Source organism: Oncorhynchus nerka, linkage group LG10 (assembly GCF_034236695.1).
Source record: "Oncorhynchus nerka isolate Pitt River linkage group LG10, Oner_Uvic_2.0, whole genome shotgun sequence".
Lineage (NCBI taxonomy): Eukaryota > Metazoa > Chordata > Actinopteri > Salmoniformes > Salmonidae > Oncorhynchus > Oncorhynchus nerka.
In genome coordinates, this window is record NC_088405.1 from 99,945,060 (window position 1) to 100,088,709 (window position 143,650).

The 143,650-nt window shown below is 46.0% G+C and overlaps 1 protein-coding gene and 1 pseudogene across 1 annotated transcript; both read right to left on the minus strand.

Annotated features, from left to right (window-relative positions):
- Window positions 1-17,934: 17,934 nt before the first annotated feature.
- On the minus strand, window positions 17,935-77,548 carry LOC135573741 (transcription factor SPT20 homolog; annotated as a pseudogene).
- Window positions 77,549-123,698: 46,150 nt separating this feature from the next.
- On the minus strand, window positions 123,699-129,475 carry LOC115118706 (UDP-glucuronosyltransferase 2C1-like). The gene is made up of 5 exons (XM_065024007.1): window positions 129,364-129,475; window positions 128,958-129,100; window positions 125,852-126,016; window positions 124,817-125,530; window positions 123,699-124,700 (listed from the first exon to the last, which is right to left on the minus strand). The coding sequence occupies exons 1-5, from the start codon at window positions 129,458-129,460 to the stop codon at window positions 124,113-124,115; spliced, it is 1,707 nt and encodes a 568-aa protein (XP_064880079.1). The 5' UTR covers window positions 129,461-129,475; the 3' UTR covers window positions 123,699-124,112.
- Between the last annotated feature and the right edge of the window lie 14,175 nt (window positions 129,476-143,650).

The following is a 143,650-nucleotide window of genomic DNA, read 5'->3' on the forward strand; positions in this document are numbered from 1 at the left end:
CTGACCTGATTTGCCTAGTTAAATAAAAGGTTAAATAAAGATGGTCTGTTTTGGTTCCATTGATTCTATCTTTTTGTAAACAGAGACATTTAGACATATTACATGGGAACAGAGACATTTAGACATATTACATGGGAAAGTATTCAACGCTATGATTGATGAATTGATCGGGAGGCAGAAGGGCTTTTCTTTCCTGTTATAAGGAATGACAAGGCAGGCTACTACAGACGGACATGAACAACCCACCATACCGCTGCAGCATGTGTAACACACAGTGCGATCTGACAGTGATCTACTGTGTTCCATTCCTCCAGACCAACACAGCAGCACGGCGTTGTTCGGTAAAAGACAACACTGTTTGGAGGACGAGGCAAAGACTGTATTTTATATTTCCACTGAGGTTTATAATACGGTTTGAAGTTTACTTCCAGTCGCAGAGAAACACCGAAGCGGAAATAAATCCGTGCAGAAAACTACATTAAACAGGTACAAGACGGACCAAAGCGGTTCCGTTTTCTTACATCTAATAAAACGACGACCCCTTGCTGACTTGGAGGGTGAAATGTGTGCGAAAACTTATTCTTTACGGTTTACTTACATCTTCTTTAAAACAAACGATTTCAAGGTGTAAAAATGTGAATTGATTTGGTATCACGGGAACTTTAACAAGTATTTTTTTTTGCATTCATAAAACTAATCTAGAGTAATGAAACAGCAGTGAGCAGGTCTCGAACCCTCGACCTTCGAGCCCCTGGTCCGGCGCGCTATCGACTGCAGGGTCGATTTCCGCGCTTATAAACCCAGGGTCGTTACAGTATTAACAATGTAACAATGTAACAATGTACATGAACTGTCAAAAGTTGTCCGATTTTTCCGATATGATAAACTACTCTGACCACTATCCCAGTGAAGAGTGGTTTGTTTGACACGCAGGTTAATAAAGTTTACCCTTTCTACTCTGACCACTATCCCAGTGAAGAGTGGTTTGTTTGACACGCAGGTTAATAATGTTTACGCTTTCTACTTTCCACCTGCCAGTGTGATGTTGACACAAGTTACATTGACTGCTAGAATAGGATGCCCTGAACGTGATGGTACTATGAGAGTAATTTGAGGGGGTTATTGTTATCTGCAGAAAGAGAACTGCAGGCCTGATGAAACTGGGTGAATTCAGAACCACTACATTGAATATAGGTGAGTAGAAGATCTAGGATCAACACTCAAGTAGACATGATCCACAGTGATGAATGTAGGTTCTTTACTACCCTTACAAACAAAGGGGTCCTTCTCATTCAATCTCCTCCTCCACCTCCTCTCTCTCTCCTCCTCCACCTCCTCTCTCTCTACCCCTCCACCTCCTCTCTCTCTACCCCTCCACCTCCTCTCTCTCTCCTCCTCCGCCTCCTCTCTCTCTACCCCTCCGCCTCCTCTCTCTCTACCCCTCCGCCTCCTCTCTCTCTACCCCTCCGCCTCCTCTCTCTCTCTCCTCCTCCGCCTCCTCTCTCTCTACCCCTCCACCTCTTCTCTCTCTACCCCTCCACCTCCTCTCTCTACCCCTCCACCTCCTCTCTCTCTACCCCTCCACCTCCTCTCTCTCTACCCCTCCGCCTCCTCTCTCTCTACCCCTCCGCCTCCTCTCTCTCTCCTCCGCCTCCTCTCTCTCTCCTCCACAGATGTGTTGTGCTCTCCCATCTATACATTAGCTTTTTTGTGCTCTCCCATCTATACATTAGATGTGTTGTGCTCTCCCATCTATACATTAGCTGTGTTGTGCTCTCCCATCTATACATTAGCTGTGTTGTGCTCTCCCATCTATACATTAGATGTGTTGTGCTCTCCCATCTATACATTAGCTGTGTTGTGCTCTCCCATCTATACATTAGCTGTGATGTGCTCTCCCATCTATACATTAGCTGTGATGTGCTCTCCCATCTATACATTAGCTGTGATGTGCTCTCCCATCTATACATTAGTTGTGTTGTGCTCTCCCATCTATACATTAGCTGTGTTGTGCTCTCCCATCTATACATTAGCTGTGTTGTGCTCTCCCATCTATACATTAGCTGTGTTCTGCTCTCCCATCTATACATTAGCTGTGATGTGTTGTGCTCTCCCATCTATACATTAGATGTGTTGTGCTCTCCCATCTATACATTAGCTGTGTTGTGCTCTCCCATCTATACATTAGCTGTGTTGTGCTCTCCCATCTATACATTAGATGTGTTGTGCTCTCCCATCTATACATTAGCTGTGTTGTGCTCTCCCATCTATACATTAGCTGTGATGTGCTCTCCCATCTATACATTAGCTGTGATGTGCTCTCCCATCTATACATTAGCTGTGATGTGCTCTCCCATCTATACATTAGTTGTGTTGTGCTCTCCCATCTATACATTAGCTGTGTTGTGCTCTCCCATCTATACATTAGCTGTGTTGTGCTCTCCCATCTATACATTAGCTGTGTTCTGCTCTCCCATCTATACATTAGCTGTGATGTGTTGTGCTCTCCCATCTATACATTAGATGTGTTGTGCTCTCCCATCTATACATTAGCTGTGTTGTGCTCTCCCATCTATACATTAGCTGTGTTGTACTCTCCCATCTATACATTTGCTGTGTTGTGCTCTCCCATCTATACATTAGCTGTGTTGTGCTCTCCCATCTATACATTAGCTGTGTTGTGCTCTCCCATCTATACATTAGCTGTGTTCTGCTCTCCCATCTATACATTAGCTGTGATGTGTTGTGCTCTCCCATCTATACATTAGATGTGTTGTGCTCTCCCATCTATACATTAGCTGTGTTGTGCTCTCCCATCTATACATTAGCTGTGTTGTACTCTCCCATCTATACATTTGCTGTGTTGTGCTCTCCCATCTATACATTAGCTGTGCTGTGCTCTCCCATCTATACATTAGCTGTGCTGTGTTCTCCCATCTATACATTAGATGTGTTGTGCTCTCCCATCTATACATTAACTGTGTTGTGCTCTCCCATCTATACATTAGCTGTGTTGTGCTCTCCCATCTATACATTAGATGTGTTGTGCTGTGTTCTCCCATCTATACATTAGCTGTGTTGTGCTCTCCCATCTATACATTAGCTGTGTTGTGCTCTCCCATCTATACATTAGCTGTGTTGTGCTCTCCCATCTATACATTAGCTGTGCTGTGCTCTCCCATCTATACATTAGCTGTGTTGTGCTCTCCCATCTATACATTAGCTGTGCTGTGTTCTCCCATCTATACATTAGCTGTGTTGTGCTCTCCCATCTATACATTAGCTGTGATGTGCTCTCCCATCTATACATTAGCTGTGTTGTGCTCTCCCATCTATACATTAGCTGTGTTCTGCTCTCCCATCTATACATTAGATGTGTTGTGCTGTGTTCTCCCATCTATACATTAGCTGTGTTGTGCTCTCCCATCTATACATTAGATGTGTTGTGCTGTATTCTCCCATCTATACATTAGCTGTGTTGTGCTCTCCCATCTATACATTAGCTGTGTTGTGTTCTCCCATCTATACATTAGATGTGTTGTGTTCTCCCATCTATACCTTAGCTGTGTTGTGCTCTCCCATCTATACATTAGCTGTGATGTGCTCTCCCATCTATACATTAGCTGTGTTGTGTTCTCCCATCTATACATTAGCTGTGTTGTGCTCTCCCATCTATACATTAGCTGTGTTGTGCTCTCCCATCTATACATTAGCTGTGTTGTGTTGTGCTCTCCCATCTATACATTAGCTGTGTTGTGCTCTCCCATCTATACATTAGCTGTGTTGTGCTCTCCCATCTATACATTAGCTGTGATGTGCTCTCCCATCTATACATTAGCTGTGTTGTGCTCTCCCATCTATACATTAGCTGTGATGTGCTCTCCCATCTATACATTAGCTGTGTTGTGCTCTCCCATCTATACATTAGCTGTGTTCTGCTCTCCCATCTATACATTAGATGTGTTGTGCTGTGTTCTCCCATCTATACATTAGCTGTGTTGTGCTCTCCCATCTATACATTAGATGTGTTGTGCTGTATTCTCCCATCTATACATTAGCTGTGTTGTGCTCTCCCATCTATACATTAGCTGTGTTGTGTTCTCCCATCTATACATTAGATGTGTTGTGTTCTCCCATCTATACCTTAGCTGTGTTGTGCTCTCCCATCTATACATTAGCTGTGATGTGCTCTCCCATCTATACATTAGCTGTTCTCCCATCTGTTGTGCTCTCCCATCTATACATTAGCTGTGTTGTGCTCTCCCATCTATACATTAGCTGTGTTGTGTTGTGCTCTCCCATCTATACATTAGCTGTGTTGTGCTCTCCCATCTATACATTAGCTGTGTTGTGCTCTCCCATCTATACATTAGCTGTGATGTGCTCTCCCATCTATACATTAGCTGTGTTGTGCTCTCCCATCTATACATTAGCTGTGTTCTGCTCTCCCATCTATACATTAGATGTGTTGTGCTGTGTTCTCCCATCTATACATTAGCTGTGTTGTGCTCTCCCATCTATACATTAGCTGTGTTGTGCTCTCCCATCTATACATTAGCTGTGTTGTGCTCTCCCATCTATACATTAGCTGTGTTGTGCTCTCCCATCTATACATTAGCTGTGATGTGCTCTCCCATCTATACATTAGCTGTGTTGTGCTCTCCCATCTATACATTAGCTGTGTTGTGTTGTGCTCTCCCATCTATACATTAGCTGTGTTGTGCTGTTCTCCCTCCCATCTATACATTAGCTGTGTTGTGTTCTCCCATCTATACATTAGCTGTGTTGTGCTCTCCCATCTATACATTAGCTGTGTTGTGCTCTCCCATCTATACATTAGCTGTGTTGTGCTCTCCCATCTATACATTAGCTGTGTTGTGCTCTCCCATCTATACATTAGCTGTGTTGTGCTCTCCCATCTATACATTAGCTGTGTTCTGCTCTCCCATCTATACATTAGATGTGTTGTGCTGTGTTCTCCCATCTATACATTAGCTGTGTTGTGCTCTCCCATCTATACATTAGCTGTGTTGTGCTCTCCCATCTATACATTAGATGTGTTGTGCTGTGTTGTTCTCCCATCTATACATTAGCTGTGTTGTGCTCTCCCATCTATACATTAGCTGTGTTGTGCTCTCCCATCTATACATTAGCTGTGTTGTGTTCTCCCATCTATACATTAGATTTGTTGTGTTCTCCCATCTATACATTAGCTGGGTTGTGCTCTCCCATCTATACATTAGCTGTGTTGTGCTCTCCCATCTATACATTAGCTGTGATGTGCTCTCCCATCTATACATTAGCTGTGCTGTGTTCTCCCATCTATACATTAGCTGTGTTGTGCTCTCCCATCTATACATTAGCTGTGTTGTGTTCTCCCATCTATACATTAGATGTGTTGTGTTCTCCCATCTATACATTAGCTGTGTTGTGCTCTCCCATCTATACATTAGCTGTGTTGTGCTCTCCCATCTATACATTAGCTGTGTTGTGCTCTCCCATCTATACATTAGCTGTGATGTGCTCTCCCATCTATACATTAGTTGTGTTGTGCTCTCCCATCTATACATTAGCTGTGTTGTGCTCTCCCATCTATACATTAGATGTGTTGTGTTGTGCTCTCCCATCTATACATTAGCTGTGTTGTGCTGTGTTCTCCCATCTATACATTAGCTGTGTTGTGCTCTCCCATCTATACATTAGCTGTGTTGTGCTCTCCCATCTATACATTAGCTGTGTTGTGCTGTGTTCTCCCATCTATACATTAGCTGTGTTGTGCTCTCCCATCTATACATTAGCTGTGTTGTGCTCTCCCATCTATACATTAGCTGTGTTGTGCTCTCCCATCTATACATTAGATGTGTTGTGCTGTGTTCTCCCATCTATGCATTAGCTGTGTTGTGCTCTCCCATCTATACATTAGCTGTGTTGTGCTCTCCCATCTATACATTAGTTGTGTTGTGCTCTCCCATCTATACATTAGCTGTGTTGTGCTCTCCCATCTATACATTAACTGTGTTGTGCTCTCCCATCTATACATTAGCTGTGTTGTGCTCTCCCATCTATACATTAGATGTGTTGTGCTGTGTTCTCCCATCTATACATTAGCTGTGTTGTGCTCTCCCATCTATACATTAGCTGTGTTGTGCTCTCCCATCTATACATTAGCTGTGTTGTGCTCTCCCATCTATACATTAGCTGTGTTGTGCTCTCCCATCTATACATTAGCTGTGCTGTGCTCTCCCATCTATACATTAGCTGTGTTGTGCTCTCCCATCTATACATTAGCTGTGCTGTGTTCTCCCATCTATACATTAGCTGTGTTGTGCTCTCCCATCTATACATTAGCTGTGATGTGCTCTCCCATCTATACATTAGCTGTGTTGTGCTCTCCCATCTATACATTAGCTGTGTTCTGCTCTCCCATCTATACATTAGATGTGTTGTGCTGTGTTCTCCCATCTATACATTAGCTGTGTTGTGCTCTCCCATCTATACATTAGCTGTGTTGTGTTCTCCCATCTATACATTAGATGTGTTGTGTTCTCCCATCTATACCTTAGCTGTGTTGTGCTCTCCCATCTATACATTAGATGTGTTGTGTTGTGCTCTCCCATCTATACATTAGCTGTGTTGTGCTCTCCCATCTATACATTCGATGTGTTGTGCTGTGTTCTCCCATCTATACATTAGCTGTGCTGTGCTCTCCCATCTATACATTAGCTGTGTTGTGCTCTCCCATCTATACATTAGCTGTGCTGTGTTCTCCCATCTATACATTAGCTGTGTTGTGCTCTCCCATCTATACATTAGCTGTGATGTGCTCTCCCATCTATACATTAGCTGTGTTGTGCTCTCCCATCTATACATTAGCTGTGTTCTGCTCTCCCATCTATACATTAGATGTGTTGTGCTGTGTTCTCCCATCTATACATTAGCTGTGTTGTGCTCTCCCATCTATACATTAGCTGTGTTGTGTTCTCCCATCTATACATTAGATGTGTTGTGTTCTCCCATCTATACCTTAGCTGTGTTGTGCTCTCCCATCTATACATTAGCTGTGATGTGCTCTCCCATCTATACATTAGCTGTGTTGTGTTCTCCCATCTATACATTAGCTGTGTTGTGCTCTCCCATCTATACATTAGCTGTGTTGTGTTCTCCCATCTATACATTAGATGTGTTGTGTTCTCTCATCTATACATTAGCTGTGTTGTGCTCTCCCATCTATACATTAGCTGTGTTGTGCTCTCCCATCTATACATTAGCTGTGTTGTGCTCTCCCATCTATACATTAGCTGTGATGTGCTCTCCCATCTATACATTAGCTGTGTTGTGCTCTCCCATCTATACATTAGCTGTGTTCTGCTCTCCCATCTATACATTACATGTGTTGTGCTGTGTTCTCCCATCTATACATTAGCTGTGTTGTGCTCTCCCATCTATACATTAGCTGTGTTGTGCTCTCCCATCTATACATTAGCTGTGTTGTGTTCTCCCATCTATACATTAGATTTGTTGTGTTCTCCCATCTATACATTAGCTGTGTTGTGCTCTCCCATCTATACATTAGCTGTGTTGTGCTCTCCCATCTATACATTAGCTGTGATGTGCTCTCCCATCTATACATTAGCTGTGCTGTGTTCTCCCATCTATACATTAGCTGTGTTGTGCTCTCCCATCTATACATTAGCTGTGTTGTGTTCTCCCATCTATACATTAGATGTGTTGTGTTCTCCCATCTATACATTAGCTGTGTTGTGCTCTCCCATCTATACATTAGCTGTGTTGTGCTCTCCCATCTATACATTAGCTGTGTTGTGCTCTGCCATCTATACATTAGCTGTGATGTGCTCTCCCATCTATACATTAGTTGTGTTGTGCTCTCCCATCTATACATTAGCTGTGTTGTGCTCTCCCATCTATACATTAGATGTGTTGTGTTGTGCTCTCCCATCTATACATTAGCTGTGTTGTGCTGTGTTCTCCCATCTATACATTAGCTGTGTTGTGCTCTCCCATCTATACATTAGCTGTGTTGTGCTCTCCCATCTATACATTAGCTGTGTTGTGCTGTGTTCTCCCATCTATACATTAGCTGTGTTGTGCTCTCCCATCTATACATTAGCTGTGTTGTGCTCTCCCATCTATACATTAGCTGTGTTGTGCTCTCCCATCTATACATTAGATGTGTTGTGCTGTGTTCTCCCATCTATGCATTAGCTGTGTTGTGCTCTCCCATCTATACATTAGCTGTGTTGTGCTCTCCCATCTATACATTAGTTGTGTTGTGCTCTCCCATCTATACATTAGCTGTGTTGTGCTCTCCCATCTATACATTAGATGTGTTGTGTTGTGCTCTCCCATCTATACATTAGCTGTGTTGTGCTGTGTTCTCCCATCTATACATTAGCTGTGTTGTGCTCTCCCATCTATACATTAGCTGTGTTCTGCTCTCCCATCTATACATTAGATGTGTTGTGCTGTGTTCTCCCATCTATACATTAGCTGTGTTGTGTTCTCCCATCTATACATTAGCTGTGTTGTGCTCTCCCATCTATACATTAGCTGTGTTGTGCTCTCCCATCTATACATTAGCTGTGTTGTGCTCTCCCATCTATACATTAGCTGTGTTTTGTTCTCCCATCTATACATTAGATGTGTTGTGCTCTCCCATCTATACATTAGCTGTGTTGTGCTCTCCCATCTATACATTAGATGTGTTGTGTTGTGTTCTCCCATCTATACATTAGCTGTGTTGTGCTCTCCCATCTATACATTAGCTGTGTTGTGCTCTCCCATCTATACATTAGCTGTGTTGTACTCTCCCATCTATACATTAGCTGTGTTGTGCTCTCCCATCTATACATTAGCTGTGATGTGCTCTCCCATCTATACATTAGCTGTGATGTGCTCTCCCATCTATACATTAGCTGTGTTGTGCTCTCCCATCTATACATTAGCTGTGTTCTGCTCTCCCATCTATACATTAGATGTGTTGTGCTGTGTTCTCCCATCTATACATTAGCTGTGTTGTGCTCTCCCATCTATACATTAGCTGTGTTGTGCTCTCCCATCTATACATTAGCTGTGTTGTGCTCTCCCATCTATACATTAGCTGTGTTGTGCTCTCCCATCTATACATTAGCTGTGTTGTGCTCTCCCATCTATACATTAGCTGTGTTGTGCTCTCCCATCTATACATTAGCTGTGATGTGTTGTGCTCTCCCATCTATACATTAGCTGTGTTGTGTTGTGCTCTCCCATCTATACATTAGCTGTGTTGTGCTCTCCCATCTCAGACTCAGAGAAGAATGCCTGGAATAAAGTAGTGTGGTTCATTTGAATGAAATAGAACTGACCTCGTGATTATAACCTCGCTCAGAAAACCAGACAGTCGTGGGGCCTGATTAAATCAGGGTAAAAATGACTTTAACTTGAGTACGTTGTCCCATGTTGTTTTCTCCTCTGCCTCACAGCTCGTCTCCCCTGAGGTGACGGTCAACACAGCTCGTCTCCCCTGAGGTGACGGTCAACACAGCTCGTCTCCCCTGAGGTGACGGTCAACACAGCTCGTCTCCCCTGAGGTGACGGTCAACACAGCTCGTCTCCCCTGAGGTGACGGTCAACACAGCTCGTCTCCCCCGAGGTGACGGTCAACACAGCTCGTCTCCCCCGAGGTCACGGTCAACACAGCTCGTCTCCCCCGAGGTGACGGTCAACACAGCTCGTCTCCCCCGAGGTGACGGTCAACAAGGAGAACAGCAGAGGTCTGAACACCTCCTTCGCTGTGTGTTGATGAGTAAGTATCTTCCTTCCATTCACCCCGTCACTCAGGACTGACCCATTTTCATCCATAGAAGAGGAAGCCCATTTGAAACTGAATTTGAACTCCTTTACCATGGACATATGATGATGTGAGTTTTAACCATAGATATGTATACTGTGGTTGTGGTTGTAACAGTGTTGTATCTGCCCTGTGTAGCTGTATAGCGGTGGTATCTGCCCTGTGTAGCTCTATAGCGGTGGTATCTGTCCTGTGTAGCTCTATAGCGGTGGTATCTGTCCTGTGTAGGTCTATAGCGGTGGTATCTGCCCTGTGTAGCTCTATAGCGGTGGTATCTGTCCTGTGTAGCTCTATAGCGGTGGTATCTGTCCTGTGTAGCTCTATAGCGGTGGTATCTGTCCTGTGTAGCTCTATAGCGGTGGTATCTGTCCTGTGTAGCTCTATAGCGGTGGTATCTGTCCTGTGTAGCTCTATAGCGGTGGTATCTGTCCTGTGTAGCTCTATAGCGGTGGTATCTGCCCTGTGTAGCTCTATAGCGGTGGTATCTGTCCTGTGTAGCTCTATAGCGGTGGTATATGTCCTGTGTAGCTCTATAGCGGTGGTATCTGTCCTGTGTAGCTCTATAGCGGTGGTATCTGCCCTGTGTAGCTCTATAGCGGTGGTATCTGTCCTGTGTAGCTCTATAGCGGTGGTATCTGTCCTGTGTAGCTCTATAGCGGTGGTATCTGCCCTGTGTAGCTCTATAGCGGTGGTATCTGTCCTGTGTAGCTCTATAGCGGTGGTATCTGTCCTGTGTAGCTCTATAGCGGTGGTATCTGTCCTGTGTAGCTCTATAGCGGTGGTATCTGTCCTGTGTAGCTCTATAGCGGTGGTATATGTCCTGTGTAGCTCTATAGCGGTGGTATCTGTCCTGTGTAGCTCTATAGCGGTGGTATCTGCCCTGTGTAGCTCTATAGCGGTGGTATCTGCCCTGTGTAGCTCTATAGCGGTGGTATCTGCCCTGTGTAGCTCTATAGCGGTGGTATCTGCCCTGTGTAGCTCTATAGCGGTGGTATCTGCCCTGTGTAGGTCTATAGCGGTGGTATCTGCCCTGTGTAGCTCTATAGCGGTGGTATCTGTCCTGTGTAGCTCTATAGCGGTGGTATCTGCCCTGTGTAGCTCTATAGCGGTGGTATCTGCCCTGTGTAGCTCTATAGCGGTGGTATCTGTCCTGTGTAGCTCTATAGCGGTGGTATCTGCCCTGTGTAGCTCTATAGCGGTGGTATCTGTCCTGTGTAGCTCTATAGCGGTGGTATCTGTCCTGTGTAGCTCTATAGCGGTGGTATCTGTCCTGTGTAGCTCTATAGCGGTGGTATCTGTCCTGTGTAGCTCTATAGCGGTGGTATCTGTCCTGTGTAGGTCTATACTGGTTGTTGACCCCACAGCTGAAGAGGAGAGTCTGTGCACAGCCACAATCACCGTGGTAACAGACGAGGAAGAGGGACTCTGTGCCCTCCACAAACCAGGTCAGAAACATACAGTTCCCTGAAAGTAGCTAACCACCACCTCTTCCCATAGACACTGCCCAAACTACCCCCCCTCTACCCCCTCTTCCCATAGACACTGCCCAAACTACCCCCCACCCCCTCTACCACCTCTTCCCATAGACACTGCCCAAACTACCCCCCCCACACCCCCTCTACCACCTCTTCCCATAGACACTGCCCAAACTACCCCTCTTCCTATAGACACTGCCCAAACTACCCCCCCTCTACCACCTCTTCCCATAGACACTGCCCAAACTACCCCCTCTTCCCATAGACACTGCCCAAACTACCCCCTCTACCACCTCTTCCCATAGACACTGCCCAAACTATCCCCCTCTACCACCTCTTCCCACAGACACTGCCCAAACTACCCCCTCTTCCCATAGACACTGCCCAAACTACCCCCCCTCTACCACCTCTTCCCATAGACACTGCCCAAACTACCCCCTCTACCACCTTTTCCCATAGACACTGCCCAAACTACCCCCCCACCTCTACCACCTCTTCCCATAGACACTGCCCAAACTACCCCCCCCTACCACCTCTTCCCATAGACACTGCCCAAACTACCCCCTCTACCACCTCTTCCCATAGACACTGCCCAAACTACCCCCCTCTACCACCTCTTCCCATAGACACTGCCCAAACTACCCCCCCTCTACCACCTCTTCCCATAGACACTGCCCAAACTACCCCCCCCCACCACCCTTCTACCTTTCTGGGCAAAACAACTTTAAACACCGGAACCTGTGTCCTGGATAAACACCAGAACCTGTGTCCTGGTTAAACACCGGAACCTAGCAGAACCTGTGTCCTGGATAAACACCAGAACCTAGCAGAACCTGTGTCCTGGATAAACACCAGAACCTAGCAGAACCTGTGTCCTGGATAAACACCAGAACCTGTGTCCTGGATAAACACCGGAACCTAGCAGAACCTGTGTCCTGGATAAACACCGGAACCTAGCAGAACCTGTGTCCTGGATAAACACCGGAACCTGTGTCCTGGATAAACACCAGAACCTGTGTCCTGGATAAACACCGGAACCTGTGTCCTGGATAAACACCAGAACCTGGGTCCTGGATAAACACCAGAACCTGTGTCCTGGATAAACACCAGAACCTGTGTCCTGGATAAACACCAGAACCTGTGTCCTGGTTAAACACCAGAACCTGTGTCCTGGATAAACACCGGAACCTAGCAGAACCTGTGTCCTGGTTAAACACCGGAACCTGTGTCCTGGATAAACACCGGAACCTAGCAGAACCTGTGTCCTGGTTAAACACCAGAACCTAGCAGAACCTGTGTCCTGGTTAAACACCAGAACCTGTGTCCTGGATAAACACCAGAACCTGTGTCCTGGATAAACACCAGAACCTGTGTCCTGGATAAACACCAGAACCTGTGTCCTGGATAAACACCAGAACCTGTGTCCTGGATAAACACCGGAACCTAGCAGAACCTGTGTCCTGGATAAACACCGGAACCTGTGTCCTGGATAAACACCGGAACCTGTGTCCTGGATAAACACCAGAACCTGTGTCCTGGATAAACACCAGAAACTGTGTCCTGGATAAACACCAGAACCTGTGTCCTGGATAAACACCAGAACCTGTGTCCTGGTTAAACACCAGAACCTGTGTCCTGGTTAAACACCAGAACCTGTGTCCTGGATAAACACCGGAACCTAGCAGAACCTGTGTCCTGGATAAACACCAGAACCTGTGTCCTGGATAAACACCAGAACCTGTGTCCTGGATAAACACCGGAACCTAGCAGAACCTGTGTCCTGGATAAACACCAGAACCTGTGTCCTGGATAAACACCGGAACCTAGTAGAACCTGTGTCCTGGTTAAACACCAGCAAATCAGCTCCGAGTCATTTTAATTATGGAAATCAGCTCCAAAGTATAATAAAGAAATTGAGTGTACAAAACATTAGGAACACCTGTTCTTTCCATGACAGACTGACCAGGTGAAACCTGTGATTATTAAGGTATGAGTTGTGTGTGTGTGTGCCATGAGAGGGTGAATGGGCAAGATAAAGTGCCTTTGAACGGGTATGGTAGGTGCCGTGTGTGTCAAGAACTGCAACGCTGCTGGGTTTTTCCACACTCACAGTTTCCTGTGTGTATCAAGAATGGTCCGCCACCCAAAGGACATCCAGTCAACTTGACACAACTGTAGGAAGTGTTAGGAAAGTCAACATGGGCCAGTATCCCTGTGGAACACTTCCCACACCTTGTCAACATGCCCCGCCCCAGAGACCATGCCCCGACAAACTGATGTTGTTCTGAGGGAAAAAGGGGGTGCGACTCAATATTAGGAAGGTGTTCCTAATGTTTTGTAAAAAACATGGTATATGTGAAAAGGTATTTTATCAAATTATTTGTAATTATGTTCCGGCCAATGGCCATCCGCTCAATAAAATAAATTATCCCCAATCAACCCTTAAACCAGTCTGAAACCAACCCCTTCCCTAGGCCCCAATCAACCCTTAAACCAGTCTGAAACCAACCCCTTCCCTAGGCCCCAATCAACCCTTAAACCAGTCTGAAACCAACCCTTCCCTAGGCCCCAACCAACCCTTAAACCAGTCTGAAACCAACCCCTTCCCTAGGCCCCAATCAACCCTTAAACCAGTCTGAAACCAACCCCTTCCCTAGGCCCCAATCAACCCTTAAACCAGTCTGAAACCAACCCCTTCACTAGGCCCCAATCAACCCTTAAACCAGTCTGAAACCAACCCCTTCCCTAGGCCCCAACCAACCCTTAAACCAGTCTGAAACCAACCCCTTCCCTAGGCCCCAATCAACCCTTAAACCAGTCTGAAACCAACCCCTTCCCTAGGCCCCAACCAACCCTTAAACCAGTCTGAAACCAACCCCTTCCCTAGGCCCCAATCAACCCTTAAACCAGTCTGAAACCAACCCCTTCCCTAGGCCCCAACCAACCCTTAAACCAGTCTGAAACCAACCCCTTCCCTAGGCCCAATCAACCCTTAAACCAGTCTGAACCCAACCCCTTCCCTAGGCCCCAATCAACCCTTAAACCAGTCTGAAACCAACCCCTTCCCTAGGCCCCAACCAACCCTTAAACCAGTCTGAAACCAACCCCTTCCCTAGGCCCCAATCAACCCTTAAACCAGTCTGAAACCAACCCCTTCCCTAGGCCCCAATCAACCCTTAAACCAGTCTGAAACCAACCCCTTCCCTAGGCCCCAACCAACCCTTAAACCAGTCTGAAACCAACCCCTTCCCTAGGCCCCAATCAACCCTTAAACCAGTCTGAAACCAACCCCTTCCCTAGGCCCCAACCAACCCTTAAACCAGTCTGAAACCAACCCCTTCCCTAGGCCCCAATCAACCCTTAAACCAGTCTGAAACCAACCCCTTCCCTAGGCCCCAACCAACCCTTAAACCAGACTGAAACCAACCACTTCCCTAGGCCCCAATCAACCCTTAAACCAGTCTGAAACCAACCCCTTCCCTAGGCCCCAACCAACCCTTAACCTCTTCAGTCGACCCTCTACTTTTTTGAACATTCTGTTAAAAATCGCGCAACATTTCAGCGCCCTGCTACTCATGCCAGGAATATAGTATATGCATTTGCTTAGTCTGTGTGGATAGAAAACACTCAGACGTTTAAAAAACTGGTTAAATCACTGCTGTGGCTTTACCAGAATGGCATTTACATGGAAAAGCACAGGAAAAACTGATCACTGAAAATGGGGAAAATATATCCATGCGCTACTTGAACCCATTGTTAAACGTGAACCACAATTAATTGACTGAGGTTGCAGTACCTACAGCTTCCACAGGGTGTCTAGAGTCTTGTCATTTCCCTTCGAGTTTTTTCTTGGTCAAACACATACAGGACACCGTATCTAATCCGGTCTAGGACCGGATATTTTCGTTGAGTTTCTAGCCAGACATTTTTCCAGACGGACAGCTAATAATCTTTACATCGCCTCCTGATGAATTTTATCGCTTATTAACGTTTACTAATACCTAAAGTTGCATTACAAATGTATTTCGAAGTGTTTTGTGAAAGTTTATCGTCGACTTTTTGAATTTTAAAAAATGACGTTACGTTTTGAAACGATGTTTTTTTCGTTTATCACACAGTCTACATATAACGATATCTAGGCTTTATATGGACCGATTTAATCGAAATAAAGATCCAAATAGTGTTTATGGGACATCTAGGAGTGCCAACAAAGAAGATGGTGAAAGGTAATGAATGTTTTCTATTTTATTGTGCGGTTTGTGTAACGCCGAAATGCTAATTATTTTGTTTACGTCCCCTGTGGGTCTTTTGGGGTGTTGCATGCTATCAGATAATAGCTTCTCATGCTTTCGCCGAAAAGCATTTTAAAAATCTGACTTGTTGCCTGGATTCACAACGAGTGTAGCTTTAATTCGATACCCTGCATGTGTATTTTAATGAACTTTTGAGTTTTAACTAATACTATTAGCATTTAGTGTAGCGCATTTGCATTTCCAGAGCTCTAGTTGGGACGCAAGCGTCCCGGGTAGAAGCAACAGGTTTTAAACCAGTCTGAAACCAACCCCTTCCCTAAGGCCCCAATCAACCCTCTTCTGGTTAACCCCTTCCTTACCAAATCGATATTTTTTTCCAACTCAGTCCCTAAGAATCCACTAGCTAGCCTCTTCCCCAGTCCCAAAACAACCCTTAAACCCTACCCTCAAATATACTTCTTTATGGCCCCTCTTAAAATAACTCAAGTTTATAGGTCAACTGTTGTGTCTATGCTAAACTCTCGTCTTCTCCAGGCGGTACATCATTATCGGGTGAGAAGCTTCAGGACTGTATCAGCCGGGCCACGACGAGACATCGAGAGATCTGCAAACTCATCGACAAATTCCTACAGAGCGTCAAGACACCGGAATAAACACACTTTTTTTTTTCTTTAAAATTGGTATTTTCCTGTCAATATATACATAGTTTTTTCTTTATTTCACAATAAAACTGCTGACAAAGACCATTTAATTTCTGTCCCAAAAATGTCACATGATTTCTAATATGAATATACTCTTCTTAATCCCGCCCCCTTCCACCCCCACAAGGAAATGACTTATTATTAAAAAAAATTCACTCCGCATTGCATGCTGGGAAAATGAGTCCTCTTGTGATAGCATCATCTTATTAGATTAGAAAATTAGAAAATACCACCGTAATTCCCTACATAGTGCCCTTGTCAAAAGTAAGGGGATAGGATGGCATTTCAGATACACACAGAACCAGGAGCAGACCCTGTGCCCATCCAGTCCCTGTGCCCATCCAGTCCCTGTGCCCATCCAGTCCCTGTGCCCATCCAGTCCCTGTGCCCATCCAGTCCCTGTGCCCATCCAGTCCCTGTGCCCATCCAGTCCCTGTGCCCATCCAGTCCCTGTGTCCATCCAGTCCATGTGCCCATCCAGTCCCTGTGTCCATCCAGTCCCTGTGCCCATCCAGTCCCTGTGCCCATCCAGTCCCTGTGCCCATCCAGTCCCTGTGTCCATCCAGTCCCTGTGCCCATCCAGTCCCTGTGCCCATCCAGTCCCTGTGCCCATCCAGTCCCTGTGTCCATCCAGGAGCAGTCCCTGTGCCCATCCAGTCCCTGTGCCCATCCAGTCCCTGTGTCCATCCAGGAGCAGTCCCTGTGCCCATCCAGTCCCTGTGCCCATCCAGTCCCTGTGTCCATCCAGGAGCAGTCCCTGTGCCCATCCAGTCCCTGTGCCCATCCAGTCCCTGTGCCCATCCAGTCCCTGTGCCCATCCAGTCCCTGTGTCCATCCAGTCCCTGTGCCCATCCAGTCCCTGTGCCCATCCAGGAGCAGTCCCTGTGCCCATCCAGTCCCTGTGCCCATCCAGTCCCTGTGTCCATCCAGTCCCTGTGCCCATCCAGTCCCTGTGCCCATCCAGTCCCTGTGTCCATCCAGGAGCAGTCCCTGTACCCATCCAGTCCCTGTGCCCATCCAGGAGCAGTCCCTGTACCCATCCAGTCCCTGTGCCCATCCAGTCCCTGTGTCCATCCAGGAGCAGTCCCTGTGCCCATCCAGTCCCTGTGCCCATCCAGTCCCTGTGTCCATCCAGGAGCCGTCCCTGTACCCATCCAGTCCCTGTGTCCATCCAGTCCCTGTGTCCATCCAGTCCCTGTGTCCATCCAGTCCCTGTGCCCATCGAGTCCCTGTGTCCATCCAGTCCCTGTGCCCATCCAGTCCCTGTGCCCATCCAGTCCCTGTGCCCATCGAGTCCCTGTGTCCATCCAGGAGCTCTGTTTGAATCCACGGCCCCGTAGACGACACCCCGATGTCATATGAGGAAGTAACAGGACAGCAGGCTGGTAGGAAGAACCATCTTCTAAATCATTTAAATAATAGGTTGTCAGGACGTGGTTGGCACGCCAACCAAACAGTTATTATTACATCATCTCCCAGCTACAAAATGGACAAAAGGAAAATTATTTTTTGCCTATAGTCTCCTAAATGAGACTGGGGTAGGAGTACACTATAGAGACGTATAGGGGTTGGGTGAAGTTTTCTCAATCATGATTTGGGGAGGGGCTGTGGTGTGCTCCTCTTGGCTGGGGAGTGGCTGCAGTGTGCTCCTCTTGGTCTTACTTCTTGGATTGGCTGGCGGTATGTAGCCGTGGCGACGCCCCCTGAGGGCCCATCCCCCATAGCCATTTGCTGCTGCTGCACTTGGTGGTGCAAGAATTGCAACTGAGGGAGGGAAAGGAAAGGGAGGGGGAAATAAGTTAATGTCATTTAACATGCCAAAGCAGCAACCAGCTGGCCAAAGGAGGTTACTGTCATTTAACATGCCAAGGCAGCAACCAGCTGGCCAAAAGAGGTTACTGTCATTGTAACAGAGCAGGGCAGCAACCAGCTGGCCAAAGCAGGTTACTGTCATTTAACATGCCAAGGCAGCAACCAGCTGGCCAAAGCAGGTTACTGTCATTTAACATGCCAAGGCAGCAACCAGCTGGCCAAAGCAGGTTACTGTCATTTAACATGCCAAGGCAACAACCAGCTGGCTAAGGCAGGTTACTGTCATTTAACATGCCAAGGCAGCAACCAGCTGGCCAAAGCAGGTTACTGTCATTTAACATGCCAAGGCAGCAACCAGCTGGCCAAAGCAGGTTACTGTCATTGAAAAAGGCCAAGGCAACAACCAGCTGGCCAAAGCAGGTTACTGTCATTTAACATGCCAAGGCAACAACCAGCTGGCCAAGGCAGGTTACAGTCATTTAACATGCCAAGGCAGCAACCAGCTGGCCAAAGCAGGTTACAGTCATTTAACATGCCATCCTGTAATTTAAAGATTTGAAAGAAATAACCCACAACGAACATATCTACTGCTTCTTAGACCTGCGTTCAATGAGAAGGACAGATCTATAACTCATATTTCTATGTGAATTAGATCAGGTCGCTCCAAAAAAGTGACGTATTGCAGCTTTAACATTTCAAGGCAACGGAACATGACTTTATGACGGGTTGGTTGTCTAGCAATGAAACTGCCGGGTTGGTTGTCTAGCAACGAAACTGCCGGGTTGGTTGTCTAGCAACAAAACTGCTGGGTTGGTTGTCTAGCAACGAAACTGCCGGGTTGGTTGTCTAGCAACAAGATACGTGCACAACTATGGGGCAAAACAGACGGGGTTACCTGACTGTGTGGTAGGCTGTCTGTGTTACCTGACTGTGTGGTAGGCTGTCTGTGTTACCTGACTGTGTGGTAGGCAGTCTGTGTTACCTGACTGTGTGGTAGGCAGTCTGTGTTACCTGACTGTGTGGTAGGCTGTCTGTGTGGTAGGCTGTGTTACCTGACTGTGTGGTAGGCAGTCTGTGTTACCTGACTGTGTGGTAGGCAGTCTGTGTTACCTGACTGTGTGGTAGGCTGTCTGTGTTACCTGACTGTGTGGTAGGCAGTCTGTGTTACCTGACTGTGTGGTAGGCAGTCTGTGTTACCTGACTGTGTGGTAGGCAGTCTGTGTTACCTGACTGTGTGGTAGGCAGTCTGTGTTACCTGACTGTGTGGTAGGCTGTCTGTGTTACCTGACTGTGTGGTAGGCTGTCTGTGTTACATGACTGTGTGGTAGGCGGTCTGTGTTACCTGACTGTGTGGTAGGCAGTCTGTGTGGTAGGCGGTCTGTGTTACCTGACTGTGTGGTAGGCTGTCTGTGTGGTAGGCTGTGTTACCTGACTGTGTGGTAGGCAGTCTGTGTTACCTGACTGTGTGGTAGGCAGTCTGTGTTACCTGACTGTGTGGTAGGCAGTCTGTGTGGTAGGCGGTCTGTGTTACCTGACTGTGTGGTAGGCTGTCTGTGTGGTAGGCTGTCTGTGTTACCTGACTGTGTGGTAGGCTGTCTGTGTTATCTGATTGTGTGGTAGGCTGTCTGTGTGGTAGGCTGTCTGTGTTACCTGACTGTGTGGTAGGCTGTCTGTGTGGTAGGCTGTCTGTGTTACCTGACTGTGTGGTAGGCAGTCTGTGTTACCTGACTGTGTGGTAGGCAGTCTGTGTGGTAGGCGGTCTGTGTTACCTGACTGTGTGGTAGGCTGTCTGTGTGGTAGGCTGTCTGTGTTACCTGACTGTGTGGTAGGCTGTCTGTGTTATCTGATTGTGTGGTAGGCTGTCTGTGTGGTAGGCTGTCTGTGTTACCTGACTGTGTGGTAGGCTGTCTGTGTGGTAGGCTGTCTGTGTTACCTGACTGTGTGGTAGGCAGTCTGTGTTACCTGACTGTGTGGTAGGCAGTCTGTGTGGTAGGCTGTCTGTGTTACCTGGTGTGGTAGGCTGTCTGTGTTACCTGACTGTGTGTTAGGCTGTCTGTGTTACCTGACTGTGTGGTAGGCTGTCTGTGTTACCTGACTGTGTGGTAGGCTGTCTGTGTTACCTGACTGTGTGGTAGACTGTCTGTGTTACCTGACTGTGTGGTAGGCTGTCTGTGTTACCTGACTGTGTGGTAGGCAGTCTGTGTTACCTGACTGTGTGGTAGGTAATCTGTGTTACCTGACTGTGTGGTAGGCAGTCTGTGTTACCTGACTGTGTGGTAGGCTGTCTGTGTTACCTGACTGTGTGGTAGGCTGTCTGTGTTACCTGACTGTGTGGTAGGCGGCCTGTGTTACCTGACTGTGTGGTAGGCAGTCTGTGTGGTAGGCGGTCTGTGTTACCTGACTGTGTGGTAGGCTGTCTGTGTGGTAGGCTGTGTTACCTGACTGTGTGGTAGGCAGTCTGTGTTACCTGACTGTGTGGTAGGCGGTCTGTGTTACCTGACTGTGTGGTAGGCAGTCTGTGTGGTAGGCGGTCTGTGTTACCTGACTGTGTGGTAGGCTGTCTGTGTGGTAGGCTGTCTGTGTTACCTGACTGTGTGGTAGGCTGTCTGTGTGGTAGGCTGTCTGTGTTATCTGATTGTGTGGTAGGCTGTCTGTGTGGTAGGCTGTTTGTGTTACCTGACTGTGTGGTAGGCTGTCTGTGTTACCTGATTGTGTGGTAGGCTGTCTGTGTTATCTGATTGTGTGGTAGGCTGTCTGTGTTACCTGACTGTGTGGTAGGCTGTCTGTGTTACCTGACTGTGTGGTAGGCTGTCTGTGTTACCTGACTGTGTGGTAGGCAGTCTGTGTTACCTGACTGTGTGGTAGGCAGTCTGTGTTACCTGACTGTGTGGTAGGCAGTCTGTGTGGTAGGCTGTCTGTGTTACCTGACTGTGTGGTAGGCTGTCTGTGTTACCTGATTGTGTGGTAGGCTGTCTGTGTTACCTGACTGTGTGGTAGGCAGTCTGTGTTACCTGACTGTGTGGTAGGTAATCTGTGTTACCTGACTGTGTGGTAGGCAGTCTGTGTTACCTGACTGTGTGGTAGGCTGTCTGTGTTACCTGACTGTGTGGTAGGCTGTCTGTGTGGTAGGCTGTGTTACCTGACTGTGTGGTAGGCAGTCTGTGTTACCTGACTGTGTGGTAGGCGGTCTGTGTTACCTGACTGTGTGGTAGGCAGTCTGTGTGGTAGGCGGTCTGTGTTACCTGACTGTGTGGTAGGCTGTCTGTGTGGTAGGCTGTCTGTGTTACCTGACTGTGTGGTAGGCTGTCTGTGTGGTAGGCTGTCTGTGTTATCTGATTGTGTGGTAGGCTGTCTGTGTGGTAGGCTGTTTGTGTTACCTGACTGTGTGGTAGGCTGTCTGTGTTACCTGATTGTGTGGTAGGCTGTCTGTGTTATCTGATTGTGTGGTAGGCTGTCTGTGTTACCTGACTGTGTGGTAGGCTGTCTGTGTTACCTGACTGTGTGGTAGGCTGTCTGTGTTACCTGACTGTGTGGTAGGCAGTCTGTGTTACCTGACTGTGTGGTAGGCAGTCTGTGTTACCTGACTGTGTGGTAGGCAGTCTGTGTGGTAGGCTGTCTGTGTTACCTGACTGTGTGGTAGGCTGTCTGTGTTACCTGATTGTGTGGTAGGCTGTCTGTGTTACCTGACTGTGTGGTAGGTAGTCTGTGTTACCTGACTGTGTGGTAGGCAGTCTGTGTGGTAGGCTGTCTGTGTTACCTGACTGTGTGGTAGGCTGTCTGTGTTACCTGACTGTGTGGTAGGTAGTCTGTGTTACCTGACTGTGTGGTAGGCAGTCTGTGTGGTAGGCAGTCTATGTGGTAGGCTGTCTGTGTTACCTGACTGTGTGGTAGGTAGTCTGTGTGGTAGGCAGTCTGTGTGGTAGGCCGTCTGTGTGGTAGGCAGTCTGTGTTACCTGACTGTGTGGTAGGCAGTCTGTGTGGTAGGCTGTCTGTGTTACCTGACTGTGTGGTAGGCAGTCTGTGTTACCTGACTGTGTGGTAGGCAGTCTGTGTTACCTGACTGTGTGGTAGGCAGTCTGTGTTACCTGACTGTGTGGTAGGCAGTCTGTGTTACCTGACTGTGTGGTAGGCTGTCTGTGTTACCTGACTGTGTGGTAGGCAGTCTGTTTTACCTCACTGTGTGGTAGGCTGTCTGTGTTACCTGACTGTGTGGTAGGCATCAGTCCTCCCAGACCACTCAGGTTGAGACCAGGACCCAACATCTGACTGGAAGTCATCAGAGTCTGGGGACTGCTGCACAGACACAGAGAGAGAGATAGAGAAAGAGAGACTCAGTGAGCATAGCCTTGCTATTGAGAAAGGCCGCCGTAGGCCTGGCTCTCAAGAGAAGACAGGCTATGTGCTCACTGCCCACAAAATGAGGTGGAAACTGAGCTGCACTTCCTAACTTCCTGCCCAATTGTTTTATTGTATCACCCTGCAGACCTAACAGGAAGAGAGCGAGAGGGGGGAGACATGGAGTTGACTGAGCTATAATGACAGACAAGGCTTAGAGACAAGACAGAGAGACAGACTGAGGTATAACCCAGACATAGACAGACTGAGGTATAACCCAGACAGAGACAGACTGAGGTATAACTCAGACAAGACAGAGAGACAGACTGAGGTATAACCCAGACAAGACAGACTGAGGTATAACTCAGACAAGACAGACTGAGGTATAACCCAGACAAGACAGACTGAGGTATAACCCAGACAAGACAGACTGAGGTATAACCCAGACAAGACAGACTGAGGTATAACTCAGACAAGACAGACTGAGGTATAACCCAGACAAGACAGACTGAGGTATAACTCAGACAAGACTGAAAGACAGACTGAGGTATAACCCAGACAAGACAGAAAGACAGACTGAGGTATAACCCAGACAAGACAGACTGAGGTATAACTCAGACAAGACAGAGAGACAGACTGAGGTATAACTCAGACAAGACAGACTGAGGTATAACCCAGACAAGACAGACTGAGGTATAACCCAGACAAGACAGACTGAGGTATAACCCAGACAAGACAGACTGAGGTATAACTCAGACAAGACAGACTGAGGTATAACCCAGACAAGACAGACTGAGGTATAACTCAGACAAGACTGAAAGACAGACTGAGGTATAACCCAGACAAGACAGAAAGACAGACTGAGGTATAACCCAGACAAGACAGACTGAGGTATAACCCAGACAAGACAGACTGAGGTATAACCCAGACAAGACAGACTGAGGTATAACCCAGACAAGACAGACTGAGATATAACCCAGACAAGACAAGACTGAGGTATAACCCAGACAAGACAGACTGAGGTATGACCCAGACAGAGACAGACTGAGGTATAACCCAGACAAGACAGACTGAGGTATAACCCAGACAAGACAGACTGAGGTATGACCAAGACAGACTGAGGTATAACCCAGACAAGACAGAGACAGACTGAGGTATAACCCAGACAAGACAGACTGAGGTATAACCCAGACAAGACAGACTGAGGTATAACCCAGACAAGACAGACTGAGGTATAAACCAGACAAGACAGACTGAGGTATAACCCAGACAAGACAGACTGAGGTATAACCCAGACAAGACAGACTGAGATATAACCCAGACAAGACAGATTGAGGTATAACCCAGACAAGACAGACTGAGGTATAACCCAGACAATACAGACTGAGGTATAACCCAGACAATACAGACTGAGGTATAACCCAGACAAGACAGACTGAGGTATAACCCAGACAAGACAGACTGAGGTATAACTCAGACAAGACAGACTGAGGTATAACCCAGACAAGACAGAGACAGACTGAGGTATAACCCAGACAAGACAGACTGAGGTATAACCCAGACAAGACAGACTGAGGTATAACCCAGACAAGACAGACTGAGGTATAACCCAGACAAGACAGACTGAGGTATAACCCAGACAAGACAGACTGAGATATAACCCAGACAAGACAGACTGAGGTATAACCCAGACAAGACAGACTGAGGTATAACCCAGACAAGACAGACTGAGGTATAACCCAGACAATACAGACTGAGGTATAACCCAGACAAGACAGACTGAGGTATAACCCAGACAAGACAGACTGAGGTATATCTCAGACAAGACAGACTGAGGTATAACCCAGACAAGACAGACTGAGGTATAACTCAGACAAGACTGAAAGACAGACTGAGGTATAACCCAGACAAGACAGAAAGACAGACTGAGGTATAACCCAGACAAGACAGACTGAGGTATAACTCAGACAAGACAGAGAGACAGACTGAGGTATAACTCAGACAAGACAGACTGAGGTATAACCCAGACAAGACAGACTGAGGTATAACCCAGACAATACAGACTGAGGTATGACCCAGACAAGACAGACTGAGGTATAACTCAGACAAGACAGACTGAGGTATAACCCAGACAAGACAGACTGAGGTATAACTCAGACAAGACTGAAAGACAGACTGAGGTATAACCCAGACAAGACAGAAAGACAGACTGAGGTATAACCCAGACAAGACAGACTGAGGTATAACCCAGACAAGACAGACTGAGGTATAACCCAGACAAGACAGACTGAGGTATAACCCAGACAAGACAGACTGAGATATAACCCAGACAAGACAAGACTGAGGTATAACCCAGACAAGACAGACTGAGGTATGACCCAGACAGAGACAGACTGAGGTATAACCCAGACAAGACAGACTGAGGTATAACCCAGACAAGACAGACTGAGGTATGACCAAGACAGACTGAGGTATAACCCAGACAAGACAGAGACAGACTGAGGTATAACCCAGACAAGACAGACTGAGGTATAACCCAGACAAGACAGACTGAGGTATAACCCAGACAAGACAGACTGAGGTATAACCCAGACAAGACAGACTGAGGTATAACCCAGACAAGACAGACTGAGATATAACCCAGACAAGACAGACTGAGGTATAACCCAGACAAGACAGACTGAGGTATAACCCAGACAATACAGACTGAGGTATAACCCAGACAATACAGACTGAGGTATAACCCAGACAAGACAGACTGAGGTATAACCCAGACAAGACAAGACTGAGGTATAACCCAGACAAGACAGAGACAGACTGAGGTATAACCCAGACAAGACAGACTGAGGTATAACCCAGACAAGACAGACTGAGGTATAACCCAGACAAGACAGACTGAGGTATAACCCAGACAGAGACAGACTGAGGTATAACCCAGACAGAGACAGACTGAAGTATAACCCAGACAGAGACAGACTGAGGTATAACCCAGACAAAGACAGACTGAGGTATAACCCAGACAAGACAGACTGAGGTATAACCCAGACAAGACAGACTGAGGTATAACCCAGACAAGACAGACTGAGGTATAACCCAGACAAGACAGAGACAGACTGAGGTATAACCCAGACAAGACAGACTGAGGTATAACCCAGACAAGAGAGACTGAGGTATAACCCAGACAAGACAGACTGAGGTATAACCCAGACAAGACAGAGACAGACTGAGGTATAACCCAGACAAGACAGACTGAGGTATAACCCAGACAAGACAGACTGAGGTATAACCCAGACAAGACAGACTGAGGTATAACCCAGACAAGACAGAGAGACAGACTGAGGTATAACCCAGACAGAGACAGACTGCGGTATAACCCAGACAGAGACAGACTGAGGTATAACCCAGACTGAGGTATAACCCAGACTGAGGTATAACCCAGACAGAGACAGACTGAGGTATAACCCAGACTGAGGTATAACCCAGACAAGACAGAGACAGACTGAGGTATAACCCAGACAAGACAGAGACAGACTGAGGTATAACTCAGACAAGACAGAGACAGACTGAGTTATAACCCAGACAGAGACAGACTGAGGTATAACCCAGACAGAGACAGACTGAGGTTTAACCCAGACAGAGACAGACTGAGGTATAACCCAGACTGAGGTAAAGCCCAGACTGAGGTATAGCCCAGACAGAGACAGACTGAGGTATAACCCAGACTGAGTTATAACCCAGACAAGACAGAGACAGACTGAGGTATAACCCAGACAAGACAGACTGAGGTATAACCCAGACAAGACAGACTGAGGTATAACCCAGACAGAGACAGACTGAGGTATAACCCAGACAATACAGACTGAGGTATAACCCAGACAGAGACAGACTGAGGTATAACCCAGACAAGACAGACTGAGGTATAACCCAGACAAGACAGAGACAGACTGAGGTATAACCCAGACAAGACAGACTGAGGTATAACCCAGACAAGACAGACTGAGGTATAACCCAGACAGAGACAGACTGAGGTATAACCCAGACAAGACAGACTGAGGTATAACCCAGACAGAGACAGACTGAGGTATAACCCAGACAGAGACAGACTTAGGTATAACCCAGACAAGACTGAGGTATAACCCAGACAAGACTGAGGTATAACCCAGACAGAGACAGACTGAGGTATAACTCAGACAAGACAGAGACAGACTGAGGTATAACTCAGACAAGACAGAGACAGACTGAGGTATAACCCAGACAAGACAGACTGAGGTATAACCCAGACAAGACAGACTGAGGTATGACCAAGACAGACTGAGGTATAACCCAGACAAGACAGAGACAGACTGAGGTATAACCCAGACAAGACAGACTGAGGTATAACCCAGACAAGACAGACTGAGGTATAACCCAGACAAGACAGACTGAGGTATAACCCAGACAAGACAGACTGAGGTATAACCCAGACAAGACAGACTGAGGTATAACCCAGACAAGACAGACTGAGGTATAACCCAGACAATACAGACTGAGGTATAACCCAGACAATACAGACTGAGGTATAACCCAGACAAGACAGACTGAGGTATAACCCAGACAAGACAAGACTGAGGTATAACCCAGACAAGACAGAGACAGACTGAGGTATAACCCAGACAAGACAGACTGAGGTATAACCCAGACAAGACAGACTGAGGTATAACCCAGACAAGACAGACTGAGGTATAACCCAGACAGAGACAGACTGAGGTATAACCCAGACAGAGACAGACTGAGGTATAACCCAGACAGAGACAGACTGAGGTATAACCCAGACAGAGACAGACTGAGGTATAACCCAGACAGAGACAAAGACAGACTGAGACTGAGTGTATAACCCAGACAAGACAGACTGAGGTATAACCCAGACAAGACAGACTGAGGTATAACCCAGACAAGACAGACTGAGGTATAACCCAGACAAGACAGAGACAGACTGAGGTATAACCCAGACAAGACAGACTGAGGTATAACCCAGACAAGACAGACTGAGGTATAACCCAGACAAGACAGACTGAGGTATAACCCAGACAAGACAGAGAGACAGACTGAGGTATAACCCAGACAGAGACAGACTGCGGTATAACCCAGACAGAGACAGACTGAGGTATAACCCAGACTGAGGTATAACCCAGACTGAGGTATAACCCAGACAAGACAGAGACAGACTGAGGTATAACCCAGACAAGACAGAGACAGACTGAGTTATAACCCAGACAGAGACAGACTGAGGTATAACCCAGACAGAGACAAACTGAGGTTTAACCCAGACAGAGACAGACTGAGGTATAACCCAGACAGAGACAGACTGAGGTATAACCCAGACTGAGGTATAACCCAGACTGAGGTATAGCCCAGACAGAGACAGACTGAGGTATAACCCAGACTGAGGTATAACCCAGACAAGACAGAGACAGACTGAGGTATAACCCAGACAAGACAGAGACAGACTGAGGTATAACTCAGACAAGACAGAGACAGACTGAGTTATAACCCAGACAGAGACAGACTGAGGTATAACCCAGACAGAGACAGACTGAGGTTTAACCCAGACAGAGACAGACTGAGGTATAACCCAGACAGAGACAGACTGAGGTATAACCCAGACAATACAGACTGAGGTATAACCCAGACAGAGACAGACTGAGGTATAACCCAGACAAGACAGACTGAGGTATAACCCAGACAAGACAGAGACAGACTGAGGTATAACCCAGACAAGACAGACTGAGGTATAACCCAGACAAGACAGACTGAGGTATAACCCAGACAGAGACAGACTGAGGTATAACCCAGACAAGACAGACTGAGGTATAACCCAGACAGAGACAGACTGAGGTATAACCCAGACAGAGACAGACTTAGGTATAACCCAGACAAGACTGAGGTATAACCCAGACAAGACTGAGGTATAACCCAGACAGAGACAGACTGAGGTATAACTCAGACAAGACAGAGACAGACTGAGGTATAACTCAGACAAGACAGAGACAGACTGAGGTATAACTCAGACAAGACAGAGACAGACTGAGGTATAACTCAGACAAGACAGAGACAGACTGAGGTATAACCCAGACAAGACAGAGACAGACTGAGGTATAACCCAGACAAGACAGACTGAGGTATAACCCAGACAAGACAGACTGAGGTATAACCCAGGCAAGACAGACTGAGGTATAACCCAGACAAGACAGAGAGACAGACTGAGGTATAACCCAGACAGAGACAGACTGCGGTATAACCCAGACAGAGACAGACTGAGGTATAACCCAGACTGAGGTATAACCCAGACTGAGGTATAACCCAGACAGAGACAGACTGAGGTATAACCCAGACTGAGGTATAACCCAGACAAGACAGAGACAGACTGAGGTATAACCCAGACAAGACAGAGACAGACTGAGTTATAACCCAGACAGAGACAGACTGAGGTATAACCCAGACAGAGACAAACTGAGGTTTAACCCAGACAGAGACAGACTGAGGTATAACCCAGACAGAGACAGACTGAGGTATAACCCAGACTGAGGTATAACCCAGACTGAGGTATAGCCCAGACAGAGACAGACTGAGGTATAACCCAGACTGAGGTATAACCCAGACAAGACAGAGACAGACTGAGGTATAACCCAGACAAGACAGAGACAGACTGAGGTATAACTCAGACAAGACAGAGACAGACTGAGTTATAACCCAGACAGAGACAGACTGAGGTATAACCCAGACAGAGACAGACTGAGGTTTAACCCAGACAGAGACAGACTGAGGTATAACCCAGACAGAGACAGACTGAGGTATAACCCAGACAATACAGACTGAGGTATAACCCAGACAGAGACAGACTGAGGTATAACCCAGACAAGACAGACTGAGGTATAACCCAGACAAGACAGAGACAGACTGAGGTATAACCCAGACAAGACAGACTGAGGTATAACCCAGACAAGACAGACTGAGGTATAACCCAGACAGAGACAGACTGAGGTATAACCCAGACAAGACAGACTGAGGTATAACCCAGACAGAGACAGACTGAGGTATAACCCAGACAGAGACAGACTTAGGTATAACCCAGACAAGACTGAGGTATAACCCAGACAAGACTGAGGTATAACCCAGACAGAGACAGACTGAGGTATAACTCAGACAAGACAGAGACAGACTGAGGTATAACTCAGACAAGACAGAGACAGACTGAGGTATAACTCAGACAAGACAGAGACAGACTGAGGTATAACTCAGACAAGACAGAGACAGACTGAGGTATAACCCAGACAAGACAGAGACAGACTGAGGTATAACCCAGACAGAGACAGACTGAGGTATAACCCAGACAAGACAGACTGAGGTATAACCCAGACAGAGACAGACTGAGGTATAACCCAGACAGAGACCGACTGAGGTATAACCCAGACAGAGACAGACTGAGGTATAACCCAGACAAGACAGACTGAGGTATAACCCAGACAAGACAGACTGAGGTATAACCCAGACAAGACTTATTTAGTCTAGTGTCTCCAGTCAGAAGCTGTACTAGACAGATCCTAGCGCCTACAGAACCCTACAGAACCCTACAGAACCCTACAGAACCCTTACCACCAGAGGTTAATGGGTATCTGTAGGAGAAAGGTGTAAGGTGGAAGAATGTATTGAACGAAGGAAAGACGATCACACGTTGGCACTGACGGAGAGATGTGGATTAGTGAGGAATGGATGTGGATTAGTGAGGAATGGATGTGGATGTGGATTAGTGAGGAATGGATGTGGATTAGTGAGGAATGGATGTGGATTAGTGAGGAATGGATGTGGATTAGTGAGGAATGGATGTGGATGTGGATTAGTGAGGAATGGATGTGGATTAGTGAGGAATGGATGTGGATTAGTGAGGAATAGATTAGTGAGGAATGGGTGTGGATTAGTGAGGAATGGATGTGGATTAGTGAGAATGGATGTGGGATTAGTGAGGAATGGGTGTGGATTAGTGAGGAATGGATGTGGATGAGTGAGGAAATGGATTGAGGAATGGGATTAGTGAGGAATGGATGTGGATTAGTGAATGGATTTGGATTAGTGAGGAATGGATGTGGATTAGTGAGGAATGGATGTGGATTAGTGAGGAATGGATGTGGATTGGTGAGGAATGGATGTGGATTAGTGAGGAATGGATGTGGATGTGGATTAGTGAGGAATGGATGTGGATTAGTGAGGAATGGATGTGGATTAGTGAGGAATGGATGTGGATTAGTGAGGAATGGATGTGGATTAGTGAGGAATGGATGTGGATGTGGATTAGTGAGGAATGGATGTCGATTAGTGAGGAATGGATGTGGATTAGTGAGGAATGGATGTGGATTAGTGAGGAATGGGGGAGGTCGAGGTCAAGGTCACGTTAAAAGGAGAAGGAACAGTTTATTGCCCGTGCCACTTAACTTCCTGTCTAGTAATAGAGATGTAATGTTTAGAGAGAAGGAGGATACTCCATCCAAACTGGAGTATATATATATATATATATATATATTACCACTGGTGGAAATAGATGTATTTGTCTTAATCAACTGTATCGGCCCAATGGGTGAATAAACTTGGTTTAACTTTTACCAATTGTCCGTAAGTTTTACGAGGTTCCTGTAGAACCAGACAAATAGAGTAGGTAGAATCAAATAACATGTATTTATAAAGCCCTTCTTACATCAGCTGATGTCTCAAAGTGTCTGTACAGAAACTCAGCCTAAAACCCCAAACAGGAAGCAATGCAGGTGTAGAAGCACGGAGCAGAGTGGTTTTCAAAACCCTATCCTCAGGGATCCCCAGACATTACACCATTTTATTGCATCCTGAACTAGCCGGATTGACCTTAATCAAGGGTTTCATGACAATTAGCATCAGGTTTCGGTTCTGGCTTTGTAATAGAATCAAACTAAAAGGTCCTTGGAGGAGAGGTTTTAAAACAACTAGGTTTTGATTTTAATATATTTTAGTCCCCATTTGAACTAATCTTCCAAGAGTCCTTAAACATTAAAATACAATTTATAATACGAACATATTTTACACACACACACACATATATATATATATATATATATAACACACTGTTACAAACAAACATAACACACTAACATATTGACTCGATAAATACTTTGTCTAAAAATAGATATTGATTCTTCATCTACCATAGTCCAGCACAACTTTCCTATGTGTTATATTTAAAATGGTAATTTATTGAAAGGTTTCTGGTTTGCTCAGTTAAATTATTCAATTTCTTTATTGCTCTAAATCAAAATAAAAATGTATGCCTATTTCTCTTTTCTGTCTGGATAACACTCTATTCATATCTATTATTATTATTATTATTATCTATTAAGAGTATGTAGATCCTTACCAGACAGATCCCACCACGTTGATGAAGTTGAGTCCAGCAGCCATGACCTGAGAGGAGCTGGTTCTTGTTGTGATGGAGGTTCTCATGGTGGGTAGAGGGATGGTCATTACGGGTAGGGCCTGGGACAGCTGCTGCTGGGGAGTCAGGAGGGCCTGGGGGTCCGGAGGGGCGGGGGTGACGGAGGGAAAGGAGGGAGTCGGGGGGGTGAGGGGTGGAACAAGGGGTGTTGGTGGGGGTGGACGGCTTCGGGGTCCCCGATCCTGAGAGAGGAGAGAGAGAGAGAGGTGGTCAGGGAGAGAAAAGTGGGGTAGAGAGGAGGGGGTCATGGAGAAGAAGGGGGAGAGAAGAGGTGGTCAGGGGGAAGAAGGGGGAGAGAAGAGGGGGTCATGGAGAAGAAGGGGAGAGAAGAGGTGGTCAGGGGAGAGAAGAGGGGTCATGGAGAAGAAGGGGAGAGAAGAGGTGGTCATGGGGAAGAAGGGGGAGAGAAGAGGTGGTCAGGGGGAAGAGAAGAGGGGAGGGGGAGAGAAGAGGGGGTCATGGAGAAGAAGGGGGAGAGAAGAGGGGTCATGGAGAAGAAGGGGGAGAGAAGAGGGGGTCAGGGGGAAGAAGGGGGAGAGAAGAGGGGGTTATGGAGAAGAAGGGGAGAGAAGAGGGGGTCATGGAGAAGAAGGGGAGAGAAGAGGGGGTCAGGGAGAAGAAGGGGGAGAGAAGAGGTGGTCAGGGGGAAGAAGGGGGAGAGAAGAGGGGGTCATGGAGAAGAAGGGGGAGAGAAGGGGGGTAGAGAAGAGGGGGTCAGGGGGAAGAGAAGAGGGGAGGGGAGAGAAGAGGGGGTCATGGAGAAGAAGGGGGAGAGAAGAGGGGGTCATGGAGAAGAAGGGGGAGAGAAGAGGGGGTCATGGAGAAGAAGGGGGAGAGAAGAGGGGGTCATGGAGAAGAAGGGGGAGAGAAGAGGGGGTCATGGAGAAGAAGGGGGAGAGAAGAGGGGGTCATGGAGAAGAAGGGGGAGAGAAGAGGGAGTCATGGAGAAGAAGGGGGAGAGAAGAGGGGGTCATGGGGAAGAAGGGGGAGAGAAGAGGGGGTCATGGAGAAGAAGGGGAGAGAAGAGGGGGTCATGGAGAAGAAGGGGGAGAGAAGAGGTGGTCAGGGGGAAGAAGGGGGAGAGAAGAGGGAGTCATGGAGAAGAAGGGGAGAGAAGAGGGGGTCAGGGGGAAGAAGGAGGAGAGAAGAGGGGGTCATGGAGAAGAAGGGGAGAGAAGAGGGAGTCATGGAGAAGAAGGGGGAGAGAAGAGGAGGTCAGGGGGAAGAAGGGGGAGAGAAGAGGGGGTCATGGAGAAGAAGGGGGAGAGAAGAGGGGGTCATGGAGAAGAAGGGGGAGAGAAGAGGGGGTCATGGAGAAGAAGGGGGAGAGAAGAGGGGGTCATGGAGAAGAAGGGGGAGAGAAGAGGGGGTCATGGAGAAGAAGGAGGAGAGAAGAGGGGGTAGAGAAGAGGTGGTCAGGGGGAAGAAGGGGAGAGAAGAGGTGATCAGGGGGAAGAAGGGGGAGAGAAGAGGTGGTCAGGGGGAAGAAGGGGGAGAGAAGAGGGGGTAGAGAAGAGGGGAGGGGGAGAGAAGAGGGGGTCATGGGGAAGAAGGGGGAGAGAAGAGGGGGTCATGGAGAAGAGAAGAGGGGGTCAGGGTGAAGAGGGGGAGAGAAGAGGGGGAGAGTGGAGGGGGTCAGGGAGAAGAGGGGGAAGGGGGAAGAGAAGAAGGGGTCCGGGCCAAGAGGGGGTTCATGGTACACAAACAGGTATATACTGTTACAACTTGGTTACATAGTAAGCATTTGTAACATGTTACCAAAACCATGTATTACATCAAGTTATTAGATATCCTCCTACACATTTACTGGACTGGTTGAACAGTACAAAAGAGAACCTCTTCTGGGGGATCTAGTTTCAGACCAGTATGTAGTAGGGGGATCTAGTTTCACACCAATATGTAGTAGGGAGATCTAGTTTCAGACCAATATGTAGTAGGGGGATCTAGTTTCAGACCAATATGTAGTAGGGGGATCTAGTTTCAGACCAATATGTAGTAGGGAGATCTAGTTTCAGACCAATATGTAGTAGGGGGATCTAGTCTCAGACCAATATGTAGTAGGGAGATCTAGTTTCAGACCAATATGTAGTAGGGGGATCTAGTTTCAGACCAATATGTAGTAGGGGGATCTAGTCTCAGACCAATATGTAGTAGGGGGATCTAGTTTCAGACCAATATGTAGTAGGGGGATCTAGTTTCAGACCAGTATGTTGTAGGGAGATCTAGTTTCAGACCAATATGTAGTAGGGGGATCTAGTTTCAGACCAATATGTAGTAGGGGGATCTAGTTTCAGACCAGTATGTAGTAGGGGGATCTAGTTTCAGACCAGTATGTAGTAGGGGGATCTAGTTTCAGACCAATATGTAGTAGGGGGATCTAGTCTCAGACCAGTATGTTGTAGGGGGATCTAGTTTCAGACCAGTATGTTGTAGGGGGATCTAGTTTCAGACCAGTATGTAGTAGGGGGATCTAGTTTCAGACCAGTATGTTGTAGGGAGATCTAGTTTCAGACCAATATGTAGTAGGGGGATCTAGTCTCAGACCAATATGTAGTAGGGGGATCTAGTTTCAGACCAGTATGTAGTAGGGGGATCTAGTTTCAGACCAGTATGTAGTAGGGGGATCTAGTTTCAGACCAATATGTAGTAGGGGGATCTAGTCTCAGACCAATATGTAGTAGGGGGATCTAGTTTCAGACCAGTATGTTGTAGGGGGATCTAGTTTCATACCAGTATGTTGTATGGGGATCTAGTTTCAGACCAGTATGTTGTAGGGGGATCTAGTCTCAGACCAGTATGTTGTAGGGGGATCTAGTTTCAGACCAGTATGTTGTAGGGGGATCTAGTTTCAGACCAATATGTAGTAGGGGGATCTAGTCTCAGTCCCATATGTAGGGGATCTAGTTTCAGTCCCATATGTAGGGGATCTAGTTTCAGTCCCATATGTAGGGAATCTAGTTTCAGTCCCATATGTAGGGGATCTAGTTTCAGTCCCATATGTAGGGAATATAGTTTCAGTCCCATATGTAGGGGATCTAGTTTCAGTCCCATATGTAGGGGATCTAGTTTCAGTCCCATATGTAGGGGGATCTAGTTTCAGTCCCATATGTAGGGGATCTAGTTTCAGTCCCATATGTAGGGGATCTAGTTTCAGTCCCATATGTAGGGGATCTAGTTTCAGTCCCATATGTAGGGGATCTAGTTTCAGTCCCATATGTAGGGGATCTAGTTTCAGTCCCATATGTAGGGGATCTAGTTTCAGTCCCATATGTAGGGGATCTAGTTTCAGTCCCATATGTAGAGGATCTAGTTTCAGTCCCATATGTAGGGGATCTAGTTTCAGTCCCATATGTAGGGGATCTAGTTTCAGTCCCATATGTAGGGGATCTAGTTTCAGTCCCATATGTAGGGGATCTAGTTTCAGTCCGATATGTAGGGGAGCGAGTTTCAGTCCCAAATGTAGGGGATCGAGTTTCAGTCCCATATGTAGGGAATCGAGTTTCAGTCCCATATGTAGGGGAGCTAGTTTCAGTCCCATATGTAGGGGATCTAGTTTCAGTCCCATATGTAGGGGATCTAGTTTCAGTCAATTATGTAGGGGATCTAGTTTCAGTCAATTATGTAGGGGATCTAGTTTCAGTCCCATATGTAGGGGATAGAGTTTCAGTCCCATATGTAGGGGATCTAGTTTTAGTCCCATATGTAGGGGATCTAGTTTCAGTCCCATATGTAGGGGATCTAGTTTCAGTCCCATATGTAGGGGATCTAGTTTCAGTCCCATATGTAGGGGATCTAGTTTTAGTCCCATATGTAGGGGATCTAGTTTCAGTCCCATATGTAGGGGATCTAGTTTCAGTCCCATATGTAGGGGATCTAGTTTCAGTCCCATATGTAGGGGATCTAGTTTCAGTCCCATATGTAGGGGATCTAGTTTCAGTCCCATATGTAGGTGATCTAGTTTCAGTCCCATATGTAGGTGATCTAGTTTCAGTCCCATATGTAGGGGATCTAGTTTCAGTCCCATATGTAGGTGATCTAGTTTCAGTCCCATATGTAGGGGATCTAGTTTCATTTTCTATGAACTGCCTTCTCATAGTTATTTCCCCTCTTGTCCAGGTGGGAGAGGGCACTGTGATGTGCAAATGAGATTGGATCTGTTGGGGATCTGTTGGGGCGGTATGCGAATTGGAGTGGGTCTACGGTGTCTCTATTGATGCTGTTGATGTGAATGTCACGACCAGCCTTTCAAAGCACTTCATAATTACATCTGTGAGTGCATTTAGTTACCTAAGGAGCTCTTGGGAACAGGGACGATGGTGATCAGTTTGAAACATGTTGTGGATTACAGACCGACACCCTCCAGCAGGTCTGCGCACGATTTGAGAACGAGCCCCGGTGTTCCGTTTGGATACACTCTTGGGAGTCACTGTGGGGACGACATCGTCGATGCACTTATTGGTGAAGCCCGTGACTGATGTGGTGTACTCCCTTCAATGCTATCGGATTGAATCGCGGAACATAGCCTCTTGTAGCCTCGCGACTGCTTCGTCTGACCACTTCGATATTGAACACATCACTGGTACTTCCTGTTTGAGCTTTTGTTTCGGAAGCAGGACAATGGGAGTCATGGTCAGAATTGCCAGAAGAAGGACGAAGGAGGGGCCTTGTGTGCGTTTCTGTGGGTGGAATAGAAGTGGTCTAGCGCCCCTAGTGGTGCAGGAGACGTATTGGTAGAAGTGAGGTAGGACGGTTTTAAGCCTACCCACATTAAAGTCCCCGCCCACCAGAAACGCTGCCTCTGGGTAAACGGTTTCTTGTTTGTTTTATGGCCCCATACAGTTGATTGAGTTGCCAGAGTGGTGTTGGCTTGTGGAGGAATGTAGACAAGCCGTGATAATTACTGATGAGAACTCTCTTGGTAGATTAAAGGGTCTGCAGTTTACCGTGAGGTATTCTATATATCATGTGAGCAAAAGCTCAAGATTTCCTTCACACTAGAAGCAGCTGTTATTTATGATAAAACACCTCCCTTTGTGTTCCTTCGAAGTCGGCCGTCCTGCTGCCACTGCATGGAGAATCTACAGAGTACTACGTGCACAGTGTCATCATCCAGACACATAATATTGAAGCTGTTCAAGCCTCTCTGATAAGAGTCCCTCCCGGGTGGTGCAGTGCTAGCTAGATGTGCCTCCAGAGATTATGGGTTCGAGCCCAGGCTCTGTCGCGACCGGGAGGTCCATGGGGTGAAGCACAATTGGCCCAGCGTCATCCGGGTTAGGGGAGGGTTTGGCCGTCAAGGATATTCTTGTCTCATTGCGCACTAGCGACTCCTGTGGCAGGCCGGGCACAGTGCACGCTGACCAGGTCGCCAGGTGTTATGGTGTTTCCTCCGACACATTGGTGCTTCCGGGTTGGATGGGCGTTGTGTCAAGAAGCAGTTGTGTTTCGGAGGACGCATGGCTCTCGACCTTCGCCTCTCCCGAGTCCGTGCGGGAGTTGCAGCGATGAGACAAGACTGTAACTACCAACTGGGTACCACGAAATTGGGGAGAAAAAAATTGGTAAATTTATTTTTAAAAATAAAACTTTTTTTTTAACGTCTGGTAGGAGACTCTCGAATGAAGCTCATCCATCTTATTCTCCAGTGACTGGACATTTGAAAATGGAGGGGAGCATCATTCGGGTGTCTTTCTTCGCCTCAATTTCACCAGGACTTCACCTCCTCTCCCGCGTTTATGTCTGCAGCATTTTGACAGCACATGGAACAAAAGGAATGGGGTCGGGTATGAACAGCTGAGCTGGAGATTAAATCATATTTGAAGTCTAAATGGAGGTTAGTAACTGTCGATCCCATGTCCAGAAGTGCTTGGTGGTCATATGTGATACTAGTATAAACTTTATGTACAAAGTTAAGATAAACACTAAAGTCACTTAATAGAAAAGTTGGGTTGGAACTCGTAAGCCGTCTCTGATTGGGTTGGAACTCGTAAGCCTTCTCTGATTGGAACTCGTAAGCCTTCTCTGATTGGAACTCGTAAGCCTTCTCTGATTGGAACTCGTAAGCCTTCTCTGATTGGGTTGGAACTCGTAAGCCGTCTCTGATTGGGTTGGAACTCGTAAGCCTTCTCTGATTGGGTTGGAACTCGTAAGCCTTCTCTGATTGGGTTGGAACTCGTAAGCCGTCTCTGATTGGGTTGGAATTCGTAAGCCTTCTCTGATTGGGTTGGAACTCGTAAGCCGTCTCTGATTGGGTTGGAACTCGTAGCCTTCTCTGATTGGAACCGTCTCTGATTGGGTTGGAACTCGTAAGCCTTCTCTGATTGGGTTGGAACTCGTAAGCCTTCTCTGATTGGGTTGGAACTCGTAAGCCTTCTCTGATTGGGTTGGAACTCGTAAGCCTTCTCTGATTGGGTTGGAACTCGTAAGCCTTCTCTGATTGTGTTGGAACTCGTAAGCCTTCTCTGATTGGGTTGGAACTCGTAAGCCGTCTCTGATTGGGTTGGAACTCGTAAGCCGTCTCTGATTGGGTTGGAACTCGTAAGCCGTCTCTGATTGGTTTGGAACTCGTAAGCCTTCTCTGATTGGAACTCGTAAGCCTTCTCTGATTGGGTTGGAACTCGTAAGCCTTCTCTGATTGGGTTGGAACTCGTAAGCCTTCTCTGATTGTGTTGGAACTCGTAAGCCTCTGACTGGGTTGGAACTCGTAAGCCGTCTCTGATTGGGTTGGAACTCGTAAGCCGTCTCTGATTGGGTTGGAACTCGTAAGCCGTCTCTGATTGGGTTGGAACTCGTAAGCCTTCTCTGATTGGTTTGGAACTCGTAAGCCTTCTCTGATTGGTTTGGAACTCGTAAGCCTTCTCTGATTGGAACTCGTAAGCCTTCTCTGATTGGGTTGGAACTCGTAAGCCTTCTCTGATTGGGTTGGAACTCGTAAGCCTTCTCTGATTGGGTTGGAACTCGTAAGCCTTCTCTGATTGGGTTGGAACTCGTAAGCCTTCTCTGATTGGGTTGGAACTCGCCTTCTACTCTATTGGGCCTTCTCTGGAACCTTCTCTGATTGGGCCTTCTCTGTTGGAACTCGTAAGCCTTCTCTGATTGGGTTGGAAGCCTTCTCTGATTGGTAAGCCTTCTCTGATTGGGTTGGAACTCGTAAGCCTTCTCTGATTGGGTTGGAACTCGTAAGCCTTCTCTGATTGGGTTGGAACTCGTAAGCCTTCTCTGATTGGGTTGGAACTCGTAAGCCTTCTCTGATTGGGTTGGAACTCGTAAGCCTTCTCTGATTGGAACTCGTAAGCCTTCTCTGATTGGAACTCGTAAGCCTTCTCTGATTGGAACTCGTAAGCCTTCTCTGATTGGAACTCGTAAGCCTTCTCTGATTGGCCTCTCTGATTTGGAATTTGTAAGCCTTCTCTGATTGGGTTGGAACTCGTAAGCCTTCTCTGATTGGGTTGGAACTCGTAAGCCTTCTCTGATTGGAACTCGTAAGCCTTCTCTGATTGGGTTGGAACTCGTAAGCCTTCTCTGATTGGAACTCGTAAGCCTTCTCTGATTGGAACTCGTAAGCCTTCTCTGATTGGAACTCGTAAGCCTTCTCTGATTGGGTTGGAACTCGTAAGCCGTCTCTGATTGGGTTGGAACTCGTAAGCCTTCTCTGATTGGGTTGGAACTCGTAAACCTTCTCTGATTGGGTTGGAACTCGTAAGCCGTCTCTGATTGGGTTGGAATTTGTAAGCCTTCTCTGATTGGGTTGGAACTCGTAAGCCTTCTCTGATTGGAACTCGTAAGCCTTCTCTGATTGGGTTGGAACTCGTAAGCCTTCTCTGATTGGAACTCGTAAGCCTTCTCTGATTGGAACTCGTAAGCCTTCTCTGATTGGAACTCGTAAGCCTTCTCTGATTGGGTTGGAACTCGTAAGCCTTCTCTGATTGGGTTGGAACTCGTAAGCCTTCTCTGATTGGGTTGGAACTCGTAAGCCTTCTCTGATTGGGTTGGAACTCGTAAGCCTTCTCTGATTGGGTTGGAACTCTGATTGGGTTGGAACTCGTGGAAGCCTTCTCTGATTGGGTTGGAACTCGTAAGCCTTCTCTGATTGGGTTGGAACTGATTGGGTGGAAGCCTTCTCTGATTGGGTTGGAACTCGTAAGCCTTCTCTGATTGGGTTGGAACTCGTAAGCCTTCTCTGATTGGGTTGGAACTCGTAAGCCTTCTCTGATTGGGTTGGAACTCGTAAGCCTTCTCTGATTGGGTTGGAACTCGTAAGCCTTCTCTGATTGGGTTGGAACTCGTAAGCCTTCTCTGATTGGGTTGGAACTCGTAAGCCTTCTCTGATTGGGTTGGAACTCGTAAGCCTTCTCTGATTGGAACTCGTAAGCCTTCTCTGGGTTGGAACTCGTAAGCCTTCTCTGATTGGGTTGGAACTTGTAAGCCTTCTCTGATTGGGTTGGAACTCGTAAGCCTTCTCTGATTGGAACTCGTAAGCCTTCTCTGATTGGGTTGGAACTCGTAAGCCTTCTCTGATTGGGTTGGAAGCCTTCTCTGATTGGGTTGGAACCGTAAGCCTTCTCTGGAATTGGCCTTCTCTGTTGGAACTCGTAAGCCTTCTCTGATTGGATTGGAACTCGTAAGCCTTCTCTGATTGGGTTGGAACTCGTAAGCCTTCTCTGATTGGGTTGGAACTCGTAAGCCTTCTCTGATTGGGTTGGAACTCGTAAGCCTTCTCTGATTGGGTTGGAACTCGTAAGCCTTCTCTGATTGGGTTGGAACTCGTAAGCCTTCTCTGATTGGGTTGGAACTCTGATTGGAACTCGTAAGCCTTCTCTGATTGGTAAGCCTTCTCTGATTGGGTTGGAACTCGTAAGCCTTCTCTGATTGGGTTGGAACTCGTAAGCCTTCTCTGGATTGGAATCGTAAGCCTTCTCTGATTGGAACTCGTAAGCCTTCTCTGATTGGAACTCGTAAGCCTTCTCTGATTGGAACTCGTAAGCCTTCTCTGATTGGAACTCGTAAGCCTTCTCTGATTGGGTTGGAACTCGTAAGCCTTCTCTGATTGGGTTGGAACTCGTAAGCCTTCTCTGATTGGGTTGGAACTCGTAAGCCTTCTCTGATTGGGTTGGAACTCGTAAGCCTTCTCTGATTGGGTTGGAACTCGTAAGCCTTCTCTGATTGGGTTGGAACTCGTAAGCCTTCTCTGATTGGGTTGGAACTCGTAAGCCTTCTCTGATTGGAACTCGTAAGCCTTCTCTGATTGGGTTGGAACTCGTAAGCCTTCTCTGATTGGGTTGGAAGCCTTCTCTGATTGGGTTGGAAAGCCTTCTCTGATTGGCCTTCTCTGATTTGGAACTCGTAAGCCTTCTCTGATTGGGTTGGAACTCGTAAGCCTTCTCTGATTGGGTTGGAACTCGTAAGCCTTCTCTGATTGGGTTGGAACTCGTAAGCCTTCTCTGATTGGGTTGGAACTCGTAAGCCTTCTCTGATTGGAACTCGTAAGCCTTCTCTGATTGGAACTCGTAAGCCTTCTCTGATTGGAACTCGTAAGCCTCTCTGATTGGGTTGGAACTGTAAGCCTTCTCTGATTGGGTTGGAACTCGTAAGCCTTCTCTGATTGGGTTGGAACTCGTAAGCCTTCTCTGATTGGGTTGGAACTCGTAAGCCTTCTCTGATTGGGTTGGAACTCGTAAGCCTTCTCTGATTGGGTTGGAACTCGTAAGCCTTCTCTGATTGGGTTGGAACTCGTAAGCCTTCTCTGATTGGAACTCGTAAGCCTTCTCTGATTGGAACTCGTAAGCCTTCTCTGATTGGGTTGGAAGCCTTCTCTGATTGGGTTGGAACTCGTAAGCCTTCTCTGATTGTTGGAACTCGTAAGCCTTCTCTGATTGGGTTGGAACTCGTAAGCCTTCTCTGATTGGGTTGGAACTCGTAAGCCTTCTCTGATTGGGTTGGAACTCGTAAGCCTTCTCTGATTGGGTTGGAACTCGTAAGCCTTCTCTGATTGGGTTGGAACTCGTAAGCCTTCTCTGATTGGGTTGGAACTCGTAAGCTCTTCTCTGATTGGAACTCGGAACTTCTGATTGGATTGGAACTCGTAAGCCTTCTCTGATTTGGAACTCGTAGCCTTCTCTGATTGGAACCTTCTCTGATTGGGTTGGAACTCGTAAGCCTTCTCTGATTGGGTTGGAACTCGTAAGCCTTCTCTGATTGGGTTGGAACTCGTAAGCCTTCTCTGATTGGGTTGGAACTCTCTGATTGGCCTTCTCTGTTGGAACTCGTAAGCCTTCTCTGATTGGGTTGGAACTCGTAAGCCTTCTCTGATTGGGTTGGAACTCGTAAGCCTTCTCTGATTGGGTTGGAACTCGTAAGCCTTCTCTGATTGGGTTGGAACTCGTAAGCCTTCTCTGATTGGGTTGGAACTCGTAAGCCTTCTCTGATTGGGTTGGAACTCGTAAGCCTTCTCTGATTGGAACTCGTAAGCCTTCTCTGATTGGAACTCGTAAGCCTTCTCTGATTGGAACTCGTAAGCCTTCTCTGATTGGGTTGGGAATTGGGTTGGAACGTAAGCCTTCTCTGATTGGGTTGGAACTCGTAAGCCTTCTCTGATTGGGTTGGAACTCGTAAGCCTTCTCTGATTGGGTTGGAACTCGTAAGCCTTCTCTGATTGGGTTGGAACTCGTAAGCCTTCTCTGATTGGGTTGGAACTCGTAAGCCTTCTCTGATTGGGTTGGAACTCGTAAGCCTTCTCTGATTGGGTTGGAACTCGTAAGCCTTCTCTGATTGGGTTGGAACTCGTAAGCCTTCTCTGATTGGGTTGGAACTCGTAAGCCTTCTCTGATTGGGTTGGAACTCGTAAGCCTTCTCTGATTGGGTTGGAACTCGTAAGCCTTCTCTGATTGGGTTGGAACTCGTAAGCCTTCTCTGATTGGGTTGGAACTCGTAAGCCTTCTCTGATTGGGTTGGAACTCGTAAGCCTTCTCTGATTGGGTTGGAACTCGTAGCCTTCTCTGATTGGGTTGGCCTTCTCTGATTGGAACTCGTAAGCCTTCTCTGATTGGGTTGGAACTCGTAAGCCTTCTCTTCTCTGATTGGAACTCGTAAGCCTTCTCTGATTGGAACTAAGTTGGAACCTTCTCTGATTGGAACTCGTAAGCCTTCTCTGATTGGGTTGGAACTCGTAAGCCTTCTCTGATTGGGTTGGAACTCGTAAGCCTTCTCTCTGATTGGGTTGGAACTCGTAAGCCTTCTCTGATTGGGTTGGAACTCGTAAGCCTTCTCTGATTGGAACTCGTAAGCCTTCTCTGATTGGAACTCGTAAGCCTTCTCTGATTGGAACTCGTAAGCCTTCTCTGATTGGGTTGGAACTTGTAAGCCTTCTCTGATTGGGTTGGAACTGTAAGCCTTCTCTGATTGGGTTGGAAGCCTTCTGATTGGGTTGGAACGTAAGCCTTCTCTGATTGGGTTGGAACTCGTAAGCCTTCTCTGATTGGGTTGGAACTCGTAAGCCTTCTCTGATTGGGTTGGAACTCGTAAGCCTTCTCTGATTGGGTTGGAACTCGTAAGCCTTCTCTGATTGGGTTGGAACTCGTAAGCCTTCTCTGATTGGAACTCGTAAGCCTTCTCTGATTGGAACTCGTAAGCCTTCTCTGATTGGGTTGGAACTCGTAAGCCTTCTCTGATTGGGTTGGAACTCGTAAGCCTTCTCTGATTGGGTTGGAACTCGTAAGCCTTCTCTGATTGGGTTGGAACTCGTAAGCCTTCTCTGATTGGGTTGGAACTCGTAAGCCTTCTCTGATTGGGTTGGAACTCGTAAGCCTTCTCTGATTGGGTTGGAACTCGTAAGCCTTCTCTGATTGGGTTGGAACTCGTAAGCCTTCTCTGATTGGGTTGGAACTCGTAAGCCTTCTGATTGATTGGAACTCGTAAGCCTTCTCTGATTGGAACTCGTAAGCCTTCTCTGATTGGGTTGGAACTCGTAAGCCTTCTCTGATTGGGTTGGAACTCGTAAGCCTTCTCTGATTGGGTTGGAACTCGTAAGCCTTCTCTGATTGGGTTGGAACTCGTAAGCCTTCTCTGATTGGGTTGGAACTCGTAAGCCTTCTCTGATTGGGTTGGAACTCGTAAGCCTTCTCTGATTGGGTTGGAACTCGTAAGCCTTCTCTGATTGGAACTCGTAAGCCTTCTCTGATTCTCTGATTGGAACTCGTAAGCCTTCTCTGATTGGGTTGGAACTCGTAAGCCTTCTCTGATTGGGTTGGAACTCGTAAGCCTTCTCTGATTGGGTTGGAACTCGTAAGCCTTCTCTGATTGGGTTGGAACTCGTAAGCCTTCTCTGATTGGGTTGGAACTCGTAAGCCTTCTCTGATTGGGTTGGAACTCGTAAGCCTTCTCTGATTGGGTTGGAACTCGTAAGCCTTCTCTGATTGGAACTCGTAAGCCTTCTCTGATTGGAACTCGTAAGCCTTCTCTGATTGGAACTCGTAAGCCTTCTCTGATTGGAACTCGTAAGCCTTCTCTGATTGGAACTCGTAAGCCTTCTCTGATTTGTAAGCCTTCTCTGATTGGAACTCGTAAGCCTTCTCTGATTGGGTTGGAACTCGTAAGCCTTCTCTGATTGGGTTGGAATTTGTAAGCCTTCTCTGATTGGGTTGGAACTCGTAAGCCTTCTCTGATTGGGTTGGAACTCGTAAGCCTTCTCTGATTGGGTTGGAACTCGTAAGCCTTCTCTGATTGGGTTGGAACTCGTAAGCCTTCTCTGATTGGGTTGGAACTCGTAAGCCTTCTCTGATTGGGTTGGAACTCGTAAGCCTTCTCTGATTGGGTTGGAACTCGTAAGCCTTCTCTGATTGGGTTGGAACTCGTAAGCCTTCTCTGATTGGGTTGGAACTCGTAAGCCTTCTCTGATTGGAACTCGTAAGCCTTCTCTGATTGATTGGAACTCGTAAGCCTTCTCTGATTGGGTTGGAACTCGTAAGCCTTCTCTGATTGGGCCTTCTCTGATTGGGTTGGAACTCGTAAGCCTTCTCTGATTGGGTTGGAACTCGTAAGCCTTCTCTGATTGGGTTGGAACTCGTAAGCCTTCTCTGATTGGGTTGGAACTCGTAAGCCTTCTCTGATTGGGTTGGAACTCGTAAGCCTTCTCTGATTGGGTTGGAACTCGTAAGCCTTCTCTGATTGGGTTGGAACTCGTAAGCCTTCTCTGATTGGGTTGGAACTCGTAAGCCTTCTCTGATTGGGTTGGAACTCGTAAGCCTTCTCTGATTGGGTTGGAACTCGTAAGCCTTCTCTGATTGGGTTGGAACTCGTAAGCCTTCTCTGATTGGGTTGGAACTCGTAAGCCTTCTCTGTTGGAACTCGTAAGCCTTCTCTGATTGGGTTGGAACTCGTAAGCCTTCTCTGATTGGGTTGGAACTCGTAAGCCTTCTCTGATTGGGTTGGAACTCGTAAGCCTTCTCTGATTGGGTTGGAACTCGTAAGCCTTCTCTGATTGGAACTCGTAAGCCTTCTCTGATTGGAACTCGTAAGCCTTCTCTGATTGGGTTGGAACTCGTAAGCCTTCTCTGATTGGGTTGGAACTCGTAAGCCTTCTCTGATTGGAACTCGTAAGCCTTCTCTGATTGGGTTGGAACTCGTAAGCCTTCTCTGATTGGGTTGGAACTCGTAAGCCTTCTCTGATTGGGTTGGAACTCGTAAGCCGTCTCCGATTGGGTTGGAACTCGTAAGCCTTCTCTGATTGGGTTGGAACTCGTAAGCCTTCTCTGATTGGAACTCGTAAGCCTTCTCTGATTGGAACTCGTAAGCCTTCTCTGATTGGGTTGGAACTTGTAAGCCTTCTCTGATTGGGTTGGAACTTGTAAGCCTTCTCTGATTGGGTTGGAACACGTAAGCCTTCTCTGATTGGGTTGGAACTCGTAAGCCTTCTCTGATTGGAACTCGTAAGCCTTCTCTGATTGGAACTCGTAAGCCTTCTCTGATTGGAACTCGTAAGCCTTCTCTGATTGGAACTCGTAAGCCTTCTCTGATTGGAACTCGTAAGCCTTCTCTGATTGGGTTGGAACTCGTAAGCCTTCTCTGATTGGGTTGGAACTCGTAAGCCTTCTCTGATTGGGTTGGAACTCGTAAGCCTTCTCTGATTGGGTTGGAACTCGTAAGCCTTCTCTGATTGGGTTGGAACTCGTAAGCCTTCTCTGATTGGAACTCGTAAGCCTTCTCTGATTGGAACTCGTAAGCCTTCTCTGATTTGGAACTCGTAAGCCTTCTCTGATTGGGTTGGAACTCGTAAGCCGTCTCTGATTGGGTTGGAACTCGTAAGCCTTCTCTGATTGGGTTGGAACTCGTAAGCCTTCTCTGATTGGGTTGGAACTCGTAAGCCTTCTCTGATTGGGTTGGAAACTGATTGGGTTGGAACTCGTAAGCCTTCTCTGATTGATTGGAACTCGTAAGCCTTCTCTGATTTGTAAGCCTTCTCTGATTGGGTTGGAACTCGTAAGCCTTCTCTGATTGGGTTGGAACTCGTAAGCCTTCTCTGATTGGGTTGGAACTCGTAAGCCTTCTCTGATTGGGTTGGAACTCGTAAGCCTTCTCTGATTGGGTTGGAACTCGTAAGCCTTCTCTGATTGGGTTGGAACTCGTAAGCCTTCTCTGATTGGAACTCGTAAGCCTTCTCTGATTGGAACTCGTAAGCCTTCTCTGATTGGGTTGGAACTCTGTAAGCCTTCTCTGATTGGAACTCGTAAGCCTTCTCTGATTGGAACTCGTAAGCCTTCTCTGATTGGGAACTCGTAAGCCTTCTCTGATTGGGTTGGAACTCGTAAGCCTTCTCTGATTGGGTTGGAACTCGTAAGCCTTCTCTGATTGGGTTGGAACTCGTAAGCCTTCTCTGATTGGGTTGGAACTCGTAAGCCTTCTCTGATTGGGTTGGAACTCGTAAGCCTTCTCTGATTGGGTTGGAACTCGTTGGAAGCCTTCTCTGATTGGGTTGGAACTCGTAAGCCTTCTCTGATTGGGTTGGAACTCGTAAGCCTTCTCTGATTGGGTTGGAACTCGTAAGCCTTCTCTGATTGGGTTGGAACTCGTAAGCCTTCTCTGATTGGGTTGGAACTCGTAAGCCTGATTTCTCTGATTGGGTTGGAACTCGTAAGCCTTCTCTGATTGGGTTGGAACTCGTAAGCCTTCTCTGATTGGGTTGGAACTCGTGATTGGAAGCCTTCTCTGATTGGGTTGGAACTCGTAAGCTCTTCTCTGATTGGGTTGGAACTCGTAAGCCTTCTCTGATTGGAACTCGTAAGCCTTCTCTGATTGGAACTCGTAAGCCTTCTCTGATTGGGTTGGAACTCGTAAGCCTTCTCTGATTGGGTTGGAACTCGTAAGCCTTCTCTGATTTGGGTTGGAACTCGTAAGCCTTCTCTGATTGGGTTGGAACTCGTAAGCCTTCTCTGATTGGGTTGGAACTCGTAAGCCTTCTCTGATTGGGTTGGAACTCGTAAGCCTTCTCTAAGCCTTCTCTGATTGGAACTCGTAAGCCTTCTCTGATTGGAACTCGTAAGCCTTCTCTGATTGGGTTGGAACTCGTAAGCCTTCTCTGATTGGGTTGGAACTCGTAAGCCTTCTCTGATTGGGTTGGAACTCGTAAGCCTTCTCTGATTGGGTTGGAACTCGTAAGCCTTCTCTGATTGGGTTGGAACTCGTAAGCCTTCTCTGATTGGGTTGGAACTCGTAAGCCTTCTCTGATTGGGTTGGAACTCGTAAGCCTTCTCTGCCTTCTCTGATTGGAACTAAGCCTTCTCGTAAGCCTTCTCTGATTGGGTTGGAACTCGTAAGCCTTCTCTGATTGGGTTGGAACTCGTAAGCCTTCTCTGATTGGGTTGGAACTCGTAAGCCTTCTCTGATTGGGTTGGAAACTCTGATTGGGTTGGAACTCGTAAGCCTTCTCTGATTGGGTTGGAACTCGTAAGCCTTCTCTGATTGGGTTGGAACTCGTAAGCCTTCTCTGAATTGGGTTGGAACTCGTAAGCCTTCTCTGATTGATTGGAACTCGTAAGCCTTCTCTGATTGGAACTCGTAAGCCTTCTCTGATTGGAACTCGTAAGCCTTCTCTGATTGGGTTGGAACTCGTAAGCCTTCTCTGATTGGGTTGGAACTCGTAAGCCTTCTCTGATTGGGTTGGAACTCGTAAGCCTTCTCTGATTGGAACTCGTAAGCCTTCTCTGATTTGGAACTCGTAAGCCTTCTCTGATTGTTGGAACTCGTAAGCCTTCTCTGATTGGGTTGGAACTCGTAAGCCTTCTCTGATTGGGTCTGATTGGGTTGGAACTCGTAAGCCTTCTCTGATTGGGTTGGAACTCGTAAGCCTTCTCTGATTGGGTTGGAACTCGTAAGCCTTCTCTGATTGGAACTCGTAAGCCTTCTCTGATTGGAACTCGTAAGCCTTCTCTGATTGGGTTGGAACTCGTAAGCCTTCTCTGATTGGGTTGGAACTCGTAAGCCTTCTCTGATTGGGTTGGAACACGTAAGCCTTCTCTGATTGGGTTGGAACTCGTAAGCCTTCTCTGATTGGGTTGGAACTCGTAAGCCTTCTCTGATTGGAACTCGTAAGCCTTCTCTGATTGGGTTGGAACTCGTAAGCCTTCTCTGATTGGGTTGGAACTCGTAAGCCTTCTCCTTCTCTGATTGGGTTGGAACTCGTAAGCCTTCTCTGATTGGGTTGGAACTCGTAAGCCTTCTCTGATTGGGTTGGAACTCGTAAGCCTTCTCTGATTGGGTTGGAAGCCTTCTCTGATTGGGTGGAAGCCTTCTCTGATTGGGTTGGAACTCGTAAGCCTTCTCTGATTGAACTCGTAAGCCTTCTCTGATTGTTGGAACTCGTAAGCCTTCTCTGATTGGGTTGGAACTCGTAAGCCTTCTCTGATTGGGTTGGAACTCGTAAGCCTTCTCTGATTGGGTTGGAACTCGTAAGCCTTCTCTGATTGGGTTGGAAGCCTTCTCTGATTGGAACTAAGCCTTCTCTGATTGGGTTGGAACTCGTAAGCCTTCTCTGATTGGGTTGGAACTCGTAAGCCTTCTCTGATTGGGTTGGAACTCGTAAGCCTTCTCTGATTGGGTTGGAACTCGTAAGCCTTCTCTGATTGTTGGAACTCGTAAGCCTTCTCTGATTGGGTTGGAACTCGTAAGCCTTCTCTGATTGGGTTGGAACTCGTAAGCCTTCTCTGATTGGGTTGGAACTCGTAAGCCTTCTCTGATTGGGTTGGAACTCGTAAGCCTTCTCTGATTGGGTTGGAACTCGTAAGCCTTCCTTGGAACTCTTCTCTGATTGGGTTGGAACTCGTAAGCCTTCTCTGATTGGGTTGGAACTCGTAAGCCTTCTCTGATTGGGTTGGAACTCGTAAGCCTTCTCTGATTCTGAGCCTTCTTGATTGGAACTCGTAAGCCTTCTCTGATTGGGTTAAGCCTTCTCTGATTGGGTTGGAACTCGTAAGCCTTCTCTGATTGGTTGGAAGCCTTCTCTGATTGGGTTGGAACTCTGATTGGGTTGGAACTCGTAAGCCTTCTCTGATTGGGTTGGAACTCGTAAGCCTTCTCTGATTGGAACTCGTAAGCCTTCTCTGATTTGGGTTGGAACTCGTAAGCCTTCTCTGATTGGGTTGGAACTCGTAAGCCTTCTCTGATTGGGTTGGAACTCGTAAGCCTTCTCTGATTGGGTTGGAACTCGTAAGCCTTCTCTGATTGGGTTGGAACTCGTAAGCCTTCTCTGATTTGTAAGCCTTCTCTGATTGGAACTCGTAAGCCTTCTCTGATTGGGTTGGAACTCGTAAGCCTTCTCTGATTGGGTTGGAACTCGTAAGCCTTCTCTGATTGGGTTGGAACTCGTAAGCCTTCTCTGATTGTTGGAACTCGTAAGCCTTTCTGATTGGTTGGAACTCGTAAGCCTTCTCTGATTGGGTTGGAACTCGTAAGCCTTCTCTGATTGGGTTGGAACTCGTAAGCCTTCTCTGATTTGGGAATTCGTAAGCCTTCTCTGATTGGGTTGGAACTCGTAAGCCTTCTCTGATTGGGTTGGAACTCGTAAGCCTTCTCTGATTGGAACTCGTAAGCCTTCTCTGATTGGAACTCGTAAGCCTTCTCTGATTGGAACTCGTAAGCCTTCTCTGATTGGGTTGGAACTCGTAAGCCTTCTCTGATTGGGTTGGAACTCGTAAGCCTTCTCTGATTGGGTTGGAACTCGTAAGCCTTCTCTGATTGGGTTGGAACTCGTAAGCCTTCTCTGATTGGGTTGGAACTCGTAAGCCTTCTCTGATTGGGTTGGAACTCGTAAGCCTTCTCTGATTGGGTTGGAACTCGTAAGCCTTCTCTGATTGGGTTGGAACTCGTAAGCCTTCTCTGATTGGGTTGGAACTCGTAAGCCTTCTCTGATTGGAACTCTGATTAAGCCTTCTCTGATTGGAACTCGTAAGCCTTCTCTGATTGGAACTCGTAAGCCTTCTCTGATTGGGTTGGAACTCGTAAGCCTTCTCTGATTGGGTTGGAACTCGTAAGCCTTCTCTGATTGGGTTGGAACTCGTAAGCCTTCTCTGATTGGGTTGGAACTCTGATTGGAACGTAAGCCTTCTCTGATTGGGTTGGAACTCGTAAGCCTTCTCTGATTGGGTTGGAAAGCCTTCTCTGATTCGGTTGGAACTTGTAAGCCTTCTGATTGGATTGGAACTCGTAAGCCTTCTCTGATTGGAACTCGTAAGCCTTCTCTGATTGGAAGCCTTCTCTGATTGGGTTGGAACTCGATTGGAACTCGTAAGCCTTCTCTGATTGGGTTGGAACTCGTAAGCCTTCTCTGATTGGGTTGGAACTCGTAAGCCTTCTCTGATTGGGTTGGAACTCGTAAGCCTTCTCTGATTTGGCCTTCTCTGTTGGAACTCGTAAGCCTTCTCTGATTGGAACTCGTAAGCCTTCTCTGATTGGGTTGGAACTCGTAAGCCTTCTCTGATTGGGTTGGAACTCGTAAGCCTTCTCTGATTGGGTTGGAACTCGTAAGCCTTCTCTGATTGGGTTGGAACTCTGATTGGGTAAGCCTTCTCTGATTGGGTTGGAACTAAGCCTTCTCTGATTGGGTTGGTAAGCCTTCTCTGATTGGGTTGGAACTCGTAAGCCTTCTCTGATTGGGTTGGAACTCGTAAGCCTTCTCTGATTGGGTTGGAACTCGTAAGCCTGATTTCTCTGATTGGGTTTGGCCTTCTCTGATTGGGTTGGAACTCGTAAGCCTTCTCTGATTGGGTTGGAACTCGTAAGCCTTCTCTGATTGGGTTGGAACTCGTAAGCCTTCTCTGATTGGGTTTGTAAGCCTTCTCTGTTGGAACTCGTAAGCCTTCTCTGATTGGGTTGGAACTCGTAAGCCTTCTCTGATTGGGTTGGAACTCGTAAGCCTTCTCTGATTGGTTGGAACTCGTGGAAGCCTTCTCTGATTGGGTTGGAACTCGTAAGCCTTCTCTGATTGGGTTGGAACTCGTAAGCCTTCTCTGATTGGCCTTCTCTGATTGGGTTGGAACTCGTAAGCCTTCTCTGATTGGGTTGGAACTCGTAAGCCTTCTCTGATTGGAACTCGTAAGCCTTCTCTGATTGGAACTCGTAAGCCTTCTCTGATTGGGTTGGAACTCGTAAGCCTTCTCTGATTGGGTTGGAACTCGTAAGCCTTCTCTGATTGGGTTGGAACTCGTAAGCCTTCTCTGATTGGGTTGGAACTCGTAAGCCTTCTCTGATTGGGTTGGAACTCGTAAGCCTTCTCTGATTGGGTTGGAACTCTGATTGGGTTGGAACCGTAAGCCTTCTCTGATTGGGTTGGAACTCGTAAGCCTTCTCTGATTGGGTTGGAACTCGTAAGCCTTCTCTGATTGGGTTGGAACTCGTAAGCCTTCTCTGATTGGGTTGGAACTCGTAAGCCTTCTCTGATTGGGTTGGAACTCGTAAGCCTTCTCTGATTGGAACTCGTAAGCCTTCTCTGATTGGAACTCGTAAGCCTTCTCTGATTGGAACTCGTAAGCCTTCTCTGATTGGAACTCGTAAGCCTTCTCTGATTGGGTTGGAACTCGTAAGCCTTCTCTGATTGGGTTGGAACTCGTAAGCCTTCTCTGATTGGGTTGGAACTCGTAAGCCTTCTCTGATTGGGTTGGAACTCGTAAGCCTTCTCTGATTGGGTTGGAACTCGTAAGCCTTCTCTGATTGGGTTGGAACTCGTAAGCCTTCTCTGATTGGGTTGGAACTCGTAAGCCTTCTCTGATTGGGTTGGAACTCGTAAGCCTTCTCTGATTGGGTTGGAACTCGTAAGCCTTCTCTGATTGGAACTCGTAAGCCTTCTCTGATTGGAACTCGTAAGCCTTCTCTGATTGGAACTCGTAAGCCTTCTCTGATTGGGTTGGAACTCGTAAGCCTTCTCTGATTGGGTTGGAACTCGTAAGCCTTCTCTGATTGGGTTGGAACTCGTAAGCCTTCTCTGATTGGGTTGGAACTCGTAAGCCTTCTCTGATTGGGTTGGAACTTGTAAGCCTTCTCTGATTGGGTTGGAACTTGTAAGCCTTCTCTGATTGGAACTCGTAAGCCTTCTCTGATTGGGTTGGAACTCGTAAGCCTTCTCTGATTGGGTTGGAACTCGTAAGCCTTCTCTGATTGGGTTGGAACTCGTGGAAAGCCTTCTCTGATTGGGTTGGAACTCGTAAGCCTTCTCTGATTGGGTTGGAACTCGTAAGCCTTCTCTGATTGGGTTGGAACTCGTAAGCCTTCTCTGATTGGGTTGGAACTCGTAAGCCTTCTCTGATTGGGTTGGAACTCGTAAGCCTTCTCTGATTGGAACTCGTAAGCCTTCTCTGATTGGAACTAAGCCTTCTCTGATTGGGTTGGAACTAAGCCTTCTCTGATTGGGTTGGAACTCGTAAGCCTTCTCTGATTGGGTTGGAACTCGTAAGCCTTCTCTGATTGGGTTGGAACTCGTAAGCCTTCTCTGATTGGGTGGGAACTCGTAAGCCTTCTCTGATTGGGTTGGAACTCGTAAGCCTTCTCTGATTGGGTTGGAACTCGTAAGCCTTCTCTGATTGGAACTCGTAAGCCTTCTCTGATTGGAACTCGTAAGCCTTCTCTGATTGGAACTCGTAAGCCTTCTCTGATTGGGTTGGAACTCGTAAGCCTTCTCTGATTGGGTTGGAACTCGTAAGCCTTCTCTGATTGGGTTGGAACTCGTAAGCCTTCTCTGATTGGAACTCGTAAGCCTTCTCTGATTGGAACTCGTAAGCCTTCTCTGATTGGGTTGGAACTCGTAAGCCTTCTCTGATTGGGTTGGAACTCGTAAGCCGTCTCCGATTGGGTTGGAACTCGTAAGCCTTCTCTGATTGGGTTGGAACTCGTAAGCCTTCTCTGATTGGAACTCGTAAGCCTTCTCTGATTGGAACTCGTAAGCCTTCTCTGATTGGAACTCGTAAGCCTTCTCTGATTGGGTTGGAACTTGTAAGCCTTCTCTGATTGGGTTGGAACTTGTAAGCCTTCTCTGATTGGGTTGGAACACGTAAGCCTTCTCTGATTGGGTTGGAACTCGTAAGCCTTCTCTGATTGGGTTGGAACTCGTAAGCCTTCTCTGATTGGGTTGGAACTCGTAAGCCTTCTCTGATTGGGTTGGAACTCGTAAGCCTTCTCTGATTGGGTTGGAACTCGTAAGCCTTATCTGATTGGAACTCGTAAGCCTTCTCTGATTGGAACTCGTAAGCCTTCTCTGATTGGGTTGGAACTCGTAAGCCGTCTCTGATTGGGTTGGAACTCGTAAGCCTTCTCTGATTGGGTTGGAACTCGTAAGCCTTCTCTGATTGGGTTGGAACTCGTAAGCCTTCTCTGATTGGGTTGGAATTGGTAAGCCTTCTCTGATTGGGTTGGAACTCGTAAGCCCTTCTGGAATTGGGTTGGAACTCGTAAGCCTTCTCTGATTGGGTTGGAACTCGTAAGCCTTCTCTGATTGGGTTGGAACTCGTAAGCCTTCTCTGATTGGGTTGGAACTCGTAAGCCTTCTCTGATTGGGTTGGAACTCGTAAGCCTCTGATTGGGTTCTCTGATTGGGTTGGAACTCGTAAGCCTTCTCTGATTGGGTTGGAACTCGTAAGCCTTCTCTGATTGGGTTGGAACTCGTAAGCCTTCTCTGATTGGGTTGGAACTCGTAAGCCTTCTCTGATTGGGTTGGAACTCGTAAGCCTTCTCTGATTGGGTTGGAACTCGTAAGCCTTCTCTGATTGGAACTCGTAAGCCTTCTCTGATTGGAACTCGTAAGCCTTCTCTGATTGGAACTCGTAAGCCTTCTCTGATTGGGTTGGAACTCGTAAGCCTTCTCTGATTGGGTTGGAACTCGTAAGCCTTCTCTGATTGGGTTGGAACTCGTAAGCCTTCTCTGATTGGGTTGGAACTCGTAAGCCTTCTCTGATTGGGTTGGAACTCATAAGCCTTTTCTGATTGGGTTGGAACTCGTAAGCCTTCTCTGATTGGAACTCGTAAGCCTTCTCTGATTGGAACTCGTAAGCCTTCTCTGATTGGAACTCGTAAGCCTTCTCTGATTGGGTTGGAACTCGTAAGCCGTCACTGATTGGGTTGGAACTCGTAAACCTTCTCTGATTGGGTTGGAACTCGTAAGCCTTCTCTGATTGGGTTGGAACTCGTAAGCCGTCTCTGATTGGGTTGGAATTTGTAAGCCTTCTCTGATTGGGTTGGAACTCGTAAGCCTTCTCTGATTGGGTTGGAACTCGTAAGCCTTCTCTGATTGGGTTGGAACTCGTAAGCCTTCTCTGATTGGGTTGGAACTCGTAAGCCTTCTCTGATTGGGTTGGAACTCATAAGCCTTTTCTGATTGGGTTGGAACTCGTAAGCCTTCTCTGATTGGAACTCGTAAGCCTTCTCTGATTGGAACTCGTAAGCCTTCTCTGATTGGAACTCGTAAGCCTTCTCTGATTGGGTTGGAACTCGTAAGCCGTCTCTGATTGGGTTGGAACTCGTAAACCTTCTCTGATTGGGTTGGAACTCGTAAGCCTTCTCTGATTGGGTTGGAACTCGTAAGCCGTCTCTGATTGGGTTGGAAGCCTTCTCTCTGATTGGGTTGGAACTCGTAAGCCTTCTCTGATTGGAACTCGTAAGCCTTCTCTGATTGGGTTGGAACTCGTAAGCCGTCTCTGATTGGGTTGGAACTCGTAAGCCGTCTCTGATTGGGTTGGAACTCGTAAGCCTTCTCTGATTGGGTTGGAACTCGTAAGCCTTCTCTGATTGGGTTGGAACTCGTAAGCCTTCTCTGATTGGGTTGGAACTCGTAAGCCTTCTCTGATTGAGTTGGAACTCGTAAGCCGTCTCTGATTGGGTTGGAATTTGTAAGCCTTCTCTGATTGGGTTGGAACTTGTAAGCCTTCTCTGATCGGAACTCGTAAGCCGTCTCTGATTGGGTTGGAACTCGTAAGCCGTCTCTGATTGGGTTGGAACTCGTAAGCCGTCTCTGATTGGGTTGGAACTCGTAAGCCTTCTCTGATTGGAACTCGTAAGCCTTCTCTAATTGGGTTGGAACTCGTAAGCCTTCTCTGATTGGGTTGGAACTCGTAAGCCTTCTCTGATTGGGTTGGAACTCGTAAGCCTTCTCTGATTGGGTTGGAACTCGTAAGCCGTCTCTGATTGGGTTGGAATTTGTAAGCCTTCTCTGATTGGGTTGGAACTCGTAAGCCTTCTCTGATTGGGTTGGAACTCGTAAGCCTTCTCTGATTGAGTTGGAACTCGTAAGCCGTCTCTGATTGGGTTGGAATTTGTAAGCCTTCTCTGATTGGGTTGGAACTCGTAAGCCTTCTCTGATTGGAACTCGTAAGCCGTCTCTGATTGGGTTGGAACTCGTAAGCCGTCTCTGATTGGGTTGGAACTCGTAAGCCTTCTCTGATTGGAACTCGTAAGCCTTCTCTAATTGGGTTGGAACTCGTAAGCCTTCTCTGATTGGGTTGGAACTCGTAAGCCTTCTCTGATTGGGTTGGAACTCGTAAGCCTTCTCTGATTGGGTTGGAACTCGTAAGCCGTCTCTGATTGGGTTGGAATTTGTAAGCCTTCTCTGATTGGGTTGGAACTCGTAAGCCTTCTCTGATTGGAACTCGTAAGCCTTCTCTGATTGGGTTGGAACTCGTAAGCCTTCTCTGATTGGGTTGGAACTCGTAAGCCTTCTCTGATTGGGTTGGAACTCGTAAGCCTTCTCTGATTGGGTTGGAACTCGTAAGCCTTCTCTGATTGGGTTGGAACTCGTAAGCCTTCGCTGTTGGCGCCATCTTTCACACATGATTGACTGTTTGATAGACTGACTGACTGACTGTTTGATAGACTGACTGACTGACCGTTTGATAGACTGACTGACTGACTGTTTGATAGACTGACTGACTGACTGTTTGATAGACTGACTGACTGTTTGACAGACTGACTGACTGTTTGATAGACTGACTAACTGACTGTTTGATAGACTGACTGACTGTTTGACAGACTGACTGACTGTTTGATAGACTGACTAACTGACTGTTTGATAGACTGACTGACTGTTTGACTGACTGACTGACTTTGATAGACTGACTAACTGACTGTTTGATAGACTGACTGACCGTTTGACTGACTGACTGTTTGATAGACTGACTGACTGTTTGACTGACTGACTGACTTTGATAGACTGACTGACTGACTGTTTGATAGACTCACTGACCGTTTGATAGACTGACTGACTGTTTGATTGACTGACTGTTTGATAGACTGACTGACTGTTTGATAGACTGACTGACTGACTGTTTGATAGACTGACTGACTGTTTGATAGACTGACTGACTGTTTGATAGACTGACTGTTTGATAGACTGACTGACTGACTGACTGTTTGATAGGCTGACTGACTGACCGTTTGATAGACTGACTGACTGTTTGCTAGACTGACTGACTGACTGTTTGATAGACTGACTGACTGACTGTTTGATAGACTGACTTACTGTTTGATAGACTGACTGACTGTTTGATAAACTGACTGACTGTTTGATTGACTGACTGACCGTTTGATAGCCTGGTTGACTGACCGTTTGACAGACTGGTCAGGTACTCACTCTGTGTCGACGCCATGGGAGATAGGGCTGCCGGGGACAACAACCCCACCTGTCCTAACTGCCCCCCCAGCTGTAACCCCTGCCCCAGCTCCACAGAGTGCTTCCTACTCAGAGACTGGGGCTTGGCTGAGCCGGGGCCTGTTCCTGGGGGGGGGGCGTAAGACACTTAAGGAGACCACTGGTAGCCTGGGCTGAACTATACAGGTTACCTGGGGAGAGGAGAGGGGGAAGAGAGAGAGGAGGAAGAGAGGAGAGGAGGGAGAGAGAAGAGGAGGAAGAGAGGGAGGAGGGAGAGAGGAGAGGAGGAAGAGAGGAGAGGAGGAAGAGAGGAGAGGAGGGAGAGAGGAGAGGAGGAAGAGAGAGAGATGGGAGAAAGTAGAAGCACCAATCAGATGTCAAGTAGAGAAGAACAACTCTCTGGAATGAGATGCAGCCGCAGACCTCCAGGCTGGTTAGAGAGAGAGGGGGGGGGGGTAACCTGAGGAGCTGCTGCCCGACCCGGAGGGTAGTTTGATGGGGGGAGGCCGGTGCTTCACCCCCTTCCCCAACACACCTGGCGACTGAACCAAGGCTGATAGACCATCCACCTGGGGACACACAAAGGGCATTAGGTGAATCAACAACAAGCTCTGTCTCTCTGTCAGGCTGAGAGTTGGTTCTACAGTGTGTTGTGGTGTGTCTCTCTGCCAGGCTGAGAGTTGATTCTACAGTGTGTTGTGGTGTGTCTCTCTGCCAGGCTGAGAGTTGGTTCTACAGTGTGTTGTGGTGTGTCTCTCTACTGGCTGAGAGTTGGTTCTACAGTGTGTTGTGGTGTGTACCCCTGTCTCTCTGCCAGGCTGAGAGTTGGTTCTACAGTGTGTTTTGGTGTGTACCTCTGCCAGGCTGAGAGTTGGTTCTACAGTGTGTTGTGGTGTGTCTCTCTGCCAGGCTGAGAGTTGGTTCTACAGTGTGTTGTGGTGTGTCTCTCTGCCAGGCTGAGAGTTGGTTCTACAGTGTGTTGTGGTGTGTCTCTCTGCCAGGCTGAGAGTTGGTTCTACAGTGTGTTGTGGTGTGTACCTCTGTCTCTCTGCCAGGCTGAGAGTTGGTTCTACAGTGTGTTGTGGTGTGTACCCCTGTCTCTCTACTGGCTGAGAGTTGGTTCTACAGTGTGTTGTGGTGTGTCTCTCTGCCAGGCTGAGAGTTGGTTCTACAGTGTGTTGTGGTGTGTACCTCTGCCAGGCTGAGAGTTGGTTCTACAGTGTGTTGTGGTGTGTAGCTCTGTCTCTCTGCCAGGCTGAGAGTTGGTTCTACAGTGTGTTGTGGTGTGTCTCTCTGCCAGGCTGAGAGTTGGTTCTACAGTGTGTTGTGGTGTGTCTCTCTACTGGCTGAGAGTTGGTTCTACAGTGTGTTGTGGTGTGTCTCTCTGCCAGGCTGAGAGTTGGTTCTACAGTGTGTTGTGGTGTGTCTCTCTGCCAGGCTGAGAGTTGGTTCTACAGTGTGTTGTGGTGTGTACCTCTGTCTCTCTGCCAGGCTGAGAGTTGGTTCTACAGTGTGTTGTGGTGTGTACCTCTGTCTCTCTGCCAGGATGAGAGTTGGTTCTACAGTGTGTTGTGGTGTGTACCTCTGTCTCTCTACTGGCTGAGAGTTGGTTCTACAGTGTGTTGTGGTGTGTACCTCTGTCTCTCTGCCAGGCTGAGAGTTGGTTCTACAGTGTGTTGTGGTGTGTACCTCTGTCTCTCTACTGGCTGAGAGTTGGTTCTACAGTGTGTTGTGGTGTGTCTCTCTACTGGCTGAGAGTTGGTTCTACAGTGTGTTGTGGTGTGTACCTCTGTCTCTCTACTGGCTGAGAGTTGGTTCTACAGTGTGTTGTGGTGTGTCTCTCTACAGGCTGAGAGTTGGTTCTACAGTGTGTTGTGGTGTGTACCTCTACTGGCTGAGAGTTGGTTCTACAGTGTGTTGTGTTGTGTCTCTCTACAGGCTGAGAGTTGGTTCTACAGTGTGTTGTGGTGTGTACCTCTACTGGCTGAGAGTTGGTTCTGTCCTGATTCTGGTTCTGATGCCTGAGTTCCGAGACATTTTCACCTGGCACTTCACACACCTTTATAGATAGAAACCTGGAACACACACACACACGTCAACGCCCTACAACACAGCCAACGCCCTACAACACAGTCAACACCCTACAACGCAGTCAACGCAGTCAACGCCCCACAACACAGTCAACACAGTCAACGCCCTACAACACAGTCACGCTACAAACATAGTCAACGCCAACACAGTCCTAGTCAACATAGTCACGCCTACAACACAGTCAACGCGCCCTACAACACAGTCACGCCCTACAATACAGCCAACACAGTCAACGCCCTACAACACAGTTAATATAGTCAACGCCCTACAACACAGCCAACGCCTACAACACAGTCAACGCCCCAAAACAATACAGCCAACACAGCCAACGCTCCCCACAACACAGTCAACGCCCTAACACACAACACAGTCAACGCCCTACAACACAGCCAACACCCTACAACACAGTCAACGCCCCAAAACACAGTCAACGCCCTACAACACAGCCAACGCAGTCAACGCCCTCCCAGTCAACACAGTCAACGCCCTACAACACAGTCACAGCCTACAAACAGTCAACACAGTCAACGCCCTACAACACAGTCAACGCCCTACAACACAGTCAACGCCCCACCACACAGTACAACACAACACAGTCAACGCCCTACACACAGTCAACGCCCCCACACAGTCAACGCCACCCTACAACACAACGCAGTCAACGCCCTACAACGCAGTCAACACAGTCAACGCCCTACAACACAGTCAACGCCCTACAAACAGTCAACACAGTCAACGCCCTACAACACAGTCAACGCCCTACAACACAGTCAACGCCCCACAACACAGTCAACGCCCTACAACACAGTCAACTCCCTACAACACAGTCAACGCCCTACAACACAGTCAACGCCCCACAATACAGTCAACGCCCTACAACACAGTCAAAGCCCTACAACACAGTCAACGCGGTCAACGCCCTACAACGCAGTCAACGCCCTACAACGCAGTCAATGCCCTACAACACAGTCAACGCCCTACAACACAGTCAACGCCCCACTACACAGTCAACACAGTCAACGCCATACAACACAGTCAATGCCTTACAATACAGTCAACAGTCAACGCCCTACAATACAGTCAACTCAGTCAACGCCCTACAACACAGTCAACAGAGTCAACGCCCTACAACGCAGTCAGCGCCCCACAACGCAGTCAACACCCCACAACTCAGTCAACGCCCTACAACACAGTCAACGCCCTACAACACAGTCAACGCCCTACAACACAGTCAACGCCCTACAACACAGTCAACGCCCTACAACACAGTCAACGCCCTACAACACAGCCAACGCCCTACAACACAGTCAACACCCTACAACACAGTCAACGCAGTCAACGCCCCACAACACAGTCAACACAGTCAACACGGTCAACGCCCTACAACACAGTCAATGCCCTACAACATAGTCAACGCAGTCAACGCCCTACAACACAGTCAACACAGTCAACGCCCTACAACACAGTCAACACCCTACAACACAGTCAACGCCCTACAACACAGTCAACGCAGTCAACACCCTACAACACAGTCAACGCCCTACAACACAGCCAACACAGTCAACGCCCTACAACACAGTCAACGCCCTACAACACAGCCAATGCCCCACAACACAGTCAACACAGTCAACACCCTACAACACAGCCAATGCCCCACAACACAGTCAACACAGTCAACACAGTCAACGCCCTACAACACAGTCAACGCCCACAACAAGTCACAGTCAACGCCCTACAACACAGTCAACGCCCTACAACACAGTCAACGCCCTACAAATACAGCTAACACAGTCAACGCCCTACAACCCAGTTAACGCCCTACAACACAGTCAACACAGTCAACGCCCTACAACACAGTCAACGCCCAATCAACGCCCTACAACACAGTCAACGCCTACAACAAGTCAACAGCTACAACACAGTCAACGCCCTACAACACAGTCAACACAGTCAACGCCACAGTCAACACAGTCAACGCCCTACAACACAGCCAACACCCTACAACACAACACAGTCAACGCCCAAAACACAGTCAACGCCCTACACAGCCAGCAGTCAACGCTTTACAGTCAACACAGTCAACGCCCTACAACGCAGTCAACGCTACAACAAGTCACAGTCAACACAGTCAACGCCCTACAACACAGTCAACGCCTCAAACGCCAACGCCCTACAACACAGTCAACGCCCCACTACACAGTCAACGCCCACAGTCAACGCCCTACAACGCTAGTCAACGCCCTACAACAGTCAACGCCCTACAAACACAGTCAACACAGTCAACGCCCTACAACACAGTCAACGCCCTACAACACAGTCAACACAGTCAACGCCCTACAACACAGTCAACGCCCTACAACATAGTCAACGCCCAATACAACACAGTCAACGCTTTATACAACACAGTCAACGTCCTACGCCCTGTCCACACAGTCAACAAGAGTAACGCCTACAACACAGTCAACGCCCCACAACACAGTCAACGCCCTACAACACAGTCAACACAGTCAACGCCATACAACGCAGTCAACGCCCTACAACACAGTCAACGCCCTACAACACAGTCAACGCAGTCAACGCCCTACAACGCAGTCAACGCCCTACAACACAGTCAACGCCCTACAACACAGTCAACACCCTACAACACAGTCAACGCCCCACTACACAGTCAACACAGTCAACTCCCTACAACACAGTCAACGCCTTACAATACAGTCAACACAGTCAACGCCCTACAACAGTCAGCCCCTACAACACAGTCAACGCCCAACAAGTACAGTCAACACAGTCAACGCCCTACAACCCAGTCAACGCCCCACAACGCAGTCAACGCCCCACAACTCAGTCAACGCCCTACAACACAGTCAACAGAGTCAACGCCCTACAACACAGTCAACGCCCTACAACACAGTCAACGCCCTACAACACATTCAACGCCCTACAACACAGTCAACGCCCTACAACACAGTCAACGCCCTACAACGCAGTCAGCGCCCCACAACGCAGTCAACGCCCCACAACTCAGTCAATGCCCTACAACGCAGTCAACGCCCTACAACAAAGTCAACGCCCTACAACACAGTCAACGCCCTACAACACAGTCAACGCCCCACTACACAGTCAACGCCCCACTACACAGTCAACACAGTCAACGCCATACAACACAGTCAACGCCTTACAATACAGTCAACACAGTCAACGCCCTACAATACAGTCAACACAGTCAACGCCCTACAATACAGTCAACGCCCCACAACGCAGTCAACGCCCCACAACTCAGTCAACGCCCTACAACACAGTCAACAGAGTCAACGCCCTACAACGCAGTCAGCGCCCCACAACGCAGTCAACGCCCCACAACTCAGTCAACGCCCTACAACACAGTCAACGCCCTACAACACAGTCCACGCCCTACAACACAGTCAACGCCCTACAACACAGTCAACGCCCTACAACGCATTCAACGCCCTACAACGCAGTCAACGCCCTACAACGCAGTCAGCGCCCCACAACGCAGTCAACGCCCCACAACTCAGTCAACGCCCTACAACACAGTCAACGCCCTACAACACAGTCCACGCCCTACAACACAGTCAACGCCCTACAACACAGTCAACGCCCTACAACACAGTCAACACAGTCAACGCCCCACAACGCAGTCAACGCCCCACAACTTAGTCAACGCCCTACAACACAGTCAACGCCCCACAACTCAGTCAACGTCCTACAACACAGTCCACGCCCTACAACACAGTCAACGCCCTACAACACAGTCAACGCCCTACAACACAGTCAACACAGTCAGCGCCCCACAACGCAGTCAACGCCCCACAACTCAGTCAACGCCCTACAACACAGTCAACACCCTACAACACAGTCCACGCCCTACAACACCGTCAACGCCCTACAACACAGTCAACGCCCTACAACACAGTCAACACAGTCAACGCCCTACAACACAGTCAACGCCCTACAACACAGTCAACGCCCTACAACACAGTCAACACAGTCAACGCCCCACAACGCAGTCAACGCCCCACAACTTAGTCAACGCCCTACAACACAGTCAACGCCCTACAACACAGTCAACGCCCTACAACACAGTCAACACAGTCAACGCCCTACAACACAGTCAACGCCCTACAACACAGTCAACACAGTCAACGCCATACAACACAGTCAACGCCCTACAACACAGTCAACGCCCTACAACACAGTCAACGCCCTACAACACAGTCAACGCCCTACAACACAGTCAACGCCCTACAATACAGCCAACACAGTCAACGCCCTACAACACAGTCAACACAGTCAACGCCCTGCAACACAGTCAACGCCCTACAACACAGCCAACACCCTACAACACAGTCAATGCCCCAAAACACAGTCAACGCCCTACAAAGCAGTCAACGCCCTACAACGCAGTCAACGCCCCACAACGCAGTCAACGCCCCACTACACAGTCAACACAGTCAACGCCCTACAAAAACAGTCAACGCCCTACAACACAGTCAACGCCCCACTACACAGTCAACACAGTCAACGCCCTACAACGCAGTCAACGCCCTACAACGCAGTCAACGCCCCACAACACAGTCAACACCCTACAACACAGTCAACACAGTCAACGCCCTACAACGCAGTCAACGCCCTACAACACAGTCAACGCCCTACAACACAGTCAACACAGTCAACGCCCTACAACACAGTCAACGCCCTACAACACAGTCAACGCCCCACAACACAGTCAACGCCCTACAAAACAGTCAACGCCCTACAACACAGTCAACGCCCCACAACACAGTCAACGCCCTACAACACAGTCAACGCCCTACAACACAGTCAACGCAGTCAACGCCCTAAAACACAGTCAACGCCCTACAACACAGTCAACGCCCAACACAGTCAACACAGTCAACGCCCTAAAACACAGTCAATGCCCTACAACACAGTCAACGCCCCACTACACAGTCAACGCCCTACAACACAGCCAACGCCCTACAACACAGCCAACGCCCTACAACACAGTCAACGCCCTACAACACAGTCAACGCCCTACAACGCAGTCAACACAGTCAACGCCCTACAACATGATGAGAGAGAGAGGATGAGGAGACGGGAGATGAGGAGACATGAGAGAAGGAGAAATGAGAGGAGGACAAGAGAGGAGAGATGAGGAGGAGGACAAGAGAGGAGAGATGAGGAGGAGGTCAAGAGAGGAGAGATGAGAGGAGGGAAAAGGGGAGAAGAGAGGAGGTGGGGGAGAAAGGGAGAGCGGAAGAGAGAGGATGGAAAGAGAAGGGGGATAGATGAAGAGGGTGGTGATAAGGGGGATAGATGAAGAGGGAGGTGATAAGGGAGGATAGATGAAGAGGGAGGTGATAAGGGAGGATAGATGAAGAGGGGGGTGATAAGGGAGGATAGATGAAGAGGGAGGTGATAAGGGGGATAGATGAAGAGGGAGGTGATAAGGGAGGATAGATGAAGAGGGAGGTGATAAGGGAGGATAGATGAAGAGGGAGGTGATAAGGGGGATAGATGAAGAGGGAGGTGATAAGGAGGATAGATGAAGAGGAAGGGGGGATAGATGAAGAGGGAGGTGATAAGGGAGGATAGATGAAGAGGGAGGTGATAAGGGGGATAGGTGAAGAGGGAGGTGATAAGGGAGGATAGATGAAGAGGGAGGTGATAAGGGGGGATAGATGAAGAGGGAGGTGGGATAGATGAAGAGGGAGGTGATAAGGGAGGATAGATGAAGAGGGAGGTGATAAGGGAGCATAGATGAAGAGGGAGGTGATAAGGGAGGATAGATGAAGAGGGCAGTGATAAGGTGATAAGGGAGGATAGATGAAGAGGGAGGTGATAAGGGAGGATAGATGAAGAGGGAGGTGATAAGGGAGGATAGATGAAGAGGGAGGTGATAAGGGAGGATAGATGAAGAGGGAGGTGATAAAGGAGGATAGATGAAGATAAGGGAGGAACATGCAAGAAGGGTGGAGGGGGAGAGGAAAGGAGAAGAGAGGAAAAGAAGTGAAGATGAAGATGAAGGGGATGATGAGAAAAGAGCAGGTAAATTAAATAAATCAGATGTGAGATCCCCATCACTGAATCTCAGAACATTTCAGAACATTTCTCAGTGTTCCTGTACCATCTTGTTGGTGTGATCAGGTTCGTATGACCTCGGTAACCTCGGTAACTCACCTGTGTCCATTTGTGGTGGTCACTGGTCATGGCATGGACGTCACAGATCAGTGTCTGGGGATAGCAGGGTCAAAGGTCAGAATTTAGTATCCAACACGTTCCAAGCTGTACTGATTGACGATACTCCTTTTTTCTCCCCAATTTTGTAGTTTCCAATTGGTAGTTACAGTCTTGTCCCATCGCTGCAACTACCGTACGGACTGGGGAGAGACGAAGGACGAGAGCCACGCGTCCTAGGAAACATGACCCTGCCAAGCCACACTGCTTCTTGACACGCTGCTCGCTTAAACCGGAAGCCAGACGCACCAATGTGTCGGAGGAGACACCATCGAGTCGGCGACCGAAATCAGCTTGCAGGGTCACGGCCCGCCACAAGGAGTCGCTAGAGCGAGATGAGACGAGGAAATCCCGGCCGGCCAAACCCTCCCCCAACCCGGATGACGCTGGCCCAATTGTGCACCGCCTCATGGGTCTCCCTGTCACGGCCGGCTGTAACGCAGCCTGGGATCAAACCCGGGTCTGTAGTGACGCCGCAAGCACTACGATGCAGTGGCTCAGAGCGCTGCGCCACTCGGGAGGCCTTCTGCACTTCATTCTGATAGCAAATCATCACCACTCTGACATAACGATCAGGTTCTACTGACATACAGCACCAGTCAAAAGTTTGGACACAACTACTCATTCAAGGATTTTTCTTTATTTTTGACTATTTTCTACATTGTAGAATAATAGTGAAGACATCAGAACTATGAAATAACACATATGGACTCATGTAGTAACCAAAAAAAAAAGTGTTAAACAAATCAAAATATATTTTATATTTGTGATTTCTCAAATAGACACCCTTTGCCTTGATGACAGCTTTGCACACTCTTGGTATTCTCTCAACCAGTTTCATGAGGTAACCTGGAATGCATTTCAATTAACAGGTGTGCCTTGTTAAAAGTATATTTTCTAGAGTGTTCTCCTGGTTCTTACCTGCATGGTGTCTGTTCTACCCATTAATGTCTATGGTTCTAGAGCAATGGTATTCAAAGTGGGGGTATGTGTGTGTGTGTGTGTGTGTGTAAGTCTATGGGTATCTACTAGCATGCTAACAGATATGCCCATAGATCCCCAGTTATTACACTAACGCTAGTTAGCATTGGCTCACGAAACTACCTTCATACTGGACAGAGACATTTCCAAAATCATGAAGTATCCCTTTAAGGTTGTGTTGTTCGATTCGGGGTCGGGTCCCCGCTGAAAAAGGTTTGAGTACCACTGTTTTCCAGCTTCTCACCTGCATCGTGTCTGCTCTTTACGTTATATTTCTGATAGTTCCTACCTGCATGGTGGGTCGTAGCAGGACGTGTCTGCTCTGGAAGGAGGGCATCTTAGTGTTGCCAGACTGTCTGTAGTCTCGGACCTCAGCTACCACACAGCCACAGTGGAAGATGTTCACCTGGACAAGGAGCCAGAGGGGGGGGGGGGGGACAAGGAGCCAGAGGGGGGGAGAAAGGAGTCAGAGGGGGGGACAAGGAGCCAGAGGGGGGACAAGGAGTCAGAGGGGGCAAGGAGCCAGAGGGGGGGACAAGGAGCCAGAGGGGGGGGACAAGGAGTCAGAGGGGGGGACAAGGAGTCAGAGGGGGGGGACAAGGAGTCAGAGGGGGACAAGGAGTCAGAGGGGGGGGGACAAGGAGTCAGAGGGGCGGGGACAAGGAGTCAGAGGGAGGGGGACAAGGAGTCAGAGGGAGGGGGACAAGGAGTCAGAGGGAGGGGGACAAGGAGTCAGAGGGGGGACAAGGAGCCAGAGGGGGACAAAGAGCCAGAGGGGAGGGGGACAAGGAGTCAGAGGGGGGGACAAGGAGCCAGAGGGGGGGACAAAGAGCCAGAGGGGAGGGGCCAAAGAGCCAGAGGGGGGCCAAGGAGTCAGAGGGGGAGGGGACAAGGAGTCAGAGGGGGGACAAGGAGTCAGAGGGGGGACGAGGAGTCAGAGGGGGGGGACGAGGAGTCAGGGGGGACGAGGAGTCAGAGGGGGGACAAGGAGTCAGAGGGGGGACAAGGAGCCAGAGGGGGGGGGACAAGGAGCCAGAGGGGGGAAAGGAGTCAGAGGGGGGGACAAGGAGCCAGAGGGGGGGACAAAGAGCCAGAGGGGGGCAAAGAGCCAGAGGGGGGCCAAGGAGTCAGAGGGGAGGGGACAAGGAGTCAGAGGGGGGGGGGCAAGGAGTCAGAGGGGGGGGACGAGGAGCCAGGGGGGACAAGGAGCCAGAGGGGGACAAGGAGCCAGAGGGGGACAAGGAGTCAGAGGGGGGGACAAGGAGCCAGAGGGGGGGGACAAGGAGCCAGAGGGGGGACACACGGAGCCAGAGGGGGGACAAGGAGCCAGAGGGGGGGGACAAGGAGTCAGAGGGACCTGGGACTTCTCTAAGAGATCCACCAGGAGAGGAGGAACACACACCTGGGACTACTCAGGATAGGAGGAACACACACCTGGGACTTCTCTAAGAGATCCACCAGGATAGGAGGAACACACACCTGGGACTACTCAGGATAGGAGGAACACACACCTGGGACTACTCAGGATAGGAGGAACACACACCTGGGACTTCTAAGAGATCCACCAGGATAGGAGGAACACACACCTGGGACTACTCAGGATAGGAGGAACACACACCTGGGACTTCTCAGGATAGGAGGAACACACACCTGGGACTACTCAGGATAGGAGGAACACACACCTGGGACTACTCAGGATAGGAGGAACACACACCTGGGACTACTCAGGATAGGAGGAACACACACCTGGGACTACTCAGGATAGGAGGAACACACACCTGGGACTACTCAGGATAGGAGGAACACACACCTGGGACTACTCAGGATAGGAGGAACACACACCTGGGACTTCTCTAAGAGATCCACCAGGATAGGAGGAACACACACCTGGGACTTCTCTAAGAGATCCACCAGGATAGGAGGAACACACACCTGGGACTTCTCTAAGAGATCCACCAGGATAGGAGGAAGCTCCTCGGCGTCCAGGTACTCCAACAGCTGTCCTTCCTCATATGGCAGACGGATCGTCTCAGAGTCTAACAAACAAAATCAAACAAACATAAACATCCTTCCAAAATGAAACATACAGTACCTCAGATATTCAATGATACCTACATACAGTGTGGTGTCGTCAGCATATACTGTGTGTGTGATTTTAAGGGTTCGGTTAGGATCGATTGATCGCGGACTCTCACCAGATCCATTCTTGCCGAGGAGCATGAGGGAGTATCCCTTTACCCCGGGGTAAAGGTTGACCACCAGACAAGACACTGACTCCTGAGACACCAGCTTCTCCAGCAGGTTGACCACCAGACAAGACACTGACTCCTGAGACACCAGCTTCTCCAGCAGGTTGACCACCAGACAAGACACTGACTCCTGAGACACCAGCTTCTCCAGCAGGTTGACCACAAGACAAGACACTGACTCCTGAGACACCAGCTTCTCCAGCAGGTTGACCACCAGACAAGACACTGACTCCTGAGACACCAGCTTCTCCAGCAGGTTGACCACCAGACAAGACACTGACTCCTGAGACACCAGCTTCTCCAGCAGGTTGACCACCAGACAAGACACTGACTCCTGAGACACCAGCTTCTCCAGCAGGTTGACCACAAGACAAGACACTGACTCCTGAGACACCAGCTTCTCCAGCAGGTTGACCACCAGACAAGACACTGACTCCTGAGACACCAGCTTCTCCAGCAGGTTGACCACAAGACAAGACACTGACTCCTGAGACACCAGCTTCTCCAGCAGGTTGACCACCAGACAAGACACTGACTCCTGAGACACCAGCTTCTCCAGCAGGTTGACCACAAGACAAGACACTGACTCCTGAGACACCAGCTTCTCCAGCAGGTTGACCACCAGACAAGACACTGACTCCTGAGACACCAGCTTCTCCAGCAGGTTGACCACCAGACAAGACACTGACTCCTGAGACACCAGCTTCTCCAGCAGGTTGACCACCAGACAAGACACTGACTCCTGAGACACCAGCTTCTCCAGCAGGTTGACCACAAGACAAGACACTGACTCCTGAGACACCAGCTTCTCCAGCAGGTTGACCACCAGACAAGACACTGACTCCTGAGACACCAGCTTCTCCAGCAGGTTGACCACCAGACAAGACACTGACTCCTGAGACACCAGCTTCTCCAGCAGGTTGACCACCAGACAAGACACTGACTCCTGAGACACCAGCTTCTCCAGCAGGTTGACCACAAGACAAGACACTGACTCCTGAGACACCAGCTTCTCCAGCAGGTTGACCACCAGACAAGACACTGACTGACCTGAGACACCAGCTTCTCCAGCAGGTTGACCACAAGACAAGACACTGACTCCTGAGACACCAGCTTCTCCAGCAGGTTGACCACCAGACAAGACACTGACTCCTGAGACACCAGCTTCTCCAGCAGGTTGACCACCAGACAAGACACTGACTCCTGAGACACCAGCTTCTCCAGCAGGTTGACCACCAGACAAGACACTGACTCCTGAGACACCAGCTTCTCCAGCAGGTTGACCACAAGACAAGACACTGACTCCTGAGACACCAGCTTCTCCAGCAGGTTGACATTCCTACGCAGCTTCTAACCAGGAAGAACAGAACGACAACCAATCAACGATCACTAAATGATAGAGGCGTATCAATTCAAAGATGCATTCAAACTCCTATGCAGCCTCTACACAGGGAAGGACATGAACCAATCAATTCAATGACTCGGACATAATCATTAACAATAAATATTATTGGATGATTGATCACAATCCATTGGCATTACCAAACATCTTCTAACCAGGACGAACAGGACAACAGTATTCAATCATCATTCACTGATTACAGGAACAATGAATACTGACACGCAGGATGATTCATTCACAGTCCTTCTGAATGGGGAGACGATAGGAAAATCCTCTTCAACTAACCGGTACCCCCTGTATATAGTCTCCACACTGACTCTGTACCGGTACCCCCTGTATATAGCCTCCACACTGACTCTGTACCGGTTCCCCTGTATATAGCCTCCACATTGACTCAGTACCGGTACCCCCTGTATATAGCCTCAACGTTGACTCTGTACCGGTATCCCCTGTATATAGTCTCCACACTGACTCTGTACCGGTACCCCCTGTATATAGCCTCCACACTGACTCTGTACCGGTACCCCCTGTATATAGCCTCCACATTGACTATGTACCGGTTCCCCCTGTATTTAGCCTCCACATTGACTCAGTACCGGTACCCCCTGTATATAGCCTCCACATTGACTCTGTACCGTAACACCCTGTATATAGCCTCCACATTGCCTCTGTACCGGTACCCCTTGTATATAGTCTCCACATTGACTCTGTACCGTAATACCCTGTATATAGCCTCCACACTGACTCTGTACCGGTACCCCCTGTATATAGCCTCCACATTGACTCTGTACCGGTACCCCCTGTATATAGCCTCCACATTGACTCTGTACCGGTACCCCCTGTATATAGCCTCCACACTGACTCTGTACCGTAATACCCTGTATATAGCCTCCACACTGACTCTGTACCGGTACCCTCTGTATATAGCCTCCACATTGACTCTGTACCGGTACCCCCTGTATATAGCCTCCACATTGACTCTGTACCGTAACACCCTGTATATAGCCTCCACACTGACTCTGTACCGTAATACCCTGTATATAGCCTCCACATTGACTCTGTACCGTAATACCCTGTATATAGCCTCCACATTGACTCTGTACCGTAATACCCTGTATATAGTCTCCACACTGACTCTGTACCAGTACCCCCTGTATATAGCCTCCACATTGACTCTGTACTGGTACCCCCTGCATATAGCCTCCACATTGACTCTGTACCGTAATACCCTGTATATAGCCTCCACGTTGACTCTGTACTGGTATCCCCTGTATATAGCCTCCACATTGACTCTGTACCGTAACACCCTGTATATAGCCTCCACACTGACTCTGTACTGGTACCCCCCTGTATATAGCCTCCACATTGACTCTGTACCGGTACCCCCTGTATATAGCCTCCACACTGACTCTGTACCGTAATACCCTGTATATAGCCTCCACACTGACTCTGTACCGTAATACCCTGTATATAGCCTCCACATTGACTCTGTACCGTAATACCCTGTATATAGTCTCCACATTGACTCTGTACCGTAACACCCTGTATATAGTCTCCACATTGACTCTGTACCATAATAACCTGTATATATCCTCCACATTGACTCTGTACCGGTACCCCCTGTATATAGCCTCCACATTGACTCTGTACCGGTACCCCCTGTATATAGCCTCCACATTGACTCTGTACCGGTACCCCCTGTATATAGCCTCCACACTGACTCTGTACCGTAATACCCTGTATATAGCCTCCACACTGACTCTGTACCGGTACCCCCTGTATATAGCCTCCACATTGACTCTGTACCGGTACCCCCTGTATATAGCCTCCACACTGACTCTGTACCGTAATACCCTGTATATAGCCTCCACATTGACTCTGTACCGGTACCCCCTGTATATAGCCTCCACATTGACTCTGTACCGTAACACCCTGTATATAGCCTCCACACTGACTCTGTACCGTAATACCCTGTATATAGCCTCCACATTGACTCTGTACCGTAATACCCTGTATATAGCCTCCACATTGACTCTGTACCGTAATACCCTGTATATAGTCTCCACACTGACTCTGTACCAGTACCCCCTGTATATAGCCTCCACATTGACTCTGTACTGGTACCCCCTGCATATAGCCTCCACATTGACTCTGTACCGTAATACCCTGTATATAGCCTCCACATTGACTCTGTACTGGTACCCCCTGTATATAGCCTCCACATTGACTCTGTACCGTAACACCCTGTATATAGCCTCCACACTGACTCTGTACTGGTACCCCCATGTATATAGCCTCCACATTGACTCTGTACCGGTACCCCCTGTATATAGCCTCCACACTGACTCTGTACCGGTACCCCCTGTATATAGTCTCCACATTGACTCTGTACTGGTACCCCCTGCATATAGCCTCCACATTGACTCTGTACCGTAATACCCTGTATATAGCCTCCACATTGACTCTGTACCGGTACCCCCTGTATATAGCCTCCACATTGACTCTGTACCGTAACACCCTGTATATAGCCTCTACACTGACTCTGTACTGGTACCCCCCTGTATATAGCCTCCACATTGACTATGTACTGTTACCCCCTGTATATATCCTCCACATTGACTCTGTACTTGTACCCCCCTGTATATAGCCTCCACATTGACTCTGTACCGGTATCCCCTGTATATATTCTCCACATTGACTCAGTACCGGTACCCCCTGTATATAGCCTCCACATTGACTCTGTACCGGTATCCCCTGTATATAGTCTCCACACTGACTCTGTACCGGTACCCCCTGTATATGGCCTCCACACTGACTCTGTACCGGTACCCCCTGTATATAGCCTCCACATTGACTATGTACCGGTTCCCCCTGTATATAGCCTCCACATTGACTCAGTACCGGTACCCCCTGTATATAGCCTCCACATTGACTCTGTACCGTAACACCCTGTATATAGCCTCCACATTGTCTCTGTACCGGTACCCCTTGTATATAGTCTCCACATTGACTCTGTACCGTAATACCCTGTATATAGTCTCCACATTGACTCTGTACCGTAATACCCTGTATATAGCCTCCACACTGACTCTGTACCGGTACCCCCTGTATATAGCCTCCACATTGACTCTGTACCGTTACCCCCTGTATATAGCCTCCACATTGACTCTGTACCGGTACCCCCTGTATATAGCCTCCACACTGACTCTGTACCGTAATACCCTGTATATAGCCTCCACACTGACTCTGTACCGGTACCCCCTGTATATAGCCTCCACATTGACTCTGTACCGGTACCCCTGTATATAGCCTCCACACTGACTCTGTACCGTAATACCCTGTATATAGCCTCCACATTGACTCTGTACCGTAATACCCTGTATATAGGCTACACATTGACTCTGTACCGTAACACTCTGTATATAGCCTCCACATTGACTCTGTACCGTAACCCCCTGTATATAGCCTCCACATTGACTCTGTACTGGTACCCCCTGCATATAGCCTCCACATTGACTCTGTACCGTAATACCCTGTATATAGCCTCCACATTGACTCTGTACCGGTACCCCCTGTATATATCCTCCACATTGACCCTGTACCGGTACCCCCTGTATATAGCCTCCACACTGACTCTGTACCGGTACCCCCTGTATATAGCCTCCACATTGACTCTGTACCGGTACCCCCTGTATATAGCCTCCACATTGACTCTGTACCGGTACCCCCTGTATATAGCCTCCACATTGACTCTGTACCGGTACCCCTGTATATAACCTCCACATTGACTCTGTACCGGTACCCCTGTATATAGCCTCCACATTGACTCTGTACCGGTACCCCCTGTATATAGCCTCCACATTGACTCTGTACCGGTACCCCCTGTATATAGCCTCCACATTGACTCTGTACCGGTACCCCCTGTATATAGCCTCCACATTGACTCTGTACCGGTACCCCTGTATATAGCCTCCACATTGACTCTGTACCGGTACCCCTGTATGTAGCCTCCACATTGACTCTGTACCGGTACCCCTGTATATATCCTCCACATTGACTCTGTACCGGTACCCCCTGTATATAGCCTCCACATTGACTCTGTACCGGTGCCCCCTGTATATAGCCTCCACATTGACTCTGTACCGGTACCCCCTGTATATAGCCTCCACATTGACTCTGTACCGGTACCCCCTGTATATAGCCTCCACATTGACCCTGTACCGGTACCCCCTGTATATAGCCTCCACATTGACTCTGTACCGTAATACCCTGTATATAGCCTCCACACTGACTCAGTACTGGTACCCCCTGTATATAGCCTCCACATTGACTCTGTACCGTAACACCCTGTATATAGCCTCCACATTGACTCTGTACCGGTACCCCCTGTATATAGCCTCCACATTGACTCTGTACCAGTACCCCCTGTATATAGCCTCCACACTGACTCTGTACCGGTACCCCCTGTATATAGCCTCCACATTGACTCTGTACCAGTACCCCCTGTATATAGCCTCCACACTGACTCTGTACCGGTACCCCCTGTATATAGCCTCCACATTGACTCTGTACCAGTACCCCTGTATATAGCCTCCACATTGACTCTGTACCGGTACCCCTGTATATAGCCTCCACATTGACTCTGTACCGGTACCCCCTGTATATAGCCTCCACATTGACTCTGTACCAGTACCCCTGTATATAGCCTCCACACTGACTCTGTACCGGTACCCCCTGTATATAGCCTCCACATTGACTCTGTACCAGTACCCCCTGTATATAGCCTCCACATTGACTCTGTACCGGTACCCCCTGTATATAGCCTCCACATTGACTCTGTACCGGTACCCCCTGTATATAGCCTCCACATTGACTCTGTACCGGTACCCCCTGTATATAGCCTCCACATTGACTCTGTACCGGTACCCCCTGTATATAGCCTCCACATTGACCCTGTACCGGTACAGAATTGACATCAGGGTCAATGGGATCAACGTTCAGTAGGAAATAAGAAGAAAACTGAAGTCTCCAATAACAACACAGGTTTTCCCTTTCTGTTATGAAGCTACAAGTCAATGGGTCCAATGTTTAGGTCAAATGCTTTTATTTCTACATGACTGGACTTCGACCTGGTTACCTTGAGCTCTGGTTCTTTGTCACACTCTTCGATGTAGAGCTCGTATAGTTTCTGATATAGACTCTTCCTCCCTCCGGACAACGCTCTCCTCTTGGCTGGCTGTTGACGAGCACTTTCAACAATGTACTGAACGAAGACAAACACAAAAGTCTGATGTATTTGAACTGATACACAACACACACACACACACACACACACACACACACACACACACACACACACACACACACACACACACACATATATAAAAATACAAACTTTTACCTCAGCCCGAGCCAATGCATATTCCAAAACTTGTTTCTGCAAATAGAACAAATTGAAATTCATTATTGTAGTCTTCAGTTGTCTTGTCTGGCCACAGGGCAACACAGATAAATAGTGAGCTAGCTAGCTGTAGCCATGGTTACCTAGCAGACACACTTTACAAAGGAAACGGAAGAGTCAACACAAGCGAGCAGATATAGCTAGGGCGGGCATGATCACAAGTCGTACATAGATACTGGCTATAGTGTCAATCAATAGGCGCACAGAGGTATCATAGATGGGTCGGCAGCGTAGTCTAGTGGTTAGATTGTTGGACTAATAACCAAAAAGTTGCTGGATCGAATCCCTGAGCTGACAAGGTAAAAATCTGCCCTACTGCACCCTGAACAAGGCAGTTAACCCGCTGTTCTCCGGTAGGCTGTGATTGTAAATAACAATTTGTTCTTAACTGACTTGCTGTGTTAAATAAAAAAATTAAAAGAATAGATACATACCATCGTTGTCTGCCACCGGTAGCTGGGTGAGTGACCACTTGCAGCTGTCCTTAGCCCCACACCGTCACCTCCATAGAGCGACCATTCAAACATGCACACACAGCGACACCAAACACAGCCCGGGTCAAACCACATGTCAACAACAGCAAAGACACCCGCCGTTTGAGCGGGTCGGGTAGAAATACGGTCCAGATAAGTTTGATAGAGTGGCGATTTCTCAACAAATAGTGTATAATATATCTGTCTGTACAAGATAACTCAGTTTCGATCAATACATTTTGAAGAAATCGCGTTATTTTCACTATAACCCATTTAGCTTGATGATAACTTTTTTCTGACAGGCAAGCGAAGCTAGCAGGTTAGCATAGCTAGCATTTCTTCTTCGGAAACTGCAAAAGTTAGCGAGCTGGGACAAAAAAACGCATGAAGCAGAGTCAATCTAAAACAGTAGAATGGACCTGCCTTATTGTAGATCTTAACTCCAATGCTTAAAAACAATATATTACTTCAGTGCGTTCATTGAAAAAAGAAAAGTAAACAACAACAGCCATTTTCGTCCAGTGTGACAACAAAAGCTACACTTCCGGTAAGGGTAGTAGACAGGAAATAAAACTCTTCCCAGAGCAGAAAATGCTAATTACTCTCCTGTCTAACGTTTTCAGTCAGCAATATTGATAGAAATTAATATTTTTAAAAAAGGATATATATATATATATGAATTAAAAAACTGTTTTTTAAAACGTACGCAATATTTTTTATTTTAATAAGATATGCACATTGATGTATTATGTTGACATTTGATTTAGCTACTCATTGAGACGGAGAATCTTGTGTGCACACTGCACAGATTATACTGTAAACTGATTAGGCCTATACAGTAATCAATAGTTTAGGACTATTGATGCTACCCATCCCGGATCCGGGATCGTGAATACGGCTCAAGCTCATTACCATAACGCAAAATGCAAAAAAATATTCTTAGAAATATTTAACCTCCACACATTAACAAGTCCAATAGCTCAAATGAAAGATAAACACCTTGTTCATCTTCCCAGCAAGTCAGATTTCTAAAATGTTTTACGGCGAAAACATAGCACATATTTATATTAGATCACCACCGAAACAAAAGACAAGCGGCGGCCATTTTGTCCCAGAAAAAATCAAATTTAAAAGTAGGATTAAAAAATAAATAATTCTCTAACCTTTTGAAAATCTTCATCAGATGACAGTAATATTACATGTTACACAGTACATTTAATTTTATTTCAATAATATGCCATTTATATCCATAAATCTCGGTTGACAATGACGACATTTCAAAAAATGCTACTCAAATGTCAGGAGAAATGATGATAGCTCCGACAGATAACGTCAGATAACAAGCAATAAACATGACTAAATATACATGTTCTACATATATTTACAAAGATACACTTCTTCTTAATGCAATCGCTGTGTTACATTTATTTTTAACGTTACAGACATCGTTCACTGGGCTATACAATGAGACGGCGCTCAGATATTAGCAGTATGTCTCCTCTACGTTTGGAGTCCACAGAAACCCAAAATAACCACATAAATATTCCCTTACCTTTGATGTTCTTCGATCAGAAGACGTAGAAGGAGTCATACTTACCCAATACATCGTTTGGTTTCACGTTGTGTGTCCCTGTATTAGCATATGCTAACAGCTTCAGCTGAAATGCACCCAAAATTACTTATGGTCCGGCACTCTTGCGCATCAAAACTTTCAATTTACATATTATATGTCGACTAAACTGGTCAAACTATGTGATGTTTTTAACATGTAAAACAATGATCAGCGCGAACAGACAAACCGGCTTCAATTTGTCTTGGAAAAGAACGTTCCCCAAATCGACGCGCGCAATAGAGTGCCTGTATTTGGGAGTGACCCCAGCACTTTTGCCCGCCAAAAGACGAAGGCACGTGCCATTCTCGCAATGAACCCAGATCGGTAGCTGCCTGGGAAGGGTGGGGGCGATGACGTCAAAGTTGACCCAACTTTTCTGTTGCCAACAGAGAGTTTGGGAGAAAGGCTGCCCTGAGAGTTCTGCTTTACATACAGACATAATTTAAACGGTTTTAGAAACTTTAGAGTGTTTTCTATTCAATAATAATTATTATATGCATATATTAGCAATTTTGGGTAAAAATATTTTCAGTTTACTATGGGCACGCACTTTCTCCAAAGGGGGCAGTATTCAGCCCTAGGCTTAAATATCAGATCATGTTTGATCTCAGAAATCAGTGAGTTGAGTTTGAAAAGTAACCCAAGAGTAGACACTTATGCATAGGCATATTTGACAACTTGTATGCCTCGTTAGCATGCTACATTCAGATTGGATTGGTTTCTTTTCAACCAGTGCACATATAAAAAGGGAATCTGACACAAACTGAAATTACAGTTGAAGTTGGAAGTTTACATATACTTAGGTTGGAGTCATTAAGTTGTTTTTGAACTACTCCACACATTTCTTGTTTTAACAAACTATAGTTTTGGCAAGTCGGTTAGGACATCTACTGTGTGCCTAACACAAGTAATTTTTCCAACAATTGTTTACAGACAGATTATTTCACTTATAATTCACTGTATCACAATTCCAGTGGGTCAGAGGTTTACATACACTAAGTTGACTGTGCCTTTAAACAGCTTGGAAAATTCCAGGAAATTATGTCATGGCTTTAGAAGCTTCTGATAGGCTAATTGATATAATTTGAGTCAATTGGAGGTGTACCTGTGGATGTATTTGAAGGCCTAACTTCAGACTCAGTGCCTCTTTGCTTGACATCATGGGAAAATCAAAAGAAATCAGCCAAGACCTCAGAAAAAAAATGGTAGACCTCCACAAGTCTGGTTCATCCTTGGGAGCAAATTTCCAAATGCCTGAAGTTACCACGTTCATCTGTACAAACAATAGCACGCAAGTATAAACACCATGGGACCACGCAGCCGTCATACCGCTCAGGAAGGAGACACGTTCTGTCTCCTAGAGATGAACGTACTTTGGTGCGAGAAGGGCAAATCAATCCCAGAACAACAGCAAAGAGCAGAGTTTTTTTCTAACTCTGTACACGAGGAAGAGCGACTGTTCCTTATTCAACGGATGTAAGAATTCCATTATAAAGCAAAGTCCCACGTAACAACAATGTTGCTATTGTCACTGAGTTACTACACAAAGAACTGAATGTTAAAGTGTTACTGTATTATCTTATGTCACTCAATATGAACATATATTGTTGTGAGTTATTTTCAAGCTGTCTACTCTACACAAAAACAAAAACATTCTGTGTTGTTTAGTTGGCATAACTAATGGGTTTTCAGATGTTGGGTCACTTAGTTGTTTTCTCAGGAAAACTGCTGGGTTATTGGTGACTGGGTTATTGAGAAATGACCCAGCAGGTCAGCTCAGAAGGCTGGAGGCGTGGCTTAGCAGGGGCGTAGCGAGTAAATGTCACTCTGGTGTATGTGACCTGTTGTATTGTTAGAAAACAATATTGGCGTTTCATTTTTTTTTATCAGTGTAGAACTCCATTGCCCATAATGCCTTGCTCTAATGAATTTCAAAAGATTATGAAGTTTGCCCCCCAAGAATGTATTTTCTTATGAATTAAGTTGCACAGAAATGTGTGTATTTTCACGCGAATTAAGCCACATAAAAACGCACAAAAAGGCTCCAAATCTGCTGATATACCTTTTCTTCATATTTGCACAAATTGAGTGTGAGATTGTATTGCTGAGTGAGACTGACTAATAATACCAATTGGGGCCCTGTTGTGCCCTATTGATATTCGACCATGATTACAATAAAGTTTAGATCGCGTGCTAGACTAACTCACTATTCTAAATGTTTAGCTGACATTGCTAATTGAGTGACTGTCAGTTTTATTTTATCTTTATTTTACCAGGCAAGTCAGTTAAGAACAAATTCTTATTTTCAATGACGGCCTGGGAACAGTGGGTTTACTGCCTGTTCAGGGGCAGAACGACAGATTTGTACCTTGACAGCTCGGGGGTTTGAACTCGCAACCTTCCGGTTACTAGTCCAACGCTCTAACCACTAGGCTACGCTGCCGCCCCATAGCAAAAGAAAAATGACAAATGAAGAACCACATTTTGAAATTTCAACCTTGTGTATTTTACAATTCTATCTAATAAGATTAAGTTGAGACCCTGACTGAGTCCCTAATAAACAAAATCGAATAGAAAATTGGTCACGACCGGCTGTGAGAAAGGCTGTTACAGAGTATACTAAGATAACTATCTTAAGAGCCCTCCCTCTTAAGAGCCCTTAAGAGCCCTCCCTCTTAAGAGCCCTTAAGAGCCCTCCCTCTTAAGAGCCTTTAAGAGCCCTCCAAATCATGTCCTTATCATTATATATTTACACTCATTCAACTAACTGTTGTAGTTCTTGGTTCTTCATCAAATATTTGGCAACCATCAAATGCATATATATATATATATATATATATATATATATATATATATATTACTTGTTTTTCTGAGACCTGTTTGACTATCAAAGATGGACTCAGAGATTGCTCATCTTAATATTTCAATATTTCTAAATTCCATTTTTATAAAACTTTTAAATTCATGTGTATCGTTGTGTATTACTGCACTGTTGGAGCCAGGAACACAAGCATTTCACTACACCCGCAGTAACATCTGCTAAATATGTGTATGTGACCAATAACATTTGTTTTGATTTAAAAGAGAAACCCCAGCTAGACATGTGTTCTTCCCAGCAGAGACGGTCTGACTCTAGAGTGACGGTAAATGCACAACAGCTGCAAGATCTTTCATGGTTAGCAGAGTTTGGCTGTAATTTGAAAAAGACAAAACAGTTTAAGTAGATTAAAAGGCATGACAATAAGCCTGACAAGAGTGGTATCTATCTGTATAGGGAATGGAACATAGCTCTGTGCTGGCCTCATGGCCTCTACATCAGATAAAGGAACATAGCTCTGTGCTGGCCTCATGGCCTCTACATCAGGTAAAGGAACATAGCTCTGTGCTGGCCTCATGGCCTCTACATCAGGTAAAGGAACATAGCTCTGTGCTGGCCTCATGGCCTCTACATCAGATAAAGGAATATAGCTCTGTGCTGGCCTCATGGGCTCCACATCAGGTAGGCCTCATGGCCTCTACATCAGGTAAAGTAACATATCTCTGTGCTGGCCTCATTACCTCTATATCAGGTAAAGGAACATAGCTCTGTGCTGGCCTCATGGACTCTATATCAGGTAAAGGAACATAGCTCTGTGCTGGCCTCATTACCTCTACTTCAGGTAGGCCTCATGGCCTCTATATCAGGTAAAGTAACATAGCTCTGTGCTGGCCTCATTACCTCTACTTCCGGTAGGTCTAAAGAAATCTGTTTGTGTCCTCTCCTGCTCAAAGAAACCCAAAGGAGATAAACAAATGTTCTGTTATTCAATCTAACAAACAACTCTATTTGTCTTTTTGTTTGTTAGCTCAAATCAAATCAAATCAAATCAAATTTTATTTGTCACATACACATGGTTAGCAGATGTTAATGCGAGTGTAGCGAAATGCTTGTGCTTCTAGTTCCGACAATGCAGTGATAACCAACAAGTAATCTAACTAACAATTCTAAAACTACTGTCTTATACACAGTGTAAGGGGATAAAGAATATGTACATAAGGATATATGAGTGAGTGATGGTACAGAGCAGCATACAGTAGATGGTATGGTATGGTATGGTATAGCTTGAATAACAGAACATTTGTTTATTTAGTCTTTTCAGATTGGGTTCCGTAACAGCTCTAGATTCACACTTGTTGAGGTCTTGTCCTGGAAGAGGAGGAGGAGAACGAGGAGGATGGAAGGAGGGGGAAGAGGAGGAGGAGAACGAGGAGGAAAACGAGGAGGATGGAAGGAGGGGGAAGGGGAGGAGGAAAACGAGGAGGATGGAAGGAGGGGGAAGAGGAGGAGGAAAACGAGGAGGATGGAAGGAGGGGGAAGAGGAGGAGGAAAACGAGGAGGATGGAAGAAGGGGGAAGAGGAGGAGGAAAACGAGGAGGATGGAAGAAGGGGGAAGAGGAGGAGGAAAACGAGGAGGATGGAAGGAGGGGGAAGGGGAGGAGGAAAACGAGAAGGAGGAGAAGTAAGAAGGGGAAGAGGCTCCACAGTACCCCATCCTCCTAGACTCCACAGTGCCCCATCCTCCTAGACTCCACAGTGCCCCAACCTCCTAGACTCCACAGTACCCCATCCTCCTAGACTCCACAGTAGACCCATCCTCCTAGACTCCACAGTGCCCCATCCTCCTAGACTCCAGTGCCCCATCCTCCTAGACTCCACAGTACCCCATCCTCCTAGACTCCACAGTACCCGATCCTCCTAGACTCCACACTACCCCATCCACATAGACTCCACAGTACCCCATCCACCTAGACTCCACAGTACCCCATCCTCCTAGACTCCACAGTACCCCATCCTCCTAGACTCCACAGTACCCCATCCACCTAGACTCCACAGTACCCCATCCTCCTAGACTCCACAGTACCCCATCCTCCTAGACTCCACAGTACCCCATCCTCCTAGACTCCACAGTAGACCCATCCTCCTAGACTCCACAGTAGACCCATCCTCCTAGACTCCACAGTACCCCATCCTCCTAGACTCCACAGTGCCCCATCCTCCTGGACTCCACAGTACCCCATCCTCCTAGACTCCAAAGTAGACCCATCCTCCTAGACTCCACAGTACCCCATCCTCCTAGACTCCACAGTAGCCCATCCTCCTAGACTCCACAGTACCCCATCCTCCTAGACTCCACAGTACCCCATCCTCCTAGACTCCACAGTACCCCACCCTCCTAGACTCCACAGTACCCCATCCTCCTAGACTCCACAGTAGACCCATCCTCCTAGACTCCACAGTACCCCATCCTCCTAGACTCCACAGTAGACCCATCCTCCTAGACTCCACAGTAGACCCATCCTCCTAGCCTCCACAGTACCCCATCCTCCTAGACTCCACAGTGCCCCATCCTCCTAGCCTCCACAGTAGACCCATCCTCCTAGACTCCACAGTAGACCCATCCTCCTAGCCTCCACAGTAGACCCATCCTCCTAGACTCCACAGTAGACCCATCCTCCTAGCCTCCACAGTAGACCCATCCTCCTAGCCTCCACAGTAGACCCATCCTCCTAGACTCCACATTAGACCCATCCTCCTAGACTCCACAGTACCCCATCCTCCTAGCCTCCACAGTAACATTTAACATTTAACATTTAAGTCAGTAGACCCATCCTCCTAGACTCCACAGTACCCCATCCTCCTAGACTCCACAGTAGACCCATCCTCCTAGCCTCCACAGTAGACCCATCCACCTAGCCATACGTTGGTTCCACATATAACCCATAACCAACCAAAGGACAGGAAGTCATTGTCGTAGACTGGACTGTCACAGGAAGTCATTGTCGTAGACTGGAGCGTCACAGGAAGTCATTGTCGTAGACTGGAGCGTCACAGGAAGTCATTGTCGTAGACTGGAGCGTCACAGGAAGTCATTATCGTAGGCTGGAGCGTCACAGGAAGTCATTGTCGTAGACTGGGGCGTCACAGGAAGTCATTATCGTAGACTGGAGCGTCACAGGAAGTCATTATCGTAGACTGGAGCGTCACAGGAAGTCATTATCGTAGACTGGACTGTCACAGGAAGTCATTGTCGTAGACTGGACTGTCACCGGAAGTCATTATCGTAGACTGGACTGTCACAGGAAGTCATTATCGTAGACTGGACTGTCACAGGAAGTCATTGTCGTAGACTGGACTGTCACAGGAAGTCATTGTCGTAGACTGGAGCGTCACAGGAAGTCATTATCGTAGACTGGAGCGTCACAGGAAGTCATTGTCGTAGACTGGAGCATCACAGGAAGTCATTATCGTAGACTGGAGCGTCACAGGAAGTCATTATCGTAGACTGGACTGTCACAGGAAGTCATTGTCGTAGACTGGAGCGTCACAGGAAGTCATTGTCGTAGACTGGAGCGTCACAGGAAGTCATTATCGAAGACTGGAGCGTCACAGGACGTCATTATCGTAGACTGGACTGTCACAGGAAGTCATTTTCATAGACTGGAGTGTCACAGGAAGTCATTATCGTAGACTGGAGCGTCACAGGAAGTCATTATCGTAGACTGGACTGTCACAGGAAGTCATTGTCGTAGACTGGAGCGTCACAGGAAGTCATTGTCGTAGACTGGACTGTCACAGGAAGTCATTGTCGTAGACTGGAGCGTCACAGGAAGTCATTGTCGTAGACTGGAGCGTCACAGGAAGTCATTTTTTTTATTTTCTTCTATTGCTCGATCATTAGCCAGCTTTTTGTTTTTAAATAAAATGGTAGTCGGCATGGCTTTGAGCGGAGGAAGACGAGGAAGAGGAGGAGGAGATGGGGAAGAAGAGGAAGAGTTGAATGAGTAGAAAGAGTATGAGAGGAAGGAGGAGAACTGTGATTGTAACAAAGTTTATTGGAGAATACATCTCTCCCCATTCTGTACTCGCAGTCCATGTGTTCCATGCAGTTCCGTCTACTGTTCTTTAGAGGGTGCTGTTGTCTTAGCTGCTGGCCAAACTGGTGGAAGATCAAGTTCAATCAATCAAATGTATTTATAAAGCCCTTTTTACATCAGCCGATGTCACAAAGTGCTGTACAGAAACCCAGCCTAAAACCCCAAACAGCAAGCAATGCAGATGTAGAAGCACGGTGGCTAGGAAAAACTCCCTAGAAAGGCCAGAACCTAGGAAGAAACCTAGAGAGGAACCAGGCTATGTGGGGTGGCCAGTCCTCTTCTGGCTGTGCCGGGTGGAGATTATAACAGAACATGGCCAAAATGTTCAAATGTTCATAAATGACCAGCAGGGTCAAATAATAATAATCACAGTGATCCTCTGCCTAGCTGCTGGCCAAACTGGTGGAGGATCACGTTGCCCTCTGACAATCATCCAAGGGCACTTTTGATCCCTAGAGGTTATGGTAATGATGTATTTGTTTACCTAGAGGTTATGGTAATGATGTATTTGTTTACCTAGAGGTTATGGTAATGATGTATTTGTTTACCTAGAGGTTATGGTAATGATGTATTTATTTACCTAGAGGTTATTTAAAAAATATATATATATATATTTGACCTTTATTTAACCAGGCAAGTCAGTTAAGAACAAATTCTTATTTTCAATGACGGCCTAGGAACAGTGGGTTAACTGCCTGTTCAGGGGCAGAACGACAGATTAGTACCTTGTCAGCTCGGGGGTTTGAACTTACAATTTTCCGGTTCCTAGTCCAACTCTCTATGGTTATGGTAATGATGTATTTGTTTACCTAGAGGTTATGGTAATGATGTATTTGTTTACCTAGAGGTTATGGTAATGATGTATTTGTTTACCTAGAGGTTATGGTAATGATGTATTTGTTTACCTAGAGGTTATGGTAATGATGTATTTGTTTACCTAGAGGGTATGGTAATGATGTATTTGTTTACCTAGAGGGTATGGTAATGATGTATTTGTTTACCTAGAGGTTATGGTAATGATGTGTTTGTTTACTAGAGGTTATGGTAATGATGTATTTGTTTACCTAGAGGGTATGGTAATGATGTGTTTGTTTACCTAGAGGTTATGGTAATGATGTATTTGTTTACCTAGAGGTTATGGTAATGATGTATTTGTTTACCTAGAGGTTATGGTAATGATGTATTTGTTTACCTAGAGGGTATGGTAATGATGTATTTGTTTACCTAGAGGTTATGGTAATGATGTGTTTGTTTACTAGAGGTTATGGTAATGATGCATTTGTTTACCTAGAGGGTATGGTAATGATGTGTTTGTTTACCTAGAGGTTATGGTAATGATGTATTTGTTTACCTAGAGGGTATGGTAATGATGTATTTGTTTACCTAGAGGTTATGGTAATGATGTATTTGTTTACCTAGAGGTTATGGTAATGATGCATTTGTTTACCTAGAGGTTATGGTAATGATGTATTTGTTTACCTAGAGGTTATGGTAATGATGTATTTGTTTACCTAGAGGTTATGGTAATGATGTATTTGTTTACCTATAGGTTATGATAATGATGTATTTGTTTACCTAGAGGTTATGGTAGTGATGTATTTGTTTACCTAGAGGGTATGGTAATGATATCTGTGTCTGAAATGGCATCCTATCCCCTATATAGCATCCTATCCCCTATATAGCATCCTATCCCCTATATAGCATCCTATCCCATATATAGCATCCTATCCCATATATATAGCATCCTATCCCCTATATAGCATCCTATCCCATATATATAGCATCCTATCCCCTATATAGCATCCTATCCCATATATAGCATCCTATCCCCTATATAGCATCCTATCCCCTATATATAGCATCCTATCCCCTATATAGCATCCTATCCCCTATATATAGCATCCTGTCCCATATATATAGCATCATGTCCCCTATATAGCATCCTGTCCCCTATATATAGCATCCTATCCCCTATATATAGCATCCTATCCCCTATATATAGCATCCTATCCCCTATATAGCATCCTATCCCCTATATAGCATCCTATCCCCTATATATATCATCCTATCCCCTATATAGCAATCTATCCCCTATATATAGCATCCTATCCCCTATATATAGCATCCTATCCCCTATATATAGCATCATATCCCCTATATATAGCATCCTATCCCCTATATATAGGATCCTATCCCCTATATAGCATCCTATCCCCTATATATAGCATCCTATCCCCTATATATAGCATCCTATCCCCTATATATAGCATCCTATCCCCTATATAGCATCCTATCCCCTATATAGCATCCTATCCCCTATATAGCATCATATCCCCTATATAGCATCCTATCCCCTACATATAACATCCTGTCCCCTATATAGCATCCTATCCCCTATATATAGCATCCTATCCCCTATATAGCATCCTGTCCCATATATATAGCATCCTATCCCCTATATATAGCATCCTATCCCCTATATATAGCATCCTATCCCCTATATATAGCATCCTATCCCCTATATAGCATCCTATCCCCTATATATAGCATCATATCCCCTATATAGCATCCTATCCCCTATATAGCATCCTATCCCCTATATATAGCATCATATCCCCTATATAGCATCCTATCCCCTATATAGCATCATATCCCCTATATATAGCATCATATCCACTATATAGCATCCTATCCCCTATATAGAATCCTATCCCCTATATATAGCATCATATCCCATATATAGCATCCTATCCCCTATATAGCATCCTATCCCCTATATATAGCATCCTATCCCCTATATATAGCATCCTATCCCCTATATATAGCATCATATCCCCTATATATAGCATCCTATCCCCTATATATAGCATTCTATCCCCTATATAGCTTCCTGTCCCATATATATAGCATCCTATCCCCTATATATAGCATCCTATCCCCTATATATAGCATCCTATCCCCTATATATAGCACTACTGTTTGACAGGGTCCTGATAAATGTTGTACACTACATAGGCCTAGACAAAAGAGTGCCATTTTCGACGGCCAAACAAATGAAGCCAGATTTATCAACAAATAATCTGGTCCAGTGCTTTTAATGGCTGAATTTTTTTGTTGTCCATAATGAGAAATGCCTGGTACCACATGATAGCACCACATTGTCCTTAATTAAAGAGCTGTTATTACCAACACATCCCCACATGATCACACCACAACTTCCTATCCAACCCTAACCCTCTGATCCAGTTGGTCATAGGATAAGCATAAATGACAAATTATAACTACAAAATACCCTAAAGACCAATGTGCCAAAATAAAATATAAGATACATTTTTAAATGATTGTATTTAATAAAAAATATATGTATTTTTTATTTTAAAAATACAAAATACACATTAGCAAGTAGATGGCTCGATCAGCAACAACATTTAAAAAAAAATATATATATATTTTTAACCAGGTAGACCAGTTAAGAGCAAGTTGATTTAATTGAAGCGTGTTACTTGCTACGACTGTGATATGTTTATCTACATTTGTTGAACACACTGACTGGAAGTCACTCTGGGTAAGAGGGTCTGTTAAGTGACCAAACTGCATGTGAAAACGAACAACTGCAAAGCACACTGGGTTTTATCATTGGCCTTTTGAATATTCAAATGACAGCTTTCGAAAGTATCTTGTTACAAAGTACATTGGAGTGAAGTTCTGTCACGGCCGTTAACCTGTTGAACCTATGTTGGCGCTGTGTCATTATTGGATAAAAAGACGTGCCCGTCTTAAGCGCAATATTTTGTCACGAAAAGATGCTCGACTATGCATGGAATTGACAGCCTTGGAAAGACACAACTCTGACGTCTCCAAAACTGCAAAGATATTATCTGTGCGTGCCCCAGAACTAATGCAACAGGCGAAACCAAGATGAAGTTTCATACAGGAAATGCCCCGGATTCTGAAGGCGCTGTGTTCCAATGTCTCCTTATATGGCTGTGAATGCGCCAGGAATGAGCCTGCACTTTCTGTCTATTCCCCGAGGTGTCTGCAGCATTGTGACGTGTTTGTAGGCATATCATTGGAAGATTGACCATAAGAGACTACATTTACCTGGTGTCCCGCCCGGTGTCCTGTGTGCGTAATCTGTAGGTCCATGCGCGTTCCATTTCTTCAGAAGAGAAAGTAAACTGCCACGATGGATTTTATCGTCGATAGATATGTGAAAAACACCTTGAGGATTGATTCTAAACATCGTTTGCCATGTTTCTGTTGATATTATGGAGTTAATTTGGAAAAAAGTTCGCGTTTTAATGACTTATTATTTTATTTTTTTCCTTACCCAAATGCGATGAACAAAACGGAGCGATTAGTCGACACAAATAATATTTTTTGTAAAAACTGAACATTTGCTATCTAACCTGTTAGTACTCTAGGGGCAGTATTTCATTTTTGGATAAAAAGACGTGCCCGTTTTAAGCGCAATATCTTGTCACGAAAAGATGCTCGAATATGCTTGGAATTGATAGTTTTGGAAAGAAGACAGTCTTACGTTTCCAGAAATGCAAAGATTTTCACTGTGAGTCCCTTAGAACAAATGCTTCGGGCAAAACCAAGATGTATGACCGACCAGGAAATGCACAGGATTTCTGAGGCTACGTTTTCCATGATCGCCTTATATGGCTGTGAATGCGACAGGAATGAACGGACTCTTTCTCTTGTTTCCCCAAGGTCTCTGCAGCATTGTGACGTATTTGTAGGCATATCATTGGAAGATTGACCATAAGAGACTACAATTGCCAAGTGTCCCTCTTGGTGTCTGCGTGGCATTTGGTGCGCAAAAATCAACTCCCAGTATTTTTCCATTCAAATCTCAGAACAAAGCAGGGTACAAGGGCGGTGCTTTCAATGGAGAGAAATATGACAAACCACCTTCAGGATTGATTCAAACAACGTTTTCCATGTTTCAGTCGATATTATGGAGTTAATTCGGAAAAAAGTTCGACATGTAGGTGACTGAATTTTCGGTTAGTTTCGGTAGCCAAATGCATAGTAACAAAAGGGAACGATGTGTCCTACACAAGAATCTTTCAGGAAAAACTGGACATCTGCTATGTAACTGAGAGTCTCCTCATTGAAACATCTGAAGTTCTTCAAAGGTAAATTATTTTATTTGATTCCTTGGCTGGTTTTTGTGAATATGTTGCGTGCTAAATGCTAACGCTAAATGCTAAGCTAGCTATCACCACTCTTACACAAATTATTGATTTTCTCTGGTTCTAAAGCATATTTTGAAAATCTGAGACGACAGGATTGTTAAGAAAAGGATAAGCTTGAGAACAGGCATATTTATTTCATTTCATTTGCGATTTTTAGAAATCGCTAACGTTGCGTTATGGTAATGAGCTTGAGGCTGTAGTTACGCTACCGCATACGGGTTTGGGCGGACTATGAGGCTAACAGAGTCTCCTCATTGAAAACATCTGAAGTTCTTCAAAGGTAAATTATTTTATTTTAATGCTTTTATGGTTTTTGTGGTAAATGTTGCATGCTGAATGCTAATGCTAAATGGTACGTTAGCCATCAATACTGTTACACAAATGCTTGTTTTGCAATGGTTGAGGAGCATATTTTGAAAATCTGAGATGACAGTGTTGTTAACAAAAGGCTAAGCTTGAGAGCAAATAGATTAATTTCATTTCATTTGCGATTTTCATGAATAGTTAACGTTGCGTTATGGTAATGAGCTTGAGGCTGTAGTCACGATACCGGATCCGGGATGGCTCGACGCAAGAAGTTAAAAGAAGAGGACCAAGGTGCAGCGTGTTGCAGCGTACATTTTCTCTTTATTTGGACAATGACGCCAAACAAAACAATAAACACTACAAAACCAAACCGTGAAGCTAAAGGCTATGTGCCCTAAACAAAGTCAACTTCCCACAAAGACAGGTGGGAAAAAGGGCTGCCTAAGTATGGTTCCCAATCAGAGACATCGATAGACAGCTGTCCCTGATTGAGAACCATACCCGGCCAAAACATAGAAATACAAATAACAGAAAATAGAATACCCACCCCAAATCACACCTTGACCAAACCAAATAGAGACATAAAAAGGATATCTAAGGTCAGGGTGTGACAAGTTCAGTCCACTGTAATATGGAAAGGGGGAGGGTGGGTACCTAGTCAGTTGTACAACTGAATGTATTCAACTGAAATGTGTCTTCCGCATTTAACCCAACACCTCTGAATCAGAGAGGGGGGGGGGCTGCCTTAATCGACATCCACATTTTCGTCCAGGGAACAGTGGGTTAACTGCCTTGCTCAGGGGTAGAGCGACAGAAGTACATTGGAGTGTAGTACAGCCCATGTACTTTGCCAGTGTAATACACTCCAATGTACTTCTGTAATACAAAATACTCAAAAGTTATTAAAATACATAATAACCCAACTGACCATGTAGTCATAGCTCAACAACCCAACTGACCATGTAGTCGTAGCTCAATAACCCAACTGACCATGTGGTCATAGCTCAACAACCCAACTGACCATGTGGTCATAGCTCAATAACCCAACTGACCATGTGGTCATAGCTCAATAACCCAACTGACCATGTGGTCATAGCTCAATAACCCAACTGACCATGTGGTCATAGCTCAATAACCCAACTGACCATGTGGTCATAGCTCAACAACCCAACTGACCATGTAGTCATAGCTCAATAACCCAACTGACCATGTGGTCATAGCTCAATAACCCAACTGACCATGTGGTCATAGCTCAATAATCCAACTGACCATGTGGTCATAGCTCAACAACCCAACTGACCATGTGGTCATAGCTCAACAACCCAACTGACCATGTGGTCATAGCTCAATAACCCAACTGACCATGTGGTCATAGCTCAACAACCCAACTGACCATGTAGTCATAGCTCAATAACCCAACTGACCATGTGGTCATAGCTCAATAACCCAACTGACCATGTGGTCATAGCTCAATAACCCAACTGACCATGTGGTCATAGCTCAACAACCCAACTGACCATGTGGTCAGAGCTCAATAACCCAACTGACCATGTGGTCATAGCTCAATAACCCAACTGACCATGTGGTCATAGCTCAATATAACCCAACTGACCATGTGGTCATAGCTCAACAACCCAACTGACCATGTGGTCATAGCTCAATAACCCAACTGACCATGTGGTCATAGCTCAATAACCCAACTGACCATGTGGTCATAGCTCAACAACCCAACTGACCATGTGGTCATAGCTCAATAACCCAACTGACCATGTGGTCATAGCTCAATAAACCATGTGGTCAACTAACAACTGATGTGGTCATAGCTCAACAACCCAACTGACCATGTGGTCATAGCTCAATAACCCAACTGACCATGTGGTCATAGCTCAATAACCCAACTGACCATGTGGTCACCCAAGCATGTGGTCATAGCTTTCAATAACCCAACTGACCATGTGTCATAGTGACCATGTGGTCATAGCTCAATAACCCAACTGACCATGTGGTCATAGCTCAATAACCCAACTGACCATGTGGTCATAGCTCAACAACCCAACTGACCATGTGGTCATAGCTCAATAACCCAACTGACCATGTGGTCATAGCTCAATAACCCAACTGGCCATGTGGTCATAGCTCAATAACCCAACTGACCATGTGGTCATAGCTCAACAACCCAACTGACCATGTGGTCATAGCTCAATAACCTAACTGACCATGTGGTCATAGCTCAATAACCCAACTGACCATGTGGTCATAGCTCAACAACCCAACTGACCATGTAGTCATAGCTCAATAATCCAACTGACCATGTGGTCAGAGCTCAATAACCCAACTGTGTGTGTGTGTGCGTGTGTGTGTGTGTGTGTGTGTGTGTGTGTGTGTTGTGTCCACTATTTAACCAGCGATGGGTTATTTTTAACACAGCATTTTATAGAGTGCAGGTAAACACATACACACACACACACACACACACACACACACACACACACACACACACACACACACACACACACACACACACACACACACAGAGAGAGAGAGAGGGAGAGTTACGGATTCTCCTCAGCCACTCATAGACTGAATGATTGATTGCCATGGCGATAATTCAAAAAAGTCCCTATGCTGTGCTCCCAGGCAATCACTCTTCCTCTCTCGCTTACCTGTATTATAATTAGACAGGTGTGTGTGTGTGTTTCCCATTGAAAATCCATAAATTCAGTATCTCATCACCTCTCTGTTTTGTCGGTGTGATGTCATAGCTGTAGGGTTGCTGTTACTGAATGTGAACTGGGGACAAAAAGGCGATGTGTGTTACATTTCTGGATTGGAAAAAGATCTTTGTGTTTTAGATTCATTTCCTTTGTGATGACTCATGTACATAATGTAAAAAATGTTTTGCTGGCTAGTTGCCATGGGGATAACGACTTCCTGTTTGGAATACGATGATGTAAAAATAACATTGAGTTAAAGGCTTAACCAGCATGCAACAGTGATTTACTCCACAGTAAAACTGACGGACGGCCACGTGGTTAAACATGCGTGTGGTTAAACATGTTAAATTCCCAGACAACACAAAGATTCCTTGATGCCCTTCCAGACTCCCTCTGCCGACCCAAGGACGTCAGAGGACAAAAATCTGTTAACCACCTATCGTGTCTTTGGCTATGCCGGATTAAGTGATATGACATGCTATTCTTTAAAATAATTAATATTACCTGATTGAGCTATTAATGTAAATGTAATTAACTAGAGAATCGGGGCACCAAAATAATATTTATAGAGCTGTTATCTTCTGAATAAACTCTTAAAGATCTAGTAATATTTTACATCAATAGCAGTCAATATTAATCGTCACCTTAATTCAGTCTCATCTGAAAGTTGTAAATTCTTGGTTATCTTCACGAACCCTGGCTAACAAGTTGAATCAGCAATAAAAAATTGGGTTTAATTATTTATTTACTAAATACCTAACTAATCACACAGAATTACACATACACATAATTAATCATAACTTTATTACAAATGACGTCATAAAGGAAAACGTCCTTAGCGGGCGGAACAGATATGACAGCTGGTTACACAAAAGAAAAGGGTTTGGGTTTGAGTGAAAGAGCGGGAAGACTGAGGGACACAGGGAGAAGCTGTGCTATCGTAAATACAATATCTTATGCATTCTAAATTACCGCCCATTTGGAAAAGGAAAATGCAATAAATATTTACTCTGAGCTGCGCTTCAGTTGGTTGGTGGTAGATGGAAGGCCGTGTTGCCCAACCGGATCCTTTGTCCTTTGAAGAATGTCTCTGGTGGTCAATTGGATACGTTGTAGTAACGTCGTTGTGTGATAGACGGGATACTCTGTCTGTTCCTTCCTTACCCTCATTTGCAGCTGCTGTTGCTAACTCAACGGCTAGGAGGTATCACTTCTGTAGTGAATAAGAGTTCAAAGTTCATACCATTCGCAACCAAAGCTCACGCTGATGTTGGCTTCGTTCTGTAGTTATTATCTGAACCATTCTGACATCGGACCATCGTCCTCACATCCTCGGAACAGGAGGTTACATTGTCGTCAAGGCTTTATATAGGAAGGGAGAAAAGGGGTGTGTTTCATAGTTTACAACCTATGTCTCTTCACGTGGGCGGGCCACTGAGTCGGGCCTAATTCACTCATTAAAACCCAAATCTCACATTTTAGAAGCTAAAATCACATTTCATCCCATCACGAATAATTTCATATTCAAACATTTAAATTGAACAACAATTCCATGTGAATCCGATTACTCTGATGTGTAGACTTTCCACTGTAGAGTTTATGTCATCTTATCATGGATGGGAATGTCTCAGATGACAACCGAACTGACATCATATTATTCATATTCAAGTACCACCGCATATGTTCCATTGGTCGGATTACCAGAATATAGTTCATTTCCCCCCCACCTTCTGATGATCCCAGAATATCTATGTTTAGTATCTATGTTAACCAAGGGGTTTGCAAATGTAACATCAGTAGGGTAGAGAGAGGAAAAAGGGGGGAAGAGGTATTTAAAACTACCAGGCCAACGTCAAGACACACCTAACTGAGAAAACTCAATTTAACCTTGCGCAATACCCTAGATGCAGTTGCACCCCTAAAAACATTTGTCATAAGAAACTAGCTCCCTGGTATTCAGAAAATACCCGGACTCTGAAGCAAGCTTCCAAAAAATTGGAGCGGAAATGGCGCCACACCAAACTGGAAGTCTTCCGACTAGCTTGGAAAGACAGTATCGTGCAGTATCGAAGAGCCCTCACTGCTGCTCCACCAAACTGGAAGTCTTCCGACTAGCTTGGAAAGACAGTATCGTGCAGTATCGAAGAGCCCTCACTGCTGCTCCACCAAACTGGAAGTCTTCCGACTAGCTTGGAAAGACAGTACCGTGCAGTATCGAAGAGCCATTACTGCTGCTCCACCAAACTGGAAGTCTTCCGACTAGCTTGGAAAGACAGTACCGTGCAGTATCGAAGAGCCCTCACTGCTGCTACACCAAACTGGAAGTCTTCTGACTAGCTTGGAAAGACAGTACCGTGCAGTATCGAAGAGCCCTCACTGCTGCTACACCAAACTGGAAGTCTTCTGACTAGCTTGGAAAGACAGTACCGTGCAGTACCGAAGAGCCCTCACTGCTGCTCGATCATCCTATTTTTCCAACTTAATTGAGGAAAATAAGAACAATCCGACATTTCTTTTTGATACTGTCGCAAAGCTAACTAAAAAGCAGCATTCCCCAAGTGAGGATGGCTTTCACTTCAGCAGTAATAAATTCATGAACTTCTTTGAGGAAAAGATCATGATCATTAGAAAGCAAATTACGGACTCCTCTTTAAATCTGCGTATTCCTTCAAAACTCAGTTGTCCTGAGTCTGCACAACTCTGCCAGGACCTAGGATCAAGAGAGACACTCAAGTGTTTTAGTACTAGATCTCTTGACACAATGATGAAAATAATCTTGGCCTCTAAACCTTCAAGCTGCATACTGGACCCTATTCTAACTAAACTACTGAAAGAGCTGCTTCCTGTGCTTGGCCATCCTATGTTGAACATAATAAACGGCTCTCTATCCACCGGATGTGTACCAAACTCACTAAAATAAGCAGTAAATAAGGTCTCTCTTGAAAAAGCCAAACCTTAACTCAGAAAATATAAAAAAATATATTGAATCTTCCATTCCTCTCAAAAGAAATTTAAAAAGCTGTCTTCCTGAAAACAAACAATGTATACGAAATGCTTCAGTCTGGATTTATACCCCACCATGGCACTGAGACTGCACTTGTGAAGGTGGTAAATTACCTTTTAATGGCATCAGACTGAGCCTCTGCATCTGTCCTCGTGCTCCTAGTCCTTAGTGCTGCTTTTGATACCATCGATCACCACATTCTTTTGGAGAGATTGGAAACCCAAATTGGTCTACGCGAACAAGTTCTGGCCTGGTTTAGATCTTATCTGTCGGAAAGATATCAGTTTGTCTCTGTGAATGGTTTGTCCACTGACAAATCAACTGTAAGCCTCAAGGCTCCGTTTTAGGACCACTATTGTTTTCACTATATATTTTACATCTTGGGGATGTCATTCGAAAACATAATAGTGTGCGGATGACACACAGCTGTACATTTCAATGAAACATGGTGAAGGGCCAAAATTGCCTTCCCTAGAAGCCTGTGTTTCAGGCATAAGGAAGTGGATGGTTGCAAACTTTCTACTTTTAACCTCGGACAAAACAGAGATGCTTGTTCTAGGTCACAAGAAACAAAGAGATCTTCTGTTAATCTGACAATTAATCTGAATGGTTGTACAGTCGTCTGAAATAAAACTGTGAAGGACCTCGGCGTTACTCTGGGCCCTGATCTCTCTTTTGACGAACATATCAAGACTGTTTCAAGGACAGCTTTTTTCCATCTACGTAACATTGCAAAAATCAGAAACTTTCTGTCCAAAAATGATGCAGAAAAATTAATCCATGCTTTTGTCACTTCTAAGTTAGACTACTGCAATGCTCTACTTTCCGGCTACCCGGATAAAGCACTAAATAAACTTCAGTTAGTGCTAAATATGGCTGCTAGAATCCTGACTAGAACCAAAATATTTGACCACTCCAGTGCTAGCCTCCCTACACTGGCTTCCTGTCAAAGCAAGGGCTGATTTCAAGGTTTTACTGCTAACCTACAAAGCATTACATGGGCTTGCTCCTACATATCTTTCCGATTTGATCCTGCCGTACATACCTACACATACGCTATGGTCACAAGACGTAGGCCTCCTAATTGTCTCTAGAATTTCTAAGCAAACAGCTGGAGGCAGGGCTTTCTCCTATAGAGCTCCATTTTTATGGAATGGTCTGCCTACCCATGTGAGAGACGCAGACTCGGTCTCAACCTTTAAGTGTTTGAAGATATCCCTCTAGTGGTGTGGGGGCTGTGCTTTGGCAAAGTGGGTGGGGTTATATCCTTCCTGTTTGGCCCTGTCCGGGGGTATCATCGGATGGGGCCACAGTGTCTCCTGTCCCCTCCTGTCTCAGCCTCCAGTATTTATGCTGCAGTAGTTTATGTCTCGGGGGGCTAGGGTCAGTTTGTTATATCTGGAGTACTTCTCCTGTCCTATTCGGTGTCCTGTGTGCATTTAAGTATGCTCTCTCTAATTCTCTCTTTCACTCTTTCTTTCTCTCTCTCGGAGGACATGAGCCCTAGGACTACCATGCCTCAGGACTACCTGACATGATGACTCCTTGCTGTCCCCAGTCCACCTGGCCGAGCTGCTGCTCCAGTTTCAACTGTTCTGCCTGTGATTATTATTATTTGACCATGCTGGTCATTTATGAACATTTGAACATCTTGGCCATGTTCTGTTATTATCGCCACCCTGCACAGCCAGAAGAGGAATGGCCACCCCTCATAGTCTGGTTCCTCTCTAGGTTTCTTCCTAGGTTCTGGCCTTTCTAGGGAGTTTTTCCTAGCCACCGTGCTTCTACACCTGCATTGCTTGCTGTTTGTGGTTTTAGGCTGGGTTTCTGTACAGCACTTTGAGATATCAGCTGATGTACGAAGGGCTATATAAATACATTTGATTTGATTTTCATTCGATTAAACAGTGATTGAATGTACAGAGTACACTATTGAAAATGGACTGATGGACGCGTGGTTAAACAGAGGTTGGGGGGATCCCTCATACCATATCAGGAGAGGATTTGTTTTTCAGCCTGGTGATCTGGTCATAGGTTCAAATAGTTTTTTTTTTATCAATAAAAATTCAACTTCATGTTCTGTCTCTCTTTATCAATAACAATTCAACTTCATGTTCTGTCTCTCTTTATCAATAACAATTCAACTTCATTTTTATTTTTAAATTTTTTATTTCACTTTTATTTAACCAGGTAGGCTAGTTGAGAACAAGTTCTCATTTGCAACTGCGACCTGGCCAAGATAAAGCAAAGCAGTGCGACAGAAACAACAACACAGAAATACACATAAACAAACGCACAGTCAACAACACAATAGAAAAGTCTATATACAGTGTGTGCAAATGAAGAAAGGAGGTAAGGCAATAAATAGGCCATAGTGGCGAAATAAAATGGAGCACTGGAAGGAAAGGAGCACTGGAAGGAAAAGAGGCCAAAGGAGGAGTTGGCTTTGGGGATGACCAGTGAGATATACCTGCAGGAGCGCATGCTAAGGGTAGGTGTTGCTATGGTGACCAGTGAGCTGAGATAAGGCGGGTCTTTACTTAGCAAAGACTTATTGATGACCTCGAGCCAGTGGGTTTGGCGACGAATATGAAGCGAGGGCCAGCCAATGAGCGCATACAGGTCGCAGTGGTGGGTTTATGGGGCTTTGGTGACAAAATGGATGGCACTGTGATAGACTACATCCACTTTGTTGAGTAGAGTGTTGGAGGCTATTTTATAGATGACATTGCCGAAGTCGAGGATCGGTAGGATGGTCAGTTTTACGAGGGTATGTTTGGCAGCATGAGTGAAGGAGGCTTTGTTGCGAAATAGAAAGGCGATTCTGTATTTAATTTTGGATTGGAGATGAGTCTGGAAGAAGAGTTTACAGTCTAACCAGACTCCTAGGTATTTGTAGTTGTGAACATATTCTAATATTCTATATTCAGTCCAGAGTAGTGATGTTGGACAGGCAGGCAGGTGTGGGCAGTGATCGGTTGAAGAACATGCATTTAGTTTTACTTGCGTTTTAAGAGCAGTTGGAGGCCACGGAAGGAGAGTTGTATGGCATTGAAGCTCATTTGGAGGTTTATTTAGCACAGTGTCCAAAGAAGGGCCAGAAGTATACAGATTGGTGTCGTCTGCGTAAAGGTGGATCAAGGAATCCCCCGCAGCGAGAGCAACATCGTTGATCTTCATGTTCTGTCTCTCTATATCAATAACAATTCATCTTTATGTCTCTCCTCAATCAAACAAAGGAAGAAGGAAAAATAAACATTGCGGTAACCATAACAGAGTCGAGGGTGGAGCTGCTGTATCTGGCCAGCTGGCATGTTGAGTGTGTGACTGGCACACGAGAGGTAGACACGTCAACCTGCATCCCAAATGGCACCCTATTCCCTATATAGTGCACTACTTTAGACCAGAGCCCTATGGCACCCTATTCCCTATATAGTACACTACTTTAGACCAGAGCCCTATGGCACCCTATATAGTACACTACTTTAGACCAGAGCCTTCCACACCAGGCCCTCCACACCAGGCCCTCCACACCAGAACCTCCACACCAGGCCCTCTAAACCAGGCCCTCCACACCAGGCTCTCCACACCAGGCCCTCCACACCAGGCCCTCCACACCAGAACCTCCACACCAGGCCCTCTAAACCAGGCCCTCCACACCAGAACCTCTACGGATTCTGTCAGCAGCTGTCGGTCAAACGTGTGTGTGTGTGTGTGTGTGTGTGTGTGTGTGTGTGTGTGTGTGTGTGTGTGTGTGTGTGTGTGTGTTTGTGTGCGTGCTTCAGCAGCTGTCGGTCAAACTCTGTCACCGTGGAGATAGCTAACGATGACATGGGGGATTAATTTAACATTCCAACCCCTGTCACGACGCAACGGGAACGGATGTCGGAAAAACTGAGATTGAGGATAAATCATGGAAGGGGGAGAGAGAGAGAGAAAGAGACAGACAGACAGACAGACAGACACAGAGACAGAGAGACAGAGAGAAAGAGACAGACAGACACAGAGAAAGAGAGACAGAGACAGAGAGACAGACAGACAGACACAGAGAGAGAAAGAGACAGACAGACAGACAGACAGACAGACAGACAGACAGACAGACAGACAGACAGACAGACAGACAGACAGACAGACAGACAGACAGACAGACAGACAGACACAGAGAAAGAGACAGACAGACAAACATAGAGAGAGAAAGAGACAGACAGACAGACAGAGAGACAGAGAGACAGACACAGAGAGAGAAAGAGACAGACAGACAGACACAGAGAAAGAGAGACAGAGAGACAGACAGACAGACACAGAGAGAGAAAGACAGACAGACAGACACAGAGAGAGAAAGAGAGACAGAGAGACAGAGAGACGCAGAGAGAGAAAGAGAGACAGAGAGACAGACAGACACAGAGAGAGAGAAAGAGAGACAGACAGAGTTTAGCAGATGCTTTAAGTTATAATGACATCATGCCTGTGTGAATGGTGTGAGTTGGTCAACGACACTCTAAAACTGGGTTGACCAATATAACCCCCCCCGCCTGTGGGAAAAACAACCTGTGGTTGCCTAGGTTACCCCATTGGTTCACAGCAAATACTTGAATACTTGAGTGAATATAGCTCTGACAGAGAAGGCTGCCGAGCTCCTAGCTCTTAGGAAACTTTGCAGTATTTTGTTTTTTATGTGTTATTTATTTTTTAGAAAGCATTTCGCTACACCCCCGCAGTAACATCTGATAAACACGTGTATGTGACAAATAACATTTGATTTGATTAGACTTGACCTTTTACAAACTCAATTTTCTTGTTCTCTGCTTGTTGTTTTAATTGACTATAAACAACAACAACAACAACAACAACATTTATGAAAAGTACACGTCTAAAGATTCCTCTTCATCATCATCATCCTCCTGAGTGTTCTCACTATTGAAAAAAAAACTACTGCTCATGACCAGGTGAGGGAGTGGTAGCTTACCACCAACCGAAACATTAAGGTAGAGTTACCAACAGACCAGGTGAGGGAGTGGTAGCTTACCACCAACCGACTAAGACTGCAACTACATTAAGACTGCAACTACATTACCAACAGACTGCAACTACATTACCAACAGACTGCAACTACGTTACCAACAGACTGCAACTACGTTACCAACAGACTGCAACTACGTTACCAAGAGACTGCAACTACGTTACCAAGAGACTGCAACTACGTTACCAAGAGACTGCAACTACGTTACCAACAGACTGCAACTACGTTACCAACAGACCAAACAACTACAAGTAGTGAGTGGAGTTAGTAACAGACTATACAACTACAAGTAGTGAGTGGAGTTACTAAGAGACTATACAACTACAAGTAGTGAGTGGAGTTACTAACAGACTACACAACTACTAGTAGTGAGTGGAGTAACTAACAGACTATACAACTACAGGTAGTGAGTGGAGTTACAGACTATACAACTACAGACCTGTGTGTGTGTGTGTGTGTGTGTGTGTGTGTGTGTGTGTGTGTGTGTGTGTGTGTGTGTGTGTGTGTGTGTGTGTGTGTGTGTGTGCGATGTTCTGTACGCCTACCACCAGACTAAATGGATATCATGTTCCTAACCTCTATAGACCATCCTGATCACTACAAAGCTCCCCAGAACGTCGATCTATTCCTTCCACTCACAACAATAATTGAAAATAATTGCCCAGCACAGGGCATGAACTCATGATGCTCTGAGCCATAGTGCACTGCTTAGATTACAGCAGTACTACAATTCACTACACTGTAGGAAGGCTTTACTCAATGATAGTTGATGGAAATAGCACGTTGTTTTTAAATGATTTCATTTGAAGCCTTCCCCAATATCATAGCCTTGACCTTAACCAATCGGAATGGATGCCTGAACTGTCGACCATGTGGGTTGTTTCTGTTGGAACAAATTAAAATGCATCAATAATTTGTCGAATTTCGAGAGAGAGAGAGAGAGAGAGAGAGACAGAGAGACAGAGAGAGAGAGAGAGAGACAGAGAGACAGAGAGACAGAGAGAGAGAGAGAGAGTGAGAGAGAGAGAGACAGAGAGACAGAGAGACAGAGAGACAGAGAGAGAGAGAGTGATTGCAGAGTCGAAAACGGCAGGTCCGGGACAGGTAGCACATCCTGTGAACAGGTTTGGGTTCCATAGCCGCAGGCAGAACAGCAGAAACTGGATCAGCAGCACCACCAGGTGTCCTGGAACTCAGGTCCTAGAACTCGGTCTTAGAACTCAGGTGCTCCGGGAGGGAGGGAGGGAGGGAGGGAGGGAGGGAGGGAGGGAGGGAAGGAGGGAGGGGGAGAGAGAGAGAGAGATGGGAGAATTAGAGGAAACATACTTAAGATCACACAGGACACCAGATAAGACAGACACATAGACTATTGCAGCATAGATTCTGGAGACTGAGACAGGGGTGGGTAGGGAGACACTGTTGCCCCTCCAACGATACCCCTGGAAAAGTCCAACGAGGCAGGATATAACCCCACCCACTTTGCCGAAGCACAGCCCCCACACCACCAGAGGGATATCAACAGACCCCCAACTTAATACCCTGAGGCAAGGCGGAGTATAGCCCACAAAGATCTCCTCTACATGATTCTGAGGGGGTGCAAAACCGAACAGGAAGATCACGTCATTGACTCAACCCACTCAAGTCGAGTATAATGAAAAAAGCCTGGCAATACGTGATTCACCCTTCCTAGGAACAGCATCTGAGAGTATTAGTAAACCAGTGACTCAGCCCCTGTAATAGGGTCAGAGCCAGGGATTCCCAGGCAGAGAGAGAACTTTGGATTTGAAATTATACAATGAATATGAGGTTAAAGTGTAGACTGTCCGATTTAATTTGAGGGTATTTTCATTCATATCGGGTGAACCGTTTAGCAATTACAGAGCTTTTTGGACCGAAAGTATTGAGACACATTCACCTACGTGTATTAAAGTAGTCAAAAGTTGAGTATTTGTTCCCCTATTCACGCAATGATTACATCGAGCTTGTTGGATTCATTTGCTGTTTGTTTTTGGTTTTTTGTTTCAGATTATTTTGTTCCCAATTAATAGTAAATAATTTATTGTGTCATTTTGGAGTCATTTTTTATTGTAAATAAGAATAGAATATGTTTCTAAACACTTCTACATTAATGCCAAGAGTGGTGCAAAGCTGTCATCAAGGCAAAGGGTGGCTACTTTGAAGAATCTCAAATATAAAATATATTTTTTATTTGTTTAACACTTTTGTTGCTACCAAATTTTTAGCTTTTGACTGTTAATGTTCTTTAGGAACATTTTGGTTTTATAGTGTTTCTATTTTGTTATTGAAATTGTATTTATTCAATGTTTATTTAATTAGGTAAGTCAGGTAAGAACCAATTCTTATTTACAATGACAGGCTACTGGGGAACAGGGGGTTAACTGCTTTGTTCAGGGGCACAACGGCCGATTTCTACCTTGTCACTTCGGGGATTTGATCCAACAACCTTTTGGTTACTGGCCCAATGCTTTAACCACTAGGCTACCTGTCATAAGTCCCCCATAAACTTCTTCCCTTTCGACCTAAATATTTCCTGTACCGTACATTCACTTTGTTCTCATTTCATTTCATACACATATTACACTCGAAGGTGTCAGTCTCCCTCTGATAGGCCACAGCCAAAATGATCAGAGGAAAACAAAACGCCATTTGACAATGGATTCATTTCGGTTCGTGGTTCTGTGTCCTCCCTTCTAATTGGCTACCGTTTCCCGTCAGCCCGTCAAAAATTCAACACATTTGCATTTTCTTTCTTTTTTCTGTCTGTGAAAATAGATTTTCTGTGAGAGGACGTATCACCTCCGCTGCCTGGCAACGTACGACTCCAATTGAGATCATTGGAAATCAAATCAATGTGCCACTTTGGCAGTTCGACTCTGGGGTGGTGACAATATAGTCTCGCTTATCCCTCTGAAACCACTGTGTCCCGTCCAATCAGACACTGACCAGACAGTGTCCCGTCCAATCAGACACTGACCAGACAGTGTCCCGTCCAATCAGACACTGACCAGACAGTGTCCCGTCCAATCAGACACTGACCAGACAGTGTCCCGTCCAATCAGACACTGACCAGACAGTGTCCCGTCCAATCACACTGACCAGACAGTGTCCCGTCCAATCAGACACTGACTAGACACTGACTAGACTGTGTCCCGTCCAATCAGACACTGACTAGACTGTGTCTGTCACGAATCCCGTTTGCTGAGTCTGTTTTTTGCCTGTGTTCTGTCCTGGAGTGTTTTTTCCGGCGTCTGGTTGCCGGGCAATGTAGCCAGTTGGGAGTTCTGATTACCCTTGAACAGTATGTTGTGCCATAGTATCAGCCTCAAGTTGGATAGAATTTGTTTTGTTGTTTTTCACGTATTGCTTGCCTTAAACTTAAACTTAAACACTGCCCGCTACGCCACCTGGATATATCTACCCATTCACATTCACTTGTAAATAAATACTCACCTTCTTCCTACTCTCCTTGTCCTGGTCTGCTTCTGGGTTCGATTTTGAAAGAATGTGACAGTGTCCCATCCAATCAGACACTGACTAGACTGTGTCCCGTCCAATCAGACACTGACCAGACGGTATCCCGTCCAGACACTGACCAGACTGTGTCCCGTCCAATCAGACACTGACCAGACAGTGTCCCGTCCAATCAGACACTGACCAGACAGTTTCCCCTCCTATCGGACACTGACTAGACTGTGTCCCCTCCAATCAGACACACTAGGGACCCTGAACCACATGAGTGGAACAACAGAACAACAGAAGCAGCTGTGGAACAGAGAGCAGAGGTTCTGGAACACAAAGACAAGGGGATCTTCTCTTCAGTAGAGACCAGGGGTTCTGGAACACAAAGACAAGGGGATCTTCTCTTCAGTAGAGACCAGGGGTTCTGGAACACAAAGACAAGGGGATCTTCTCTTCAGTAGAGACCAGGGGTTCTGGAACACAAAGACAAGGGGATCTTCTCTTCAGTAGAGACCAGGCGTTCTGGAACACAAAGACAAGGGGATCTTCTCTTCAGTAGAGACCAGGGGTTCTGGAACACAAAGACCAGGGGATCTTATCTTCACTAGAGACCAGGGGTTCTAGAACACAAAGACCAGGGATCTTCTGTTTACTAGAGACCAGGGGTTCTAAAACACAAAGACCAAGGTTTCTAGAACACAAAGACCATGGATTCTGTCTCAGCCTCCAGTATTTATGCTGCAGTAGTTTGTGTCGGGGGGCTAGGGTCAGTTTGTTATATCTGGAGTACTTCTCCTGTCCTATTCGGTGTCCTGTGTGAATTTAAGTGTGCTCTCTCTAATTCTCTCTCTCTTTCTCTCTTTCTTTCTCTCTCTCGGAGGACCTGAGCCCTAGGACCATGCCCCAGGACTACCTGACATGATGACTTTTTGCTGTCCCCAGTCCACCTGGCCGTGCTGCTGCTCCAGTTTCAACTGACCTGAGCCCTAGGACCATGCCCCAGGACTACCTGACATGATGACTCCTTGCTGTCCCCAGTCCACCTGACCGTGCTGCTGCTCCAGTTTCAATTGTTCTGCCTTATTATTATTCGACCATGCTGGTAATTTATGAACATTTGAACATCTTGGCCATGTTCTGTTATAATCTCCACACGGCACAGCCAGAAGAGGACTGGCCACCCCACATAGCCTGGTTCCTCTCTAGGTTTCTTCCTAGGTTTCTAGGGAGTTTTTCCTAGCCACCGTGCTTCTACACCTGCATTGCTTGCTGTTTGGGGTTTTAGGCTGGGTTTCTGTACAGCACTTTGAGATATCAGCTGATGTACGAAGGGCTTTATAAATACATTTGATTTGATTTGATTTGATTCTGGAACATAAAGGGAAACCTGTTCTCTGAAGGAAATAACCTTCAATGCACAAGAGACCAGGGGTTCTAGAACACAAATACCAGGGGATCTTCTGTTTACTAGAGACCAGGGGTTCTAGAACGCAAAGACCAGGGTTTCTAGAACACAAAGACCATGGGTTCATCTGTCACCAAGGACCAGGGATTCTAGAACACAAATACCATGGGTTCTGAAACATAAAGGGAAACCTGTTCTCTGAAGGAAATAACCTTCAATGCATAGGCAATCTCCAGACCAGGGAGACCAACGTATCTGTTGTTTTTTAAAGTTCTCTTTTAACCAGAGTCTAGTTGTTCTAACTATGACCAATCAATGACATTAATCACTCAATCAAATAGTAGAACAGGGAATTGTAAACTGGCAGGATTGTAAACATCACGTAGGTACTGGCCCTCATTGCTGTCATATTCAGAGTTGAACAATTTATATAAAATCTAAATTATGAATCTTTGCATACTAGATATTTCTGGCATAATTGGTTGTTCGATTTCATTAACTTGAAACAGCCTTTCAAGTCAAGAATAGCATTCTGGGATTAAGTGTCACTCCAACCAGTTGTTGTCATGGCACCCAAGACAACCAAAGCAACAGAACATTCCAAATAAATGTGTTCTTTCTGGCACAGCCTGACAACACAATTACTAAGGCTGGGCATCGCTTCCTAGTTTTCCACACAAACTATGACACAAACTCTCCAATGATAAAATAATATGCAATGTTTCAAAACCAACCATGATTTATGGAACAAATGTATTGTCTTTAAATTAATCAAAATGTCCTCATTCACTTCACATGTATGTTCCAAATGAACTTTAGTGTCTGTGCTTATATGCAACACCCCATCTATCTACATTAAACCTATATAAGATCATTGCAATATGGGCTAGTTATACTCCCTTTACCATCATGTTACATTTCAGTAGATCGTTGATGGCTGTCGTTCTCCACTGACGATCTGCGTGATTCATTAACCACAGTCTGATACACATACTGTTTATGTGGTGTCATCCATCTGATTAAAAAATAACAACAACATGTAGGGATTCAACCTGAGCCCCACTATTGTACATGTCGCTATACAGCAGAATATGCAGAATTCACCCCCCCCCCTCAATGTTTGCAGAGATAACATTGATGGTAACAGCTCAGCATTCAACACCATAGTGGCCCTCAAAGCTCATCACTAAGCTAAGGACCCTGGGACTAAACACCTCCCTTTGCAACTGGATCCTGGACTTCCTGACAGGCCGCCTCGAGGTTGTAAGGGTAGGTAACAACACATCTGCCACGCTGATCCTCAATATGGGTGAACCTCAGGGGTGCGTGCTTAGTCCCCTCCTGTATTCCCTGTTCATTCATGACTGCACGGCCAAGAATGACTCCAACACCATCATTAAGTTTGCTGATGACACAACAGTTGTAGGCCTGATCACCGATAACGATGAGACAGCCTATATGGAGAATGTCAGCGACTTGACCGTGTGGTTCCAGGACAACAACCTCTGCCTCAACGTGACCAAGACAAAGGAGATGATCGTGGACTACAGGAAAAGGAGGACCGAGCACGCCCCCATTCACATAAACAGGGCTGTAGTGGAACAGATTGAGAGTTTTAAGTTCCTTGGTGTCCACATCACCAACAAACTATCATGGTCGAAGCACACCAAGACAGTCGTGAAGAGGGCACGACAAAACCTATTCCCCCTCAGAAGATTGAAGAGATTTGGCATGGGTCCTCAGATCCTCAAAAGGTTTTACAGCTGCACCATCGAGAGCATCCTGACGGGTTGAATCACTTTCTGGTATGGCAACTGCTCGGCCTCCGATCGCAAGGCACTACAAAGGGTATCGAGTATCCGGCCCAGTACATCACCGGGGCTAGGCTTCCTGCCATCCAGGACCTCTACACCAGGTGGTGTCAGAGGAAGGCCCTAGGAATTGTCAAGGACTCCAGCCTCCCTGGTCGTGGACTGTTCTCTCTGCTACCGCACGACAAGCGGTACTGGAGTGCCAAGTCTTGATCCAGGAGGCTTCTGGACAGCTTCCAACCCCCCTAAACCATAAAGCTAATCAAATGGCAACCCGGACTATTTGCATTGGCCCCCTTAACCTCTTCAACCTATGGGGGCGCTATGTCATTATTGGATAAAAAGACGTGCCCGTTTTAAGCGCAATATTTTGTCACGAAAAGATGCTCGACTATGCATGAAATTGACGGCCTCGGAAAGACAAAACTCTGACGTTTCCAAAACTGCAAAGATATTATCTGTGAGTGCCCCAGAACTAATGCTACAGGCGAAACCAAGATGAAGTTTCATACAGGAAATGCCCCAGATTCTGAAGGCGCTGTGTTCCAATGTCTCCTTATATGGCTGTCAATGCGCCAGGAATGAGCCTGCCACGAAGGATTTTATTGTCGATAGATATGTGAAAAACACCTTGAGGATTGATTCTAAACATCGGTTTGCCATGTTTCTGTCGATATTATGGAGTTAATTTGGGAAAAAGTTCGCGTTTTAATGACTTAATATATATATCTTTTTCTTTTTTTTTACCCAAACGTGATGAACAAAACGGAGCGATTAGTCGACACAAATAATATTTTTTGTAAAAACGGAACATTTGCTATCTAACTGAGTCTCCTCATTGAAAACATCTGAAGTTCTTCAAAGGTAAATGATTTTATTTTAATGCTTTTCTGGTTTTTGTGAAAATGTTGCCTGCTGAATGCTAATGCTAAATGCTACGCTAGGCTATCAATACTGTTACACAAATGCTTGTTTTGCAATGGTTGAGAAGCATATTTTGAAAATCTGAGATGACAGTGTTGTTAACAAAAGGCTAAGCTTGAGAGCAAATAGATTAATTTCATTTCATTTGCGATTTTCATGAATAGTTAACGTTGTGTTATGATAATGAGCTTGAGGCTGTAGTCACGATACCGGATCCGGGATGTGGCTCGACGCAAGAAGTTAAAAGAAGAGGACCAAGGTGCAGCGTGTTGCAGCGTACATTTTCTCTTTATTTGGACAATGACGCCAAACAAAACAATAAACACTACAAAACCAAACCGTGAAGCTAAAGGCTATGTGCCCTAAACAAAGTCAACTTCCCACAAAGACAGGTGGGAAAAAGGGCTGCCTAAGTATGGTTCCCAATCAGAGACATCGATAGACAGCTGTCCCGACGCAAGAAGTTAACACATCGTTTTCATTAAAGGCTGTGTCAGGGTAGAAAAGGTTCATATTTACAAAAGGGAAAATATAAAATTCATCATGTGATGATGTGTATGTGACCCGACCCCCTTAACCCTTGACCTTTTAATGTGAGTTTGACATCTCTGACTCCAATCCATTCCAGAAGCAACAGGAAAACAGGAAACAGGAAACAGAGGGACGTGATAAAAAAGACGGGCAGAGTTACGACTGTGGTGCTCATGAAATTCTGTCAGCTGGTTATTGTCATGCAAAAGCCTGCCATTCTCACAGTAATTTACAATTCATTAAAATGTACAAGTTTAGCATCTCCAGTTCTCCACGAATAAAAACAGCATACAAGGTTAGTAGTGGGTAGGAGAGGGGGCTCTAACTCTTAGTGGGTAGGAGAGGGGGCTCTAACTCTTAGTGGGTAGGAGAGGGGCTCTAACTCTTAGTGGGTAGGAGAGGGGGCTCTAACTCTTAGTGGGTAGGAGAGGGGGCTCTAACTCTTAGTGGGAAGGAGAGGGGGCTTTAACTCTTAGTGGGTAGGGGAGGGGGCTCTGACTTTTAGTGGGTAGGAGAGGGGGCTCTAACTCTTAGTGGGAAGGAGAGGGGGCTTTAACTCTTAGTGGGTAGAGGAGGGGGCTCTAACTTTTCTCAGCTTTGCCGCATCGTCATTACACACACCTGCTCCGTTATTACACACACCTGCTCCGTCATTACACCTGCTCTGTCATTACACACACCTGCTCCATCATTACACACACCTGCTCCATCATTACACACACCTGCTCATTCATTACACACACCTGCTCCGTCATTACACCTGCTCTGTCATTACACCTGCTCCATAATTACACACACCTGCTCCATCATTACACACACCTGCTCATTCATTACACACACCTGCTCCGTCATTACAAACACCTGCTCTGTCATTACACACACCTGCTCCATCATTACTCACACCTGCTCCATCATTACACACACCTGCTCATTCATTACACACACCTGCTCCGTCATTACACCTGCTCTGTCATTACACACACCTGCTCCATCATTACACACACCTGCTCCATCATTACACACACCTGCTCATTCATTACACACACCTGCTCCGTCATTACACCTGCTCCGTCATTACACACACCTGCTCCATCATTACACACACCTGCTCCATCATTACACCTGCTCCGTCATTACACACACCTGCTCCATCATTACACCTGCTCCGTCATTACACCTGCTCCATCATTACACACACCTGCTCCATCATTACACCTGCTCCGTCATTACACACACCCGCTCCATCAATCCACCTGCCTTGTCATTACACCTGCTCTATCATTACACACACCTGCTCCATCATTACACACACCTGCTCATTCATTACACACACCTGCTCCATCATTACACCTGCTCTGTCATTACACACACCTGCTCCATCATTACACACACCTGCTCCATCATTACACACACCTGCTCATTCATTACACACACCTGCTCCGTCATTACACCTGCTCCATCATTACACACGCCTGCTCCATCATTACACACACCTGCTCCGTCATTACACACACCTGCTCCATCATTACACACACCTGCTCAGTCATTACACCTGCTCCGTCATTACACCTGCTCCATCATTACACACACCTGCTCCATCATTACACCTACTCAGTCATTACACCTGCTCCATCATTACACACACCTGCTCCATCATTACACACACCTGCTCCATCATTACACCTGCTCCATCATTACACCTGCTCCGTCATTACACCTGCTCCATCATTACACCTGCTCCATCATTACACCTTCTCCCCATTTTATCTCCTTGATTTCTCCCTCTTTATTTAGCCCTCAGTAGACATCAGTCACTAGTTAGTATTGTCTTCTTTTATGTTCAGTAAGCTTCTCATGTTATGTTCTTTTGTATCGTTTCATTATTAAACTCACCTTCTGCACCTGCTTCCTGACTCCCGGCGTATTACGTTACAGAATACTACCTCACTTCCTGACTCCCGGCGAATTACGTTACAGAATACTACCTCACTTCCTGACTCCCGGAATATTACGTTACAGAAAACTACGTCACTTCCTGACTCCCGGCGAATTACGTTACAGAATACTACCTCACTTCCTGACTCCCGGAATATTACGTTACAGAATACTACCTCACTTCCTGACTCCCGGCGAATTACGTTACAGAATACTACCTCACTTCCTGACTCCCGGCGAATTACGTTACAGAATACTACGTCACTTCCTGACTCCCGGCAAATTACGTTACAGAATACTACTTCACTTCCTGACTCCCGGTGAATTACATTACAGAATACTACCTCACTTCCTGACTCCCGGCGTATTACGTTACAGAATAATACCTCACTTCCTGACTCCTGGCGTATTACGTTACAGAATACTACCTCACTTCCTGACTCCCGGCGAATTACGTTACAGAATACTACCTCACTTCCTGACTCCCAGCGTATTACGTTACAGAATACTACCTCACTTCCTGACTCCCGGCGTATTACGTTACAGAATACTACCTCACTTCCTGACTCACGGCGTATTACATTACAGAATACTACCTCACTTCCTGACTCCCGGCGAATTACGTTACAGAATACTACCTCACTTCCTGACTCCCGGCGTACTACGTTACAGAATACTACCTCACTTCCTGACTCCCGGCGTATTACGTTACAGAATACTACCTCACTTCCTGACTCCCGGCGAATTACGTTACAGAATACTACGTCACTTCCTGACTCCCGGCGTATTACGTTACAGAATACTACCTCACTTCCTGACTCCCGGCGTATTACGTTACAGAATACTACCTCTCTTCCTGACTCCCGGAATATTACGTCACAGAATACTATCTCACTTCCTGACTCCCGGCGTATTACGTTACAGAATACTACCTCACTTCCTGACTCCCGGCGAATTACGTTACAGAATACTACCTCACTTCCTGACTCCCGGTGAATTACGTTACAGAATACTACCTCACTTCCTGACTCCCGGCGAATTACATTACAGAATACTACCTCACTTCCTGACTCCCGGCGTATTACGTTACAGAATACTACCTCACTTCCTGACTCCCGGCGTATTACGTTACAGAATACTACCTCACTTCCTGACTCCCGGCGAATTACGTTACAGAATACTACCTCACTTCCTGACTCCCGGCGTATTACGTTACAGAATACTACCTCACTTCCTGACTCCCGGCGTATTACGTTACAGAATACTACCTCACTTCCTGACTCCCGGCGTATTACGTTACAGAATACTACCTCACTTCCTGACTCCCGGCGAATTACGTTACAGAATACTACGTCACTTCCTGACTCCCGGCGTATTACGTTACAGAATACTACCTCACTTCCTGACTCCCGGCGTATTACGTTACAGAATGTATGGAAGCAGCCGAGGATAAAACCATCTTCCAGACGGTCTACTCCACCAACACCACAACCAGCTGACACATCTGGCTACGGCCATGGAGGAGCCCCTCCACGTTCTCCGCCAGCAAGGCTCTCCATATCCCAATCAGAGGGCCTCCTACCACGGGTCGTCACAGTGAGCCAGTCCCCAAGCCAACCCAGCCATCCGCCCAGGTCAGCGATGCCCGACTGTCCCTTCCATCGAAATGACCTGTCTGCTGCAGTGGCGTCACCCAAGTTGTTGGAGCTACATGGCTAATGGCTAATGGCTAATGGCTAATGGCTACATCTACTAAAGTCAAGTGACGATTGGGAGAAGCAGGCAGGATGTCACGGATGGTGAGATGCATTGGTTGACGCTCCGGACCTGTCCGTGTTTGGCTGACAGATGTGCGGCAAGACTGACCGGGAATTAGCCATCTGCTACTGCAATCCTCCCCCTCCGCTCAGAGACCAACTATGCTCCTTCCACTCCAGTCCCAAACTGCTTCCTTTCCTTTGTGTCTGTACACTGTAATTCAGCTTTCAGCTGAGAACATATATAGCTGAGGTAAACACATAAAGGTTATGTTTCCATCACTACAGTAACACTATGTTGTCATCCTGAGTTCCATGGTTGCCATGGCGATGTGAGGTTGCCTAGCCAGAGAACTCTTTGTAAAATTGTAAATATTTTATTGATCAAATTAACTTTTTTGTTGTTGTTAGCTTAGTAAGTGGGGCGGCAGCGTAGCCTAGTGGTTAGAGTGTTGGACTAGTAACCGGAAGGTTGCGAGTTCAAACCCCCCGAGCTGACAAGGTACAAATCTGTCGTTCTGCCCCTGAACAGGCAGTTAACCCCACTGTTCCTAGGCCGTCATTGAAAATAAGAATGTGTTCTTTAACTGACTTGCCTAGTTAAATAAAGGTAAAATAAAAAGTGCTGATTATTTCTATTGAACAAAAAATATAAACGCAACATGAAACAATATCAATGATTTTACTGAGTTACATTTCGTATAAGGAAATCAGTCAATTGAAATAAATAAATTATGCCCTAATTTATGGATTTCACATGATTGGGAATACAGATGTGCTGGTCACAGATACCTTCAAAAAAAGGTAGGGGCGTGGATCAGAAAACCAGTCAGTATCTGGTGTGACCACCATTTGCCTCATGCAGCACGACACATCTCCTTCACATAGAGTTGATCAGGCTGTTGATTGTGGTCTGTGGAATGTTGTCCCCACTCCTCTTCAATGGCTGTGTGAAGTCACTGGATATTGGGAGGGAACTGGAACACGCTGTCGTACACGTCGCTCCAGAGCATCCCAAACATGCTCAATGGCTGACATGGCTGGTGAGTATACAGGCCTGGGACATTCTTTGGCCTCCAGGAATAGTGTACAGAATAGTGTCCAGAGCCTTGCGACAAGGGGCCATTATCATTATTATTATTATTATTATTATTATTATGCATTATCATTCTGAAACATGAGGTGATGGCGGTGGATGATGACACGACAATGGGCCTCAGAATCTCGTCACGATATCACGTTATTCAAATTGCCGTTATGTTCATTGTTCGTAGCTTATGTCATATCCTATGTCATATCATATGCCTTATCGCATACCATAACCCCACCACCACCATGGGGCACTCTGTTCACAACTTTGACATCAGCAAACTGTTCACCCACACTCACGCCATACACACTTTCTGCCATCTGCCCGGTACAGCTAAAACCGCGATTCATCCATGAAGGGCTCACTTCTCCAGAGTGTCAGTGTGCCATCGAAGGTGAGCATTTTCTCACTGTCGGTTGCCGAACTGCAGTCAGGTCAAGACCCTAGTGAGGACGACGAGCACGCAAATGAGACGGTTTCTGTCAGTTTGTGCAGAAATGATTCGGTTGTGTAAATCCACAGTTTCATAAACTGTCAGGGAGGCTGGTCTCAGACGATCCCGCAGGTGAAGATGCTAGATTTCGAGGTCCTGGTGTGGCGTAGGTAAACCTGGTCTGTGGTTGTGAAGCCGGTTGGTCGTACTGCCAAATTCGGTAAAACGACGTTGGAGGTGGCTTATGGTAGAGAAATGAACATTGAATTCTCTGGCAAAAACTCTGGTGGACATTCCTGCAGTCAGCATGCCAATGGCACATTCAAAAGTGGCATTGTGTTGTGTGACAAAACGGCACATTTTAGAGTAGCTTTTTATTGCCCCCAGCACAAGGTGCACCTGTGTAATGATCATGCTGTTTAATCGGCTTCTTGATATTCCACCCCTGCCAGGTGGATGGATTATCTTGGCAAAGGAGAAATGCTCACTAACAGGGACGTAAATACATGTGTGAGAAATAACATTTGAGAGAAATAAGCATTTTGTGCATATGGAACATTTCTGGGATCTTTTATTTCAGCTCATGAAACATGGGACCAACACTTTACATGTTGTGTTTATATTTTTGTTCAGTATATACACTACACAACCAAAAGTATGTGGACACCTGCTCATCGAACATCTCATTCCAAAATCTTGGGCATTCATATGGAGTTGGTCCCTCCTTTGCTGCTATAACAGCATCCACTCTTCTGGGAAGTCATTAATATGGAGTTGGTCCCCCCTTTGCTGATATAACAGCCTCCACTCTTCTGGGAAGGCTTTCCACTAGATTTTGGAATATTGCTGCAGGGACTTGCTTCCATTCAGCCACAAGAGCATTAGTAAGGTCGGGCACTGATGTTGGGCGATACTGAGCCTTCTGGCTCGTAGTCGGCGTTCTAATTCATCCCAAAGGTGTTCGATGGGGTTGAGGTCAGCACTCTGTGCCATTCAAGTTCTTCCACAACGATAACGACAAACCATTTCTGTATAGACCTCGCTTTGTACACGGGGGCATTGTCATGCTGAAACAGGAAAGGGCCCTGCCCGAACTTTTGCCACAAAGTTGGAAGCACAGAATCGTCTAGAATGTCATTGTATGCTGTAGCGTTAAGATTTCCCTTCACTGGAACTAAGAGGCCTGAACCATGAAAAACAGCCCCTAGACCATTATTCCTCCTCCACCAAACTTCACAGTAGGCACTATGCATTGGGGTAGGTAGCGTTCTCCTGGCATCCGCCAAACCCAGATTCATCTGTCGGACTGCCAGATGGTGAAGCGTTATTCATCACTCCAGAGAACGTATTTCCACTGCTCCAGAGTCCAATGGCGGCGAGCTTTACACCGTTCCAGCTGACACTTGGCATTAAGTATGGTGATCTTAGGCTGTTCCCTTTCCTGCACATTCACCTAGGGCAAGGGAGAGGCTCTTTTAATCTCCCCCTTTATCTCCCTCCCTCCCTCTGTCTCTCTCGCTCTCATCTTTTCTACGTGAAGTGTTACCAACATTTTTTTTGCATCAACTTCTGTAAAAACACATTTCAACGGGGGGAATCTGATGACTTTGTGCCAATATCAGTACAACCCTGAGAGTGTTTCCATCACAGTAGAAAAGTACAAAAGACAGCGAGAGACAGAGCGGGTGGCTAGGAGAGAGGGAGAGAGAGAAAGCGATGGAAAGAGAGGGAATTATTTCTGAAGGAGAGACCGAGATAACATTATGCCTGAAGGAGAGACAGCGATAACATTACGCCTGAAGGAGAATTCAAAGAGCCTTGCACTAGGTAGAGGTGTATCCTTCCATTGTTTCTATTATCCAACACATCATCCCATCTGTTCCTGAGTGTTTGTTTTTCCTTTCAACAGCCCCTTCATGTCAGCTGAAGAGAGAGAGCTGGGAGAGAGACGGGGGGGGGAGTACTTGAGAACACTGTTGAATTTACCTCCTGTATGAACCTGCTCACATAAAATGTGCAATGAGTAACGATAACTTGCCAATATACAAATGGTACCTGTACCGAGTCAATGGGTACGAGGCAGATATGTACAAATACACTATAATACACTAAATACACGTGCAAAATTATTCAGCCCCTTTACTTTCAGTGCAGAAAACTCTCTCCAGAAGTTCAGTGAGGATCTCTGAATGATCCAATGTTGACCTAAATGACTAATGATGATAAATACAATCCACCTGTGTGTAATCAAGTCTCCGTATAAATGCACCTGCACTGTGATAGTCTCAGAGGTCCGTTAAAAGCGCAGAGAGCATCATGAAGAACAAGGCAGGTCCGAGATACTGTTGTGAAGAAGTTTAAAGCCGGATTTGGATACAAAAAGATTTCCCAAGCTTTAAACATCCCAAGGAGCACTGTGCAAGCAATAATATTGAAATGGAAGGAGTATCAGACCACTGCAAATCTACCAAGACCTGGCCGTCCCTCTAAACTTTCAGCTCATACAAGGAGAAGACTGATCAGAGATGCAGCCAAGAGGCCCATGATCACTCTGGATGAACTGCAGAGATCTACAGGTGAGGTGGGAGACTCTGTCCATAGGACAACAATCAGTCTTATATTGCACAAATCTGGCCTTTATGGAAGAGTGGCAAGAAGAAAGCCATTTCTTAAAGATATCCATAAAAAGTGTCGTTTAACCTCTTAGTCCGCCCCATCCCGCATGCGGTATCGTTACTACAGCCTCAAGCTCATTAGCATAATGCAACATTAGCGATTTTTAAAAAATCGCAAATGAAACTAAATAAATAAGCTTATCCTTTTCTTAACAATCCTGTCGTCTCAGATTTTCAAAATATGCTTTAGAACCAGAGAAAATCACTAATTTGTGTAAGAGTGGTGATAGCTAGCTTAGCGTTAGCATTAGCATTTAGCACGCAACATATTCACAAAAACCAGCCAAGGAATCAAATAAAATAAAATAATTTACCTTTGAAGAACTTCAGATGTTTCAATGAGGAGACTCTCAGTTACATAGCAGATGTCCAGTTTTTCCTGATAGATTCTTGTGTAGGACACATCGTTCCCTTTTGTTACTATGCATATGGCTACTGAAACTAACCGAAAATTCAGTCACCTACATGTCGAACTTTTTTCCGAATTAACTCCATAATATTGACTGAAACATGGAAAAACGTTGTTTGAATCAATGCTGAAGGTGGTTTGTCATATTTCTCTCCGTTGAAAGCACCATCCTTGTAGCCTGGTTTGTTCTGAGATTTGAATGGACAAATACCGGGACCTGACTTTTGCACACCAATTGCCACGCAGCCACCTAGCGGGACACCTGGTAAATGTAGTCTCTTATGGTCAATCTTCCAATCTTCCAATGATATGCCTACAAATACGTCACAATGCTGCAGAGACCTTGGGGAAACAAGAGAAAGAGTCCGTTGATTCCTGTCGCATTCACAGCCATATAAGGTGATCATGGAAAACGTAGCCTCAGAAATCCTGTGCATTTCCTGGTCGGTCAAACATCTTGGTTTTGTCCGAAACATTTGTTCTAAGGGACTCACAGTGAAAATCTTTGCATTTCTGGAAACGTAAGACTGTCTTCTTTCCAAAGCTATCAATTCCAAGCATATTCGAGCATCTTTTCGTGACAAAATATTGCGCTTAAAACGGGCACGTCTTTTTATCCAAAAATGAAATACTGACCCTATAGGACTAACAGGTTAAAGTTTGCCACAAGCCACCTGGGAGACACACCAAACATGTGGAAGAAGGTGCTCTGGTCAGATGAAACCAAAATTGAACTTTTTGGCAACAATGCAAAACGTTATGTTTGGCGTAAAAGCAACACAGCTCATCACCCTGAACACACCATCCCCACTGTCAAACATGGTGGTGGCAGCATCATGGTTTGGGCCTGCTTTTCTTCAGCAGGGACAGGGAAGATGGTTAAAATTGATGGGAAGATGGATGGAGCCAAATACAGGACCATTCTGGAAGAAAACCTGATGGAGTCTGCAAAAGACCCGAGACTGGGACGGAGATTTGTCTTCCAACAAGACAATGATCCAAAACATAAAGCAAAATCTACAATGGAATGGTTCAAAAATAAACATATCCAGGTGTTAGAATGGCCAAGTCAAAGTCCAGACCTGAATCCAATCGAGAATCTGTGGAAAGAACTGAAAACTTCTGTTCACAAATGCTCTCCATCCAACCTCACTGAGCTCGAGCTGTTTTGCAAGGAGGAATGGGAAAATTTTTCAGTCTCTCGATGTGCAAAACTGATAGAGACATACCCCAAGCGACTTACAGCTGTAATCGCAGCAAAAGGTGGCGCTACAAAGTATTAACTTAAGGGGGCTGAATAATTTTGCACGCCCAATTTTTCAATTTATGATTTGTTAAAAAAGTTTGAAATATCCAATAAATGTCGTTCCACTTCATGATTGTGTCCCACTTGTTGTTTATTCTTCACAAAAAAATACAGTTTTATATCTTTATGTTTGAAGCCTGAAATGTGGCCGAATACTTTCGCAAGGCACTGTATATCAAAAGTATGTGGACTCCCCTTCAAGTGAGTCGGTAATTCTTATTGTATTGAATCGAGCACACAGCCACACACACTCCATAGACAAACCATTTTTTGGGGCCTTCCACTGACACCGCCTAGTATAAATGTCCTGGATGGCAGAAAGCTTGGTCCCAGGTCGGATGCCGAGCAGTTGCCATACCAGGCGGTGATGCAACCATGTTCTCGATGGTGCAGCTGTAGAATCTTTTGAGGATCTGAGGACCCATGACAAATCTTTTCAGTCTCCTGGGGGTGGAATAGGTTTTGTTGTGCTTGGTGTTTTTAAATTATTTTTATTTCACCTTTATTTAACCAGGGAGGCCAGTTGAGAACAAGTTCTCATTTACAACTGGAACCTGGCCAAGATAAAGCAAAGCAGTGCGACGCAAACAACAACGCATGGAATTAAATTTTTATAATAAACAAATATACAGTCAATAACACAATTGAAAAATCTATACAGTCATTCTCAAAACTTTTGTGCATGACTGTATACAGTGTGTGAAAATGTAGTAAGATTAGTGAGGTAAGGCAATAAATAGGCCATAGTGGTGAAAAAAAAAATGACAATTTGGCAATTAAACACTGGAGTGATAGATGTGCAGAAGATGAATGTGCAAGTAGAGATACTGGGGTGGAAAGGCGCAAAAAAATAAAATAACAACATGGGGATGAGGTAGTTGGCTGGGCTATTTACAGATCGGCTGTGTACAGGTGCAATGATCGGTAAGCTGCTCTGACAGCAGATACTTAAAGTTAGTGAGGGAGATATAAGTCTCCAGCTTCAGTGATTTTTGCAATTTGTTCCAGTCATTGGCAGCAGAGAACTGGAAGGAAAGGTGGCCAAAGGAGGAGTTGGCTTTGGGGATGGCCAGTGAAACATTCCTGCTGGAGCGCGTGCTACGGGTGGGTGCTGCTATGGTGACCAGTGAGCTGAGATAAGGTGGGGCTTCACCTAGCAAAGACTTCTTGATGACCTGGAGCCAGTGGGTTTGGCGACGAATATTAAACGAGGGCCAGCAAAAGAGAGCATACAGGTGGTGGGTAGAATATTGGCCTTGGTGACAAAACGGATGGCGTGGGTATGTTTAGCAGCATGAGTGAAGGATGCTTTGTTTAGAAATAGGAAGCAGATTCTAAAATTAATTTTGGATTAGAGTTGCTTAATGTGAGTCTGGAAGGAGAGTTTACAGTCTGATCAGACACCTAGGTATTTGTAGTTGTCCACATACTGAAAGTCAGAGCCGTCCAGAGTAGTGATTCTAGGCGGGCGGGCGGTGGGCGGGTGCTGGCACCGATCGGTTGAAGAGCATGCATTTAGTTTTATTTGCATTTAAGAGCAGTTGGAGGCCACGGAAGGAGAGTTGTATGGCATTGAAGCTCGTCTGGAGGTTAGTTAACACCGTGTCCAAAGAAGAGCCAGAAATATACAGAATGGTGTCGTCTGCGTAGAGGTGGAACAGAGAATCACCAGCAGCAAGAGCGACAGAATTGATGTATTCAGAGAAAAGAGTCGGCCCGAGAATTGAACCCTGTGGCACCCCCATAGAGACTGCCAGAGGTCCGGACAACAGGCCCTCCGATTTGACACACTGAACTCCTTCTGAGAAATAGTTGGTAAACCAGGCGAGGCAATCATTTGACAAACCAAGGCTGTCGAGTCTGCCAATAAGAATGTGGTGATTGACAGAGTCGAAAGCCTTGGCCAGGTCGATGAATACGGCTGCACAGTAATGTATCTTATCGATGGCGGTTATGATGTCGTTTAGGACCTTGAGCATGGATGAGGTGCACCCATGACCAGCTCTGAACCCAGATTGCATAACAGAGAAGGTACGGTAAGATTCGAAATGGTCGGTAATTTGTTTGTAAACTTGGCTTTTGAAGAACTTAGAAAGACAGGGTAGGATAGATATAGGTCTGTAGCAGTTTGGGTCTAGAGTGTCACCCCCTTTGAAGAGGGGGATGTCCGCGGCAGCTTTCCAATCTTTGGGAATCTCAGACGATACAAAAGAGAGGTTGAACAGGCTAGTAATAGGGGTTGCAACAATTTTGGCGGATAATTTTAGAAAGAGAGGGTCCAGATTGTCTAGGCCAGCTGATTTGTAGGTTTCCAGATTTTGCAGCTCTTTTCAGAACATCATCCATCTGGATTTGGGTGAAGGAGAAATGGGGGAGGCTTTGGCGGGTTGCGGAGGTAGCCAGGAGTTGGTGACAGTGTTTCCTAGCCTCAGAGCAGTGGGCAGCTGGGAGGAGATGCTCTTATTCTCCATGGACTTTACAGTGTCCCAGAACGTTTTTGAGTTGGTTCTACAGGATGCACATTTCTGTTTGAAAAAGCTAGCCTTAGCTTTCCTAACTGCCTGTGTATATTTGTTCCTAACTTCCCTGAAAAGTTGCATATCACGGGGGCTATTCGATGCTAATGCAGAATGCCACAGGATGTTTTTGTGCTGGTCAAGGGCAGACAGGTCTGGAGTGAACCAAGGACTATATATATATTCCTAGTTCTACATTTTTTGAATGGGGCATACTTATTTAAGATTGTGAGGAAGGCACTTTTAAAGAATAGCCTGGCATCATCTACTGACGGGATGAGGTCAATGTCATTCCAGGTCAATTAGAAAGGCCTGCTCGCAGAAGTGTTTTAGGGAGCATTTGACAGTGATGAGTGGAGGCCGTTTGACCGCTGACCCATTACGGATGCAGGCAATGAGGCAGTGATCACTGAGATCTTGATTGAAAACAGCAGAGGTGTATTTGAAGGGCGGGTTAGTTAGGATGACATCTATGACGGTGCCTGTGTTGACGGATTTGGAGTTGTACCTAGTAGGCTCATTGATCATTTCTGTGCGATTGAGTGCATCAAGCTTGGATTGTAGGATGGCCGGGGTGTTAAGCATGTCCCAGTTTAGGTCACCTAGTAGCACGAGCTCAGAAGATAGATGGGGGCAATCAATTCACATATGGTATTGAGGGCACAGCTGGGGGCAGAGGGAGATTTATAGGAAGCGGCAACAGTGAGAGACTTGTTTCTGGAAAGGTGAATTTTTAGAAGTAGAAGCTTGAATTGTTTGGGTACAGACTTGGATAGTAATACAGAACTCTGCAGGCTATCTTCGCAGTAGATTGCAACAAAGCCCCCTTTGACAGTTCTATCTTGACGGAAAATGTAATAGTTAGCGATGGAGATTAAGGTTATATATCATCGAAGAGATATGTGAAAAACACCTTGAGATTAAGGTTTTCAGATACGGCTAAGACATCTGGGTTGGCAGAGTGTGCTAAAGCAGTGAGTAAAACAAACTCAGGGAGTAGGCTTCTAATGTTAACGTGCATGAAACCAAGGCTTTTACGGTTACAGAAGTCAACAAATGAGAGCACCTGGGGAATGGGAGTGATGCTGTGGACTACAAGGCCTGGGTTACCCTCTACATCACCAGAGGAACAGAGGAGAAGTAGGATAAGTGTACGGCTAAATGCTATACGAACTGGCCGTGTAGCACGTTCGGAACAGAGAGTAAAGGGAGCAGGTTTCTGGGCACGATAGCATAGATTCAAGGCATAGTGTACAGACAAAGGTAAGGTAGGATGTGAGTACATTGCAGGTAAACCTAGGCATTGAGTAATGAAGACAGAGATATAGTCATCTAGAGACTTTAAACCAGGTGATGTCATCGCATATGTAGGTGGTGGAACAACATGGTTGGTTAAGGCATATTGAGCAGGGCTAGAGGCTCTACAGTGAAATAAGACAGTAATCACTAACTAGGACAGTAATGGACAAGGCATATTGATATTAGAGAGAGGCATGCATAGCCAAGTGAATATATGGGTCCAGTGAGTGGTTGGGCTGACTGGGAACACGGCGATTCAGACAGTTAGTAGGCCGGGGATAAACAAGCTAGCAGTTAGCAGACCGGGTTAGCAAGCAAGTAGTTAGCAGGGGCTAGCAGTTAGCAGACCGGGGCAGGCGAGCTAGCAGTTAGTAGACCCGGGGCTAGCAAGTTAGCCTTTGGGGGACGTCGCGATGGGGGTAAGTTTGTTTTTGCCTCTTCGTGCGGTGACGTCGATAGACCAGTCGTGGAATTAGTAGGGTTCCAAGTAACTCTAGGTAGCTAGCAGGCCTAGCAGGTTAGCAGAATGGGCCTTCAGCGGGTGTCGCGCCTGAGGGGCCTGTTGGAATCCTCGGGTAGATGTTGTCGGTATTCCAGTCGTAGAGGATCGGCGGGGTTCCGTGCCCCGAACCGGCAATAGAATGGGTCCGGATATTGTAGCCCAGGAGTGAGCCGGGAGATGGTTCTAGCATGGGCTAGCCCCAGGCTAGTTGGTGCTAGCTCCGGGACAGAAACGTTAGCCAGGAGTAGTTAATCCGGGTTGCGGTTAGCTAGCTGTGATGATCCAGATGAAAAGGTTCAGAGTTTGTGGTTGGAATCCGGGGATATGGAGAGAAAAATAGGTCCGGTATGCTCTGGTTTGAAACGCTGTACAAACTGGCGGGAGCATTCCGAGCTAAAGGTTAGCTGACGACCGCTAGCAGTGGTTAGCTGACTGATAGCTAGTTAGCTAGCTTCTAGCTAACAGAAATACTTTAGGGAAAAAACAAAACAAATCCAAAATAAAAATAAACTGAGCCACACCACATTGGGTGAGGCGAGTTGCAGGAGAGTATTTTGAAGTTGAGGTTTAGGACAAATATTAAAAAGAACGCAAAGAAAAGGGTATATACACATGGGACGAGACAAGACAAGGACAAAGACGTCTGACTGCTACGCCATCTTGGATTCATCTCCATCCATCTACACCATCCAAAGTGTAATTAATAACTTCACCAAGCTCAAAATTGTCTTATTTATTTTTAATATTCAATGCCCTTCTTTCTTATTTCTTTTTTAACCACTCTGTCATTTAGGTTTGCCAATCCATCCTCAGCTGTCTCCTATCCATTAAACTCTGTGACTGTTTTAAAGTCACCATTGGCCTTGGTGAAAATCGGCAACTGAGTGAAATCCTGGTCTTCTTTGTGGTTGAATCTGTGTTTGAAATTCACTGCTCGACTGAGGGACATAACAGATAATTGTATGTGTGGGGTACAGAGATAAGGTAGTCATAAAAAAATAATGTGAGTGAGTCCATTCAACTTATGTGACTTGGTTAAGCACATTTGTACTCATTAACATATTTAGGCTTGCCATAACAAAGTGGTTGAATACTTATTGACTAAAGACACTTAAACATTTTTTAAAATCGATTTTAAATTCAGGCTGTAACACATCAACATGTCAAGGGATGTGAATACTTTCTGAAGGCCCTGTGGGTGTAAGGAGAACTACATTAAGGAAAATGGTAGAACTGTCCCATACGCAATATATCTAGCTATATCCAGGTCTGCCCTGAGAACAGTCTTGGTTTCCAGCAATGTTATTCTGCTACTGGTGTCAGTGTTGTTTGGTTTTGTTCCTGTTCTTCCGGCAGGTTCTCCAGAGGATCCTGATCAGGAGCCCAGTAAAGAGCAAGACTCCTCCCCCAGCAGCCAGCAGCAGTAGCAGCACATCCACAGAGTGGTAAGAGTACCAGGGCATCCTGTTGGCCGACGTACGGAGGTGAGACGCCCCCTTGTGTCGCATCACAAACTCCAACCAGAAGAGGGCCTTGTCCATGGGCTTGATGGGCTGGTCCATGTGCAGGCGGGACAGCCTCTGCATGTTCTCCCTGTAGGGGGAATGGGTGAGCACCTGGTTCAGAGCCTGCTGGAAACTGGGTCCGTTGAACATGGCCAGCTCCAGGATCTTGGCAGCGCCTCTCTCCTGCAGACGCAGAAGATTGTCATACTGGTCAAAGAACAGGGGTATCCCCAGTAATGGGGTGCCGTGGTAGATGGCCTCCTGGACCCCGTTGGTTCCTCCGTGGGCCACAAAGGCTCTGGTCTGGGGGTGACCCAGGAGGTCTTTCTGGGGCATCCAGTCCACCAGAAGAGTGTTGTTGCCCAGAGTGGAGGGCCTCTTGCCCCGGTGCCTCCAGATCACCTTAGATAGAAGAAGAAGAAGATATTAATTTATCTTTAAATAACTTCTCGTTTACATCACTTGCATTGCAGAGATTTTTACATATAAAAGCTAATAATGAAAAACAATCAGGATACCTTCTGAGGCAGCTTGGCGAACACGCTGGCGATCTGGTCTGTGATATCAACAGGAAGTGCATTGACAAGAGTCCCCAGAGACATGACGATCACCCCATGCTCCCCGGCACTCTGGACAAACTCCTCCAGGTCTGGAGGCAGGGGCTGGGCCGGCTTGCACTGGAACCCCCCCATGTAGACGACGTTGGGCATGGTGGGACGGGGGAAGTCAAACACAAAGTCAGACCTCATCAGCCAGATGTCAGCTTCCTGGATCAAGGAGATGATGTCACAGCCCTCTTCGAAGTACTTGGCGCAAATTGCGTCATAAATCGGCCCAACTACGAACCTCTGCTGATACACGATGATGCTGTAGTGCAGCATGTTTTGGACCCGTTGGACGAAGGTCATCTTGTCAGTGAATCCAGACCCTGTGATCGGGATGTAGGACAGGGGAGAGGGGGCGATGGCAAAATGGCCCTCCCCGCTGGTGATCCAACGGGCGTTGAGCACCACAGGCAGTTTGAGGTAGTGGGCCATCAGCAGCCCTCCAGCGAGGTTAGGGTCGGTGAGCATCATGTCATACTGAGCGTCCTGGAGACTCTTCATCAGCTCCTTGTCGTCGAATATGCGAGCCAGCATCTCGCAGCCCAGGATGTGGGCTTCTTCTATCATACTGAGGAACTCCTTGGTTAGTTGGAAGAACTTCAGCAAAGATATCCCCTCTCTCTGAGCCTGAATTAAGACATTAAACAGAGATTGAATGCCTGTTTGACAAAATAAATGGATGTCTGGCTAGATGGTTGATTGGCCGGTTTGCTGGCTGGATAGATGGATCAACCAATCAACCAGTCATAAAGACACATCAAACCTTCATGTGCTTCTGAAGGCACGTTATGAAGACATACCTTCAGGTTCTTCTGTAGGCACGTTATGAAGACATACCTTCAGGTTCTTCTGAAGGCACGTTAAGAAGACATACCTTCAGGTTCTTCTGTAGGCACGTTATGAAGACATACCTTCAGGTTCTTCTGTAGGCACGTTATGAAGACATACCTTCAGTTGATTCTGTAGGAAGGTTTCGATGTAGCTGTATAAGTTATCTTTCTCCTTGATGGTGATAGAGGTGTATAGAGGTGACTTCTCTGTGATGTACCAGCTGGTGGAGGGTCTGACCACTGTGATGGTGTGGCCTCTGGCATGGAGCTCCTCGATCAGTACCTACACATTGGTGATGTTAGTAAGCTCACAAAGAGGCATGTTGTGGAGAGCTGTCAAACAATGTGCCGTTTTAAAAGGTATTAATCCTTTTAAAAGGCGTTAATCTAAGAAACATAAAACATTGGCATCAAAATCTTTCAGTTCAAGCTGGAGATATCATGAGCTGATCTCAATCCATTGCATCTGCCTAAGTCAGCATTCCACATCTGCGGTAGAAGTTGGCTGAGCTACAGCAGTGTTTGTCAGACCATGAGAGACATCCCGAAATCGGTCTTCTCACGAAAACGTCTCAACGGTTTAACCTCTTGGAGCTCTAGGGGCAGTATTTCATTTTTGGATAAAAAATGTTCCCGTTTTAAACAAGATATTTTGTCACGAAAAGATGCTTGACTATGCATATAATTGACAGCTTTGGAGGGAAAACACTCTGACGTTTCCAAAACGGCAAAGATATTACCTGTGAGTGCCACAGAACTGATGCTACAGGCGAAACCAAGATGAAACTTCAAACAGGAAATGAGCAACATTTTTGAGGCGCTGTTTTCCATTGTCTCCTTATATGGCTGTGAATGCGCCCTGAACGAGTCTACACGCTCTGCCGTTCCCCCAAGGTGTCTGCAGCATTGTGACGTGTTTGTAGGCATTTCATTGGAAGATTGGCCATAAGAGACTACATTTACCAGGTGTCCGCCCGGTGTCCTTTGTCGAAATTGGTGCGTAATCTTCAAGCTGCACGCATTCATCCATGTGATTCAGGGGAGAGAGGAGACTTCCACGAACGATATATCATCGAAGAGATATGTGAAAAACACCTTGAGGATTGATTCTAAACAACGTTTACCATGTTTCACTCGATATTATGGAGTTCATTTGGAAAAAAGTTCGGCGTTTTGATGACTGAATTTTTATTTTTTTTTGTAACCAAACGTGATGCACAAAATGGACAAAATGGAGCGATTTCTCCTAAACAAATTATCTTTCAGTAAAAACTGAACATTTGCTATCTAACTGAGAGTCTCCTCATTGAAAACATCCGAAGTTCTTCAAAGGTAAATGATTTTATTTGAATGCTTTTCTGTTTTTTGTGAAAATGTTGCCTGCTGAATGCTAACGCTAAATGCTACACTAGCTATCAATACTGTTACACAAATGCTTGTTTTGCTATGGTTGAGAAGCATATTTTTGAAAATCTGAGATGACAGTGTTGTTAACAAAAGCTAAGCTTGAGAGCTAGCATATTTATTTCATTTCATTTGCGATTTTCATGAATAGTTAACGTTGCGTTATGGTAATGGGCTTGAGGCTGTAGTCACGATCCCGGATCCGGGCTGGCTCGACGCAAGAAGTTAACCTAGAAATTAATATGAAAGACTGAAAAGTCTGTGGAAATCTGTGTTCTCTGTTTTGTTCTACAACCCCCACAAGTGTCAAGGGACTCGTCTGACGCTAATCAGCTAACAAGCGAATGGAAGTATGAAGGTAATTTCTATCAAAAATCAAAAAGAATGGATTAAATATTTGTAAAAAAAAAAACTAAAATAGAACCTCTTAATTTTTGCTGTCATTTTGCCAAAGATATTCAATGCTATAGGCTATAGTAGTAAGTAGTAAAGTAGTGAAGACCAAATTCAATACTTTTTCAAATATTTTTTCAATATATATTTTTTTATACCTAAAAGGGTCCTAAAATTCAACATCAATTACCTAAATGATCCACGGTATTAAACCAACTCCATAAGTTAGCACAGTATACACAGTAGTCTCATTGAGATGCAGGGTTCTTCAATTCCGGTCCCGGAGGGCCGACACCCACTTTGGTGGTTGTGGTGAGGTGTGGCCTGATTAACATGGTTGAAATCATTCATTTGAAATAGCAAAACTTGTGCAGAACACCATAACGGTAATTGACCAATGGCAGAGGTGGCTATAGTACTGAAAATCCGTATTTAAGTAAAAGTACTGCTACTTAGGTTGTAATTTACTCAAGTAAAAGTAAAAACGTATCCTGTCAGAAAACTACTTCAGTACTAGTTACACATTTGGCTTGGTCATTTTTAACACCTTACTGTACAAATAAAAACAGATTGATTTGACTCACAAAGTATTTTGACAGAAAAACATTAATCTATTCATAACTTGATATTTGTAGCAAGATGCAAGGTAACATAGTAACCAAAAAAAGTGTTAAAACACATCCAAATATATTTCATATGCCAAGAGTGGATACTTTTTAGAATCTAAAATCTATTTTGATTTATTTAACACTTTTTTGGTTACTACATGATTCCATATGTGTTATTTCATAGTTTTGATATCTTCACTATTATTCTACAATGTAGAAAATAGTAAAAAATAAAGAATGACCCTTGAATGAGTAGGTTTGTCCAATCTTTGGACTGGTACTGTATGTGTGTGTGTGTATATATATATATACACATATATATATATATAATTATTTTAATTTTTTCCAAGCAGGCCGTGGATGACTGACTGCCCAGAAAGTTTCCATTAATAACCTCCCCCGGCCAGCGGGCAGTCCTGTATGTCGAGCCCTGCGACATAATATATAATAATATAAACCTATGTAACTGGAGGGATTTGGTCAAATGTAACTAAGTAAACAGTAAGTTGCAGTTCTTGACACACTGAAACATGTGCGCCTGGCACCTACTACCAGACCCTGTTCAAGGGCACTGAAATATTTTGTATTACACTTTCACCCTCTGAATGGCACACAGACACAATCCAAGTCTCACTTGTCTCAAGGCTTATAAATCCTTCTTTAACATGTCTCCTCCCCTTCATCTACACTGATTGAAGTGGATTTAAATTTCTATTTGCTTTTCAAAATTCCCTGATTTTTCAGAAATCCTTGTTGGATTCCCGACATCAGCATGAAGTCTTTGTAACGTAACAAAACGCTAGACACAACATTGAGCACCTTCATGTTGATCCAGTGGCTTCCATCGACAGGATAGACCAGGACTTTTCCTCCATGGCAGGACGGTGCAGGAAGGAGTAGGAGAAATGACACCAGACTTAGAAACGAGAGGTGTCCCCAAGGAGAGCGGGAATACATTGTGTCTACACAGAGGAAAAAGAGGACAAAAGTCACTTGTTTTTCCAACTAGTCACCTCTAGACGTAAAATGCTTTATTGACCTGAAAGCCTATCAAGTCTTACACTCGTGCAACGTATAGGTAAATAACAGTTCATTAAGCTTCATCATTATGTTATATACTCGTGTCAATAAGTTACTATTGTCTGCACATCTTTATTACACTATTACATAACAACAAACTACTTGAGTGTAGGTGAATAAGAATATGCAATAAGAGTTGGCTTACCGGTGCTATAGAGTCCATGCAACACTAACAACGCTCTGCAGGGGACTGCAAACTGCAACATATAGGCTGGCAATACTTTGAACTTCTGAAGGTTCATACTCCTGATAGTACAGAAGTCCTGCCATAGCCCAGGTTGATGATTTACAAACAGATAGTGGTGCCTCCCAAATTGCACTAGTTTTGCCCAGGGTCCTCAGGGCTCTGGTCGACATAGTAGACTATTGTAGGGAATAGGATGCCATTTGGGATTTAACCACTACATGGGCAATAACACTAGTGAGTTCTGGTAAAACACACCTGTCACATAACTGACCTCTTACCCAATTTAAATGCCTACTTATCATTGATGCAATCCTTACCATATGTGATTGTGTCCATCTCTAGTCTGACTCCAGGTTGTAGTTATGTGCCTTCAGAATGTATTCACTTTAATTTTTAATTTGATGTTGTTGTGTTACAGTCTGAATTTAACATTGATTAAATTGAGATGTTTGTGTCTCAACGTGGAATTCTGGTTTTTCGATTTTTTGTTACAAATGAATAAAAAATTAAAAGCTGAAATGTCTTGAGTCAAAAAGTCTTCAACCTCTTTGTTATGGCAAGACTAAGTCATTTCAGGAGTACAAATGTGTTAACCTGTTTGGGATAGGGGACAGTATTTTCATGTTCGGATGACAAGCGTACCCAGAGTAAACTGCCTGCTACTCAGGCCCAGAAGCTAATATATGCATATCATTAGTAGAGTTGGATAGAAATTACTCTGATGTTTCTAAAACTGTTTTAATGATGTCTGTTAGTATAACAGAACTCATATGGCAGGCAAAAACCTGAGAAAATCCAATCAGGAAGTGGGAAATCTGAGGTTTGCAGGTTTTCAAGTCTTTGCCTATCCAATATACATTGTAAATGGTGTCATATTGCACTTCCTAAGGCTTCCACTAGAAAGGAAAAAGATGTATGATAAAAACATTCTAAAGATTGACATCGTTTGACATGTTTCTACGATCTGTAATATAACTTTTTTGGACTTTTCGTCTGTACTTTCGTCTGGAGTTTTGGGTGAACGCGCCTTGTGAGTTTCTTTATCGAACAAAACAAACATTTATTGTGGAACTGGGATGGGTGAATATTTAAACTACTGCTTTTAACACAAAAAAGGAGGCATTTGGACATAAAGATGAACTTCATCGAACACTGTGACAAACATTTATTGTGGAACTGATTCCTGTAAGGAGTGCATTCTGATGAAGATCATTTCAAAGGTTAGTGATTAGCAAATTTTTTATCTCTATTTCTGAACTTTATCGAACAAAACTACCTGAGGTCTTTGGCTGGAAAATGGCTGATTAATTTTATCTCTTTTTGCTTTTTGTGACTCCTCTCTTGGCTGGAAAATGGCTGACCTAACATAATCATAATGGTGTGCTTTTGCTGTAAAGCCTTTTTGAAATCAGACACGATGGCTAGATTAACAAGAAGTTCATCTTTAATTAGGTGTATTGCACTTGTGAATGTATGAAAGTTAAATATTTCATTTTTTTCATTTTTTTTTCACACTCTGCCATTTCTACCGGAACCCTTAAATAAACACATAATGAGTTGCATGGACTTATTCTGTGTACAATAATAGTGGTTAAATTAACATTATTTTTATGACTTCTGTACCCAGGGGTGCAACTTTGGTTTTAGAAGTGGGTGGGACATAATTATAATATTGTAATTTTATTTTTTTCAGGTCGGAAAAACACTCCAAGCAGCCTACCCGACCGCTTGGAGGTGTCCGCGTGGTCCTAAAGCAAACCATCACCTCCATTTGTATTACTTTCCAATGATAAAACATGATTAAATACATATCTGTAAGGCCCCTCAGTCGAGCAGTGAACTTCAAACACAGATTTAACCTCAAAGACCAGGGAAATTGTCCAATAGCCTCGCAAAGAAGGGCACCTACTCAGTTGCTGGAAGGACATTTTTTGTATTCATATACATTTTTTTTATTTCACCTTTATTTAACCAGGTAGTTCTCATTTACAACTGTGACCCGGCCATGATAAAGCAACGCAGTGTGACACAAACAACAACACAGAGTTACACATGGAATAAACAAGCGTACAGTCAATAACACATTGGAGAAAAAAAGAAAGTCTATATACAGTGTGTGCAAGTGGAGTAAGGAGGTAAGGCAATGAATAGGCCATAGTAGCGAAGTAATTACAATTTAGCAAATTAACACTGGAGTGATAGATGAGCAGATGATGATGTGCAAGTAGAAATACTGGTGTGCAAAAGAGCAGAAAAGTAAATAAAAACAATATGGGGATGAGGTAGGTATATTGGGTGGGCTATTTACAGATGGGCTATGTACAGCTGCAGTGATCGGTAAGCTGCTCAGATAGCTGATATTTAAAGTTAGTGAGGGAAGTATAAGTCTCCAGCTTCAGCGATTTTTGCAATTCGTTCCAGTCACAGGCAGCAGAGAACTGGAACGAAAGGCGGCCAAATGAGGTGTTGGCTTTAGGGATGATCAGTGAGATACACCTGCTGGAGCGCGTGCTACAAGTGGGTGTTGCTATGGTGACCAGTGAGTTGAGATAAGGCAGAGCTTTACCTAGCATAGACTTATAGATGACCTGGAGCCAGTGGGTCTGGCGACGAATATCTAGTGAGGGCCAGCCAACTAGAGCATTCAGTTCGCAGTAGTGGGTGGTATACGGGGCTTTGGTGACAAAATGGATGGCACTGTGATAGACTGCATTCAGTTTGCTTAGTAGAGTATTGGAAGCTATTTTGTAAATGACATCGCCGAAGTCGAGGATCGGTAGGATAGTCAGTTTTTACGAGGGTATGTTTGGCGGCGGGAGTGAAGGAGGCTTTGTTGCGAAATAGGAAGCCGGTTCTAAACTTTATTTTGGATTGGAGATGTTTAATATGAGTCTGGAAGGAGAGTTTACAGTCTAGCCAGACACCTAGGTACTTATAGATGTCCACATATTCTAGGTCGGAACCATGCAGGGTGGTGATGCTAGTCAGGCGTGCGGGTGCAGGCAGCGAACGGTTGAAAAGCATGCATTTGGTTTTACTAGCGTTTCAGAGCAGTTGGAGGCCACGGAAGGAGAGTTGTATGGCATTGAAGCTCGTCTGGAGGTTAGTTAACACAGTGTCCAAAGAAGGGCCAGATGTATACAGAATGGTGTTGTCTGCGTAGAGGTGGATCAGGGAATCACCAGCAGCAAGAGCGACATCATTGATGTATAAAGAGAAATGAGTCGGCCCGTGAATTGAACCCCGTGGCACCCCCATAGAGACTGCAAGAGGTCCGGACAACAAGCCCTCCGATTTGACACACTGAACTCTGTCTGAGAAGAAGTTGGTGAACCAGACGAGGCAGTCATTTGAGAAACCAAGGCTCTTGGTAAGAATGCGATGATTGACAGAGTCAAGTTTGATGAAGATGGCTGCACAGTACTGTCTTTTATCAATGGCTAGTACCATGTTTAGTACCATGAGCGTGACTGTGGTGCACCCGTGACCAGCTCGGAAACCGGATTGAAAATCACTCAGGGATTTCACCATGAGGCCAATGGTGACTTTAAAACAGTTACAGAGTTTAATGGCTGTGATGGGAGAAAACTGAGTTACGCCACAATACTAACCTAAACGACAGAGGGAACAGGGAAACTGCTAAATGTGACAATAGAAATGAATGTCCTGAATCCAACGTGTTATGTTTGGAGCAAATCCAACACAACACATCACTGAGTACCACTCTCCATATTTTCAAGTATGGTGGTGGTTACATTATATTATGGGTATGCTTGTCAACATCAAGGACTAGGGAGTTTTTCAGGATAAAAAAGAAAGCAATAATCAACAACAAATTTGAAAGAGTTTGAAGGATTTTCAAAAGAATAATGTGCAAAGCTCTTAGAGACGTACCGAGAAAGAATCACAGCTGTAATCGCTGTGAGAGATGATTCTAACAAGCAGATGAAGGTTTGTCTTCATAATGTGCCTACAGAAGAACCTGAAGGTTTGTCTTCATAATGTGCCAACAGAAGCAGATGAAGGTTTGTCTTCATAATGTGCCAACAGAAGCAGATGAAGGTTTGTCTTCTTCAGATGAAGGTTTGTCTTCATAATGTGCCAACAGAAGCAGATGAAGGTTTGTCTTCATAATGTGCCAACAGAAGGCCCCAACCAGAATCTATGGATTACAGGCAACATTCGCACTGAATTAAAGGGAATTAAATGGTAGAGCTGCCACTTTCAAAGAGCGGGACTCTAACCCAGAAGCTTATAAGAAATCCTGCTATGTCCTCCGGCGAACCAACAAACATGCAAAGTGTCAATACAGGTCTAAGATCGAATCGTACTGCTCCAGCTCCGACACCTTGAAAACCATTACAGACTACAAAGGGAAGCTGCGAGCTGCCCAGTGACACAAGCCTACCAGACGAGCTAAATCACTTCTATGCTCGCTTCGAGGCAAGCAACACTGAGGCATGCATGAGAGCATCAGCTGTTCCGGACATCTGTGTGATCACGCTCTCCGCAGCCGATGTGAGTAAGAACTTCAAACAGGTCAACATTCACAAGGCCAGATTAGCAGGAAGTGTACTCCGAGCATGTGCTGACCAACTGGTAAGTGTCTTCAATGACATTTTCAACCTCTCCCTGTCCAAGTCTGTAAAAACCAACATGTTTCAAGCAGACTACCATTGTGCCTGTGCCCAAAAACACTAAGGTAACCTGCCTAAATGACTACCAACCCGTAGCACTCATGTCTGTAGCCATGAAGTGCTTTGAAAGGCTGGTAATTGCTCACATCAACACCATTATCCTAGAAACCCTAGACCCAGTCTAATTGGCATACCACCCTAACATATATAACAAAAGGAACACCTATGAGCGGCCCAGTGCATCACCGGGGCCAAGCTTCCTGACATCCAGGACCTCTATTCCAATTGAGATGTTGTGGTAGGACCTTAAACAAGCCGTTCCTGCTCGAAAACCTACAAATGTTGCTGAGTTAAAAGGGATTTCGCCCTGGCTCTGCAACAACATATAGTCATTATCATATTAACAACGATCATAAACATCCAATCCACAAGCCAGAACGAGCTCATTTTCATTTCCCTGGTAGAATTAGGAAGTTTCGACTTGCTGGGTTTTAGTGAACCACGTCCCTCATAGTGAATGTAGACACCGCCCCTCAGGGCGTGCCAACAAACTTAGATGATGCTATAAGGTGTTGTTTACTTGTGCTCAGAACTCGGTGAGAAAGATTTTTTTAAACGTTGTTTTTTTCCCACTAACGTTTGTCTTTATGCTTCCTTATTCAAACACTGTTCAATGAAATTGTCTCTGAGGTACACGTTTGCTAAGAAGCCTGTCCACGTGGGAGCCACATTTCAACTCGTTCCCGTCTTCTCCTTACATTTACATTTAACATTTAAGTCATTTAGCAGACGCTCTTATCCAGAGCGACTTACAAATTGGTGCATTCACCTTATGACATCCAGTGGAACAGTAGTGCATCTAAATCTTTTAAGGGGGTGAGAGGGATTACTTTATCCTATCCTAGGTATTCCTTAAAGAGGTGGGGTTTCAGGTGTCTCCGGAAGGTGGTGATTGACTCCGCTGTCCTGGCGTCGTGAGGGAGTTTGTTCCACCATTGGGGGGCCAGAGCAGCGAACAGTTTTGACTGGGCTGAGCGGGAACTGTACTTCCTCAGTGGTAGGGAGGCGAGCAGGCCAGAGGTGGATGAACTCAGTGCCCTTGTTTGGGTGTAGGGCCTGATCAGAGCCTGGAGGTACTGAGGTGCCTTTCCCCTCACAGCTCCGTAGGCAAGCACCATGGTCTTGTAGCGGATGCGGGCTTCAACTGGAAGCCAGTGGAGAGAGCGGAGGAGCGGGGTGACGTGAGAGAACTTGGGAAGGTTGAACACCAGACGGGCTGCGGCGTTCTGGATGAGTTGTAGGGGTTTAATGGCACAGGCAGGGAGCCCAGCCAACAGCGAGTTGCAGTAATCCAGACGGGAGATGACAAGTGCCTGGATTAGGACCTGCGCCGCTTCCTGTGTGAGGCAGGGTCGTACTCTGCGGATGTTGTAGAGCATGAACCTACAGGAACGGGCCACCGCCTTGATGTTAGTTGAGAACGACAGGGTGTTGTCCAGGATCACGCCAAGGTTCTTAGCGCTCTGGGAGGAGGACACAATGGAGTTGTCAACCGTGATGGCGAGATCATGGAACGGGCAGTCCTTCCCCGGGAGGAAGAGCAGCTCCGTCTTGCCGAGGTTCAGCTTGAGGTGGTGATCCGTCATCCACACTGATATGTCTGCCAGACATGCAGAGATGCGATTCGCCACCTGGTCTTCAGAAGGGGGAAAGGAGAAGATTAATTGTGTGTCGTCTGCATAGCAATGATAGGAGAGACCATGTGAGGTTATGACAGAGCCAAGTGACTTGGTGTATAGCGAGAATAGGAGAGGGCCTAGAACAGAGCCCTGGGGACACCAGTGGTGAGAGCACGTGGTGTGGAGACGGATTCTCGCCACGCCACCTGGTAGGAGCGACCTGTCAGGTAGGACGCAATCAAGCGTGGGCCGCGCCGGAGATGCCCAACTCGGAGAGGGTGGAGAGGAGGATCTGATGGTTCACAGTATCGAAGGCAGCCGATAGGTCTAGAAGGATGAGAGCAGAGGAGAGAGAGTTAGCTTTAGCAGTGCGGAGCTCCTCCGTGATACAGAGAAGAGCAGTCTCAGTTGAATGACTAGTCTTGAAACCTGACTGATTTGGATCAAGAAGGTCATTCTGAGAGAGATAGCGGGAGAGCTGGCCAAGGACGGCACGTTCAAGAGTTTTGGAGAGAAAAGAAAGAAGGGATACTGGTCTGTAGTTGTTGACATCGGAGGGATCGAGTGTAGGTTTTTTCAGAAGGGGTGCAACTCTCGCTCTCTTGAAGACGGAATGGACGTAGCCAGCGGTCAGGGATGAGTTGATGAGCGAGGTGAGGTAAGGGAGAAGGTCTCCGGAAATGGTCTGGAGAAGAGAGGAGGGGATAGGGTCAAGCGGGCAGGTTGTTGGGCGGCCGGCCGTCACAAGACGCGAGATTTCATCTGGAGAGAGAGGGGAGAAAGAGGTCAGAGCACAGGGTAGGGCAGTGTGAGCAGAACCAGCGGTGTCGTTTGACTTAGCAAACGAGGATCGGATGTCGTCGACCTTCTTTTAAAAATGGTTGACGAAGTCATCTGCAGAGAGGGAGGAGGAGGGGGAGGAGGATTCAGGAGGGAGGAGAAGGTTGCAAAGAGCTTCCTAGGGTTAGAGGCAGATGCTTGGAATTTAGAGTGGTAGAAAGTGGCTTTAGCAGCAGAGAGAGAAGAGGAAAATGTAGAGAGGAGGGAGTGAAAGGATGTCAGGTCCGCAGGGAGGCGAGTTTTCCTCCATTTCCGCTCGGCTGCCCGGAGCCCTGTTCTGTGAGCTCGCAATGAGTCGTCGAGCCACGGAGCGGGAGGGGAGGACCGAGCCGGCCTGGAGGATAGGGGACATAGAGAGTCAAAGGATGCAGAAAGGGAGGAGAGGAGGGTTGAGGAGGCAGAATCAGGAGATAGGTTGGAGAAGGTTTGAGCAGAGGGAAGAGATGATAGGATGGAAGAGGAGAGAGTAGCGGGGGAGAGAGAGCGAAGGTTGGGACGGCGCGATACCATCCGAGTTGGGGCAGTGTGGGAAGTGTTGGATGAGAGCGAGAGGGAAAAGGATACAAGGTAGTGGTCGGAGACTTGGAGGGGAGTTGCAATGAGGTTAGTGGAAGAACAGCATCTAGTAAAGATGAGGTTGAGCGTATTGCCTGCCTTGTGAGTAGGGGGGGAAGGTGAGAGGGTGAGGTCAAAAGAGTAGAGGAGTGGAAAGAAGGAGGCAGAGAGGAATGAGTCAAAGGTAGACGTGGGGAGGTTAAAGTCGCCCAGAACTGTGAGAGGTGAGCCGTCCTTCAACGGATTGGAGCATCGAGGTCAGGGATTGGACAGCCAGGGACAATTCTTGGAAGACAGCCTTGTCTACCATTTTAATTGCAGACATGTTCAGGATGTTGTTTAGTTCATTCTGGACTAGCTGACGTGGCTCACCATATCTCGCCTTCAGGGCCTGGAGAGCAGCAGTGTATGGTGTTGCGGAGTGCATAAAGGATTGGGCCAGCCTATATGCACTGGGAAACTGCAAATGATCCATTAGTACTTGGTATTTGTAGCATTCTGACATATGACTGTGAATACCCAGTAGGCTCTCCAATGCCATTTCCAAAAGGACAAATTCACTCTCCTTTCCGTTTTCAAAGTATGGCAGTTTGGGTCTGGGAATTCCATAGGCTGAGGCTACTAGAAGTTTCTCTTCTGGTTGCGTGAAGGATAAACCCGGGACTTCTGATGAGCCCACTGTGGCCTCATTGGGCCGGTCCCCTACTGTCCCAGACCCTCCATTTGTGGCAGCCGGAATTGGGTGAGAGCCCTCCGACCTGATGTTTGGGGACTGGCCTGGCCCTGGACGAAAGGAACGATTTGCCGTGGTTGGTAATTGGCGGAAAGGCGAAGGAGTGATGCTTTGTCCAGATGGAGGAATGCTAACTTGTGTCACTGGCATAGAGGGTGTTGGTGGAGAGGCCTGTCACACGTGCTCCGTGTTGGCTGTTGACCCCGGAGCCTCCGGGGACTGTGTGCCATGCTGTACCAGAGGGGCAGATTGGGAAAGAAAGGCAGACAGTTCAGGTCCATGTGGAGGGGTGGTCAGGTCAACTCCCTGTTCGTTCCTCTCCAGGAAGGATGAGACCATCCGTGCCTCCTCTAATTCCCTTCTGGCTTGACGGTGCCGTCGCTGCTGTGTCAGGTCCTTGGCAATGAATTCCTGTTCCTGTAGAGCTCTACGGGCCGGCACATCCAATTGGTGACATCGTTCGTCAGCCTGTCGTTCCTCCTCAATCTGACGCTCATTTCCTCCAGTGCTAATAGTTTCATCCTCTCTTGTAGGACAGCGGTCTGTGAATCACTGAGGGCTAGTGAATGGCGGCTGCCATGGCCACTTCTAAAGGGGTATCCACTGGTCGAACTCCCACTCCGTCTATAGTACTTTGACGATTTCCCTTTAGATAACTCACTTAGACCAGGAAACTCCTTGACATCTCTGCCGAAGCAGTGACCGAACTGAAATTTGTGATGTTTTTAGTAAGCATTTTATTTCTGCTGGTTTTCTTTTTTAAATAAAAAAATGTCCAACATGATCCTGACCGGTCTATTGTTTCAGTCCCTCGGCCAGATGTGGAAAACAGTAAGCCTGTTTTTAATTTTCAAGAAAGTCACAGAAGATGAGGTCTTATCTGCATTAGATTCTAAGAAATCATTAGGCGCTGACAATCTGGATCCAATCTGGATCCATATTTACTCAAGTGTGCGGCACCTATTATTGCTGGTGTAGTGACGTATATCTTTAATCAAACATTTGTCGTAGGAAAGATTCTTAAAGCTTGGGAAACATCTTTTGTTTTACCACTCCTCAAGGGAGGTGATGGTAGTGAATTGGATAATTATTGGCCCATCTCTAAGCTCTCCTGTTTGGCTAAACTTCTAGAGTCATTGGTGACTACAATCTGTTTTAACTGGTAACAATACTCTTTCTAGTAATCAATCTGGCTTCAGACCTAAACACAGTACTATTACGGCCACTGTACGTGTTGTAAATGATATTACTAATGCCCTAGATAATAGAAAGTACTGTGCCGCCTTGTTCATAGATTGATCTAAAGCTTTTGACACTGTAGACCATGCGATACTTTTGGGTAAACTGTCGCCAATAGGACTGGGACTGGATGCCTGTCGTTGGTTTCATGACTATCTAAAGGATAGAAGCCTGGCTGTTAGAGTAGACGGCATCCAGTCGAAGCCATTGGAGTTGGTTAAAGGGGTCCCACAAGGTTCTATACTCGGTCCATTACTGTTTACTCTCTACATAAACAATATCGGTGATGAGATAAGTAAGTGTAAAATTCATTTATATGCTGATGACACTGTCATGTACTCTATCGCTTCAACGGTTGACCAAGCATTATCACAATTGGAGACAGATTTTTTAAAGATATTACAAGGGTCTTTTATACAGCTGAAACTTGTTTTAGATAAATAAATTTTATGATTTTGAATAGGTTCAAAAAGTTTGTTTGAAAATACACTTGCACTTACGAGCTGTTTCTCGATTTAATCAGGTCTCTGCATATAAATACATAGGGATATGGTTGGATGATAAACTGTCTTTTAAAATGCATATTGACAAACTTTTATAAAAGGCTAAAAATCAAGATGTATTGATCCGGCGCCGACAGAGATGGCCGCCTCGCTTCGCGTTCCTAGGAAACTATGCAGTTTTTTGTTTTTTTACGTGTTATTTCTTACATTAGTACCCCAGGTCATCTTAGGTTTCATTACATACAGTCGAGAAGAACTACTGAATATAAGATCAGCGTCAACTCACCATCAGTACGACCAAGAATATGTTTTCCGCGACGCGGATCCTGTGTTCTGCCTTACAAACAGGACAACGGAATGGATCGCATGCAGCGACCCAAGAAAACGACTCCGAAAAAGAGGGAAACGTAGCGGTCTTCTGGTCAGACTCCGGACAAGGGCACATCGCGCACCACTCCCCAGCATTCTTCTTGCCAATGTCCAGTCTCTTGACAACAAGGTTGATGAAATCCGAGCAAGGGTAGCATTCCAGAGGGACATCAGAGACTGCAATGTTCTCTGCTTCACGGAAACATGGCTTACTGGGAAGACGCTATCCGATGCGGTGCAGCCAACGGGTTTCTCCACGCATCGCGCCGACAGAAACAAACATCTTTCTGGTAAGAAGAGCGGCGGGGGGCGTATGCCTCATGACTAACGAGACATGGTGTGATGAAGGAAACATACAGGAACTCAAATCCTTCTGTTCACCTGATTTAGAATTCCTCACAATCAAATGTAGACCGCATTATCTTCCAAGAGAATTCTCTTCGATTATAATCACAGCCGTATATATCCCCCCCCAAGCAGACACATCGATGGCTCTGAACGAACTTTATTTAACTCTTTGCAAACTGGAAACCATTTATCCGGAGGCTGCATTCATTGTAGCTGGGGATTTTAACAAAGCTAATCTGAAAACAAGACTCCCTAAATTTTATCAGCATATCGATTGCACAACCAGGGGTGGTAAAACCTTGGATCATTGTTACTCTAACTTCCGCGACGCATATAAGGCCCTGCCCCGTCCCCCTTTTGGAAAAGCTGACCACGACTCCATTTTGTTGATCCCTGCCTACAGGCAGAAACTTAAACAAGAGGCTCCCACGCTGAGGTCTGTCCAAAGCTGGTCAGACCAAGCTGACTCCACACTCCAAGACTGCTTCCATCACGTGGACTGGGACATGTTTCGTATTGTGTCAGATGAAAATATTGACGAATACGCTGATTCGGTGTGCGAGTTCATTAGAACGTGCGTCGAAGATGTCGTTCCCATAGCAACGATAAAAACATTCCCAAACCAGAAACCGTGGATTGATGGCAGCATTCGCGTGAAACTGAAAGCGCGAACCACTGCTTTTAATCAGGGCAAGGTGTCTGGTAACATGTCCGAATATAAACAATGCAGCTATTCCCTCCGCAAGGCTATTAAACAAGCTAAGCGTCAGTACAGAGACAAAGTGGAATCTCAATTCAATGGCTCAGACACAAGAGGCATGTGGCAGGGTCTACAGTCAATCACGGACTACAAGAAGAAACCCAGCCCAGTCACGGACCAGGATGTCTTGCTCCCAGGCAGACTAAATAACTTTTGCCCGCTTTGAGGACAATACAGTGCCACTGACACGGCCTGCAACGAAAACATGCGGTCTCTCCTTCACTGCAGCCGAGGTGAGTAAGACATTTAAACGTGTTAACCCTCGCAAGGCTGCAAGCCCAGACGGCATCCCCAGCTGCGCCCTCAGAGCATGCGCAGACCAGCTGGCCGGTGTGTTTACGGACATATTCAATCAATCCCTATACCAGTCTGCTGTTCCCACATGCTTCAAGAGGGCCACCATTGTTCCTGTTCCCAAGAAAGCTAAGGTAACTGAGCTAAACGACTACCGCCCGTAGCACTCACTTCCGTCATCATGAAGTGCTTTGAGAGACTAGTCAAGGACCATATCACCTCCACCCTACCTGACACCCTAGACCCACTCCAATTTGCTTACCGCCCAAATAGGTCCACAGACGATGCAATCTCAACCACACTGCACACTGCCTAACCCACCTGGACAAGAGGAATACCTATGTGAGAATGCTGTTCATCGACTACAGCTCGGCATTCAACACCATAGTACCCTCCAAGCTCGTCATCAAGCTCGAGACCCTGGGTCTCGACCCCGCCCTGTGCAACTGGGTACTGGACTTCCTGACGGGCCGCCCCCAGGTGGTGAGGGTAGGCAACAACATCTCCTCCCCGCTGATCCTCAACACGGGGCCCCACAAGGGTGCGTTCTGAGCCCTCTCCTGTACTCCCTGTTCACCCACGACTGCGTGGCCACGCACGCCTCCAACTCAATCATCAAGTTTGCGGACGACACAACAGTGGTAGGCTTGATTACCAACAACGACGAGACGGCCTACAGGGAGGAGGTGAGGGCCCTCGGAGTGTGGTGTCAGGAAAATAACCTCACACTCAACGTCAACAAAACTAAGGAGATGATTGTGGACTTCAGGAAACAGCAGAGGGAACACCCCCTATCCACATCGATGGAACAGTAGTGGAGAGGGTAGCAAGTTTTAAGTTCCTCGGCATACACATCACAGACAAACTGAATTGGTCCACTCACACTGACAGCGTCGTGAAGAAGGCGCAGCAGCGCCTCTTCAACCTCAGGAGGCTGAAGAAATTCGGCTTGTCACCAAAAGCACTCACAAACTTCTACAGATGCACAATCGAGAGCATCCTGGCGGGCTGTATCACCGCCTGGTACGGCAACTGCTCCGCCCTCAACCGTAAGGCTCTCCAGAGGGTAGTGAGGTCTGCACAACGCATCACCGGGGGCAAACTACCTGCCCTCCAGGACACCTACACCACCCGATGTTACAGGAAGGCCATAAAGATCATCAAGGACATCAACCACCGAACCACTGCCTGTTCACCCCGCTATCATCCAGAAGGCGAGGTCAGTACAGGTGCATCAAAGCTGGGACTGAGAGACTGAAAAACAGCTTCTATCTCAAGGCTATCAGACTGTTAAACAGCCACCATTGAGTGGCTGCTGCCAACACACTGTCATTGACACTGACCCAACTCCAGCCACTTTAATAATGGGAATTGATGGGAAATGATGTAAATATATCACTAGCCACTTTAAACAATGCTACCTTATATAATGTTACTTACCCTACATTATTCATCTCATATGCATACGTATATACTGTACTCTACATCATCGACTGCATCCTTATGTAATACATGTATCACTAGCCACTTTAACTATGCCACTTTGTTTACTTTGTCTACATACTCATCTCATATGTATATACTCTACTCGATACCATCTACTGTATGCTGCTCTGTACCATCACTCACTCATATATCCTTATGTACATATTCTTTATCCCCTTACACTGTGTATAAGACAGTAGTTTTAGAATTGTTAGTTAGATTACTTGTTGGTTATCACTGCATTGTCGGAACTAGAAGCACAAGCATTTCGCTACACTCGCATTAACATCTGCTAACCATGTGTATGTGACAAATAAAATTTGATTTGATTTGATTTAAGTGTGTGTGTGATGATCGTATTAATGAGTTATCGGTTCCAATGAACAGATCAATTAGGCAATTAAACACTCAGATGGAGAAGGAGACAGACACCATGGGAGACCCATGTTTTAGATAGACAGGTATAATCTCTAGGATCACCATCACCTACTGATAAGGGTCTCTGCATATAAATACTTAGGGATGATGAACATTCTATTAAAATGCATGTTGACAAACTTTATAAACGGCTAAAAACCAAGCTAGAATTCCTCTTCAGAAACAGGACATGCTTGTCCTCTACAAATAGAAGACAAATTGTCGAAGCTACTTTTATGTCTGTTACAGATTATGGGGATGTTATTTACATGAAGGTTACGGCATCGACACTTAAATCGCTGGATGCTACTTATCATTGCGCACTTAGGTTTATTACGGGTGCTGGCTACAGAACTCACCACTCAGGTTTATTAAGGTTGCTGGCT

Coding starts and splice junctions, on each gene's coding strand:
- LOC115118706 (XM_065024007.1), bottom strand. CDS start 129,460: ATGAACCTTCAGAAGTTCAAAGTATTGCCAGCCTATATGTTGCAGTTT. Junction 125,531..125,851: donor TCCTACAGAATCAACTGAAG/GTATGTCTTCAT, acceptor GTCTTAATTCAG/GCTCAGAGAGAGGGGATATC. Junction 124,701..124,816: donor TCGCCAAGCTGCCTCAGAAG/GTATCCTGATTG, acceptor CTTCTATCTAAG/GTGATCTGGAGGCACCGGGG.